Source organism: Panthera pardus, unplaced genomic scaffold (assembly GCF_024362965.1).
Source record: "Panthera pardus isolate Hobbes unplaced genomic scaffold, ASM2436296v1 HiC_scaffold_12, whole genome shotgun sequence".
NCBI classification, from domain to species: Eukaryota; Metazoa; Chordata; class Mammalia; order Carnivora; family Felidae; genus Panthera; species Panthera pardus.
Window position 1 is genome coordinate 6,923,389 of NW_026526677.1, and position 129,684 is coordinate 7,053,072.

A 129,684-nucleotide genomic window follows, 5' to 3' on the forward strand; every position below is an offset into this window, starting at 1 on the left:
TCCCCCACCCACCTCATCTCCCCGCTCCTTACTTCATTGTCCTGCATAGAATTTTCACCAGCCATTGAGCCATATATTTTCCTTATTTACTCAGTACTGTCTTTCCCTCACTAGAACGTAGGATCCATGAACACAGTATTTGTATTGTTTTGTCCAGCGCTATGCTCCTAGCTTCTAGAATAGTGCCTGGCTTACAGGAGGCATTCCATTAAAACCTGTCAAATGGATTAAGCACATGATTTCTCCAGGGAGCCTGAGATGCAGACTGACATTTACTGCAGAGAGTGATTAGTCTCGTAAGATGGGAAGGAAACCTAAGCTCAGAGGAGACAGATCCAGGGAGGGATCTCAGAGCATCTGATGTTTGACCTACAGTTTAGAGGATGAGCAAGTGTTAGCAAGAGAAGGGACTTGGGGGACATTCCGGGAAGTGAGGACGGCAACAGCAAAGAAAAAAGGAGAAAAGAAACAGTTGGCGAACAGGGCATCGGGCATTCAACAACATTAATTGAGCACCACCTGTGTGCCACAGCCCACAGGAGCAACTTGAATGAAAACAGATGAGGCCCCTATTCTAGTGGGCTGGACATGAACAGTTAGCAAAAGAAAACAAAAATAATCCCCTTGGGTAGTGGTAAGTGCAGTGTCGATGATAAAACTGTGATCCGGTGGGGAGTGAGGTGCCGGTCAGTGCGGACCTCTCTAAAGGGCTGTCAGTCAAGATTGCTAGGCCCCAGAGTCACGCAGTGCCTTTTTTCTTGGTCCGCGTGGCCCCAAAGGCACGCAGGGCTTCAGGATGGCTTCGTCTGAGAACTCGACATATCACCAACAACGAAGCTTCTGTCTTTCCACTCCAGCCTCCTCGTGGTTACCTTCCTCCTACATTAGGGTGGGCTCTTCTCGTGATCACAGGACAGCTGCCCCCAGCTCTAGGACCTACATGTGTCCCAGGCCATGTCCAAGGAGAAAAATGTCTTCCCCGGCCGTGGGATTCCCTCAGAGTGAACCGTTATGGGGCACGTGTCTCTGCCTCAGCCAATGCCTGTGGCCAGCAGGGAGAGGAAGAAATGGCCGTTGAGGCAGCCAGGACGGCCACTGCAGGAGATGACATGTGACCTGAGACCCGAATGAAGAGATAAATGAATGAATAAAGAAGATGGGGTACAAACACGCAATGGAATATTAGCCATGAAAAAGAATGAAAGCTTGCTATTTGCAACAACACAGATAGAGCTAGAGTGTGATGCTAAGTGAAATAAGTCAGAGAAAGACAAATAGCCGTATGATTTCACCCGTGGAGTTTAAGAAACAAAACAAATGGGGGCGCCTGGGTGGCGCAGTCGGTTAAGCGTCCGACTTCAGCCAGGTCACGCTCTCGCGGTCCGTGAGTTCGAGCCCCGCGTCAGGCTCTGGGCTGATGGCTCGGAGCCTGGAGCCTGTTTCCAATTCTGTGTCTCCCTCTCTCTCTGCCCCTCCCCCGTTCATGCTCTGTCTCTCTCTGTCCCAAAAATAAATAAAAAACGTTGAAAAAAAAAAAAAAGAAACAAATGGACAAAGGAAAAAAGAAATAAAAACATTGATTCTTTTTAAAAAATTTTAAGTTTATTTATTTTGAGAGAGACTGAGACAGCATGAGTTGGGGAGGGGGAGAGAGAGGGAGAGAGAAATCCCAAGTTCGAGCCCCGCGTCAGGCTCTGTGCTGACAGCTCAGAGCCTGGAGCTTGCTTTGGATTCTGTGTCTCCCTCTCTGTCTCTCTCTGCCCCTCCCCAGCTCGTGCTCTGACTCTCTCTCTCTCTCTCTCTCTCTCAAAAATAAATAACATTTAAAAAAATTTTAAAAGAAAAGGTAGAAAAGCTTAAATAAAAATGGAAGAAAATTATAAAAAACTATGAGCTTGTATTTATTTGGTGAGGAAGATAGCCTCTGGAGGGGAACCAGGGGGTGCTGCAAGGAGGAGAAAGGAAATTTCTTTAGGACGTGCATTAGTTGGATACTCTCGGTTGTGAATAACAGAAAACCAAGAGTAAACTGCTTTAATAAGCCAAATATCTTACCTCCTTGGAGGTGGAGCAGCCCGAAAACTGCTTGGCCCAGTGGCTCAAAGATGACACCACCAGGCACCCAGGTTTATTCCATCTCTCCAGGCCACCAACCCAGTGGGTTGGCTTTGTTCTCTAGGGGATTCCCTTAAAAAAATTTTTTTTAACGTTTATTTATTATTGAGAGACAGAGTGACACAGAGCATGAGCAGGGGAGGGGCCGAGAGATGGAGAGACATAGAATCCGAAGCAGGCTCTGAGCCGTCAGCACAGAGCCCGACGCGGGGCTCGAACTCACAAACCACGAGATCGTGACCTGAGCCGAAGTCAGAGGCTTAACTGACTGAGCCACCCAGGTGCCCCTCTAGGGGATTCCCTCTAAAGCAGTAGGAAGCCTACAGTAGTCACTGGGCCGCATCCTTCTGCTTTCACACCTAGCGTTTCCGTGCAAGAATTCCTTCTTGGCATCTCTCAGGAAATGTGTTTTCCTGGATCCTAAGCAGGGTCAATTTCATGGGGATGTGACCTGTGCAGTTACACAGGGCCCAGAGCTGAAGAGGGTCCCACACTTAGTTTAGCATTCGGTTGTTGCCATCTTGAAAGTTCTTAATAACTGGGGCGCCTAGGTGGCTCAGTTGGTTAAGCGTCCACCTCTTGATTTTGGCCCAGGTCATGATCTCATGGTTCAGGACATGGGGTCCCGTTGTGGGCTCTGCATTGACATCTCGGAGCCTGCTTGCGAGTCTCCCTCCCTCTCTCTCCCCCTCTCCCCCTCTCAAAATAAACATTTTTTAAAAATCTTTGTTAGGTTGAGGCACCTGGGTGGCTCACTTGGTTAAGCATTCGGCTCTTGACTTTGACTTGGGTCAATGATCTCACGATTCAGGGGTTCAGGCACCGCATTGGGCTCCGTGCTGACAGGGCAGAGCCTGCTTGGGATTCTCTCTCTCCCTCTCTCCCTTCCCCTCCCCCCACCCGTGCTCTCTTTCTCTCTCAAAATAAATAAATTAAAAAAAAAAATCTTTGTTAGGTCACTGGCTGATTGTGCTCTCTGCCGCTTCCCCGCTCGTGCTCCCTCTCTCTCTCAAAATAAACTTAGAGAGAGAATCCTTAATAACTTTCAAACAAGGGCCCCACAAATTGTGTGGCGAGTCCTGACCCTGAAAAAAAAAAAAATCAGGAAAAAGTATTACAATTCCCCTACAACAGTTAAAGCTTAGTGGTCAACACGGAGACATTAATGCTTCGAAAGAAGCTGCTGATAATCAAGTCGAAAGCAAATGCAGAAATACGAGTTCATAGGAGAGAAGTCATCATGATGAAACTAGTTTCACTTACAGTCGTTTCCATACTGTTGAGTGTGGTTTCGTGGCCCTGCCTCTGCTAACAGGGGGGCATTCTTTCTTTCTTTTTTTTTTTTTTAATTCTGGCAAAATATCCATAACCTAAGACTTAACATTTCAGCCACTTTTAAGTGTACAGTTCAGTGGCATTAAGTACATTCATACTTTTGCACAACCGTCACCGCTGTCCTTCTCCAGAATGTTTTCCGTCATCCCCAGCGTTAACCCTCTACCTATTATACGATCACTCCCCGCTCCCCACTCTTCCCAGCCTCTGGTAACCACTATTCTACATTCTCTCTCTCAGAATTTAACTGCTCTTGGCACCTCGTATAGATGGAATCATATGCTATCTGTCTTTGTGCGTCTGGTTTGCTTCACTTAGAGTAACGTTTTTAAGATTCATCCATGTTGTAGCACGTATCAGAATCTTACTCCTTTTTAAGGGCGAATCACATTCCAGTGTATGGATACTAAGTCTGTGGGCAAACTATTCTTTATACAAATCTTATGAATGGTATCCCTAAGAAATAACACCTTCTGGAAGTAAAATAAGTCCTTAAGTTGGTCATTTTGACCTAGGATTCCACGCGGTACTTTCAATCTTGTTAGGAGATCCAAATGTCACATTATTCAAATACCACCCAATAATGTTCACTGGAGTGTTCTGGCACTGAAATAGCAGCTGTAGGCTGCGGCTCCTTGCGAATACTTGAAGAAGAAAAACGCAGAGAGATGAAAAAGATGTGAGTGCTCTGAAATGCTCCAGCAGGAAACCAGAAACTGATCCGAAATCTAAATTAACGATACTGATTTCAACAGCAAAACCAAAATCAGGACCAGCAGACAAAAGATTTTCCTTATTAAAAAAAGGAAATGGGCAGGGTGCCTGGGCAGATCAGTCAGTTGAGCGTCTGACTCTTGATTTCAGCTCAGGGATTGAGCCCCGTGTCGGAATTGCACTGAGCATGGAACCTGGTTAAGATTCTCCTCTCTCTGCCCCTCTACCGCGCTCTGGAGCACGTGAGTTCACGCTCTCTCTCTCTCTCTCTCAAGTGAAAAAATGAAAAGGAAAGGGGCTTGTATGAAGGATACATCCCTGAGTTGAAGTTGCTTGCAGATGCCCTTTTAACAATTTGATCAAGGTCAATGCCAAATGAAAGAAAGGTTTTCACATCTGGAATATTTGTTAACAAACAACTGTCAAGACTATCAGATAGGCAATTAATGCTTTGTATGTTTTACGTTTTCATTTTAAGAAGTGGTAACTTCTAAATATTAACTACTAAATACTTGTATTTATTTCTCAGTAATTGGCTTTTATTTATTTATTTATTTTTAATTTTTTTTAACATTTATTTATTTTGAGACAGAGACAGAGAATGAATGGGGGAGGGGCAGAGAGAGAGGGAGACACAGAATCGGAAGCAGGCTCCAGGCTCTGAGCCATCAGCCCAGAGCCCGACGCGGGGCTTGAACTCACAGAACGTGAGATCGTGACCTGAGCTGAAGTCGGACGCTTAACCGACTGAGCCACCCAGGCGCCCCAGTAATTGGCTTTCAATTGACCTTGAACTTGTTCATTTCCCTTCTTTTTATCTTTTCCATCATCAAATGTCTGAATCAGGTAGAGATTTTTTTTTAAGTTGATTTATTTATTTTGAGAGAGAGTGTGCATGTGAGCAGGGGAGGGGCAGAGAGAGAGGGAGAGGGAGAGAGAGAGAGAATCCCAAGCAGGCTTCTCACTGTCAGTGCAGAGCCAGGTTCAGAGCTTAAACTCATGAACCGTGAGATCATGACCTGAGCTGAAATCAAGAGTTGGGCGCTCAACTGACTGAGCCACCCAGGCGCCCCTGAATCAGGTAGAGATAATTTTTACTTGTCATTGACACATATGGTCTTGGGATATATTGGTTCATAACGATAAATCTTTCAAGCATATGTGTGTGCGTGTGTGTGTGTATATATATATACGCTATATATATATATATATATATAAATATATATAATATATAAAAAATATATATAAAATATATAAATATATATATATAAATTATATATATATATATATATATATATATATATATATATATATTTACAGAAAGCTCTGAAACTTTTCATACAATTCTATTATAGGAAAATAATTCAGGGCTCCTGGGTAACTCAGTCGGTTAAGCACCAGTCTCTTGGTTTCAACTCAGGTCATGATTTTGAAGTTGGTGAGATTGAGCCCCGCATCTCCTGCCTAGTGGTCACTGTTGTAGCCCCTCAGACCACTCCCCGAGTCTCTCTGCTGAGGTGGGGGTCTGTGCTCCAGGGGCTTCTGCCCCATTTTGGCTCTGGGTTTCCGGGAGCAGGGCTGGCAGCGGGTGGGTTAGTGGATTGAAAGGTAGGGTCTGTGTTCAAATGATGTCTCTGCTAATCCTTGGTTCTATGGCTTGGTTAAGTCCCCCAAAGCTCTGAGCCTTCATGGGTCACCTGTCAAATGGGTACAGCACCTAACCCCATTCTCAGGTAATTGTGGGGTCAGATTCATTCCTCCCGCAAATGTTCATTGAGAGGCTCCTTTGTGCAGGCACCACGCTGGCACTGGGGAAATCGGGACGGGCGATGCGGAAGCGGCCCCGGCCCCACAGAGCCTGCGTTTGGGAAGGTGGGGAGGGAAACACACATGTCATCAGATGACAAGCAACCCCAGCTGTAAGGTCCAGAGGAAGAGTCATCTGGGCTGAGAAAGTATCGAGGGGGCAAACAGGAAGAGCAGTGAAAGGTCAGAGGGAGGGCCCCAGGTGGGAAGGAAAGTGTCCCGGACTTAGTGCGAGACACCAGCTCTTGTCTGTCTCAGCCTCTAGGGGGCCTCTCCCCCTCCCACCTCCTTTCTTTCTCTCACCTGTGTCCTCCCCATTCCCCATGTATGATCCTGCCAAACCCACAAGTTATTTTGTATCTTTCACAATATTTGATATGTTAAAAAAATGTTAAGTTGTTTGTTTACTTTGAGAGAAAGAGCACGAGCAGCGGAGGGGCAGAGACAGGAGGACAGAGGGCCTGAAGTGGGCTCCATGCTGATAGCAACGAGCTCGATGTGGGGCTCAGACTCACGAACCGTGAGATCGTGACCTGAGTCGAAGTTGGACGTTCAACTAAGTGATCCACCCAGGTGCCCCCCAGATATACTTTTGGCTTAAAAATATTTCTGTTCTCAGGGTGCCTGGGTGGTTCAGTCGTTTCAGTGTCCAACTCTTGATTCCAGCAAAGTTCATGATCTCACAGTTGTGAGATCAAGCTCCTCATTGGGCTCTACACCGGGCATGGAGCCTGCTTGAGATTCTCTCTCTCCCTCTCCCTCTGCTCCTCCCCTGCTCGCACTCACAAGCACGTGTGTTCTCTCTCACATATACATGTGTTTCTATTTCAATTCTCTGATTACACACAACCAATACAAGGCCTGGCCCACCTCCAACAGTGGCACCATTCTGTTGACTTTGCTTCTCTGGAGCACGTGATGAATACATGGTCATAACACGTGTGTTTTTATGGCTATAGGATTGTGAGTATGTGCAGACATTTTTGTTTGGTCTCATAGTCACTCTTAGTGCTTTGAGCCAATCAAATGTGCTTTTCTCACTCAGCAGCACCTCATGGGACCCCCTTCAAGCCTGCTTCACTCGTTAATGCCTGTAATATTACACAGGAGGAATTCAGCTCTCTGGGGTCTTTGGCTCTGTTCTTGGTTTTATGCCAACATGAACACAGCTACAATAAATCCTTCAGAGTCTAAAGGATCAGTTTCCATGAGTGGGGTCACTGGGTTGAAAGAAAATTCGATTTAACTCAGTAACAGTTGTGTGTGTGTGTGTGTGTGTGTGTGTTTTAAGCAACATACCTTAGTGCAATGAATGATATACTTGGATTATATCCTGTTGATATTACTTTATGGCTAGAATTTATTTTACATTGTTATTTCTTCTTCTATTTTTTTCTCACTTAAAGTAAATCTTATCTACAGGTGCCTGGGTGGCTCAGTCAGTTAAGCGTCAGACTCTTGATTTCAGTTCAGGTCATGATCTCACAGTTCGTGGGTTCAAGCCTCACGTTGGGCTCTGTACTGATGGTGTGGAACCTGCTTGGGATTCTCACTCTCCCTGTCTCTCTGCCCCTCCCTCTCTCTCTCTCTCTCAAAATAAATAAATAAACTTTAAAATAAAATAAAATAAAATAAAATAAAATAAAATAAAATAAAACAAATCTTATCTATCTTAAAAATGTTGAGTAAAGTTGATGTTGCAGAAAGAATCCCTACTTTTGCCACTTATTAGCTACCTGATTGGATAAGTAATTTAACTTCTCTGAGCCTCAATTTCCTAATCTATGAAGTATGAATAATTACACCTCTTTCAACTGGTAGTTGTAACAAATAACCACCGAATGTAAAGGGCTCAGTAGAGTAAGCACACAATGAATAGTAGCTAAAATAAACTTTGTTGAATCAAAGACTGTTTGTCTTATGATGTCATGGGGCCTTAGCACTGCTGAGGTCTTTTGAGGTTTGAGAACCTCTTCCTAGATCTCTTTTCGGGGGGAGTGGGAGACCAGGTGCTTTGTTGGGGGGTGTGCATGGGTGCAGAGGCAAAAGGAAGTTCAGGTTTGGAATAGTTGATGATGAGGACTGGAGAGGGAGCTGCCCACAGGATGGGCCGAGATCAGGATGCAAAATATCTTCATTGCAATAGTCAGGAGGCTTCTAGTGTCCTCAGAAGATGGATCAAAGAGAGAGTAGGAACTTTGCTGGGCAGAGCACGGAGGGCCTGGCTGGAAGAGGATGTGCAAGAGAGTTGCTGGTTAAGAGTAGTTTAGAAGTCAAGATAGAAGTTGCTGCTATGGGGTAGGCTGACAAACAGGCAACACAGGAGGAACAGATGGGTGTTGTCTGTGACATTAAAGAGCAGCCATCTATCATTCATCTGTCCATATCTGTCCATCCTTCTATCCATGCATCCATCCTGCCATCCATCCATCCATCCATCCATCCTTCTATCCATGCATCCATCCTGCCATCCATCCATCCATCCACCCATCCTTCCATCCTTCCATCCATCCATCCATCCATCCTTCCATCCTTCCATCTATCCACCCATCCTTCTATCCATCCATCCCTCCTTCTATCCATCCATCCTTCTATCCATCCATCCATCCATCCATCCATCCATCCATCCATCCTTCTATCTTTCCATCCATCCATCCATCCATCCATCCATCCATCCTTCCATCCTTCCATCTACACAGCATGACAACACTGTTGAGAAAGCAGAGAACCTTTATTTTCTCCATAATTCATCTTAATCTCTGTTTTGAGATCTGTCATACCTGGGGGGTGGGGAATCTAATCTCAGTAATTTTTGTGATGTGGACATGAATCTACAGTAGAGATGGAGGGAAACAGGGCTTACCTGTAGCTGTAGTGTTGGTCATTTGACCTTCTGGTTGAATACTATAGCCCTCTTTGGAACAAGAAATATTACCAGCAAGAAAGAGAGACATTTTATAGTTGTAAAGGGATTATGTCATCAAGAAAACATGAAAGTCCTAACTGTACGCATTCAAAAAAGAGTTTCTTTTTTATTGTTTATTTATTTTTAAGAGAGAGAGAGAGAGTGGGGGAGGGACAGAGAGAGAGGGAGACAGAGAATCCCAAGCAGGCTCTGTGCTGTCAGTACAGAGCCCGACTTGGGGCTCAAACTCATGAACTGTGAGATCATGACCTGAGCTGAAATCGAGAGTCAGATGCTTAACAGAGCCCCAAAAGAGTTTAAATGCATAAAGCTGAAACTGAAAGAACCAAAGGGAGAAACAAAAATCCACAATGAGAGACCTAGCACTCATCTCTCAAGAACTGATAAAAAACAAACAAACAAACAAACAAACAAACAAACAAAAACAGGTACAGAAGATATCGGTAAGTATATAGAAGACCTGAACAACACTATCGACCAACTTGACCTAACTGATATTTGTGTCTGTTCCCACTAGTCAGAATGAAGACTTCATAATACATGGGGCTTTGGGTCCTAGATGGGTCTTGCTTCAGTAGTGAGGAGTGATTAGCCCCAGACTAAATGCTGCTCTGCTCCCCCCTAATAGATCTTTGGTTTAATTAAACATATATAGTTAGTCTTTGTCCTGGTTCCTGGCACAGAGCTCCTAGAACACTTGGAATTTACTGAATGATAGGAATGTTTCTAGATATTCATAATAAGCCCCTTTCAGTGATACTCAAATCTGTGTTAATGAGGTGACTTTTGGTGGACCCCTGAATAGCTTCAGGATGGAAGCTGGTAGCCAGAGGAGCCAACCATGTGATTAGAGTGTTAGAACGGTTAGCCCCACTCCCAACCCCGAGAGAAGAGAGAGGGACTAACGGTTGAGTTCATCACCAATGGCCAATGATTTAATCAATCATGCCTACATAATGAGACCTCCATAAAAACTCCTAAACAACAGGATGCAGAATTCTTCTAGAGCAGTCAACACCCAGTGCTAGGAAGGCGGTGTGCCCAGAGAGGGCATGTAAGCTCTGTACCCCCTACCTTGCCCTTTGCGTCTCTTCTATTTGGCTGTTCCTGAGTTAGAGCCTTTGTAATTTGTAACAATTACAAATACACCGGTAATTGTAAGTAAAGCACTGTCCTGAGCTCTGTGAATTCTACTGAATTTTTGAACCTGAAGGAGGGGAGGTCATGGGAACCCCTCAAATTTGTAGAATGCCAGGTAGAAACGTGGGTAGCTTGAGCATCCCATTGGCAACCGGCACCTGAAGTGAGGGCAATCTTGTGAAACTAAGCCCTTAACCTGTGAGGTCTGTGCAAACTACAAATAGTGTCAGGATGGAAATAAATAGTTGAACATTCAGTTGGTGCCAGAGAACTGGCTGGTGTGAGGGAAAAAAAGCTCTCCAAATCTTAAAAGCAAGACTCAAAAGGATCAAACCATTTCAAAGTAATTTAACTGTGTCCCAAAACACGACTCAAGAATATCTAAGGGAAGGGGGCGCCTGGTGGCTTAGTTGGTGAAGCGTCCGACTCTCGATCTCGGCTCAAGTCATGATCCCACAGTTCTTGGGATCGAGCCCCACGTCCGCTGCTTGACATTCTCTCTCCCCCTCTCTCTCTGCCCCTCCCCGCTTGCTCTCGCTATCAAGATAAATAAATAAACTTAAAAAAAAGAAACTGAATTCGTAAATTAAAACTTTCCCATGCATGGGATGCCAGGTCCAGTTGGTTCACTGGTGAATTCGATCAAAGTTGAGGAAGAAGTAATACCAATCCGCCACAAATTCTTTCAGAAACAGAAGAGACATTTCCCCGCTCATTTTATAAGGCCGGCATTACCCTGACATGAAAACCACACCTATCGTAAGGAAACAGGACGTTGACAAGTATCCCACACAAACGTTGATACAAAATGCTTTAGCAAATGATATCAAATCGTCCCTTTTTTCATCACATTTATCTCCACTTGCTATATTGCCTCTGCGCTTGATACCTTCTACTCGTACATGTGTCTTCCAAGTAGAACATAAGTTCCCCGAGTGCGAGGACTCTGTTTCGCTCCTGGCTCTCCTCTCCGCACCACCATCCCAACATTTAGAACAGCGCTGGACCAATACTAGATGCTAAATAAATATTTGTTCGCTGATTAAATGAGAGATGGATTCCCAAGTGCTTTCAAGAGACACATCGTTTCCCTTGTGAGCCCAAGTGCAAGCAAAGATAATGGGGCACATTTTAAAAACAGATTATAAAATGAGTTACCCAGTCCTGCCCCACGCTTACCCTATTCTGTTGTTATTTATTTATTTATTTATTTATTTATTGTTTTAATGTTTGTTTATTTTTGAGAGAGAGAGAGCACGAGCGGGGGAGGGGCAGAGAGAAGGAGACACAGAATCCGAAGCAGGTTCCAGGCTCTGAGCTGTCAGCACAGAGCCCGATGCGGGGCTCGAACTCGTGAACTACGAGATCATGACCTGAGCTGAAGTCAGACACTTAACCGACTGAGCCGCCCAGGCACCCCTACACTATTCTGTTTTTAAACGTCACTAGATATATGCCATTAATTTATTAGTAAAGGCTTACTTCTTTATTTTGCTAAAATATACGTAGCAAAATATTTTTCCTTTTAAGCGCTTGTAAGTGTGCGACTGAGGGGCATAAATGCATTCAGAGTGTTGTAAAACCGTCCGTACTATGCATCTTTTCCATCATCCCCAATGTCATCTCCGTGCCACGAACAATAATCCCTCATTTCCCTTTTCCCACTCCTGCTGACTTCTATTTTGCTTTCTGTCTCTATGAATTTCCCTATTCTAGGTGCCTCACGTAGGTGGAACCAAATAATACTTGTCCTCTTGTGTCGGCTTCATAGCATTTAGCATAATGTCTTCAAGGTTCATCCGTGTTGTAGCACGGGTCAGAATTTCCTTCCTTTTTACAGGTTGAATAAAATCCCATTGTATGTTTAGACCGCATTTTGTTTACCCATTCATCTGTTGATGGACATTTGGGTTGTTTCCGCCCTTTGGCTGCCGTGAGTAATGTTGTGATAAATGCTGGTGTGGACCTATCTGAGTCTCTGCTCTCAGTTTTTGTGGACATTTACATAGGCGTGGAACTTCTGCATCCTATGCTAGTTCTGTGTCTAACTTTCTGAGGAATCGCCAAACTGTTTCCCACAATGCCTGTGCCATTCGACATCCCCACCAGCAGTGCCTAAGAGTTCTGATTTCTCCACATCCCTACCAACACTTACTTTTTATTTATTTATTTTATTTATTTATTTTAAATTTTTTTTAACGTTTTTATTTATTTTTGAGACAGAGAGAGACAGAGCATGAATGGGGAGGGGCAGAGAGAGAGGGAGACACAGAATCAGAAGCAGGCTCCAGGCTCTGAGCCATCGGCCCAGAGCCCGAAGCGGGGCTCGAACTCACGGACCGCGAGATCGTGACCTGAGCCGAAGTCGGACGCTTAACCAACTGAGCCACCCAGGCGCCCCAACACTTACTTTTTAATAAGGGTTCAGTCTTAATAATGATTCAGATTATATTAAGTTTGGTTGCTCCATGGCCACAGTTAACAATTACATATTCTAGAAACTTGATTAAAATGTATCCTATTTCTAAGCAGCCTTTTCATTTTGAGAATGAGATTCAATTTTATAGATTCCTAAAAGAATCTCAATCAAAATCTCAGCAGGCTTTACTGGTAGAAATTGAGAAGTTGATTCTAAAATAAATGCAGAAATTCAAAGGACCTAGAATAGCCGATGAATTTTTGAAAAAGAAGAATGAGATCAGAGGACTTATAACACAGTATAATATTAGCATAAGAATTGAAACATATATCACAACATAGATCTATGGAACAGAATAGAGTCCAGAAATAGATCCACACACGTATAGTTAATTGATTTGCAACAAAGGAGTCAGGATAATTCCATGAGAAAAGGACAGGCTTTTTAGCAAATGGAGCTGGACCAACTGGACGTCCATTTGGGGGAGAAAAAAAGGACATTTGATCCTTACTTCTAATTTTTTTTTTAATGTTTATTTCTGAGAGAGAGAGAGAGACAGAGCATGAGTGGGGGGAGGGGCAGAGAGAGAAGGAGACACAGAATCCGAAGCAGGCTCCAGGCTCTGAGCTGTCAGCAGAGAGCCGGACGCGAGGCTCGAACTCAAACCGTGAGATCATGACCAGAGCCGAAGTCGGTCGCTCAACCAACGGAGCCACCCAGGTACCGCATGATCCTTACTTCTTAACCCATACAAAACCTGATTCAAAAATGGATCAGTGGGGCGCCCGGGTGGTTCAGAAGGTTGAGCGTCTGGCTCTTGATTTTGGCTCAGGTCATGATCTCATGGTTTGGTTAGTGAGATTGAGCCCCATGTTGGGCTCTGCATTGAGTTCAGATCCTGCTTGGGATTCTCTCTCCCTCTGCCCCTCTCCCACGCTCTCTCTCTCTCTCTTTTAATGTTTGTTTATTATTTTTGAGAGAGAGAGAGAGACATTTGATCCTTACTTCTAATTTTTTTTTAATGTTTATTTCTGAGACAGAGAGAGACAGAGCATGAGTGGGGGGAGGAGCAGAGAGAGGGGAAGACACAGAATCCAAAGCAGGCTCCAGGCTCTGAGCTGGCAGCACAGAGCCTGACCTGGGGCTCGAACTCACAAACTGTGAGATAATGACCTGAACCAAAGTCAACTGCTTAACCGACCAAGCCACTCAGGTGTCCCTCTTTCTAAAAAAGAAAAACAAATAAACATGAAATAACAATTTTTAAGATTTTTTTCATGTTTTATTTATTTTTGAGAGGGAGAGTGTAAGCTGGGGAGGGGCAGAGAGAGAGAGAGAGAGAGAGAGAGAGAGAGACAGAGGATCCTAAGCAGGCTCTGTGTGACAGCTCAGAGCCTGGGGCTTGCTTTGGATTCTGTGAATTTTTCTCTCTCTGCCCCTCCCCTGCTCATGCTCTGTCTCTGTCTCTCTCTCTCAAAAATAAACATTAAAAAAATTTTAAAAACATAAAAGAAAAAATTGATGAAATAAAAATTCGCTCTTAGAAAGACATCATTAGCAAAATGAAAAGGCAAACCACAGACTGGGAGAAACTGTTTGCAATACTTGTATTGCAAATTCAAAAGACTTTTATCCAGAAATATAAAGAACTCTAAAAAACTCAAAGCAAAAAAATTGAATGGAAACTTTACAATAGATGGCATTTGAAGCCAGATACAAAAGAGTACTCATCCCACTGTATGATTCCATATTATGAAGTGTTAGGAAAGACTCATTGAATTAATAGTATCAGAAAGCAGTCCACTTAGGGGCACCTGCATGGCTCAGTCGATTGACTGTCCAACTCTTGGTTTTGGCTCAGGTCATGATCCCAGAGTCATGGAATCGGGCCCGGTGTCAGGCTCCATGCTAAGCGTGGAACCTGCTTGAGAGTCTCTCCCTCTCCCTCTGCCCCTCTCCCCTGCTCATGTTTTCTCTCTCTTGAAAAAAAAGGTGGGGGGAGGAGGAGAAGGAGAAGGAGAAGGAGAAGGAGAAGAAGAAAAGAAGAAGAAGAAGAAGAAAACAGATCACTTAGTGCTTAGGGCATGGGATGGGTGTGGAGATTGACTGGGAAGAGGCACAAGGGAGCATTTGGGATAATGGAAATGTCCTGTGTCTTGATTGTGGTGATGGACACATAGATGTGTATGTTTGTCAACACTTATTGATCTGCATGCTCAAAATATATGCATTTATTGTATGCAAATATATTTTAATAAAAGTGATTTTTTAATGTGTCCTTTACTGTATTGTGTCCTTGAGTGGGTGTCTTCACCCCTCTGTGCCTCAATTTACGCATCTGTAAAATGGGGATAGTAGTATCTCACAAGGTTGCTTTGAGATGTAAATGAGCTCCGTTCACATGAACGGCCATATTGCGAGCAGTCCACAAAGGCTAATGGAGTGCTAATAATACTATTAATATTGGGGAGGTACCCTGCTGGTACCTATGGTTCCTTCTGCATCTTGGCCTTCCCTGCTCTCAGGGCGGAGCCTCTCCAGGCCTACCAGTTCTTGGTGCCCAAACCATACAACTCTTGGTTGCAGGGGAACCCTTCTGTGCCCCATCCCTCTCAATGCCCAGGGGCTCTGTGAGGCCCCTCAAATCACCTTCCAGGCTCCCACTGGCCATCATCTTTGAGGACATCCTTGACCCTGACTCCAGCCCAGAAACACGACACAGGCATGGGGCTGCCAGCAACCCAATCCCTCTGGGCTCTCTTTTTGTTTCTGTGCCTTAGCCAAGGTGGGGGCTGGGCTGGGGCTCGGACACAGTGGGGGGACACCCCAACTTCTTGGGTCTTTTCTGAAACCTCTGATGTCCCTGTCTTGTCTGTTCCTCATCCTCTCATGATCCCCCTTGGTGGGGGTGGTAAGCTGATAGACTCTATTGTTGACAACTCTATTGTTGTCATCTATCGTTATGACATTGAAACCAGCATCATGACTTCTTTTGTTCCACTGTGTCCTGAGTCAGTGACTAGAGAGAGTCATGGAATAAAAGGAAATGTGTGTGTTTGACTTGTGATACTATCTCAAATGTTCTCCTATTCCAAATATCTGTTGGAGTAGGGCTGGGGAGGTGAACAGGAAGGGTGTAAGTCTGAGGGAACAGTTCTGACACTTGATCTTGGGCCAAGGCTGAACTGGAGACAGAGGTGGGAGGTGGAAGAGACCAGAAGATTGGGAGGGTGGCTGAGACAGGGTGGGAGGCAGTGAGAATAGGCAAGGGAGCTCTAGGCTAGAGAAAGGCAGAATGTGACTGAGTTGGAAGTGCCTATGCACTCTGGCTAGGGAAGGATCTGGGGATGGGTGAAGGAAATAGTGGGCAGGGGTAGGAGTGGGAACTCTGGAGTTTGGGAGAGGGTAGGGAGGCCAGTGAATTGAGCCTTTCTTACTGTCTGCTTGTTTGGTGTATGGAGATGGGGAAGCAGGATTTCCATTCTTTTTTTTGCTGGGACTTGGACAGAGTAAAGCTTTGGGATTGCCCTGGACCTATGGCCCATCCAAACCCCAGAAACAAGCCAAAGCATCTTGCATGGGGTCATCACAGCCAGCCCCATGGCCTTGCTCTTTGTATGACTACCTCATCTGAGACCACATTTTCAAAGGATCTTGAATCTGGAAATCTGGCAGCTCTTTCTGCCCATGGGTCCTGTCTCCATGCTTTAATAAAACCACCTTTTTGTAACTGAAGATGTCTCAAGAATTCTTCCTTGGCTGTTGGCTCCGAACCCCAACATTTCCACAGACAGAAACAATGCCAGGGACTGCTGACATTCAGGGATGTGGCCATAGCATTCTCTCAGGAGGAGCAGGAACCATACAGGTATAATTCTAGAGAATCATGGAAACTTCCCCTTCTTGGGTCTCCTTGTGTGGAAGCCAGAGCTGGTCATCTTTTTGGAGGAAGAGAAAGAGCAACAGTATGTGAAGAGAAAGGAGGCAGTAGCCTTACACCCAGAGAGAGAGAGAGAGAGAGAGAGAGAGAGAGAGAGCTCATGAGGGGGAGGGGCAGTGAGAGAGGGAGAGAATCTTGGGCAGGCTCCATGCTCAAGGCTCAGCGTGGAGCCCTATGCAGGACTCAACCTCACAATCCTGAGATCATGATCTAAGCCAAAATCAAGAGTTGGATGCCCAACCAACTGAGCCACCCAGGCGCCCCTGAGTTTTATTCTTTTATTTAAAAAAAAAAAATGTGGCAGAAAAAACAGCAACTTGTGCTAACCTAAAAAAAAAAAAAAAATCTGGAAATCTGGAATGATCCAGAGAGACTATAAGGGTGTGTGTGTGTGTGTGTGTGTGTGTGTGTGTCACTATCAACATGAAACTTATTGTATGTTTCCCTCTTTAAAATGTCAATTCCACCAGGGCTACCATTTTGTCTTGTTTCCTGCTCTGTCCCAGGCACATTGTGGACACATAGTAAATATCTGGTGAATGAATGAGTCAAGATCTGAGGGGATTCCCTATGGTGTGGACTAGCTTTACGTCTTCTATAAGGCCCCAGAGGGCAAAGGGCTGAGCATCTAATGGAAGCCAAAGGGAGGCAGATTTGACCTACATCATGAAGGACCTCGAAAACCCAGAGCTGCTTCATGCATCTTGCTGCAAGAGCTGACCATGTTGGGGCCAAAGACAGACTTGGAGAGACACTAGGGAAGATGGCTTGCTTCAAGGAAGATCTGAAGGGCCCTCAACACTGCATCTGGGACTTGGCTCCAGGATCACATCGATGTAGGCAATTGCAACAAAGCGTCCGTTCTCCTGGCAGACAGAACAGGTTTCAATCTTGGCTTCTCCATGAAGCTGTGTGATCTTAAGAACGTTACCCAGTGTCTCTGAACCTGTTACTTCACATGTAATGTGGAGGTAGAATGGTGCAACACCTACCTCAAAGACTGGCTGTGAGCATGAGATTCAAATACTCACCCATGTACAGCATTTAGCTCAACATCCGGCACACAACCAATGCTCAGTGTTAGCTATTGTCACGACGCTAGAAGTGGGCCAGCGCAGCTGATTCCCAAGGCCCAGTGAACCAAGACAAGTTGCACACAAAGTAAACCGACTGGTCGGCAGCCAGAAAGGTGAAAGGTTGTGATTTCTTTACATATCCAGGTGCACTTTTCTCCTTTGATACAGTTTTGATTCTCACATTCCCAAATCATGACTGGGAGGACAAACCAAGAGATAGGGAAGATGCCATTCTTAGGAGAGTTATAGAAACAGATATTAAATCCATAACTGGTGTAGATATTTGTCATATGTATCAGAGAAACTGACAGATAACTTCATTCTAAGTCCCTTATTTAAACTTAGGAGGGTTTAAAGACTAGTTTAAAGAGGTTCAAAGACTAGTTCTGCTCTTCCCCATTAGAACAACCAGCTCCAGGAGCGCCTAACTGGCTCAGTCGGCAGTGCGGGCAACTACTGATCTCAGGGTCATCAGTTCAAGCCCCGTGTCGGGCATGGAACCTACTTAAATAGCAATGACAACAACCAGCTCCAACAAGAAAACTATTTAGATGGTTTTATAGACAATATTTACATTGTTTTATTAAACTGTGTTAATTCTGGTGTCAATCATTTGTAGAAAGAGTAATTTTATCAGTAAGACAATAAAATCATAGTTTTAAAATATCTTAATTTTTTTTCAATGTTTATTTTTGAGAGATGGAGAGAGACAGAGCATGAGCGGGGGAGGGGCAGAGAGCGAGGGAGACACAGAATCCCAAGCAGGCTCCAGGCTCTGAGCTGTCAGCACAGGGCCCGACCTAGGGCTTGAACCCATGAACTGTGAAATCATGACCTGAGCCGAAGTGGGACACTTAACTGACTGAGCCCCCTGGGTGCCCCAGTTTTAAAATATTTTAAATATCTAGCAAGCACAATTGACATTAGGCCAACACTTTTAAATTCTCAGAACAAGAATAAGGATCAAACGCTGATTTTGAGACTCCCAGTTAGCGCTAAACCCACAAGAGAGGCTAAATTAGTACTAAAATGGACTCAGTGGTCCTGTTACTCCCACCTCCACTGAAATTAATAGCAGAAACAAAAGCAGGAGCAAACCCTCCATGGAGGGTGGCTTTCTCAAGTTAAGCCTACAGGACTGTTTGATTTCTCAAACAACCACCACCAAACACATGAAAGTATCACGTTTTACTCAGCAATAAATATTGGCAGAGACAAGAAACCACCTATTATATATGGTGTGAGGTAAGGATTAAGGTTCTTTACTCCCCACCCCTCCCCTGCCCCATTATTCCATCACCACTTCTTGAAAAGATTAACCTTTCCCCATTGAATTACCTTGGCACCCCTGTTGAAAATCAATTGATCATGTATGTATATGTGTAGGTCTCTTTCTCTTCTCTCTAATTTGTTCCATTTATCAATAGGTCCGTTTTTATGCTAATATCCCACTTTCTTGTTTACTACAGCTTTTTTTTTTTTACTTCAATAAACCCTTCTTTAATCAAAGCCCAACATACAGTTTTTTCCCAATATACAGTTTTAAAATAAATTTGAAATCAAGTAATGTAATTCTTCAAACTTTGTTCTTTTTCAAAGATGTTTTGGCTATTATAGGTCCTTTGCATTTCCATATAAATTAAAACAATTTTTTTAACATTTATTTATTTTTGAGAGACAGAGAGAGACAGAGCACAAGCAGGGGAGGGACAGAGGGAGAGGGAGAGGGAGACACAGGATCGGAAGCAGGCTCCAGGCTCTGAGCTGTCAGCACAGAGACCGACGTGGGGCTTGAACAAACTGTGAGATCATGACCTGAGCTGAAGTCGATGCTTTAACTGACTGAGCCACCCAGGCGCCCCTCCGTATAAATTTTAGAATCAATTTGTCATTTTCTAGAACAGATTCTGCCAGTATTTTGACTGAGATTGCACTAATTCTATAGATAAATCTGGGGAGAATTGATATCTTAACAATACTGAATCTTCCAATCCATGGACATGGTTGCTAGCCCAGTGAGTTAACCCAAACCTAGGTAAGGAAGGCAAATTCATACCCAGAATGCATGCCAATCCTAGTATGGACAATATCACAGCCACTCCATTGCAGAAGCACCCAATGTAATTCACTTGCCATCAGCTGTGATGAAAGGGAGCCCACATCATTGGGCCATAGGGAACCTGCATCCCTGCCACTGTGGTACTCTATTCATGAACCAGTTGTGCAAATGCTAGAGTCGCCTAAGACAAAAGCTGACTTACATCCATGAGACAAGTCGTCTTGTCCACCATATTGTTTGGTTTCTGTCTATGATGGATGCTGTCTGGGTAGGCAGTAACACCAGACACAAAGATCCCTGCACTTTCTTTCCACTCTCATAAGGCCACTTACATGCTTCTTCCCCACGTCTCCTTGTCTCTGGGCTCTCAACCTTGCTACTCCCAGGCTCTGACGAATGAGTTTGTCACTGCCCGGGAATCCATACATAGCGCTATTCCAGGCCATTAATTTCTCAAACTACACCAAGGTGATGACTAGGTCTACTGCTTGAAGCTCTGCCCACTGGGAGGATTACCCCTCGCTATTTTCCACCCTGGGTAGGTCTGTAGAACAGCGGCAGACCATTTTTGGTTCACTCCAACTTATCATACTGACCCATCGATGAACCAAGCATGAGCTTTTCGTCTTTGTTAGCTGGTCATAGAGAATCCCTAAGAGGCCACAGGCATGAGCTGATGGGGGAGACATCGATGCAACAGACCTAGTGGGGATCAGGCCACATGGTCATGAAACTTACATTTGCCCTTTGGATCTGTACAGGCCCGATTGTGAATATGTCACTTTGAACTTGATGGGGTTGACGATTCGTAGATCATGATAGGCAGGGACCCTTGGACCTTACCCTGCATACACATTGAGCTCTCTTTTGCTCCAGGCTCTACTTAAACGTGGCTTCAAGCCATTCAATGGATGGGTCAGAACAGAATCCCTACACGTAGTATGTGCTGTGGTCTAAATCTAAAAACTGCCTCGCGGACACGGTGCTTCTTTTCCATGGTAGAAGGTGCGAGGTACAGTAACTGTAGTCCATTGTGTGACTAGTCCACAATTTGTTAATCCACTCACAAAGGATTATTACTGACGGACACTTAGGTAGTTTACAGTCTTCTCATAGTATAAAAAAGCTAGAAACATCTTTGTACCTTTTGTGAAAGCATTTTTAAAGATTCATTTTTGGAAAATACATAATAGTGAACTTGCCGGTCATAGAGTGAATGTAGATTTAACTTCACAAGTGCCAAACAGATCCCCAGAGTGGTTGTACCATTTTATGTTCTCACCAGCAAGAGTTCAAGTTGCTTCACATCCTCTTTATCATTTTATGTTTTAGTCTTTTTATCCTAGTATGTGGGAAGTGGTATCTTATTGTAGTTTTAATTTGCATTTCTTTGATGACTCTTGATGAATACTTTTTGTGTGTTTATTACCATTTATTTGGATATCTTCTTTTGTGACATTTCTGTTCAATTCTTTTGCCAATTTTTATTGTTTCTCTTTTCATCATTGATTTGTAGAAGTTCTTTATACTCTAGATATGAGGACTTTCTTGGATGTATGTGTTACACATATTTTTCCCTGAGGCCTATCTAGTTATTTTCCTAATAAGTCCCAGAAAGAACATATGGAAAGCATAGAGGAAAGGTAATATATTTAGAGATAATGGACACGAGTTTTCACAGCTGAAAGGAAGGACAGGTTTCTAATAAATAAGAGTTAGAATAACAGCAACCTTCTCAACAAAGGAAGCCACAAGACAAGGGAGTGATAGCTGCAAAGCCCTGAGAGAAAATAACCAAGTTAGAATTGTGTGCTTACCAAAATTATCTTTCAAGAACAAGGGTAGAGAGGTGCCTGGGGGGCTGTCGGTTAAGTGTCCGACTTCGGCTCAGGTCATGATCTCATGGTTCGTGAGTTTGAGTCCCGTGTAGGGCTCTGTACTGACAGCTCAGAGCCTGGAGCCTGCTTCGGATTCTGTGTCTTCCTCTCTCTCTGCTCCTCCCCGACTCTCTCTCTCTCTCAAAAATAAATAAAAAATGAGGGTAGAATGAATGTATTTGCATATAATCAAAAATTGAGAGTTCAACAGCAGGAAATCTGTTCAAAGACCTTTTAGTTTTTAAAACATTTTTATTTATTTTTGAGAGACAGAGAGCACGAGCAGGGGGTGGGGGAGGTGGGGTGCAGGGTCAGGGTGGGGGGCAGATAGAGAGGGAGACACAGAGTTCAAAGCAGGCTCCAGGCTGGGTGGCTCAGTCGGTTAAGTGTCCGATTTCAGTTCAGGTCATGATCTTGTGGTCCATGAGTTTGAGCCCCTCATCAGGCTCTGTGCTGACAGCTCAGAGCCTGGAGCCTGCTTTAGATTCTGTGTCTCCTTCTCTCTGCCCCTCCTCCACTCATGCTCTCTCTTTCTCTCAAAAGTAAATCAACATTTAAAAAAAAATTAATAAATATATAAAAAAATAAAAAAGAAATCCTTACATGTAGACATATATAATTCTGTACTTATGAGTTAATGTAATGGTTGCTTTTAAATACTCCCTAAAACGGAGCAAAAAAAAAAAAAAAACACCCCAGGAAAGTTGATAACTTATGTAAGCTGAAGGATGGGTATGTGGGGGTTAACTATGCCAGTCTCTCTAATACTGAATGTATGTGAAAATGTTCATAATTAAAAGGTTAAAATAATTAAATAAAATCTACTGAGAAAACAACAGCCACAGTCAGTTTTACTGGTGAGTTTTACCAACTGTTCAAGGAAGAAATCATTCCAAACTTAAACAGACTCCTCAAGTGAATAGAACAGGGGAGATTTTTCCTCCAATCTTTCTGAGGCTGGTACAATTTTGATACCAAAATTACACCAAGCCGGGGGCGGGGGGAAGGAAAATGACAGCAACTTCATTTACAAATATAGTTGCAAAACCCCCTCCTCATTTATCAGTGAATCAAGTCAGCAATGTAACACACTGATGACCAAGCTAGTTTTATCCCAAGAACACAGGACTGTTTCCTATCAGGAAGTCCACATCATACTCTACATTAACAGATAAAGGAGAAAAATCATCTGCTCTTCGCTATAGATGTGGAAAAACATTTGAAAAAAAATCAGGGTGCCTGGGTGGCTCAGTCAGTTAAGCATCTGACTCTTGATTTCGGCTCAGGTCATGATCTCGTGGCTCTGGGTTCAAGCCCGGCATCGGGCTCTGTGCTGACAGCGCGGAGCCTGCTCTGAATTCTCTCTCTCTCTGCACCTCTCCTGCTCTCTCTCTTTCAAAATAAATAAACAAAAACTTTTAAAAAGAAAAAAAATCAACACCTACTTACCATACACTTTCTTAGTAAACTAGAATGAGAAAGGAGCTACCTTAACCTGATAATGGATGTGTACCCCAAATTATATATAACCTAAGGACAAATACTACAAAAATATATTATCTTTTCAATAACTCCACGCATTATTGGTGGCAGTTGGTGTTATTATTCTGAGAATGTTTTGTGTACAATGTGAAATACATCAAATGAGTAATTGGTCGATGTCATTGAGAACAGAGGTATTTATTTATTTATTCCTTTATTTATTTATTGTGATAAAATATACATCCTATAAAGTTTACCATTTTAACTATTTTAAGTGTACAGTTCCATGGCATTAAGTATACTTCTATTGTTTTGCAACCATCACCACCATCCATCTCCAGAATCTTTCCACCACCCCCAGTATAAATTCTGTACCCATTAAACACTGACTCCCCATTCCTTCCTTTCCCCAGCCACTGGTAACCATTATTCTATTTTCTGTCTCTATGAATTTGACAATTCTATATATAAGTAGAATCATACAACTTGGGGAGGGGGGAGGAGCAGAGAGAGAGGGAGAGAGAGAATCCCAAACAAGTTCTGTGCTGTCAGCACAGAGCCGGACACGGGGCTCAAACCTATAAACCATGAGATCATGATCTGAGCCAAAATCGAGACTCGGTTGTTTAACCAACTGAGCCACCCAGGTGAGCCCCCCCGCCTCCACTATGCTTTCTTCTAAGAGCTTTATGGTTTGCCTCTTTAAGTCTTCAATCTATTTTAAGTTAATTTTTGTATATAGAGTAAGGTAAGGGTCCGACTTCATTTATTGAAGGGGAAATTCCAGTTTTCCCCTCACCATTTGGTAAAAAGACTGTCCTTTCCTCATTGAATAGTCTTAACACTCTTACCAAAAATCATTCAACCACATATGTGAGAGTTTGTTTTTCTATTTGTTTGTTTTCTATCTATTCTATTTCATCAATCTATGTCTGTACCACATGGGCTTGATTAGTATTCTTTTGTAGTAAGTTTTGAAATCAAGAAGTCTTACTCTTCCAACTTTGTTCTTTTTCAAGATTGTTTTGGCTATTCAGGGTCCCTTGAGACTGCATATGAACTTAAGGATGAATTGTTCTATTTCTGTAAAAAGAGAAATGAGATTTTTTTCTAACACTGGAGAAATATGTAAGATGATTGAGGGTAAGTTAAAACCCTGTAGTCCTAAATTTAAAAAGGAGATATCAATATGAACTCCTAATACATTTTATATTATATATATAGCCTAACTGTTCATTGAAAAGATCTACAATGACTAACCCAGTACAGTAAGGGATCAGTAAGGGATCAGTAAGTACCCCTAGCACTCAGGCTGTGGTCTCTAAATACCATTTCCCACTAGGAGGAATGAGGACTCTTCAGAAACCTTCCCAATTCCAGATCTTAGACACTAGAATTGCGGAACTGTGTCAAAAGGAGTGAAGAACAAAATTGAAAAATTTTCCACTGGCCAAAGATGGAACAATTTAAACTTCAATAAGGAAAACAATAGATCAAATATTAATAGATCAAAATGCATCAAATATGTTTAAATCCATGCATTAAGAGCTTTTTTTAAGACTGGCTATCTTTAAAAACAATTTTTTTTAAGTTTATTTATCTATTTTGAGAGAGAGCACAAGCTTGAGCAAGGGAGGAGTAGAGAGAGAGAGGAAAAGAGAATCCCAAGCAGCCTCCTCGCTGTCAGCACAGAGCCCTACACAGGGCCCAACCCCATGAACCCCTGAGATCATGACCTGGGCTGAAATCAAAAGTGGGAGGTTTAACCAACTGCGCCACCCAGGTGTCCCAATATATGTGAATTTTAAAAAGAGGATCATGCAAGGATCAATGATTGTGTATCATTAACCAAAGATTTTAAGTAATCACTTCTGTCGACCTGAATGCCTCCTTCTCAAAAGTGAGCTGACTCTTCAAATCGGGGCCCAAAACAGGAGAAACTGAAATGAGTGGGAGGGGTGGTTAACTGTTTTCACTTTTCTCTTCCTGTTTTTTCAGAGCCTGGGAAAGCAAGTCAGAATTTCCAATCTTTTCCAATTCCCACATGATTCCCTAATTTAGAACGAGTTCAGTCTTTCTCCATCTGGGGAAGAATCTACCGCCTGCCTTGGAGCATCTTCGTTTGGGGAAAAAGCCCGGGGGGGGGGGGGGGTACTCCAGCCTCCTCCCTCACCCCGCAAAGAGGCCTTGAGCTTGGCCTTGGGGACTATACCTCCGCGGAGAGGTCACAGGAGGGTTAATTAGTGGAATTGCTTTAGCAGATGGTTGGACCCTAGCAGTAGGCCCTGGGGAGATGGGCGGGGGAGGGGGGTGCAGGACTTTGCGGGTTTAGGTGGCCCCAGGGGTCTGGGACCTTCCAAGACACAGGCATCAGGCTATAAAGACGAAGCTCCTCGGAAGATTTACCCTTGGGCGCCTCCAGCCCTACCATCGCCCCTGGGGGCGGGGAAGGGGGGCGCTGGGGGCCTGGGACCTGGGGCTGACAATGTGAATGAACCATAAACGCATATGAACCTTAAACCTACTAGCCCTCGGTCCGCCCTCGCCGGCGGGAGCAGATGCGGCGCAGTGTCCTGGTCGCCCCTTGCGTTCTGCAGGCTCCGTGAAGCCCACGGTCCAAGCACTGCCAGGTGGAGAGGTCCGGAAGTTCCCCTTTGCCCCTGCTTTGTTAGATTGGGGTGAATGGCTAATTAAAAAGTGCTTCTGCCGCGACACCACCAAGAGGCACCTTTGGCGATTAGGAAACTTTGCGGAGGTCAGCCACCTGGCCTTTGCGGGCGAAGCAGGCCCGGGCCTTTCCCCGCGCAGGGCGGGCGGCCGCAGCCCAGCAGCCCTGGCTGGGCTCCAGACCCGGCCCGGGTGACATCACCCAACTCCTCCGATCAGCGGGAGGGGGCCCCGAAATCCCCTAAAAACATTGTGAGTAATCGCTGGGCCCGCCCTCCAGGCGGGGCCTGGACCCGGGAGGCAGCCCAGCAGCCCCGCCAGCCTCGAGAGTGGCGTCGGGACGAGCAGCCTCTTGGTTCCCGGAGCGGCGCGCTCTGGTTCCCAGACTCCAGCGGCGGCGGCGGAGGCGGCGGCGCGCGCGGCCTCTCAGACTTGAGCGCGGCGCGCGCCTGGCCCCGCGCGGGTGGCGGCGGCCGCGGCGGCGGCGACGGCGGCCGAGCGGTGCAGCGCGCAGGCGCGGCCGGATTCCCGGCAGTGACGCGGCGGCGGGCGCGCGCGGCGCATTTCCGCCTCTGGCGAATGGCTTGGCTGTAGCGCGCGCTGCGGGTCCAGCTGCGACCCCGGCCCCGCCCCCGGGACCCTGGCCATGGACGGTGAGGGCACCCTCTGACCCCGCGGGGTGGCCGCGTCGGGGTCTCCGGGACGGCGACGGGAGCCCCCCGCGCCGCCTTCCGCCCCTTCCTGCGCCGACGGGCGCTGCGCAGGGAGCGGCCGGCCGGATGGTGGCGCGGGGCGGGGCGGGCATGGAGGGGTCTGACTCAGTTTCCCCTTTAGGTGGCGGAGACTTGACTCAGTATCCTCTGGCTGGGGGGGGGGGGGAGGGGGGAGGGGTGGCTGTGAGCTCTGACTCAGTTTCACCCCGGGGCCGTGGGGGCAGTTCCGACTTGGTTTCCTTGTCAGGGGAGAGACTGTGTCTGACCCGGTTTCCTCTCAGGATGAGGTGTGGGAAGTGCCCTCCCTTAGTTTTCCCTATGGAAGTAGGAAAGGCCCCGACTCCATTTCCCTCCCTAAAGAGAGGACGCTATACCCAGGGTTCCCTCGCGAAGCAGGTGCTTCTGCCTTCTTTACCCCTTCTCCTTAGTTTCACCCGCAGGTCCCAGGGAACAGGCCTTGACAAAGTCTCCTTCGGAGGGAGGGAGCCTGGCTCCATCTCCTCTCCGTGGGGAAGCAGGCCCTCCCTGGTAAGGATGGGAAGTGGGCTTGTGCTGACCCTCGTCTCCCTCCCCTTTCAGACCTGTTTCCCCTCATCTTCCCGACTGGTAAGTGGACCAGCCTTTCCCAGTGACTGGGGAGGAGCTCCCCAGGGTTAGGGGCAAGGAGGGCAGCCGCCTGACCGGGGCTGGTCCGTGTCCCCGCCGCAGAGCCGGCCCAGGCCTCTGGCCCTTATGTGGAGATCATCGAGCAGCCCAAGCAGCGGGGCATGCGCTTCCGCTACAAGTGCGAGGGTCGCTCCGCGGGCAGTATCCCCGGCGAGAGGAGCACGGATACCACCAAGACCCACCCCACCATCAAGGTCAGCATGGCTGTTAGCGGTGGGGTGGGGGGCACAGAGAGGGTCTGCGGGAAGGAACTGTGGTAGGCTTGCTTCCGGGCCCCGGTGCAGTGTCTGGGAGTTGGGTCTGGAATTCCTGAGTTTCTAGATGTTCTCTGTACTTTGAACAGATCAATGGCTACACCGGGCCAGGGACAGTTCGCATCTCATTGGTCACCAAGGACCCCCCTCATCGGCCTCACCCCCATGAGCTGGTGGGAAAAGACTGCCGGGATGGCTTCTATGAGGCTGAGCTCTGCCCAGACCGCTGCATCCACAGGTGAGCTCCTGACCAGCAGGGCATGGGGGTGGGGGGACAAGAGGCAAGGCAGTTGTGTAGCTGTTACTGTCTTACTCCATCTGGACAAGGGGCCAAATGCCTCACTCCCAGCTCTGCAAGCAGATTCCCTTGGTCTTGGAGTTACCTGTTGGCGCGTCTCCACTGTCAAGTAGATAAGGGCTCTGTGGGCTAGGGCTGGATCCCCAGTCACCTCAACACCTGAGATAACTTCACAGATGAAAATAAAACGGTGTTAGGTTGGGAGAATAATCTCCTGGTGGAGGGGAGGGAGGGAGGAGAGCCAGGAGGTCAGGAAACGCCTCTCACTTAAGGCTTGAGTAGTGAGAAAGAGCAAAGAAGCATGGAAGGAACATTCCAAGCAGAGTGAACACATGCGAAGGCCTCAAAGTGGGGCTGAGTTTGGCGTGTTTGGAGAACAGACAAGAAGCCGCTATGGCTGAGGGCAGGGAGCCAGCAGGGACCGTGGCTAGGGCCGGGTCGCAGGGCACAGGTGCTTTTCAGCCAAAGTAAGGAGTGGGGTTTCTTTGCAGCACAGGAGGAAGCCATCCGAGGGGGTAAAGCACAGAGGTGATCTCGTGCGTGGGGGGAGGGGGGCAGCCTGGGCAGAGACCGTGGGACTGATGCCTGGTGGGGGACTCAGCTTCCAGAACCTGGGGATCCAGTGTGTAAAGAAGCGGGACCTGGAGCAGGCCATCAGTCAACGTATCCAGACCAACAACAATCCCTTCCAAGGTGAGGGGGCGAAAGCCTGGGCCTGCTTGAAGCACCCCCACCCTCTGTCGCCCCTCTGAAGCCACCTTCCCTGCACCTCATTGGCCAACAGTCATAGCGCAGACGGAATCTTGCTGCCCATTCAGTACACACTCCCATTTTACCATTGGGGAAACTGGGAGCCAGTGAGGGGACATGACATCCAGGGTCCCATGAGGGTCATACAGGTCAGTGATGGGTCTAGAACCTTGTCTCTCTCCTGCTTTAGCACTCCTACTGTTTGACACACCCTCAACTAACCCTCCTGGCCCAGAGCTCCCTGCCCCCCCTCATTCCCTGCCATGCCTCCCAATCTCCTGACCATGTGCTTTTGTGGCAGTTCCCATAGAAGAACAGCGTGGGGACTACGACCTGAATGCGGTGCGGCTCTGCTTCCAGGTGACAGTGCGGGACCCGGCAGGCAGGCCCCTCCGCTTGCCACCTGTCCTCTCGCATCCCATCTTTGACAACCGTGAGTGGCCGGGGTAGCCGTGGAAGGGAGAGGGGGATGGGCCTGTGAGGAGGAAGGGGGTTGGCTGGGTACGGCCTGCGAGAGGAGCTCTCGCTTGGTTCAGGCATCTTGTGGATTTGTCACCTCTTCTGTGTCCAGCTCTGTGCTGGCTGGGGGGACAGGGCAAAGAAGACCCGGAGCTGCCTGTGAGGTGTCGCTTCTAGGCTGGCAGGGAGTCGATGCGAGACAGGCATTTCCACTACATGATGGGAGGATAGTGTGCCCGGAACGGTACTAACGACTCCGGGAAATGAACTCCCAGGAACAAGAAGATGTTACCAGAGTAGTAATTCAATGATGAAATCTCTTAGGAAGTTCACAGATGATTTGGGCCAATGTTGATCAGTTGCAGCCTTTAATCAAGTAATCAGCAGGATGAATGGGACTAAAAGGGCTCTGGAGCCCCAAGGACAGAAAACCAGGATGAAGTGGAGGTCAGGAGGGAAGGGTCTGTTACCAAGCAAACTGGGTCTTGAAGGGTGCTTGGGTCTGATGGAAAAAGAGGGTATGTGACCAGATTGGTTCCCCCAGACTATAAGCTCCACGAGGGCAGAGATGATTAAGTTTTGTCGTGTTTTCCGTGCGTGGAACAGTGCTGGGCACACAGTAGATAAACAGTTGCTGAATACGTTGGGCTGAGGGGTCCTGGGAACGGGGCAGCCTTGGCTGCGGAGGTGTGGTCCTCAAGCTCTGAACGGCCTTGACTCTGGGATGGACAGGGATGTTGCATCCCCTGCAGGCCAGCCCCGGAGACCTGCGACGGTTCAGGGCTTCCCTCCTTATTCCCACGCCCTCAGGTGCCCCCAACACCGCCGAGCTCAAGATCTGCCGAGTGAACCGAAACTCTGGGAGCTGCCTCGGGGGGGATGAGATCTTCCTGCTGTGTGACAAGGTGCAGAAAGGTACACACCAGGAAGAGGGCTGGACTCTGGAACAGGAGGTGAGGGGCGATGCTGAGCGGAGATGGTGTCAGGAGACTGGCTTTAAACACTCCCCCTAATGCCTCGGGGGCAGCAGAGCGATGTATCTTGGGAAACAAGTCTCAGCGATTGTGGGGGGGCGGGCGGCGAGCCGTATGAGTCGAGCACGGTGACCCACATTGCTCCCCGTCTCCCGCAGAGGACATTGAAGTGTATTTCACGGGACCAGGCTGGGAGGCCCGAGGCTCCTTTTCTCAAGCTGACGTACACCGACAAGTGGCCATTGTGTTCCGGACACCTCCCTATGCCGACCCCAGCCTGCAGGCCCCCGTGCGTGTCTCCATGCAGCTGCGGCGGCCTTCAGATCGGGAGCTCAGCGAGCCCATGGAATTTCAGTACTTGCCAGACACAGGTACACAGCTGGGGAGGGAAGCAGCAGGACTGTCGTCTCCAGCCAGCAGACGTGAGGCTAGGGCTAGACGTCTGGGGCTGTAGTAGTGGGTCAAGAACTAGAGTCGGGGCAGGGATTTATACAGGAATCAGATTCTCTTTCTTGCCTCAGTCAGTAGTAAGGATCCCTGAGATTGACTGAGTCCTTATATGTTTGCTCCTATTCCAAGCGGATCAGTGAATTACCTGATTTTGTTCCCTCGTGAGCTTTTTGAGGTAGAAGATGGCATCTGAGTTGCCTGAGGTCACGTAGATAGTGAGTGAAAGAGTTAGTATTTAAACTCAGGCCATCTGGCTCTAGGGTCCTATTGCCAGGCGATGTGTCTCGTCCCTCCCACGTAGCCATGATTTGGTCAAGGCTTTCGGGCATCTGACCACATTAGGAACAGCCAGAATGATCTTCGATCCAAAGCCCGTCGTCGAGCCTGAGAGTGTTTTCTGTCCCAGGAGCAGTCTAATAGGGTTTGGAAAGCAACCCCCGAAATAGCCATCGATTCATTCCACAAATAGTTACTGACAACCACGTGGTGTCAGGGCCCGTGCCAGGTATTGTGAACACAAAGACGAATGAGATGTGTTCCCTGCTCTCCAGAAGCTCAGTCTCATGAGAAAGACAAACAAGCAGGACAGATTCTTAAGTGACAGAAAGACCTGTGAAACAGAGGGAGCTGCGTGCAAAGAGCTGGAGATGGCTGCATGGGGCAGGAGTGTTTTAAGGCGGAGAAGGCCCCGGAAGCACAGTCTCCGGGTAGGCGGACAGACACCTGGAGGCGCAAGGGCGTTGGAGGGTGCCCATCGCATTTGGGGGCAGCCTTGTGGGAGCTGTCGGCGGGCACTGAACAGGTGCTGGCAGGAGGGCCTCGAGTGTCAGACTCAAGGCATTCATCCAAGATCTCATCCTAAAGACAGTGGGGAGCCACCAAAGGTTTAAGAAGGAAGGGACACGCGTGGATCTGGAAGCTCACTCTGGCAGGAATGTATAGAGGATCCGAGAGGGAGAGACTCCAGGCAGGGAGGCTCTTGTGGAAGATGCCGTAGTCCGGTCCAGGAGAAGACGTGGAGTGAACCTTGCAGAGCCAGTGGCAGAGGAAGACAGTCTCCTCCAGCGCTGTCTCCCTTGGGTGCCCTCCGCCCCCAGGCCCTCCTGTCCGACACACACTAAGCTCAGTCCCTCCTCGGGACCTGTGCTCCAGCTGTTGCCTCTGCTTGGAATGCTTGATCTCCACATGATGGGCCCACACTGGTGTTTCCACGGCCGCCTCTAAGCTCGACTCCCCAGCCTCACTTCCGGTTCTGTTACATCAGCCTGTGTCTCTTCCTCAGAGCTCCTGTCACTTGTATGTGGTTGTGTCCCTGTCCCCCTGTCATGAGGATGTCCACTTCGGGGGGAGCAGGAGCCTTTGTCTGCTTACAGCCATACCCCCGGTGGCTAGGATGGAGCCTGCGCGTGGTGGGTGTTGGTAAACGCGTGTCGTGTTAGTGGACGGTGGAGAGTGAGAGAAAGGAAGATGCTGAGGATGATTCCAAGGTTTCTGGTTGGGGTGACAGGGCAGACAGGTGGTGAGGGGCCACTGGAGAAGGAAGAACCCGGTTTTTGAGGTGAGATGATGAGGCTGGCTTTGGACTGATGGTGTTGAGTACTTTGGAGTCATCCATATGCTCCGATACTTAGAAAGGCAGTCCTGGAGGCTCCAGACTGAACTAGCAAACCATCAGAGGTAAGAATACAAGTCCTTGTTGGTCTTTGGCAAGCCTGTTATGCTGCCCCAGAGTGCAAAGATCATGGCCAGGCCCGGATCAAGGCTGGAGGTGAGCGAGGACGTGGGCAACGCAGGTAAGAGAAAAAGCTGGAGACGGCTTCACGAGGGCTCCTGTCCCCTCAGAGCACGACCCCTACTTGGAGGCACCCACGTGGCCTTTGAGGGGGGTGGTCAGATTCAGTGACCAAGGCCTTCTCAGAAAGCTGTGGCACTCTCAGAATTGCGTGTCAGTGTCATGAGGCCCTTCTCACTGGCAGGCAATGTTTGGAGAAGGGGTCTTACGGAAAGGTGGTCTCGTCATCTTCCTCCTGCGGGTCCTTTGAAGGCTCTGGGGATCCAGCTGAGAAGAGCAAGACCCACTTCTCCCCATTACTTTTCTAGATGATCGTCACCGGATTGAGGAGAAACGCAAAAGGACATACGAGACCTTCAAGAGCATCATGAAAAAGAGTCCTTTCAATGGTGAGAGGGGCAGTGCAGAGAATTAGAAGGTGGTGGATAGGGGAGGGGAGACCCTGGGGGCTAGGAACTGACCCAGCCTTGCCCCACAGGACCCACCGACCCCCGGCCTCCACCCCGGCGCATCGCTGTGCCTTCCCGAAGCTCAGCTGCCGTCCCCAAGCCAGGTAAGGATTTCCTGTTGCCCCACCGGAACTGTGGGCTCAACTCTATTCAGCCTGTGGCTCTGGGCCGGAGGGGGTCAGCTTTACCAGCGGGTGTCTGAAGCTTACTGTCTGTGGGGCTCACAGGGCTTAAGGTCTAGTACCCACATCAGAGTCATTTGCGGGGGGGGGGGGGGGGGGGGTTGTGCAGATGCCCATTCCCCGGCCCCATCACTGACCTGTGCAATCCAGAGGCTCTGGAAGCGTGGCCCAGGAACCAGCTCATGAATTAATGCACGTTGTGGTCTGAGAACCACTATGTCAGCTAAACCCCATACTGGATGCCGCAGGAGACCATTCAAAGATGCAGTCTTCGCCCTCAGCTCTCAGTTGAATTAGGGAAGCAAAAGCTCCTCCAGCAGAATGGGCGTGCTGGTATGTAGCTCACAAAAGAGCGACCAAGTGCCCTGCTTCAGGCTTTGACTCGCCGGGCGCTCACTGGGCTCATGGTCTGCGGCTTGGGTTTTACCAGCTGATCTCTGACAGCATCCCTTCCTCTAAAAGGCTGGGAGAGCTTTGCGGGCTGGAGGGCTCCACAGGAGGACGTGGGGATGGAACCGAACAGGTCAGACTGAGGAAGAAGGAGTGAGGGTGCTAGCCATGACCTCCTAGGGAGGGACCTCCTCCTAGGGACTGATCCTAAGCACTACTGACAGGGGCTGGGGCACAGGTGACAGGGTGGGTCTCTGCAGCCTTGTCTGACCCGACTCTGTCTCTCTCTCCCAGCTCCCCAGCCCTATCCCTTTACGCCATCCCTCAGCACCATCAACTTCGAGGAGTTCTCCCCCATGGTCTTCTCTTCCGGGCAGATCCCAAGCCAGACCCCTGCCTTGGCACCAGCCCCTGCCCCAATCCTGGCCCCGGCCCCTGCCTCTGTCCCGGCCCCTGCCCCGGTCCCCGCCCCCGCCCCGGCCCCGGCCCCGGCCCCTGCCCCAATCTTAGCCCCAGGCCTTGCCCAGGCTGTGGTCCCGCCTGCTCCCAAGACCACCCAGGCTGGGGAAGGGACGCTGACGGAGGCCCTGCTGCAGCTGCAGTTTGACGCTGATGAAGACCTGGGGGCCCTGCTTGGCAACAGCGCCGACCCGGCAGTGTTCACAGACCTGGCATCCGTCGACAACTCTGAGTTTCAGCAGCTGCTGAACCAGGGTGTATCTGTGGCCCCCCACCCAGCTGAGCCCATGCTGATGGAATACCCTGAGGCAATAACTCGCCTGGTGACGGGATCCCAGAGGCCCCCTGACCCAGCTCCCGCTCCCCTGGGGGCCTCGGGGCTTCCCAACGGCCTCCTCTCAGGGGATGAAGACTTCTCTTCCATTGCCGACATGGACTTCTCAGCCCTTCTGAGTCAGATCAGCTCCTAAGGGGGTGACACTTACCCTGCCTGGGGTACTGGGTTGCAGGGGATTGAAGCCCTCCCAAAGCAAGCACTTATGGATTCGGGGAGGGGGGTGTGCTCCAACTGCCCCCAACTTCTTTGGGTGATGTCTTCCGGGGGGTGCATTTTACTCTTTTACTGGCAGTGTCTATCTCTCTCTCTTTTTGGAGGTGCTTAAGCAGAAGCATTAACTTCTCTGGAAAGCGGGGAGCAGGGAGGACTCAAACTCTTCCCCTATCCTGATGTTCCGCTCCCTTCTCCTTACAGGGAATTCTGGGGGCCCCCATCCCTACCTTCCAGCTTCTAATACTCTCCTAGAGAGAGGGACAGGCTGGAGCTATGGCCTTTGAGGCCACAAAGCCTTATCACCAAGTGTCTTCACATGATGGATTCATTCACATCTTGTGCCAAAATAATGCCTGTTACCAGCCCCTCTGTGGTGCTGGCACGTTGTCCTTGAACTAACACCAGCATTTGAGGGCCTGGCCTTCTGGCCCTGCAGAGGTCTCTGCCAGCTCTCCTTGCTCAGCTGTGGCTGTAAGGGAACCGGTGGGACAACACTGGCCCTGTCCGGGATCCCGGGAGGTTCGGTCTGAGACCTCTCTGTTCCCCCTTTCCTCAAGTGCCTTAATAAGTAGGGCTAGTTGTTTGGAGAGTAGGGGGGAGGGCAGGCTGGCAGCTCTCCAATCAAGAGGCTCAGTTTTTACTGAAGAAATCAAAGCAGTTGGACTCTTGCTCTTTCTATTCTGAACTAATAAATTTGTTGCCAAGCTGGCCAGAGATTCCCCTTCTTTCAGCAAACAGCACGCTCTTTGCTGGTCATGTCAGGCTGGACATTAGCAATACAGAGTTGGATGAATAGTTACACTGTTATCTAGAAGCCTGCAGTCCGAGGATGTCCTTGGAATGAAATGCCCGTGAAGGAAAGCAAGCAGCTAATAGGGGCGGTGTCCCAGCACAGTGAGAGCTCAGCAGGGCCCAGTGGCTGTGGGGATGGAGTAGTTTCAGGAAGAGCTTCACAGAGGCCATAGGGGCAATCAGCTTCAGGTCTTTGATCAGAGGACGGTCAGTCTTGCAAAGGGTCTAGCCAGCGTTGGAAGGTGAGCCGGGTAAAAGAGACGATGTTGGAAAAGTTGGATGGGGCCAGGCTATAAAAAACATGAAGGACGCTGGACCGAGAGGTTTGGATTTCATCTCTTGGGTGGTTGAGGGAGAGTTCGCATCTGTTGGGGAAGGGAAGTGCCAGGTAAAGGTCTATGCTTTGACATCCTGTTCTGCGAGGACCAAAGAAATCTTAAACCCGCAGCCCCGAGAGCCTAAACAAAAGCCGGGCCACAGCCCAGAGGCCTGGAGCTGGACGTACTTCCGGCTTGACCCGACGCAGGCGCAGTAAGGCAGTGTTCGCGAAGGCTCTGCCCGCAAGACCCCGCCTTCTCAAGTGCGCACGCGCACAGGCGGCATTCCGCGAAGGGCGGCCCTGTAATGCGCTTCGGGGAAATCGCAGTCCTGAGTCGGATGGCATCTAAGTTCCGTGCTCGCACGGCTGCGGGAGGGTGAAGGTAGAGGTATGCGGGTTACCGGTGGCGCTTGCTGCAAAAACTAGCGTGTACCCTGGGAACGACAGTAGGCCCTGGCTGCAGACTCCGGTGGCGGACTGCCTGCCGGCGAGGAAGACGCCAGAGAGCGGCGAAGTGCCGGGCTGTCGGAAAGCGTCTGGAGAGCCAAGCTTGCGTTCCAGCCTCTAGCCCAGCGGGCGGAGCCAGGGGTGGGGCCCGAAGCGGGGTGGGCCACTCAGGGGCCAGGCCAAGCTGCGCGTCCGCGTAAGGGGCGGAACCCGAGTGTGGTCGCCAGGTCAGGACCCCTGCGAACCCGCGACCCCATCGCCCAGAGAGGCCGGGCTCGGTGGAACCCCGGCCCCAGAGGCGGGGCCCGGGCGAGCCCGAGGAGGGAGGTGAGAAGGCTCCTGACCGGAGGAAGCGGACGGCGTAGCTGCGTACGGTGGCCCCAGCCTGAGGCCCGAGGGGAACGAACCGAGTGAGCCCTGGTCCCCCTACCCGGGCCACGCCTCTCCCTTGGGCTTCCCAGTGTCTTGCAGTCACCTGCCAGGGGTCGAGGGAGCTCCAGTCTTGGGGGCTCGGTGACTACAGAGAGGGGAGGTGGGGCCTTCCCTGGAGGGCAGGGCCTGGAAAAGGACTTTCCATCGGAGCATAATCAGCCTCTCTCCTTGACCCCTAAACTCCTCCCCCACGCCTGCAGGCCCACCTCTGTCCCTCTGCCCCTGGTCTCACTCCCTCAGGTTTGGTTCCAGGGCAAGGGCCTGGCTGGGCCTGGCTCCCAGATAAAGCAGAGTAAGTGTGGGGCGTGGCCATCTGCTTCCCAACAGAACAAATAAATGTTTGTGGGAGAGAAACCAAGGGGTGGCCTAGCCTCAGAGAACCCCTCAGCGAGTGCCGACCTGGGCCTGAGCCAATGTCCCCAAGGCCTGTCCTTCTAACTGGTCCTGGGAACTTGGCAGGAGCCTCTGGGGTCAAAACTGATTTGCGCCCTACTCCCCCCCCCCCCCCCCCCATCGTGTCATGAACACCCGCACAGACACAAATAGTAGTGGCTTCTTTACTCCCCAAAGTCCCCTCTTCTCCACAGAATATTTACAAACAGGGACGGGGGGAAGGGGCAACTTCACCACCAAATAATGGACTGGGGAGTGGGGGCAGTGCTAAGACGCGCCTCTGTGCGCAGGGAGAGTTCCTGAGGAGGGCCCCGGGCCCGTTGTGACCCAGGTACCCGGAAGGACCTGAGCAGTTCCAGGCGGGTCCACAGCCAGGCTGAGGCTGGCCCAGACGGCTCAGTCCAGGTCGGCAGGAGGTGAGCCCAGCTGCTTGGAGGCCAGGAGCAGGCGCGTGGCTGCGCTCTCCGATTCGGCCTGCAGCCTCCGGTTGTTGTGGCGCAGGCTCCGCACCTCCTCCTCCAGGGCCGCCTTGTCTGCCTTCTCCTGGGACCGGTGGGAGGCAGGTGTCAGAGCAGCGGCTCCTTTCCCAGGGCGGCCCTGTAATTCCCCGCCGACCCCCGATCCGCCCCGCGGTCACCTTCTGCAGATCTTCCTGCAGCTTCCTGAGCATGGACTCCAGGCGAGAGACCTTCTCCGACAGGTTCCCAGGTTCTGGCCTGAGGACGTGGGGGACAGGTTCGTGGGACCAGGGTAGGTGTCAGCACCTCCGGCTGCCTCCCAGCCCGCTTAAATGAGACGGGCCCAACCCCTGTGTTCGCAGACTTCTGTGGGTGTGAGCGCGGAGCCCCGCCCGGGACAACGCTTAACTCTAGCGGACGGGCACGTATGGAGGCCACACAGGTACAGCGAAGGGGCTAGATCCGCAGGGGGAGGCTTACTCAGCATCAGACTTCGGAGTTCCCTTGGCATCCCCGCTCTCTGGGATGGGCTGTCCTGTGGGGACAGAGGGACCATCTGGGCAGGAGGATAAAGGGAGAAAGATCCCCGCCCCACCCTGGCTCCTACCCCCGGCGCCCTGGTGGCCTCACCCTCCCGGGACAGTGACTCCAGGATGGTGTTGCAGGTGGAGGCGATCTCTGAGATGGACTGCCACTCGTCTTCCAGGGTCTCGCTGCCTGCCTCTGACATGACTGTGGGCACAGGGAGGTGGGCTCAGCCCAGGGAGAGCCCAAGCCAGCCCCTCTTCTGCCCGCCCCCACCCATGACCCACACCTTGGTCCAGACTCACTTTTGCTGATGGAGTTCCTCAGAGACAAGGTTCGTGGCAGGAAGGAGGCCCTCAGCTCTGGGGCCGGGTCGCCCCTGTCCTCACAACCACTGGGGCTGCCTGGCCCATCCTGAGGGGTGTTAATGGGTACGGATGCAGTGACGTCCACCCTCCCTACTGTGCCCACCACCGCCCTTTGGGCTCGAGTCTTGTTTTTGCTCACCCGGGTGGGTGGGGTCTCCCGGCCAGCACCGGGTGCTGACGGCTTGGCCGTGGCGGCCAGGAGGAGGTCCGGGGTGGTGTTAGGAAGGACCGGGGCCTCGTCTGACAGGGAGCTGGGGAGAGCAGAGACAGTTCGGCGAGAGAAGCTGCACCCCAGGGCCCCTGCTCTCACAGACTGCGGCCGTCCAACTTCACTGGGCTGGACGAGAGGGAGGGCCGAGAGGGAGCACCTGCGGGGTGACGGTGACGGCGAGTCCTGGCTGTGCAGGAACTCGGTCCTCTCTTCAGCCAGATCCCCAGGCCCCGTGGAACTGCCACCCTCCAGCAGGCACGCTTGTAGCAACTGCTGCGTGGTGGGCTGCAGGGTCGCCGCCCCGGGGGCCTCATCCTGCACGGGCTCTGGGGCCCCCCGCCGGCTGGGCTCCTGCAGAGACAGCGTGTACAGCTCCGAAAAGCTCCTGGCGGGAGAACGGGGCGGCGTCAGGCAGGAACACCCTGTCCCCGGTGTCCCGCATCTCCAGCCCCACTCCCGGCTGTGCCCGAGGCTCACTTCCAGGAGGAGAGCTCTCCAAACACCCTAACGACAACGAAAACTGTTTGCCTGACTACTGGCCATTTTTTCCAGACCCAGCGCTGCTCCTGTGTATCCTGGGCAAATCACTCTGAACACCCGTTTCTCTGTCTGCGAAATGGGTAAACTGTACCAATTCACAGCCCGCTGTGAGGATTTAAGTAATGACACAAATCACCCGGGGTAGAGATCTAAAACCTCCTGCCTGGGAGCCAAATCCAGCCTGCGCCTTTTTTTTTTTTTTTCCTGTTTTAGCAGATGTGCCTGTTTTCCTACTCCTGTGAGCCAAGAATGGTTTTTACATTTTTAAATAGTTGGCAGAAATCAAAAGAACATTTCATGACACATGAAAATCAATAAAATTCAAATTTCAGTGCCCACAAATAAAGGTTTAGTGGAACAAAGAAAACGAATTCATTCATGTGTCCTCTATGGATGCTTTTGTGCTACAGCACAGTTGAGTAGCTGTAGCCGAGGCCAGGTGGCCCAGAAAACCTAAATATTTACTGTCTGGCCCTTTGGGGGAAAAGTTTGCATATCCTGGCTTAAGCCGGTAAGTGGCCGGTTGCATGTATGCGTCTGTGGATGATACTTTTAAAAAGACGGGGCTGCTGTTGGATCTTGGCTTCACTCTGCACCTGCGACTCAGAGAGATTAAGAAACGTGGGATTCTCTGGAGGGGAGCCCTCCCCACGGGTATTCTTGGGAGAATGCTAATGGCGACACGGGAGGCACAGGCTCCGCGGTGGCCAGCTGCCAGGTCCTCCCACCTCCCCGCATCCAGGCCCTGACCTGCGGGGCCGGCCGCTCTCGTCGGGGGGCAGGACGGTGACGCAGACCTTGGGCGCCGAGCGCAGCAGCTGGGCAGCGGCCTCCGGGCCCAGCCTGGGCAGCGGCTGGCCGCACACGCGCAGCAGGCGCGCCCCTGGCCTCAGCCCCGTTGTCTCCGCGAACGTGAAGCGCTCCACGTGCGTGATGAATCCCTCGGCGTCCACCTCGAAGCCCAGGCGGCCTTGGCCTTCGCGGGGCAGCGCCAGCTCGAGGGTCTCGCAGCCTCGGCTCACCAGCTGGGGCGGGGCGGGGCGTGAGCAGGGCGGGCACTGCGCCAGCTCCAGTCCAGGTCCCAGGCCGCCCAGACCGCCTACCCCACACCCCCGCACCCCCACACCCCGGCAGATGAGGGCCTGAGGCTCAGAGACCGGAAGTCACCTGCCCGACGACCTCCCCGCTCCCCCCACCCCCCCGGCCCCGTTCCAGCTCTGCCAAGCGCCAGGGCAGGGTTTGCCCCCAACCCCCAATTTCCCCTTTCGCGGGAGAGGCGGCAGAGCGAGGGGTTCCACAGCCCGCTCCGCCCCGAGGTGGGGAGGGACCCGGCGGCGAGTTGCCTTACTCCTGGGCCTCACCTGCAGACGCGCCACCACCTCGCCTACGGCATGGCCGGGGGGCCCGTCGAACCGCAGCGTGATCGCCTCCCCGCGGCCGTGGTACAGGTCGAGCCGCTGCTCGGAGAAGGTCCAGGCCAGCACGTCGCGACAGGCGCAGTTGAAGACCACGCGGCCGTCGCGCGGCGCCACCAGCACCAGCGTCTCAGCGGAGATGCCCAGCAGGCAGGGCACCTCGGCGTCGTCGGGACCACGGGCCTCGGCCCCCGCGGCGCCCCGCGCTCCGGGCGCCGCGCGCACGGCCCACACCAGCGCCCCCGCCGCCTGCAGCTCGGAGCCCGGGCCCCGAGGGGGCGCCTTTCGCCTCCCGCCCAGGGAGGGCAGGCCAAAGCGCGAGGCCGAGTCCAGCGACGTAGTGGTCACCTCGTTGGTGGCCAAGTCCTGCAGGTACTGCTGACGCGTGCGCGTGGCCATGGCGTGGAACTGGCGTGCGTGGCCTGCTGCCTGCTCGCCATTGAGCGCCTTGGCCAGCAGGAAGGCGCGGAAGTCGGCGTTGGCCGGGAAGGGGCCTCCGCCCTGGGGCAGAGACGGCCCAAAGGCAGGGGTGTCCTGGGTGCGGCTCACGGCCACCCTGAGGGGAGGGAGGCGGTAGTTAGGGGCCACCGGGAGGGCCCGTGGCGGTGGCAGAACTGGGACCACCCAGGCACCCACCTGTAGGAGGTGTGTGGCGTGCAGGGTGCATGAGCCCGCACCACCAGGAAGACGTGCTGGAAGTGCGAGCGGATGGTGGCGGGGCAGAAGGGCTTGCTGCCGGGTTCCTGGAACACGATGGTCACGATGTCGTTGCCAATGTGGCGCTTCCGAAGGAGCTGGGAGTTAGATGGCAGGAGATGTAACCCGGACCTGTCTGCCCAAGTCCCTCCTAATTCTGGCAGGGCGGAGGCTGGGCATCAGGGGCTCCCCCACCTGCCCCTGGGGAAGGTCTGGGGTGATTGTCTTTGGGGAGGGTTGTTTAGGCCTCGAGAGATCTCAGGTCAAGGTGCGAATGCCACCGCCCACGTGACCCCCCTCCATGGTTCCCCAGAAGCCCGTGGCCATCCCCCAGCCCCGTCATAGCTCTTCACACCTGCTGCTGGTTATTGGGGGTGTAAGGCAGCATCGTGGACACGTGGAACATGATCTCGTGGTCCTGGTACGTGGTATACAGGGAGTGTGTGCCTGTGGAATCCGCTGTGGCCAGGGGTTCGGGGACACGGGGGGAGAGCAAGAGGGATCGGCTCGAACTTGGCATCCCTGCTTGCGGTCTCGAGCTCCTGTGCCCCCCAGCCAGCAGGCGGACCACCCCTCATGCCACCAGGTCACGAAGTCGTGGCTTCACCAGTGGCCGCTCCCTGCCCCTTCCCCCACAGGCTCCAGCCTCCAGCCTAGGCTCGGCGTGGGCGTGCGGAGATAGAACGAGGACCTCAGTGAGGAGCGGCCTGCTCTGAGGGGGGGCGCGGAGGTGGATGTCCCAGGAGAGGACAGATTTGGCCCAGGCACCCGCATGTGTGGAGCAGCTGAGAGGGGAAGGAGGCCAGAGGTGCTCCGCAAGCGGCCCTGGGGCCCTTCTAACCCGGGAGGCAGGGGCATTCCCGAGGAAGCAGGGCTGGGGGAATATGTGTGTTTGACGGAGGGAGCGGTGCCTGCCAGCCCGCGTGGCTCCGGCTCAGGCAGTAGGGCATCAGGGCCTTGGGGGACCATCCTAGTCCTTCCTTCCAGCCCGTGGCTTGCCTGGCCAGTGTGGCCCCTGACCCACGTCCTCAACCTGCCCAAAGAACTCTTCGACCCGGGCCTCAGACCCAGGACACTACAGGGGGAGCGGTGACAAGCCAGGGGGCTCTCACCAAGGCCGTCTGCCCCTCAGCACCGGTCCGCCCCCACTCCCAGCCCCCCGGGCCTCACTTTTGGTGTCCAGCTGGGCCCTGTAGCTCTCAAAGCCTTTGAGCCGCACCACGTCGCCCAGCAGGGTGAGGAACTGCGTGAAGGCCGGTCCTGCCTCCTGGTTGTTGTACATCTCCTCCTCTGAGCCCTGGCCGGCGCGGCAGTACAGGATGCCCACCTTGCGCTGGAAGCTCAGCTGCGGGGCAGCACAGGCAGAGGGCCCAGGCCTCAGTCTCTCGGGCCCTGCGCCCACCGGGTCTTGGGCAATGGGCTGGGGGCTGGGCTGTCTCTGCGAGCGGCCCTGAGCACCTCCCTCGCTAAGCCACCTTGGTGTTTCTGCCTGTAAGTGGGCTTGGTCTGTCCTGCCCCCTCCCCCCACCCCACCCAGTGCTCAGGAGGGTAGAGGAAGTCACAGGTGGGAAGGGACCAGGAGGGGGGTGGTTCTCATGTGACCACAGAAGAGGTGATTCGTGGAAAGGACCCGGCCCACGGTGCGCTCGCTCCATCTCTGTGAACGTTCACATTGTCATCCTCCTTATCTCAAGGCTAGCCTGTCCTCCCCTCCCTCGAATCCCAGGCATCCCCAGCCCAGCCTCTGGAGGCCTTGAGCCCTGCACCCCCTCCGCTCACGCTGCTCCCGGCTCCTTTCCATCCGGGGTTAACCGTGCACAGCTCAAGGTGCTCTGGCCCCTCGGGCTCCAGCCTCCTTTCTTCACGAGAAGCTTGTCTACACTCAGTCCCCACTTCAATTTCATCACTCCTGACTCCCGTAGCCCCGCTTCCTCCCCAGCTCCAAATCCCTGCGGCTCCTTCAGCCCATGGGCGTGCCTTACCCTGGCACGCTGTCTCCATGGTGGGCGCCTGGGACAACTGGAACTTCACTTTACCTGAAACCCTAACGACCCCACTGTCTCCGGCCTGGGCCTCTTCTCCGCCCACGGTCTCTGCCCTCGGTGACGGTCGCAACCGTCTCCACGGGAAGAGACTCCAGTCTCTGCCTCCAGCTCAGACCTTTCTTCTGAGCTCCAGACCCGTTTCTCCGGCTGCCCAAGTGTCCTTCCCCCCACTTGGCACCTCACCCCCCTCACTGTGCCGCTCCCATCCCACCCACCTACCCCTGGACTGTCATCTCCTCTTCACCTCTGCCATCATCACCATCAGGTCTGGCTTGGATGACTACAACAGCCTCTGGCCTGGCCCCTCCAGTCTGGCCTCCACACTGCCACCTGAAGGCTGCTCTACCTTTCATACCTTCCATGGCTCCCCAGTGCCCCCAGGACCAAATGCAAGCCTTCCCAAATACAAGCCTTCCCCATCCCCCTTCCCCCCAAGTGCTACTCCTGCCACACAGAACTGCCTATAGGACCCCAGTGTGACCTGCCCTCAGTCACTAAGCCTTCACACAAGTTGTTTCTTCTGTCTAGAAGACACCTGTTCTTCCTGAGCCAAGCCCTTACATTTCCACCATGATACTAAACCCCAAGCCAAGGAAGGGCTGCCAAGACTACCCTTGGCGCCCCATGGAGCCTTCAATATTCCTCTTTCACTGCTCCACGATTAACTGTGGGTCTCTCTCTCTCTCCCCACTGGCTGTGAGCTACTCCAGGACAGCACCTGGTCTGGACATGTCCCCACGTGTCCAGTCCGGGGCCCAGCATCAAGTTGTGAGAAAATGTTTGTTGAATGGCTGACAGACCGAATGACACAGAGGAGGAGAATCGGAGCCAGTGGGCAGCTTTCAGCACAGGGCCGGGAAGGACTTCCACTGGCTTGATCTGACCCACAGTGGAACAGGCAGCCCCAGGAAGGAGTGAGCACCCCACACTGAGAGGAGACTAAGCAGCACCTTGCAGGGCAAACTGACAGGGAAGGAGAGGGACTTGCAGGAAGGGGAGCAAGTGTTTCTCAACTGAAACGTACATGGCAATTAACTTGCGATCTTCTGAAAGTACAGGCTCTGATGCGGTGGGACAGGCAGGGCCCAAAAGTCTGCGTTTCTAACAAGCTCCCAGATGGTGTGGATGCTGCTGGTCTACGGGTTATACTTTGAGAGGCAAGGCTCTGGATGACCTGTGCTGCCCCCTCTGAAAAGCCAGCTCTCTTGGGGTCACCGTCCAGCCCAGGATCAGGGTCAGGGCTAGGCGGCTGGGAGCTGAGCAGACTGGGTTCAGACCAGGTCTAGCTGTAGGGGCTGCACGGGGACACCGGCCACTCACCACTTGCTCGTCCAGTGTGAGCAGCGTGCGGGGCACCTTCGGTGAGGCTGAGCCCAAGCGCAGGCAGGTTGGGCTCAGCCGCGGCGCCACGTGCTCCAGAAGCTTCCTCGGGGACAGACCCCGCGGGGGCCCCGGCGGCAGCGCATCCTCCGAGATGGTGCCGCGGAGGGTCCGGAGCTGAGGAGGGGACATAGGGGCGCTCAGGATCCATACAGGCTTTCGAGGAGGCAAAGCGCGCTCGGGTCCCATGACCTCGGCCCACCTGTGTGGTCCGCACGATGACGCGGTAGCTGTGCAGAGTGCCTCCTCCGCTGCCTTCCTTCTCCTCCCGCCGCAGGCTCACTGCCACCGGGCCCAGCACCTCGTCCAGTCCGAAGAAGTTCTGGTGTTCTGGAGGGGGGTGCGGGGGAAGGCCGGTCGGTGGATGACCGGCCCCACACCCCCCCGGGGGTCCCACCCCCGCTCGACCAGCCCATCACTAAATCCACCACCCCCCCCCCCACGCCCCATCCCCTCACCTAGCAGGGACCCTAGACTAAGGCCCACTCCCTCCGCAGCCCCGCCCCCGTTCTACCAGGCCAAATCCCTATCCGTGTTTGGCCCTCTGCCCCGCCCCCTGGGCGGCTCGGCACACCTCACACCTGCCCCAGACCCAGGGGGCCAATGCCCGCTGGCTTCCAGGCCTAGATCCTGCCGGGCCCCGCCAGCCACATCCTCCCGTCTGGGGCCCTCCCTTCTGGGAACTGACGAGAACGAGGTTCCCAGGTGCAGAGGTTTTCACACCTCACTCTTCACCTCACAGAAGTGTTGATAGAAATTCTCTCCCCAGCCCGGAGGGGTAGGAGGGGTAGGATGAATCGATCCAGGCAGAAGGCCTCAGGGAGGTGGTTAAAGCTAGGCCCCGCAGGGCAGTCTTGGCCCCAGAGGCAGACCCTGACCCTTCACGCAGCTGGCCGGAAACTTGACAGGGAAATGACAACTCCTGAGCCCTACCGTGTGCTGGTCAGGTGACAGGGCCTGCTGCCCAGCCCTCCCCTTACCTTTGCCGTAGAAGTACTTGCGGTAGTAGCCAGCTCCCAGGTCCGCGTGCTCCAGGCTGTAGGCCGAAGTTCGGTTCTGCGGCTCCTCCAGGATGGACACGGCCGCGTTGGGCAGTGCAGGGGGCACGGGTGGGGACGCCGGCCCGCCCAGGCCCAGCTCGCCCTCACCCCCGAGCTCACTCACGAAGCCAGGCGCTTCGAGCAGCAGGTCCGAGCTGGCGGACGGGTCCTCAGCGGAGGCCGGAGTCCCAGAGCCAGCCTCCGCGTGGCCGCCCGTCCCCCGCGGCCTCGGAACCCAGTCAAAGAGCAGACTCTGCACGTCATAGTGGGCGAACCAGTGGGGCTCAGGCACCGGCGGGAAGGCGGGCTCCGGCTCCTCGGCCGGGAGCCCCAGCAGTGCCAGGGGGTCAGTGAAGAGCCGGGTAGGGGTCGCGGCAGGGCGGCTGGCCTCCTCGTGGCTGTGGGCCCGGGCGCGAGGGCTGGCCGGTGTGGGGGGCCGGGCCTCGCCGGCATCGCTGCCGCTGCGCAGGAGCGGGCCCCGGGCTGGTCTTGGCTCGAAGGTGTGCGGTGTCAGCGGGGGCCGGGCCGGCTGGCGCAGCTTCCGAGCGAAGAGGTCATCGGTGGGCGCAGGGGCCGGGCCCCGCCGAGGGCTCCCCACGCCCCCGGCCCACATGGGCGTGATGTGGGCCTGGCTCTCCGGGGGCCGGGTCGCATTGGCAGGCGCGGGTGGTTGGTGCCCGGGCGGCAGGCCAGTTCCTGCCCTGAGGGAGGAGGGGGCTGTTCAGTGGGGCCTGGGGAGAAAACAGGAACCCGGGCCCCCAGCCTGGCCCTCCACCACGCGGGTTGGCTTCCGGCCCCCCTCCGCGACCATCAAAGCCTCTTCCGCTTTCCTGGCCACTTCCTCGTCTGCCCTAGGCTGAGGTTTCCAGCCCCCTCCTCCAGCTAAGTGAGGGGCAGGGCCAGGGGCCGGGCTGTCTGGGCCTTGGCCCTGAGGGTCTTGGAGTCCGGGCAGCCCTGGGGCGGTCAGTTCCTACGGCACACACCGTGGCTCTGGCCTGGGCCCAGAATGAGGGTCCCCACCAAGTCCCGGGCCAGCTAGACAGACGATTCGTCTTCACTGGGACGGGAAACCCATGGGGCCACTGATGTCTGGGTCTTACCCACTTGACAAAGGGAGGACGTCCTGTCCCCAGAGACTTTCCTCCCTGCCCCTCCCACTTCCTTCAGGGTCCCGCAGGAGCCGAGCACCCAGAAGCTGGGTCTCAATGCCCGGGCCCTCATGGCCTCAATACCTCAAGGACACAGAGGTTCCCGGGGGGCACTGGGAGGGCAACAGAAACGACAAGAGTACTTCCTTCAGTACAGGAAGTGGCCCCAACTCTGAGCCCAGCCCCCTGCCCAGCACCATATCCTGAGGAAGGTGCTGGGGTCACACCAGCTCAGTCATGGGACCCATCCCCCTGGCCCGAAGGACAGGCCCAGGCTCACTCTCTGCAGCCTACTGTGGCCATGCCTGGGGGCAGGGGAAGGAGTCACACTGACGGAACCCCTTTGCTGGAACTGGGGCCCACGGGACAGCTGCCTACCTGGCCTCACTGATGCTGACAGGGAGGTCTGAACCCCGTGTGACAGATGGTCAAACAGATCCAGAGAAAGGGATGCTCTTGCCTGAAGTAATTCCATGTTACAGCAAGGATTTGAACCCGGCTCTGTCAATCTCCAGGGCCTAGACAGCGCAGTACCTGCCCACTCCCGTCCCTGTGTGTGTAGGTGTGGGGTGAGCGGGGGGTGTTGGGCTGAGGCTCGAGGTCTCACGGGATGTAAGACTGAGATACCCAAGGTCCCAGGGACCTGCTAAATGCGGAAACATGTCAAGGCCAGGGGCAGGTGCCAAGGGTAGTGTGAGAAGGTGAGGGAAGCCACCCCAGGTGAACTCAGGTTGGTGTGGGCAAGCAGGACAGGGATGTGGGACCCTCCACTAGGAACACAGGCGACTGCCGGTAGGGCTTTGGGCATCCTCCGGTGACACTGTGTGTGGCCGGGGGGGGGGCCAGGGCTCCGTCCACCCCTCAGCTTAAGCTCTAAGACAAAGCAAGGGTAGGCCACCACGCTCGGGGTGCCTCCTCCCTTAGTTTCTCCTAGGACAACCTCTGACCTCACCCCTGAGCCTCTGTTCCCTCATCCCTAAAATGGGGTTAACCTTCTGCCCTTTCCCAACACCACTGGGAGCCTGAAAGGAGGTTGAAGAGTGTGAAGCTGACCATGTGTGGTGATGATGCAGGCCCTGGTCTTGGGCCTGGGTTGTGAAGTGTGTGTTGGAGTGGGAGGGGACACGAGAGAGGGGAGCCGTGTAAGCCCCTGCTCCGCGTGGGCTGAGCTCTGTGTACGTGTCTGTGCACAGCCCGTGGGGTGCCTCTCGCTCTGGCCCAGTGCTGGGCTCTAGCCTTGCCTTGGGGGGTGTTCTTGGGCTCTGCCCCCCACCCGGCAGCTTCACACAGGGTCCATTGAGGCCGGGACATTCCTCGCAGCCCGTGTCACTTGGGGGGAGGGGGCCGGCCCCGCCCCCACAGATCCGGAAGGCCTGGCTGCCCCAGGAGGAGGCCCTGGACGCCTCCCAGCACATCTGGAGGTCACGACCCCATTTCTGCTGCCAAGGGGGCGACAGATGTTTCCTCCCAGGCCAGGCCCGAGACTGGGGGACGGTGCGCAAAGGCTGTGGAGGAGGCCGCCCCGAGACAAGGGGAGCCCCAGAACAGGGGGAGCCCCTCACACAGCCGGCAGCAGGGGCAGTCGCCAGCGCCGCCCAGAGGAGTCGGGGGCCGCCGCATCCAGTCGCCGGCACACTGGACGGGCCGGGCCATCACGCAGAGCAGAGTGGGGGCCGCCGGCCGGAGGCAGGGGACTGGACGTACTGATTCGGGACTGGAGCTGGAGCCCGGACGGGGAGGTTGGGAGGGTGCAGGCGGCGAACGCGCCGAGGACCCCCCCTTCCACACACACACCACCCAGGCCCACGCCAAGCCACCTTTTCCCCTGTCTGGCCCGACCTCGGTGCTTCCACTCCCCCGCTCCCGCCGGTACCTCTAGGGCTCCCGCCTGGTGGCCGCCTCCCGCGCTGAGGTTCCGCTGCCTCTCCCGTTAGCGCTAGGGCGCTGGCTCCGCCTGGGGGCGGGGCCGTGCCGGGGGGCGGGGCCGCCGCGGAGCGGGCGGGGCCGGCCTGGGAGCAGCCTGGGCCGGCGGGAAGCACCGCGGGCGGGGACTGGCCAGGCGTCGGCAAGGCGGGCGCGCAGTCCGAGCGCTGTGGGGCCTCCAGCCTCCGCCGAGAAACGCTGAAGTGTACCTGCCGTCCAGACCAAGTCCGAGGGCTACAGCAGGATTCCTGGAGCGTTTAGCAACCCCCTCCGTTCCCACCCATCCACCCCACGCAGCAGGTGCCCAGAAACTGAGTATTTATGAGCACTTACTAAGCACTGAACCCTACTCTCCACGCGCTCTCATTTATTCTTAAAACATTTTGGACAGGTGTCCTCTCTTCTTTATAGCTGGATAAACTGAGGTTCAGAGATGGGCTTCGGCTAAAGTCAAGGCCGATAATTATAGGCACTAGCCTCATGAACTGGAAGTGTTTGAAAATACAGGGATGAGAAAGTGAACAAAATGAACTTCAGACCAAGGCTTCAAAAGGAACAGGTTAGGGGGGGAAGGGATCTAGGGCTACGTGAACCCTACCTGGGCCTTACCTCTATCTCCATCATAACCCAGCCCCACATCCTTTATCCTCCTCTTGGTGCTCATCTACCTTGACCTGGCCGCCACCTCTACCCTCCACCCAAACAATCCCAGACAGAAAAAAGAAGACGCCAACCAAAATCAAAAATAGTGTTATTAATTCTGGTGTCTCTGAAGCACGAAAAAAAAAAAAAGAAAGAAAGAAAAAGAAAGAAAGAAAAAAAAAAAGAAAAGAAAAAAAGAAACCACCCTTCCCACATTTCAGCCCCTGGTCCAGGCCAAGGGGCTGCCCCTGCAGGCAGTGCAGGCCCAGGGGCCAAGACAGTCCTGGCCACGGGCTCGAAACGGGACCAGCCCATGGGTTTGACTTCTAGGGCCTGGCTGGGAGGCTGCCTGCCTCAGTTTAGGGAGCCCAGGCCCTCGACTAGGGATGAGAGATCAGGGATCAAGGCCGGAGGTCTGGGCCACTTAGTTCCGGTACGCTGGCTAAGGCAGCCAGAGGTCAGGGTTCAGATGTGGAAGCCAAAGCCACTCAGTTCTGTGGTCCAGCAGAGGGCCAGAGACCAGGGATCCAAGTTACTGAATCCTAGGGCTGGGATCCAGAGGGTACCAGGCCACTCAGTACTGATGCTCCAGCAGGGGCTGGGCAGCCGGGCTCTCACGCTCCTCAGCAGGGGCAGGCCAGTCACCCAGGATCCCAGTGGGTGTGCCACTTTCAGGAGCACTGCTGTCCAAGCAAGGAATGTCCTGGGCTGCTCTGGCGGGCGAGGAGGCATTGGTGCTGATATCCGGGCTGAGGCTGAGGTCTAGGGGCGCCTAAGGGAGGGGAGAGAGGTTGGTGGGAAAGCAGACCCGAGTAGCTCAGGACCCAACCCTTCCACGGGACCCTTACCTGAGATTTGGGGGTGCCTCCTTTGGGGCTCCCTGAGGCTGGCTCTGCCTCAGATCCCCCCAGCCCCTTCCGACCCCCCAGGGTCCACTTCCCGCTGGGACCCTCAGAACTGAGGAGACCGGGGCCAGGGGTTCTTGAGGGCCGGGGACCCTCAGTGGGGGCGGGAGAAGAAGGGGTTGGTCCAGGGAGCCGAGGGGGGTGGCCACTGCAGCAGAGGAGGGGGGCGCCCGTCACCAGAGCCGCTCAGGGAAGGCCGAGGGCCCCAGCCTGGACCCGGAGGGAGGGGCTGGTCTCCACTGCCTGTGGGAGACAGATAAGAGGGTAGAGATCTCAGCTCGGCCGTCCTCCTCACCCACCAGTTCGGCCCGGCCTCGCCAGCTCACCTGCTGTGTTCTCAGGTGTGGGGTGTGCCAAGGGGGGGTTATTGCTGAGGGAGCCCAAGCCACCGCCTCCGCCACAGTCCGAGTCATCCACGTTCCCGCCACTGTTGCAGCCGGCGCCACAGCCCTTATGAAGCCTGGGATGGGGGCAGTGGGGAGGGACAGGTTGGCAGGGGGAGGGCCAGCGACCTTGCAGGCACAAGCCCCCGGCTCCAGGACAAGTCACCTAACATCTCTGAGCCCCAGCATCCTGTCTCTAACAGATTTTGCCATCTACTGTGCAGGGTCTTCTAAGAGAGGCGTTAGCAATGGCTCTTAAGGCTAAAGGCCACCTTCAACTCTGGGAGAGCAGGATGAAGTCAGGTCAGCTCTGGGACGGTGTCAGCTCTCGGGGCCCAATCCTGGCTCCAGCACTTCCTCATTCTGAGCCCTAGGAGGAAGTGGCTTCACCTCGCTGAGCCTCTGCTTCTCACTCCAGGACCTCAGCCCCACAGGCTCGGGGTGGTGTTCTGGGCTCACCTCTCCCAGCTGTGCAGAAGCCAGCGGGCAATGGCACTCAGGCTGACAGGGCCACCCCACAGTGCCCGCAGCTGGGGGTGGCTGCCGGCCAGCGAGGTGGTGAGGGGGGACACATAGATGGGGTAGCCCAGTGGCTGGTCACAGGAAGAATTGATCATGTTGCGGAGGGCCTGCTTGGCGTTCTGGATGCTACCGCGTTCGGGGTTGCGGTTGCGCAAAAACACCAGCTCCTGCTGCTGCCCGGCCCACAGGCCGCGTACACACTCGCGGTTCACCTGTGGGCGGCCACACACAAGGGTCAGGGGGTCAGTGCCAGGAAGGGGGCCGAGCGGGCACGGGGCGGGAAGGGGCATCCCCACCTTGATGACTCGGAAGCTGAGGTGGCGCCGGTTAAGCATGATGATCTTGTACTCGTCGGAGGCATCATCCAGGACGTGACGCAGAGCCAGCAGCGAGGGCGTGTTGCTGAGGATGGCGCTGCGCCAGGCTGGGTCGCCCTCGTGCGAGATGACCAGCCGCTCCTCGTTGGCTGCGATGGCGTCGTACAAGGCGGCGGGCTCCTCATACTCATCTGGGGACGTGAAGTGATCCTGCGGGGTGGACCGGAGGGCCGCGTCAGTGGCCCCGCCCTGGGGAGGGGCTTCACCCCACGCCCCGCCCTGCCTGGGGGCGTGTCCCCTACCTGGTGGAGCTTGAGGGCCATGCGAACTCCAGGCGCCACCACACGATGAAGTAGGTCCATGTCAGCAAAGACCCACTCGTCGCGTGGGGAGGTGATGCGAAAGTCCCCCTTGAACAGGGCGTGCAGGCCGTACAGGAAGGGCTCCAGGCTGTGGAAGAGAAGGCACAGGCGAGCGTGAAGGTTCCTGAGCTCTGGCTCTCCAGGCAGTGGTCAGAGCCGAGACCGCTCTTCCTGCAGGTCCTCAGTTTCCCCAGCCTGACAAGGTCCGTCTCCATCTGGGTCCTTCACAGGGTGGTGAGGAACAGCCATGATCATAACTGGGAGGTGTCTTGCCCACAGAGAGGAGCCACCCTGAAGGAAGGACTGATGTGGTTCCTGGGGGCTTCTGGCCCAGAGCTGTTCGTGGAAGGGGCAGGGGGAGCACAGGAGGCGCGGCCAGGCCTGTGGCACTCACCTGGCAGACATGCTGTGCGAGGCAGTCCCCAAGGCCCGCCGGCCCAGCACGCACAGGCCAAAACACAGTGTGACCAGCGGCGAGTTCCAATCCTGGTCCACGGGCTGCGGCACAAGGACCCCGTCCCCAGAGCCCAGCTCAGGCCAGGACAGGGAATTCGGGGCGGGGGGCAGGGCCCGGGCCAAGGGAGGCTGAGAGCAAGAGGGACTCGCACGGGGAAGGGAGAACCGGTGGGGCGAGGGAGGGAGGCAGCCCCAGGGTCGTGGTGGCCGGACCTGGCTGCGCCGGGAGGCGCAGTACTGGATCCACTCGAGGTGCACCGCGCAGAAAGAGGGCAGTGAGAGGCCGGAGAGGCGGAGGTCATAGTCCTCATCCACGCTCAGTGAGAAGGTGGGGTCCGAGTCAGCGTAGCCCGGCGCCCTCACGGGCCGCAGGGCTGCCGCGATGCCCTCGTGGCTCAGCCACGCCTCCAGCTTCGGTGAGCGGCTGACGTAGTAGATGATGCTCTAGGAGGAGAGGGCAGCCATCAGAGCCGGGGCTGGTGACTGCGGTCATGCCCTAGTCGTGGAAGAGAAAGCACCAGGATGCTCCCTGGGCCATCCACCCTCGGCCCCTCTGAGTTCCCTGAAGCCACGCGGGCAAGTGTGCCCCCCTCTCTTAGGCCAGGAAGCCCCCCTCCTTACACAGCATCGCCTGGAAGGTTCTGCCCTGTGGCAAGTGCTTGTCTGCTTGCTTCAGAAGATCCCTCATTTGAAGAGAGACTGGGGCTTAGACAGCAGACTTGCCTGAGGTTACACAGCAAAGCGGACGGAGCTAGGGGGTTCTAAACTGAACCCCCAGAACTTTCCACACCATGATGCTGTGGGATCCAAATGTCAGAGACCTTGGAAGGTCAGGCTGAGGTAGTGGGGCTGCCTGCAGGCCATGCCCGTAGGTCATGGGTCCCTTTAGGCAGGTGAGATGTGACAGCCACAGGGCTTCCACTCAGAAAAAAAGGCAAAGGCACAGTACCCTGTGCCCAAAGTCGGCGGCTCCTGTACCCCTTAAGTGAATGCTGGTTGCTGAGCAGGTGTTTGGGCAAATGGAGAAGAGCTTCTGGAAGGTAGACAGTCAGGATGGATGGGCAGTGTGCGGCTGGCAGTTGGTAACCAGCAAGGTTACAGGGATTCCATGGGCACCCTGGGATGGAGCCGATCTGGTCCTGTGCCTGGGGACAGGGTGGCCAGTCCGGGGCTGGAGAGGGTGCTGTAGCCGGCCATGAACAGAGGGCACCCAGACAGCAGGACGAGGAACGTCCAGCAGGGTGGCTCCGGTGGGGCACCCTGCCCCACACACCCGCCACCACGCCCGACTCATCCTTCCGAACTTCACCCCACACCGTCCTTGGCAGAGCACCCCCCAGGTCCTCCACAGACACCTGTACCCAGCTCTGACTGCGCCCAGCTTTGGAGGCAGCTGCATCCGTGGCAAGTCAGCTTCCCCGTGGCACATTAAACTTGGCTGGGGTGGAGCTCGTCTCAGCCTGCCAGCCCAAGCCTGGCTAGGTGCCTGGTGCACAGCCCTGAGAAGGCTGCTGTTGGCCTTGAGCTGGGTTTCCGGGAGGCAGCAGGGTGACCTCAGTAAAAGCACTTTTCTGACAATGGGGGCGGGGGGGAGAGGTGGACAGAACTGTGACCCCTGGATGACCTGAAGCTGGGAATGTCCCGGTCTGGACCACAGCCTCCTCCTAGGTGACAGTGAGAGGTGTGAGGCTCACGAGCCCTTCCTTAGAAGTGGATGGGTGGCTAGGAAAAACCACTGAAGAATTACAGTTTCTCTGACGTGTGCTGCAGAAGGGATGTCACTGGAGGCGAGAGGACAGCTGGGAGATGCAGACGCCTGGCCCAGAGATGACCTCAGGTGAGCAGGCCTATCTGGGCCCCAGGAGGCCTCCCCTCCAGACCCCGCGCCAGGAGCCCCAGGGCAGATGTTAAGAGGGCACAAGGGACTGTGGCCAGTGACCACCCTCACCCCACTCCCTCGGTTCCCTTACTCTGGAGGGTCACAAAGCTGCATCATTCCTGCCATCTCACAGAACTCCAGTAATCCCCACTTCTCAAGCGGATAAACCAGACACAGCAAAGGAGGTGACATCGCAGGCTTCCCAGAACCCAGTCCAGGGCTCCTGCTGGACCCCACACCGTGCCTCACAAACCCCACCACCCCCAGCAGGTGCTTGGCACACCCAGACTGAGACAGGGAGGCCCAGGCTTGGGTCTAAGACTGGCTCTGCCACTTTCCTCCTGATTCTGGGGCCTCAGGCTAATCGCCTCCTTCTGCGAGCCAGCTGCCATGGCCGAGACATCAGGACCTCTCTTGAAGGGTATGGTGGGCTTCAGCCAGTTTAGGAGCCTGTCCCTTGGTAAGTACCACCGCTTGGCAGCCACTTCTATGATTATCATTTAACGCCACCATTGGTAGCATTATCGTCCCTCTGTGCTGGTGGGACCTGGGCCAGGGTCCTGGTGGTCTAGAAGACTGGCCTCAGCAACTGCCCTTCCCAGGACCAGCAGCCCAGTGAGGGGACCCATGCACATACTGCCCACTTTCCCCCGATACTGCCCAAGGTGCATCTTCCAGAGGAGGGTGACAGGGAGACCCCCGCCCCCCAGTACCCTACTGCTAGAGCCACACAGGCCACTGAGGCCCCCGAGTCCTGCTGTCCGGTGATGGGTGGCACCTTGGAGGATGCTTAACCTAAGGCTTCTGCTTCCCTTGGGAAAAACAGGTTCCCAACAATCCAGAAGATGACACTCAGGACGCTCCTGGTCAGTGAGCATTTGCTAGTGGGGACCCCTGCTGCCCAGCCACCCGCCCGACATACCTTGACGTAGTAAGTGATGAGGATCTTGCGGAGGTCAAACACCTGCAGCATGGAGGCGGCGTTATTGTCGCTGATGCTATAGCCCTCCAGGACGTACTTGCTGGCCGTCACCTCCCAGGCCAGCCAGCGCTGCCCAAAGGCGGCATTGAAGGACAGGACCCGTGGCAGGTGGCCAGGCTCACAGCAGCAGCAGCCCTCATCCTCCTCCACGCCCTCCGTGATGGCCTCTACCTCGCGCTGCTGGCAGTAGGTACCTTGGGGGGGGGGGGGGGGGAGTCAGGGGGCCACCAGGACATCCCGCCTGCCTTTTCCCCAGCCAGCACCCCGGCCTTCGTCATTCCCTGCCCGGGGATGCCGTTTGAGTAAACGTTATTAAATGAACGGATCGACAAATGAACCCTTTCTCTTCCTGACTCCCAGGGGCCACAGCAAAGACCGAAGCTCAGGGGCGCCTGGGTGGCTCAGTCGGTTAAGCGGCCGACTTCGGCTCAGGTCATGATCTTGCGGTCCGTGAGTTCGAGCCCCGCATCGGGCTCTGTAATGACAGCTCAGAGCCTGGAGCCTGTTTCAGAGTCTGTGTCTCCTTCTCTCTCTGACCCTCCCCCGTTCATGCTCTGTCTCTGTCTCAAAAATAAATAAAACGTTTAAAAAAAAAAAAAAAAAAAAAAGACCGAAGCTCAGAGAAAAGCGACCTGCTCAAGTTCATGGTGCTCATGAGCTGTGCTTAGAGCCCCTCTGCACCCTCAGGGGCCTTTTCTGAAGCTGACATCCAACATGGACGTCTTCCGAGGGCAAAGAGCTAGCTCACCCACCAGGGGTCATAGGTGGCACCCAACCTGGGCCAAGCCCAAGACCACAGGGCAGGCAGTTGGGAGCGGAAGGGAGATCCCAGAGCTCCGGGCCCAAGCTTGTACGAGTACAGCCTGTTCAGTCCCTGTGGACCCAGAGTCAGGGCAGGGACACAGCTTGGCCAAAGGAGACCCTGCCGCCTCACCAGTTATACCGGGAAACCCAGGCCCGGGGAGGAAGAGTGCCTTGCTCAAGGTCACCCTGCAAACCAGGGCAGGGATGGACTAGAATCCAGCCCTCACGCGCCATGCAACGCAGCAGCCCGCGTCAGGCCCAGGCCCCGCGGCTCACCCCGGAACTCAAGGCCACGCAGCTGGAAGGTGACGAGGCCATTGCCAACCTCGATGAGGTGCACCAGGGCGTTGAGGTAGTCAGAGGCCAGGACGAAGCAGTCGCCGGGGCCGTAGTTGCCCCAGCGGCCCAGCACCAGGTCCCCACACAGCGTGTGCTGCAGCGAGCGCGTCAAGTGCTCGTAGAAGATGGAGTTGAGGTTGTTGTCGTCAGCGCCTGAGACCCAGGACAGACAGACAGATGGGCAAAATGACAAGTAAGCGAGGCTCCCTCCCCAGGGAGGCCCGGCGGCCCTAAAAGCCCCCAGATGGCCAAGTACACACCTGGGTTCCGATCTAGCTGGGTGACCAGGCGGGTGTTGGAATGATCCACACGTTTAGTGCTGTTCAGAGAGAAGGACAACACAGTTGGCTGAGAGGGTGAGGCTGCCCAGGGTTCAGACGATGATTCCCGCCAGCCCACCATCGCGTCCTCTGAGCCCACACCCCTGTTCTCTGGGCAGATGCCATGACAGCCCCACTGCACACGAGACTGAGGCTTCGGGACGTGAGGGGACTCACCTAGGACCACATGGCCAGGAAGCCCAGGGTGTGAGCCCGAGGCTCGGCCTGACTCAGGTTTTGCCCTCATCAGATCACCCATCTGAAGCCCACCGTGCCCGAGCACCTGCAACCTCGCTGTGGCACCCCCCTGCACCCCACCCCGCCTGGGCCCCGAGCTCCTCCCTTCCGGGTCCCCTCCGGGTGACCCGCCTGCTCCCGCAGTACTCACTTGTAGTCGCGCTCCCAGAACTTGAGGGGCCGCGCGTAGGACATGATGAAGACGGCACTGCCCAGCAGGGGGTTAAGTGGCGTGGAGAAGAGTGCTGAGAGCAGGGCCTGAACGAACAGCATGGCCGAGTCTGGGCGCAAGTCAAGGAGGTGGCAGGCATACAGGACCCTCCCTGACCTCCCTCACCACTCCTTGACCCCCGTCAACCTGCCCCGTGCCCCCAACCCCCCCCCATCCAAGCCACAGCCCTCCTCGCACACCCCCACCCAGGCAGCGGGCGGCAGGCTGGGTACGTGGCACGGCAAAGGGCTGGGCAAAAGCGTGGAAAGCCGAGCCCCAGGTGATCTGCCAGGGCGCGATGTAGGTCAGCACAAAACGCAGCTTGTACAGCAGGTCCCACAGCTGGCAGGGTCGGAGAGGGGAGAAGTGAAAGATACACAGGTCACTCACAGAGGTGGGGGTCTATCAAGTACCCATTCACAGCCTCGAGCCTACCCCAGTGGCTGCCCACGTGCGAGTCAAGCTCAAGATCACTCCCGGCCCTTTCTCCCTGGACCTGGCTCAAAGTATCCGTTACCGTTAGCAAACCCTCTACGGGAGCATTAGCCATCTATTTGCAGGACCACCCTGGGAGCTTCCTATTGCTGTCCCATTTCACAGATCGGAAAGGTGAGGTTCAGAAAAGGTAGGGCAGGCAAATGACTTGCTCAGGCCATCAGTCAGTGATGAGGCTGGGCCTCAACCACGATACTGAGAGTCAAGACACAGTCACAGGCCCCACCCTCAGAAGGGGATACAGTTTGGATCCCTACCACTCTGGGCCAGACCAGAAAACCAGACCAGAACACCCATGTAAAAGAAAAAGGCTCAGGGTTATGCTGGGATCTTTGCTGGGATCCCAGGGCTATGAAGGTACCACTACAGGCTTCCAGTATAGTGCCGAGGAATGGTTCTTTGTTCACAGTGATCCCCTCCCCCAACCCCTGGTCAGGGGATCCCACAGCCTGGCAGAGCAGTCTGGATATACCCAGGCCCCAGGGGCTTCTGAAACTCAGCTCTTAACTGCTCCCCAGGGCTGTGGCTGGCAGAGGGGCAGAGCTCAGAGGCTGGTATCTAGAGGACAAGGCCAAGTCTGAACTGCCTTAACTGCTTATAAGGAAAGTGACCACATACCATGATTCAGAGAACAGGCAGCCAAGTGAGACAGACCTGGATTCAAGTCCTGGCTGGCTACCAATTCTCTGGGGGACCTGAGGCAAGTCACTTTAGCCCTTTAAACCAGTTTCCTCCGTGCCCCTGGATAAACTGCTGCGAAGGCCCACGGTGGGGCTGATGTGGAACAGCAGCGGCGAGGGCCGCAGGCCCCTAGGGGAGTTCTCCCCGCCACCCCGTTCCCGCTGCACAGCCCAGAGACTGCAACATGAGCACCTCACCTTGCTGCAGAGCAGAGACATGAGGAAGTAGTCAAGCAAAAAGCCCTGGGAGAGGCGTGGGTAGTCAAAGTGGAAGAGCAGAACAGTGAAGGCCAAGGTCAGGTACTGCTGGGGCGGGCAGCAGAAGGCTGAGCGCAACAGCTTCAGCCCAGCCACGGTCATCAGCAGCGCCCGGCAGCTGTAGACGAGAAGCAGGCATCATGTGCCAGGCAGGGCTCAGGAGGCAGAAGAGATGGCTGCCCATCCCTCCCCGGCCCTGGCCTGGGCGCCGCTGGGCTGGGCCCTGCTCTTTTGGGCTGGTGACTCTCAGCCTCTGCTCTCCAAAGGGGTCGCCCTTTTTAGACACATCTGGGAGACACGTTTGTTTTCCAAGAGGCAACTGTCTCAGCAGAAAAGGTCAGAAGCCCGAATCCTGCTTTAGTTGGCTGGGCAGCGGAGGCAGGTTTTCATTCCCTCTGTGGGCTTCAGCATCCCACGTGTCACGTGGGAACGCAAGTGGTGGGATGGTGGGGGCGGGGCAGTCCTCACTAGAGGCAGAACTTGTCCGGGTGGCTGACGACAGCATGGGCGTCCACCGTGAGGGCATTGAGCACCACGGCGGGGTAGATGAGGTACTTCTCGATGCACTGCAGGCCGGCATACAGCTTCTCAAACCACATCACCTGGGCAGCGCCTGCGAGAGAAGGCAGGACTGTTGACTCTGTGTGTTCCCCTCTTACCGCAGGGCCAAGTCAGGTGCGCTCCCAGAGGGAACCTGGAGGGAGGGCAAACCAGGGGACATGGCTCTCCAGGTGCCTAGAAGCTTTGTGGCAGCTCAAATGAGGGCAATGAGGCCCGGACAGGGCACATCAGGGGCCCAGGGCACACTCTTTGCCTGTTCTGCTGTCTGAAAACAAATGGAATGAGGCCATCCAACATGCCCACTGGAGCCACGGCAGGCTGGGTGAGGCCCCTATGCGCTGTGACCTTGAGCTGCAGGGCCCTTCGTAAGGGGCCACTGCCACCTGGCTTGAGCTGATCATCGTCACGCGGGGATGGGCAAAATCTTTTATCACTGAAGTAAAACAGGGCACGTGGAACTTTGCATAACAAAACCAGATGATTAAACAGAGACTTAAAGGTGTTTTTATCACAGGGCTCAAATGAAAATCAGCCAGGCAGACCTGGTCTACTGGAAACCAATCTGTGATCCCGGATGACAGATCCCTTTAGAGCCTTGGAATTCTACTTCCTCCATCTCCTCAGAGAAAGCAAAAGAGGCGGGAAAAGGGCAGGGCAGGCAGGGTGAGAGCAAAGCAGGGGCCAAGCTGGGGCACAGCAGGCAGGAGAAGGCAGGCAGGGCCCTCGAAGGGGCTGCAGGGTCAGCGCGGTCAGGACAGCCCGGGGGGAGGCTGCCCCCTGCCGGCAGGCTGCAGGTCAACCAGGAAATCAGGGCAGGAGGGGCGGAGGGGCGGGGGCAGGCACTCACCTCGAACTTCATACTGGCTGTACTCCAACGGCTTCAGCACAGGCTGCGACAGGCAGAACCAGGGCAGCTGTTTGCGGAGCTGCGGCAGCAGGTAATGCGTGAAGAAGCCCACGGCCCCAGCCAGTGCGTACAGTACGAACCCCAGCACCGACTGCAGGAGGGAGAGGCCAGAGGCTCAGCCAAGGGGAGCAGGCCAAGGAGCCCAGGGGGCCTGGGCACGGGCTGGGCAGGGGCAGAGAAAGACACGAGGCCATGGCTGCCCAGGGCCCTCAGGTGGAGGAGGCTCCGGCAAAGACCCAGGGGACAGGGGTGGCCCATGCCACACGAACCTTCAGGGCGATGAAGACGGTGCTGGCGCTGATGGCAAAGGTGAGCACGGCGATCACCACACACATCACCAGGTCAGAGTGCAGGACCTCACGCTGCAGGGCCGGGAAACACCAGCGTGGGTGCCCGCCGCCCGGGGGGCTGACCACACCCTGTCAGCTCCCCACCCCAAGACTAGAACCCCACACTCCAGCCCCTCACCACCGACTGGCGCATCTTGTCTGGCAGTGGGTCTGGGGGCTCGGCCCGAGCCGTCTCCAAGCTCCGCTCCTCCAGCTCGGGGAAGAGCTTGCTCCGAATCAGAGACCTGGGGTGGGTGAGAAGAGGCAGAGGCCCGGGTCTGCAGAGGCCACGCTCCTGCCGCAGGCACCAGGGTCGGTTGGGGCCAGGCACGTGCACGGAACCCCCCCGCCCCCGCAACCCTTGCCATGCACGGACACACACGCAGACACACACATGCGCACGGACAGGCACGTGCAGGCACCCACCAGAGCACGGTGGGGTCACTGCTCTGACGGCTCAGGTGGTAGGACAGGGCCACCAGGAGGCCACAGAAGACCGAGAAGAGGACAGGGACGTGCTGCTCCGGCCAAGGAGTCTGGGGAGAGAACCCATGCTGGTCAGGGGAGGCAGGGTAAGCGTGGGAGGGGAGGGGAGGATCCACCGCCCCCTCCCCCTGCCCCGGGAGAAGCCACCGCTGAGCCCAATTCACAGTCCTGCCCCGACAACACCCCTGGGCCTCAGCATGCCCCCCACCCCACAGGTCATCCCTACCTTGATGGCCCCAAGGCAGAAGCCGTAGAGCAGGGCAGCAGCCAACAGGCTGCGGGAGAGGCTAAAGACGGCAGTGAGCGGGCTGGTGGCGGCTGTCAGGTGAGAAACAGCAGGTAAGGCCCGACTGCTACCTGCTGCTGCCCCACCTCACCCGCACCCCACTGCCCCTCGATTCTCACAGGCTAACCTCCCTGGGACCCATCACTAGCCCATTGTTCTCTGCTCCTCGAGCCCTGAGAGGCCTTCAGGGCTTCTGGCGTTCTTGGGTTTAAACCACTTGTTTGGGGAGGGGAGGAAGCAGGGGGAGGTGACGGGCTCTTGATCCACACCTACAGATACCCACAGTATAGACACAGGAGAAGACTCAGCAAAAGGCTGGAGCCACACACCCAACCCAAGGCCCCTCCTGGGCCCCACACTGCCTCCCGACACGCAAGCCACCTATGGGCCCCCTACCTGTACCCCCAAAGCCGTGCATATCTATCTGCTCCAGCAGGTACATGAGGCAAGTGTTGACCTGGGGCAGGAGGCCCAGGAGGAAGACGAACGGGAAGCACAAGGTGAACACTGCCAGGGAGGGAAAGCAAAGGCCCGGCCAGTCAGCCTGCAGGCCACCCCTTGGCCCACCGTTGGGGCCTCACTCCCCTGAGTCACCTCAAGGCTGCCCAATCTCACCAGTGGCCACGTCCCGGGCACAGAAGAAGAAGGAGGCGGAGAAGAGCGTGAGGCCGTACAGGGAGACGGGTGGGAAGGGCTGAGCTGAGCCCAGGGCGTCCAGCAGCCAGATGAGCAGACAGCAGATACAGAAGTAGACGGGCCGGCTATATGCGATCACCCAGTTGTGGCCCTGGGGAGTGGGACCGTGAGGGGCCAGGCCTCCCCCACTGACCACCCCGCACACATGTGCGCACACACACGCACATGCTCACGTGCCCTACCCGTGGCCCTGGATCTAAGACAGAAAGCCTGGCAGGGTGAGGGCAGCAGGACTGAGAATCTGAGGCCATACGGGTGGTGAGGGAGCCCTGCCCCTCCCAGACCCCTGCACACCTGGTCTCAGCCCCTGCCAGCCCCAAATTTGAGCACCCTCGGGAAAGCACTCTACTCACGTGCATGGGAGATGCCGCATCAGGCTGGACACTCTGGAAAAAGACAGGAGCTACATTCGCAACAGAAGCCAGAGCCCAGGACCCGCTTGGTTCCACCACTGGCTGTCAGGAGTAACCAGGGCAGGATCCTAAACTGTCCTGAGCCTTGGTTCTCTCATTTGTAAGGCAAGGGGCTGGTTACAGGGAATCTCAAGCGTCTTATCTGCTTTCCAGCTCACACCCCTCAAAATGGATTATGGGAAAGGAGGCATGTGGAAAGAGGTGGGGTGGTGGGGGGGGGGCGGGGGAAGGGAGGTGGCCCGGGGAGTAAGGACTGACCTTCAGCAGGGAATACTGGCAGGAGGCAATGACCAAGCAGAACTGGAAGACCCAGATATCCGTGAAGAAGCCCTTAAGCAGCAGCAGGTAGCCCAAGAAGGCAACGAGGCTGCTCAGGCCTACGCCGAGTATGTTCTCCACCAGCCCCCGAGTCCTGGAGAGACAGCAAGGTCAGGGCACACCCAACTCCTTACCGGCTAGGGGGGCAAAAGTGGGTGGAGCACAGAGGACAGGACCCAGCCACAAAGGCCCACGTTTGTGCCTGTGCCCGCGCCACCCCCTCATCCTCTGAATGTCGGAATCTATACCTCTCAGGGATGGAGGCCAGTTCGCACCTCTTCTAGGAAGCCACCCCGTTGCTAACCTGAATCCCAATCTCCGTCCCTTCTAGACCCTGTAGGCTCCAAGTGCCACCGCTCCGGGGACTGCCTGTCTCTAGCCTACGCGTGCCATGCACACAGGCAGTGCCCCACAAACACTGGCTGCAGTGCCGGGAGGAAATCCAGACCATGGAAGCCAGGACACGGGCTCTTAGGCCCAAGTCATCCATGCAGACAAGAGAAGTCACTTGACTTCTCTATCTGACTTCCTGGGCCTCAGTTACCCCCGAGAAATGGGAAAGCTGAGACAAAGAGTTTGCGAGCTTTTTTTAGACCGTGGGCCTCTATTCAATAAAATCTAAAATAGAAACAGATATAAACAAGAGACCGGACAAGAATGGTTTGTCTTGAGTGGAGCTTTGGGACAGAGGAGTAACTAAAGCACCATCCGCTTGGCCACCCCTTCACCCCTTCACGCTCCAAAAGGACCTAGATGAACCCCACTCCAGCCCTTGACACACCTTCAGTGACCCCCAGCAACGGTTAGGCTTCCTGCTGCCGTGATGGCCTCCATATGTTTATAGGGTTCAGAAGGCCGGGGGGCCTGGGGCCGGGGGCCGAGGCGGGTGGGCACTCACCGGTCCAGGAGGGCCAGGAGGGCCAGCCGCTCATAGCGCACAGACGTCCAGCGGCCAGGAAGAAGCCAGTACTTGTAGCTGTGCTGGGCACGAGGTGGTGCCTCCTCCATCAGCGTCTGCTCCTGGGATTCGTGCAGGGAGTCCTGGTCCAGCAGGTCAAACTGCGGTCCCCACAGCCGCAGCCATCAGCCCCTCGCCCCCCACACGGTCCACTGCCACCATCCCCCTGCCCGGTGCACACTGGCTGGTCAGCCGTTTCCTCCAGCACAGAGTCCCCGCCATCGAGCAGCCCTGTGGCCTGTCCTGACGCTCCATCACAAAGGCCCGATCCTCTCTCCGGGTTCCTAGGACTCAATGGCTCAATGGCTGCTGGGGACCCGCCGGGGCTGCTGCGGGCCACAGTCACCAGTACCGTCCGTGTCTGTCTTCCCCGCTCAGGCAGCCTCTCCCACCTCTTCCTGGGCTCGGTGAAATCCACATTTGGGACGCAGTGCAATGCTACCCTCCTCCTGAACAGAGCCATCAGGCTCACTCTGACCATCCTATCCCAGAGCACACAGGGAACCGGCCCTGATGACAGGCCTGGGTGCCAATGCCAGTACTGTGAGGCCCCGGGCAAATACCTAATCTCTTTGGATTTCTTGCATCTTTCGTTCAACACATACTCATGGGGCACAACTATAGGCCTCGCCCTGGGCCTTAGGGATACAATGCAGAGCCAAAGATGCACAGCCCCTGCCTCTGGATGTGGCCATCAGCTGTCTCAGGACCGTGGTGCCTATCCCGTGTGACAAGTAAGGAGAATAAATGCACCAGAAAGGGACACGTGGGGCTTCTGGGCACTGCATATGCTGTCTGTGACCCTGAGTGTCAGATGAGTGGGTGCTCCTTTCACGACTGTTCTCTAAACTCTGACTCTGGCTTTGAAGCATCTTTAATGCTTCTGCCATTATTAGACAGATCCTGTAAACTGTTGTCCAAACCGGGGTACTTGTGGGAGTGAGATGGGAGCCCGTGAATAACCCCGCTAAGGCAACAAGCATGAACAGAGTGCCCCGTGCTATGCGGTGCACCTGGGCCCAGCACAGGGAGCAGCACAGCCAAGTACGTGGAAGAAAGCGCCTCTTCCACAGGTATCACTGTCGACACTCGTCATCCCCACTTAGTGGGGGCCCCTCTGGGATAAAGGAGATACCCTAGACACGCCTGTTGAATAAGCAAATAAACAACTCCTTGGGCCCCAGAGATCCAGAGAGCCTGCACGCCCAGTGTCAGCCATCAAAGGTCAGGACGGACACCTCAGGGCCTCCGGGAGCCCTTACTTGGAACGGCTCGTCCCTCCTGGTACCTGGGCAAGTGCTCAGTGACCTGCCCCCCCCCCCCCCTGCCCCTCCCGCAGGTCCTTCCCTGACCGCTGGCTCCTCACCTCTGGGATCTCCAGGGGCACGCGGCGCACCTGCATACCCTGCAGAACCACTGGCCTTGGCTGCAGCAGGTTCAGGCCACCTGCCGCCTCAGGGACATCAGCCGAATGGAAACTGGAGGAGTGTGAGTGGCGGTCCCTGTGGGAACAGCAGCCATGAAGGTTAGGCCACTGGAGAGCCCTGGGACAGCGGGGGCATTGAGGCCAAAGTCAGGCCACAACTGGGGCCTTGCAACAGGGGGTTGCTCAGATACAGAATACAGGAAACAGGTGGCAGAAAGATCTCCCTCCCAGGCCCTGGTTCCTAGAAGCCTCCTGCCTAGAGATGTCGTGTTCCTACAGCGTAAGCACCCCTACAGGCCTGCCCTTTGCCACTCTCCACCCTCTTCTCCTAGAGATTCTGAGCTGCCCCTGCCCCAGCCCAGGGAAGAGAGAATATCCCTAGAAACATCGGCCCAACAGGCTGCCGGCCGGGCGAGCCCAAGCTTGGAGACTCACCAAGCTCCATTGGCTGCCTGCTCCCCCTGTTGCCCCACAGGGTTCTCGTAGCCGCCTCCAGCCAGGCCAAAGGTATAGGAACGCCGCACGCCTGGGGCAAGGGTATGGGACACAAGGCAGCAGATCAGGGACAGGAGCACCCAGGCCTGACCCACGTGGACCGTCATGCAAGGAAGAACCGCGTGCTACATCCTCCTGGGTGGCAGCCCAGCCCCTAGGGACCATGAGCTGGAGAGGAGAGAGACCGCGGGTCAGCTCGCCCTGGGTTTGGGATTCTCTCCCGCCACTTGCTCAGCTGTGACTTCAGTCTGTGTCTCAGCCTCCTTAGCAGCAGGGCAAGGATTACGAGGCTACCCCGTGCCTCGGGGCGGCTGCAAGTCTGAGGTCAGGCAGCACGGGTAAAGCGGTCGGTCGCCACGGGGCTGAGGGCGCGGTACGTGCCCGACAGAGCAAGCGCTGCTGCGAGGACTACGAAAACCCCCGCGTGAGGGCCAGGGGGTGTGGGGTCAGCCGGGCTCAGGGGCTCGGCCGCTGGACTCGGGGGAGGGGCTCACCGCTCTCGTCGTAGAAGTAGTGCACGGCGCCCTCGGAGGTGTCATCAAAGGTGCAGGCCTCGTGAACGGTGGCGCCGGCCCGGGTGAGCAGCAGCGAGGAAGCAAAGTGCAGGGCGGAGGGCAGCGTCAGCGCCCGGGAGTGAGAGGCGGCCCGGCCCCGCTGAGCTTCCTGCAGGCTGCTGAAGGGGGGGGTCGGCCCACGGGTCAGCGCCACTTAGAGCCACGGGCCCCCACCGCCCCTCCAACCAGCCAGCAGGGGCTCACCTGGGCGGCGAGCCCATAACAGAGGCTGGAGGGGTGGGGTTGCTTCCCGCATTGTGGCGCCTGCGGATCGCCTGAGTGCGCCTCACACTGCTTGTGCGGTCCCGCTTGCCGGTCTCCTCGGCCGCTGCCCAGAGAGAGGCCCCAAGCGTAAGCGACACGGGCTTGGACACGTTGGGGGGGCGTGCGGGGCGGGGGGGCGGGGGAGCAGGCAGCAGCTGCTCCTGCACGGAGCTAAGTGTCAGGCCTCATTCAACTCCGTCCTGCCTCTGGGGCCTAGCCAGGTCACCTAACCACACTTGTGCCTCAGTTTCCACGCTTGGAAATGAAGATAGGACCTTGCCCTGCCCCACTGGCGGCCCAGGACAACGAATGCAGATGCTGAGGATCCTCGACGGCCGGAGGCTTTGTACTGACTGCCAAGATCTGGAGCCAGGTGTCTGAGGTCTCTCGGCCCTGCTCAGCTGAGGGGTTCAGCAGACGCCTCTCACTCACTCAGTCCACCTCCACCGGCTCCCTGAGACAGAGGCTGAGCTGACTCTGACCAGCTCCTCTGCAGCCTGGCCCTTGTCCAAACCCAAGCCCGTAGCTAGCTCGTCTCCCCACCCCACCCCCAGCAGAGCGGGCACTCACCTCCCCCCACAGCACCTTCCTCTTGCAGCTCCCCCCGCCAGCCGGGCTGGTTGGCGGCAGGTCCCCTGTGGGCCTCAGCAGGCAGCAGAGCGGGCTCCCCAGCAGCCAGCTCCACCCCCGCCTGGGCCTCCAGCTCAGCCTTGGAGCCAGCCAGGGGGGCCCTGAGGACATCGCCCCCTGCCCCATCCATGCTCAGCACTCGGGCATGCGTTTTGGCGCTGGCGGTACTAGGCGTCCGCTGGGTCCCATAGGGCCGCTTGGGGGGCACAGCCGTCCCCTCCTCAGCCCCATGGGGGGCCCGTCGCTTCCGGGGTCTCCCTGCTGCGCCACGGGAGCTCTCGGGGGAATAGCAGGAAGTAGAAGAAGAGCTGTCGGTACTGTAGCGGCGCTGAGATCGGAGGCTGGAGGCCGGGCTCAGTTCGCTGCCCTCGCTGGTGTCTTCGTCCTCAAAGAAGCCCCCGCCTTCAAGAAGGGGCCGCCGAGGGGCACGGCCAGGTGGGGAGTGTCTTCGCATGGGTGGCCGCCGTTTGCTGGGCCGCAACAAGGCCAAGTCCTTGGGCCGCACGACCAGGAGCGGCTCGGCTGGGCCCGGTGGCGTCCCTGCTCCTATGACCGTGTCAAAGGAACGCAGGGTGTCATCTGAGGGGACTCCAGCATCTGGTGACGCAGGCAGCTCAGCCTCAGAGGGTGGGTCTGTGTCGCTGCCCTCCGGGGCTTGCCCCCCAGGGGGGCTGTCCAGGTGGGTGGAGTTGGTTTTCTCACTCTTGAAGCTGCTCAGCGTCTCCCTGTCAGTGCCACTGAAGCAGGAATCCGAGGAGCCGGCTTTCTGGGGTGTGGGCTCCCCAGAGCCCCGCCTGTCCAGGGGCTGGTAGCCGCCTGCCGCCCGGCGTTGTTCCCGTCGACTGCTGGTCCTCACCAGGGCCCGGTCAGGCCGGGTCAGGGTCAGGAAGCTCTTGCTCAGCTCCTGGCTGAGGCTCCCCTTCAGAAGGGGGCTCATGGGAGTATCGGCCACACTGCTCCCCCTCCAGGGGGCTCCATCCCCAGCCAGGGGAGAACGTTCTGAAGAGTCTGTGCTGGGGAGAGAGGGGTCTGGGGCAGCCCCCGGGGGTGTCTGGGGAAGGTCTCCAACTATCAGAGAAAAGGAAGACAGAAAGTGAGGGAGGGGCATGTTGCAAAAGGAACCGGTCGCTAAGAGGGTCCTCAGGCCGCTGCTTCCCCAGAGCCCAGCGGGGGCAGGACAATGAGGAGGCCCCAACCTGAAGGACAAAGAGAGCCCCGGAGCAACAAAACTTGGGGTGACTCAAAGACAAGTCAGCTCGTCCTCCCCCCGCTGCCAAGTCCCTGCCCTATCATGCCCACTCACTCAGTTTCTCCTGTGAGCTTAACTTCAGCATCTCTCGATCAGCCGAGGTCACGATCACGTTGTTGCTGCCCTGCTCCCGAACCAGCTCCTTGATGTCTGCGACCATGGCCCCACAGGTGTCAGCAGGACTTCAAGGCACCGGTGTGCCATCCCGTTCCACACCACCAAACTCAGCCCTGAGCAGGAGCCACCTACCTCTGAGGGGCCCGGAGTCCTCCATCCGGGGCAGCAGCTCCTAGGCACACAGACAAACAAATGAAGAAACATGCCGGGTAAAACGAAGGTTCAGGACATACCCACAGTGGGGTTGGGCTCCCAAGAGAGAAGTGGGACAGACTGACGCTAAGGACCACTCACCGAGACCTGATTGAAGCCAAACACGGAATGCTGGGAGCTACAGCGTACCGGCGGTGTAGAACTCACTTTCCGAAACACTGTCATCTCCACTCCGGGGTCCCTAGCAGAGGAGAAAAACATCAGCTTTCGGCTGACCTCCCCTCTTCCCATTGTACTTCCTCCACCATCCCCGGCACTCCTCTCTTCTCCAGGGTCCTCTCGAAGGTCTGGGGCTGACCGCAGAGCTAGCACTCAACTGCTCACGCAGCCAATGTCCCCTAAGCCCCCAAACCTTAAGGCCAGGCACCAGGACCCCTCAATTCCCAACGCAACCCCTACCCCACCAACCTGGGCAAACTGCTGTCCCCCTGTGCAGGCTCTTCTTCCGGCTCCCCCATGGTAGAGTTGCGCTTCTCCACGATCTCGCCCTGGTCGAACATAGCATGCAGCCGATAGTTCACAGTCTTGATAGTAGCGAACATGACAGCCACCACAAGGCAGTACACACCGGCCACCATCAAGCTGGGGGGCAGGACCTGGAGATGGCAGCAAGTCAGGCTCCTCTTTATACAGCCCCGGCCCCATGGGGCAGGCCTACCGCCACAGTCAGAGCCGGGATTCACAAATTCACAAGACTTCATCGCCCATCCCTTGCTGGTACCGAGACCTTGTCGAGAAGCTCGGTCCTCTAACCGGAGTCAGATTAAGTGAGGGGCTCAAGGTCACCCAGCCCAACAAAAGAATACTTTGGCCACTCTTCCACCTACCCCAAACGCTGCAGTGAATCCTCTCCACACCCCAAGTGCCCAAGGCACAGCCCGGAATCCCTACCAGGTTGGCACCCCTCCCTGACATCCACCCTCCCTTTCCCCGCGAGAGTCACAGGTGGCGGCAGCATCTCACCATGTACAGCAAGAAGGGAAAGGTGAGCAGGAAGATCCAGACATAAAGGTGGAAGCAGTTGGAGAAGGTGCTCTGGTGCGGGTCGAAGAACCAACCGCCGGTGAGCGAGGCCCACACCCCCTGGCGCAGGATCTGCAATACCTGCGACCCCATGGCCCCGCCGCTGATGCGCGCGCCCCCCTCCCGGGACCCTCATGGGGGCGGCCGCCGGCCCATGCCCCGCCTGGCGCCCGAGGGCCCCGGGGCCCGGCCTCGAGCTCACGCCATGGCCTCCCCCAGCGGGGGAGAGGGGTCGCCCGGGCAAGGGGGCGGGCAGGGGGCGGGGCCGGCCGGAGCAGTCAGCGGAGCGAGGCCTGGGCGCGGGGGTGGAGCCTCATCAGGGGCGGGGTCCAGGCCCCCACCCCCGGCCCAGAACTGTTCCGAGGGGCCGATCCGGTAGGCAGGCGCGGGGCACGGGCCGGGCACCCGTCGGCGGCATCCAGAGATGGGCGTGGAGTGGGTGCTCCGGGGGTGCAGACGACGGCTCCCTCGGCTCTGGCCCGGGGAGAGCCCCGGGACCCTGAGGTCCACTTCCGGGGTTACAGGTCACTCTCTTCGGGCTCCGCGCTCGCCCGGCTACTGCAGGAGCCGGCCCAAGGGGGAGGCCGGAAGGAACCGCGAGCCGCCAGCCAACAGTGGCGCATGCGTGCGACGGGCCTAGTTGAGACCCGGAAAAGGAAAACCTGACGGCAGGAAACCCGACGCACGCGCAGGAAGGTAGTGGAGCGCTAAGAAGCGGCGGAGCCCTTTGGGCGTGCGCAGAGTCCAGGTCTAAAAGAGCTCAAAAGTGGTAGCGCTCGAGCGCATGCGCACACCTAGGCGTTGTCAACACAGTAGACACCACTGGGCGGAACCGAAGGGTTAGTTGATGAGTGGCCACTGGGTGACGGCGGAATTAATTGGCACAAAACTCTCCCAGTGAGTTACAGGAGGCGGGGTGGAGGCGTGGACTCCCCAGGGCTACAGGGACAGCTCTGCACCACCAAAGCACGCCCCTCTCGGTCCGCCCCTTTTAGTGCTGGACCTCAAACCGGCACTCTCGCCCTAAGCGGTGTCTACTTCCGGGTCAGAGCTCAGATTTAGCGGTTGGAGAGTAACCTTACAGAACAGGCATGAGTAATAGAAATAGGATAACGTCGTTTTTCTTAAAGAGACAGGCGCAAGGCAATTGGAGTCCATCCAGCGGCTGTGAGGGCGATTTAGCTATTCTGAATCCAATCGCTGGGCGAAATTCTGGAAGACAGCCTCAGGTTTCAGCCCACTGGGGAAGGGGCCTGAAGAACCGGATTGTTTTCCAGGTGAGGAGCAGAGGACACCTTAGACAACCCGTTCCAAGAGCTTGAGGTGCAGCCAGTCCCGTCCTCCAACCTTGCCCACTCTCATCCCAAACTAGCTCTACAAAGCAGAGTTTCTGGTCTCTGTTTCAGCTATGAAGGGAATGAGGCGAAGAGAAGATGAGTCACACAGTCCTTCAACTTCGGAGCCAAGACTAGACTCGGCTTTGCCCCACTCCCAAGCCAGGTTCTTTACCCCGTTTTGCTGATGCGGATGCAGAGGGGATGGCCTGTCCTTAGCAAAGACCAACCTTGACCCTGAACCTCCTGCGATGGGCGGTCGGGACTACCCATCCCCTCATTGCCCGCCTACCCGGGAACTCCCGGGACCTGCTCCGGCAGCCTCTGGGAGGGGAGCAGGGCTACCCGCCCGCGTCATCTGATGCTGTTTCCTGCAGGAGGGAGAAGAGCGGAAAAAAGTGAAACTCCACCCTCCACCTCTGCCTCCCGCCCCCGGGGCCAAAGTACAAAGGGAGGAGGAAGAAGGGAACGGGGTTGGAGCCGTCGGGCTGAGGGAGCCGGGCTGGGAAGCGGCAGCTCGGCCCAACCAGGGACACTCCAGCCACCCCCTGCGCAAAAAGACCCAACCGGAGTCCAGGCGCTGCCCCTTGCTGGCCCCACCTTACGCTTGGCGAGTGCCGGAGCCAGCCTCCCAGGACTGCTCCAGGACTGAGGGACTTTCGGGCCCCTCCAAGCTGGCCATGGTGAGACGCCGGAGGCCCCGGGGTCCCACCCCCAGAGCCTGACCACACTGCCCTGGGTGGCCCTCTAGAAGCCCGAGATGCGGGGGGCCGGGAGGCAATACTCCTGGCTCCCCAGAGAGGTTTGGGTCTGGGGCTGAGGGCCAGGGCCCGGATGCCCGGGTTCCGGGACTAGGGCCTTGGCAGCCAGCAGGGGTGGGGACCAGGGGCACCCAGGGAAGGTACCCCACTTGCCCCAGTATTGGGTCCCAGCCATGGAGCCCTTGAAGAACCTCTTTCTCAAGAGCCCGCTGGGGTCGTGGAACGGCAGCGGCAGTGGGGGCGGTGGGGGTGGCGGCGGAGGAGGCTGGCCAGAGGGGTCCCCGAAGACAGCGGCTTATGCCAACCCTGTTTGGACAGCCCTGTTTGACTACGAACCCAGTGGGCAGGACGAACTGGCCCTGAGGAAGGGCGACCGTGTGGAGGTGCTGTCCCGGGATGCAGCTATCTCAGGCGATGAGGGCTGGTGGGCGGGCCAGGTGGGCGGCCAGGTGGGCATCTTTCCATCCAACTATGTGTCTCGGGGCGGTGGCCCGCCCCCCTGCGAGGTGGCCAGTTTCCAAGAGCTGCGGCTGGAGGAGGTGATCGGCATCGGTGGCTTCGGCAAGGTCTACCGCGGCAGCTGGCGAGGTGAACTGGTGGCTGTGAAGGCAGCTCGCCAGGACCCCGATGAGGACATCAGTGTGACAGCTGAGAGCGTGCGCCAGGAGGCCCGGCTTTTCGCCATGCTGGCACACCCCAACATCATTGCCCTCAAGGCCGTGTGCCTAGAGGAGCCCAACCTGTGCTTGGTGATGGAGTATGCGGCCGGTGGGCCCCTCAGCCGTGCCCTGGCTGGGCGACGTGTGCCCCCGCATGTTCTGGTCAACTGGGCTGTGCAAATTGCCCGCGGGATGCACTACCTGCACTGTGAGGCCCTGGTGCCCGTCATCCACCGAGACCTCAAGTCCAACAACAGTGAGTTTTGGGGAGCATGGTTGGAGGGCGGCGTGGGCCGAGCACACACCTGCCAACTCTCAGCTGAGCCACCTGGGGATCTAGGAGAGGCAGGAGCTCCTGCCCTAGGGGAGTCCCAGCTGACTAGGGGCGCCATGAGTCCACACGGGCCCCAAAGCAGGAGTCCCAGGCACCAAACCGTCCTTCACGCCCCAGCCTCAGATGGAGCCCTTAACCCGAGCTCATAGCTGCCAAGTTAAAAAGTTGGGAGCTCTCAGGTGAGCCATACGCATCCTGTCTAACCGTGGACACCACTTCAAGGAAGCTGGATACTGGCGCTCATCTTCCTCTCCCCTAAAGCTCACACTTGTGCTGTTGCTGCTCTGCTCTTGTGGTGGGAAGCTTCTCCAGAACAGAGATCTTGGAGAGGAAAGCCCCCCACCCTTCCCACCCCTGGGGGTCAAGGCTGGGGACAGGGCTGGAATTCTGGTCCCGCCCATGCCCCTGACTGCATGACCTTTAGCTCCTTATTTCAACTCAGATCCTCAATTTCAGACTCTGTAAAAAGGGAGTGACCAGGAAGGTGAAATGGCTTAAGGGACTGGGCAAGCCTGGCATCTGATGCCTGGCACGTAGTAGGTCTGCAGCTGTGGGTGTGAGCACTTGAGGGCTGGATCACCGAGAGGGCCTTGCCTGGAATGAGCAATTGGGGTGGGCATGGTGGGGCTAAGGGAACCTCAAGCAGTAAGGTTACTCCGTCTCCAGCCATGTCAGGCCAAGAGGCAGGACCACCCCTCCCAGTAGTGGGGACGCGGGGCTGGGTCTGCTGGGGCTCAGGGTACAGGCCGTAGAGCAACAGGAGGTGCGGGAGGGGCTGATGGGTTATTGGAGAGGCATGGGCAACTCTTGGGGGAGGTAAGCATGGATATTTTGGGCTGCCTGGCCTGAGCTGACCATATACAAGTAGCTTATGGAGAGCAGAATGCCCTGACCCAGTAATATCCAAGTCCTTGACAGGCCTGGAGGGGCTGGGGAGGCCTACCAGCCACCCCCACCTACTCCTCTCATCCAGTGGGGCACTTCCCTCTGCTCACCCTTACTTCTTGGCCCTAGGCTTCCAGGGACCCCCACTCACTAACCCCAGCCTGAGGGAGATTCCCCGAAGGCCTTGGGGGAGGGGACTCCCTTCTTCTGTTTTTCCTCCAGTTTTCTTTCCAGAGAAAATGGAACAATAGCCCAGGCCCCTGCTCCCCACCCTCCCCACTGCTTCCTGCGTTTCCTGCTGCCCCTGAGCCGGCTTCCTGCCCCTGCTCCAGCCTCTGCTCCCTCCCCAGCCCAGCTGCCTGCAGGGGAGGAAAGAGCCAAGGGTTGGGGAGGGGGGGGGGTTATGGGAGAGGAAGGAGCCAGGGATTGCACACACACACCCCCCCCTCCAGTTCCCCTGTTTCTCTCCCAGAGTCTGGGTGGTGATGAAGGCAGGCAAGGTGCCCTCAGCCTCTCTGAGCCTGGCCTCCCACCTCGAAGACCCCGGTCCTAGGCCTGGGGTGCTGTCTGTGGGATGGTGGGGGGAGTCCCTGGGCTGGGGGGGGGGCACAGGCAGGAAACAATGGCGTGATTTTCCTGGACAATGGGGGCCTTGTGAGGAAGCCTGGCGGGGAGTGGAGGGGGAATTCTCCAGGCCCACGAGTCACAGGACTGACCAGCCAGCCCGGCCTGGGTCTGACCTCCCCCAATTCTCCCCCAAAGGGCTCCCCCCCAGTTGGAAACCTGGACCAGGCCTCCCAGAAAGGAGAAGTAGGGACCAGGGAAGGGAAGCGGAAGAGGTGTGAGCTGCTTAGGCCCCCAGAGGCCAGCCTGTGGAGGGAGCTGGGGGCCAGGCCCCTTTCAGAGGCTAGGGAGCCCTGAGAGGGGGCTGAGAGCTTGGGATCTCCAGCTCCCTCTCCTCCAGGTGGCCCCTGATCACCCCATCCCCAAGGTTTGTATCAGATGCCAGAAGAGCAACTTGGGTTGGGACAGATTCAAGGCACTCGATATAAAAGCAGGGGATTCGGAGGTGAGGATGAGGCTTCAAAGGTGTGAAGCTGGGGGTGGAGGGTGACAGAAAGGCCACCAGGGACAAAGAAGTCCTGAGACTTGGATGAGAGGCTGCCTATCTCTGGGCCTCAGATTACCTGACCGAAAAGGGGAAGCTGGCCTCCCAGCCAGAGATGCTGGTGGGAAAGTGCTTCACTAGTCTGTGAGGTACAAGTAGCTAGAGACCTGGCCAGTTGGTCTTCAAGAGGGTGGGTGGGTCCTGTCACCAGGAGAGACCAGCACGTAGACCTTCGGGCCCTAGCACATAGACCCCTTTGCTTGGTGCCACTCCAGCCACCTGCCGCCCTCCCCCCCCCCGCCCCCCCCCGTTGCAGTTCTGCTGCTTTGGAATGAACTCGTGTAAGGTTTACTGAATGGTCCAGTTCTGAGCCTCCAGCAGCCAGCCCAGAGTCCATTGCAAAGCAGGGAATATGTTGTGACAGAGGACCGCAAGGAGAGTCAACACGAGAGGGTAGAGACCTAATCTTTAGAGGACAGCTGACACTCAGTACCAGATGTCACACCCTGTGCTAAGGATTTAAGAAGTGTGATCTTGTTAAATACTCATGACAACCCTCTGAGGTGGCTTTCGTTGTCATCCTTAGCTTTATTAACTGTTTGGGACTCAGCCCCAGTCTGGCTCAGAGGAGAGGATGGACTGCAAGACCGTTCTCTGAATTAGGAGAAATCGCAGGGAGATTTGCTGTGTGCGGTGGGATTCAGAAGGTGGTTGTTGAGGGCATTTGGACATCAGACGGGGCGGTGATGGGCAGCTGAATTGGCTTCTGGCCTAGAGCTTCAAATGTGGGAGAGTCCAACAGGGAGGGGGCAGCTGGCACTTGGGAGAGGCCAAGACAGCCTGGGGGCAGTGGGCAGAGGTTGAGGAGAGGCCAGGCTCTGAGGAGCACTGGCACCGAAAAGGCTGAGGGGAGGGGAGGCCCTAAGGAGATAGCACAAGCAGCCAGAGGCCCCAGAATCAAAGACAGCTGGGCTGGGGGGGGGGTGGCAGTGGCAGATGCGGCCGCAAGGCCCAGAAAGCTTGGCCAGCAGCAGGAGCAGGGGTTATGGTTTCAAGCCTGGAAAAGTGAATACCCTGGTTCTGCCACCTCCTCCAAGAAGTCCTCCCTTTTGCCAGGCTGGGTTAGGTGCCCATCCCCTCTGCCCTCAGTACCCTGAGCTGCCCCCGTAATGGTGCTTTCACCCTGGACAGCAGGGCTGAGTGGTTGATGTGCCCTGAAATGACGTATGTTCAGAAAGGTAATTGGCTTGGATGTCACTTCTCTACAATGACCAGCAGAGTGAGAGGCCCCCTTCAAACCCCTGATGATCCTATGACTTTATCCTCTTTCTGTTCCTCAAAACCTCTCATCTGAGCCATGTTTGTCCCGATGAGAGGTTTGCAAGTTGCTGCTTCTCCTCTCTCTACAGACTATGGTGGCCCCATTGGGGTCAACACCATGAACCCCTGCCAAATCTGACCATCCGCTCCCGTGTTTGTCCCAAGCTCCTCCTTTCTGGCCAAGGACCTTCACTTCTCAGACTCCCCATTCTCTTCACGTCCAGCTGCATCAGTAGATATCTTTTGTTGGGAGTCTTTCTGTCCTCACGGAGAGTGGCTGCACTAGCCAAGACGAGACATGGGCACCGGGGGCCTGCAGTGCCTGCTGGGTTTCCTTTCTCACCAAGGGGTTCCCTCCTGTTCCCCACACGAACGGGGGTTCTAATTCACACTCCTGTCTCAGCACCATGACAAGACATGGGTTTCTGTCCAATGCAGCATTAGGGAAAAGTTAGAACGCTGGCTTGAGAACCACACAGACTAGGTTGGACTCCGTTCTTTATCTGCATATGATCTTGACTAAGTGGTTTCTCTGCTCCGTTTCCTTTTCTGTAAAATGGGGATAACGATGGGTACCTCGGAGATGGTTTTGTGAATGCTAGAGCTGAGTGTTAATGCCTGGCCTCAAGTAGCCCCTCCATTAATGTTTCCCAGCATTATTATTTTTGTCTGATTCTACCCCAACCTCCAGCTGTGAGTTCTCCAGAGCAAGATCACCTCTGTGCTTCCAGTACCTAGCCAGCCTGTCTGTGAGATGATGGTTTGCTCCTAGCTCCTCCCTTGTCCCCACTAACTGAGCATGGAGCACCCACAGTCCTGCCCCCCACCCTCTTCCCCAGTTCTGCTGCTGCAGCCCATTGAAGGTGATGACATGGACCACAAGACCCTGAAGATCACTGACTTCGGACTGGCCCGAGAGTGGCACAAAACCACACAAATGAGTGCTGCGGGCACCTATGCCTGGATGGCCCCTGAGGTTATCAAGGCCTCCACTTTCTCTAAGGGCAGCGATGTCTGGAGGTGAGGCCTGGGTAGAGACAGGACAAGGCCATCCGTGGGGCTGAAGAGGGCAGAGGTGGCTGCCAAAATCTAGGGCTGGGCAGACAGGCAGAGCCCAGGGGGAGGGACCCAAATCATTTGGTTCCTAGTTGCTTTGGGGTGAAATAGTGATAAGTAAGTAGAGGACGGGACACAGACCCTTTGTCTTGCTTACAGTTTTGGGGTGCTGCTGTGGGAGTTGCTGACTGGGGAGGTGCCCTACCGTGGTATCGACTGCCTTGCTGTAGCCTACGGAGTAGCTGTCAACAAGCTCACACTGCCCATCCCTTCCACCTGCCCTGAGCCCTTCGCACAGCTCATGGCAGGTAAGGATATGGGGCTGAAGGGTGTGGGGCAGAGCCCTTTGGCACGGGACACGCCCACCCACAGACCCTTTCTCATTCTGTTCCCCCTCCACTCGTGTCCCCAGACTGCTGGGCGCAGGACCCCCACCGCAGGCCCGACTTTGCCTCCATCCTGCAGCAGCTGGAGGCGCTAGAGGCGCAGGTCCTGCGGGAAATGCCGCGGGACTCCTTCCATTCCATGCAGGAAGGCTGGAAGCGTGAGATCCAAGGCCTTTTCGACGAACTGCGGGCCAAGGAAAAGGTGGGAGGGGTCGGGGTGACGGGATTGGAAAGAGAGGCCGGGAAGTGCCTCCACGGTCTCCGTGGGGGCGGACGCTAGGGTCCTTACTGGGCCGATCCCACCACCTTCCTCGTCCCGGGCGCAGGAACTTCTGAGCCGCGAGGAGGAGCTGACCCGCGCGGCGCGTGAGCAGCGGTCACAGGCAGAGCAGCTACGGCGGCGCGAGCACCTGCTGGCTCAGTGGGAGCTGGAGGTGTTCGAGCGCGAGCTGACGCTGCTGCTGCAGCAGGTGGACCGGGAGCGGCCGCACGTGCGCCGCCGCCGCGGCACCTTCAAGCGCAGCAAGCTCCGCGCGCGAGACGGCGGCGAGCGCATCAGCATGCCCCTCGGTAAGGGGCGGGGCCTAGCGCGCCTCCCAGTCATTGGTTATGAGCGGAGAGGTGGGGTCGGGCTTGTGCTGGCCTCACTGGGATTGGTCTCGGGTGCTGGTGGGTGGGACTGTGAGCCGAAGGCTGGAAGGGGTGGGGCCGGGAGTGTTGTTTTTCTAATGTGGGCGGGCTCTGGCGGAAATATTTGCATGGCGGCCAGGGAGTGGCTGCTCCCGGAGAGGGGCGGGGCTCATGAAAGTTCGGGGAAGGCCGTGGGCGCCCGGCGGGTCGCCTCCGGGGAATCTTCGGTTGGTGGAGTCCTGGCTGTCCGCTTTCCTTATGGAGAGCCTGAGGCCCAGGAGAGCGGTGACCCCGGCTTCAGTCACGCAGCCACCGTGCCTGAACTGCCTTCGTGGCCTGGGAGCTGGCTGAGGGCTCTTGAGGGTTGGAATCCTGGCTCTCGTTCACCACAAACCTGCACCCTGCTTTCCCCCCAACCCCAGACTTCAAACACCGCATCACCGTGCAGGCCTCACCCGGCCTGGACCGGAGGAGAAACGTCTTCGAGGTTGGGGCTGGGGACTCGCCCACCTTCCCCCGGTTCCGGGCCATCCAGTGTAAGAAACCTCTCCCCATGCTTTTCCCCTCAGCACCATATCCTTCTGTCAAACCCTGGGAGCTGGATCCCACTGTCTTCTCCTAACTCCCCACACCCAGACTCCCTCCCCTATCTGTTTAGACCGATATCTCTGCGTGCCCTGGGCGGCATTTATTTGATCTAAGTAAGTTTTATACATGAAAAAAATGGAAAAAGTAACTTGCCTAATGTCACATAGCTAACGAGGGGCAGAGCCAGCAAACCCAGGCAAGTTTGCCACAGCATGCGAACTACTAAACAGCAAATCCCAACTGGAGAACTAGATGAGATACCCCACCCCACTGCTAACCCCAGAACCCAAACCTACCTACCCCATCCCAGTTCTGTTCAGATTCTCTGTGGCCCAAAGCCCACCCTCGGAATAGTATGGGTTCCCACCTGATCCCCCATCTTCTAAGAAGTTGTCCCTGGAGCCAGACTGTTATGATTGGAGGACAAGGATCAGGGCTCTTGACCTCAGCTCAGACCCTCTTGGTTTTCTACCCACAGTGGAGCCTGCTGAACCAGGCCAGGCATGGGGCCGCCAGTCCCCTAGACGTCTGGAGGACTCCAGCAACGGAGAGCGGCGAGCATGCTGGGCCTGGGGCCCCAGTTCCCCCAAGCCTGGGGAAGCTCAGAATGGGAGGTGAGTGCCAGAGAGCCCCCGCCCCAGCATCATCTACCTCCCCAATAGTCCTGAGATTCATGAAGCCCAACCTCCCTCCCCTCCCCAGGAGAAGGTCCCGCTTGGACGAAGCCACGTGGTACCTGGATTCAGATGACTCATCCTCCTTGGGATCTCCTTCTACACCCCCAATGCTCAATGGTGAGTGGCCTTTTCTCCCTCCCCCTACCCCCACCAGCAAACAGCAGACTCCTGCTGCGCTCCTATGGGTACTATGGGGAAACTACAAAAAATCAGCAGCAGGGCAGGTCGTTCCTAGAACCCCCATCTGACCTATATAGGTCCACAACTGAGCCAGGTACAGCCCAGGTTTCAGGGGGCCCATAGTGCAGTCCTCGTGGTCAGGCCTGGCCCGCAAAAGGCCTCTTTTCTGCCCCGGTGGCAGCTGCTGTGCCTCAGCAGGCTGTAGGGAGGGAAGGAAGACAGCAATGGTACTCCCCATTTGGGACCCAAGGGAAGCTGGGTCCAGAGAGGGGAGGGAGACTGTGCCCGTGGAGTGGACCAGGCAGGTGGCTGCCACACTGTGCTCAGAGTCCCTTCTGAGCAGCCTGTAGGTAGAGGAGAAGATGAGAAAGCTGAGAAGGTGGGGATCCAGAGCCCATTCTCACTGCACCTGGGGCAGTTCTGAGCTTTTCTGTCCTCCATGAGGATACGAGCAGTTACTGCGCATCAGGCATTCCCTTTAAGCAACAACCCTGTGAGGGAGGTGCTGTTATTATCGGCATTTTAGAGGTGAGAAAGCTGTGGCCCCGAGAGGTAAAGTAACCTACCTGGGGCCTTCAGCTAAGGATTTGAACGCAGAGAGACTTTGGCTTCCTCAGATGCTTTCACCTGAAGAAAGGGTTTTTCGCACACAAACTGCTTGGGAAGCTAGTGGGTTGGGCAGAGATCAGGGCTCCTGTGTCAGAGGGACAAGCAGCTCGGGATTGGCAAGGGGTAGAAAGCTGCATCCTTCTTTGCCTGTGGATCCCGTCAGAGCCCCTCTCGCCCCACCCAGCACATCACCTCCACCATTATTTGAGTAACATTTGATAGTAGTAACAACAGGTAACATTTACTAGGTCCTTCGTATGTGCCAGGCAATGCTGGGTATTACGATTAGGACCATCTTATAGAGGCACAGAGAGGTTATGTGGTTTGATGTAGGGCACACAGCAGAACAGGGATCTGAACCCAGGTCTGACTCCAGCAACAGGGCCACGGACCCTCATCTGCCGCTCCATTTTCTACTCCAGAAATTACACTGCCCCAAGCTAGCTGTAGAGATGGAACTGAGAATTAGAAGGCCCAAAGGGCAGCTTGGTTCACCTGCTCTAGAATGTACCAAGCTAAAAGGGCCGGTGGAGAACTTAAAGTCCTGTCAACCCAGGTGTGTGGGTTGAAGCGGCCCCTACCGTGTTCTGCAGAGCCCTTTGACCTTGCTCTTTCTGAGCAACCAGGAGCAGGGACACAAGGGTCTGAACCCCATCCTTCTCAAGCTTGCCCCTGACCTGGAAGGATATCCCCTATCCCAGCCCAGCCGCCGGCTGAACACTTGGTTCCCTAGCACGAGCCCACACTCCAGTGGCCATCTTGGGCCTAGGAGAGTACGTGACCTTGACCTCCCAGCCACCCACACAGTCAGAAGCCTGGCTGAGAGTCAAAGGGGACCCTGTGAGGTTGTCCCAGGCACGCGCCATACTACCGGGGAGCGGGTTGCCGTAAGGTGCCTGTTGGTGGATACAGTCCGCCTATGCTGACGGGACTGCTCTGTGACACTCTGGAGCCGCTGACTGCCACACGGCACGTGCTCTCTGTGAGGCCCATGGAAGCGATTTCACCTGCATCTCTGGGTCAAGATGGCCGTGCTGCTTTAATTCAAAGCAACAGAGTTGCCAACTCTTAGTGCTAGGAAGAGTGGAGGCAAATTCAAATTCCTGCCGAATTACCTTGAGCAAGGCACTTACCTCTCAGAACCTCAGTTTCTCAAGGCCATTGGTCACAGGAACTTCTTCACACTCTCATATTCTGTGCTGACTTCCATCCGCCCTTACCTTTGTCTCATTTTTCCTGCTCGTTTTAGTTTTTATTTTTTTTAATGTTTATTTTTGAGAGAGAAAGAGAGAGTGTGGGGGAGGGGCAGAGAGAGAGGGAGACACAGAATCCGAAGCAGGCTCCAGGCTCTGAGCTGTCAGCACAGAGCCCGATGTGGGGCTCGAACTCACAAGCCGTGAGATCGTGACCTGAGCCGAAGTTGGCCGCTTAACCGACTGAGCCACCCAGGCACCCCTTCCTGTCTGTTTTAAACATGTTTTTCCCCTGTTCAGTTTAATATCATTATAACTATCAGTTTCATCATCTGTAAAGTCGTATAATAGTGATCACCTTATGGGGCTGTTGCAAAGATCATAAGAATGTATGCCCCCATAAAACATATATTGATGCATTTTGTGAGACAGGCATCATACATATTAGAAATCAATCCTGGGGCTCCTGGGTGGCTCAGTCAGTTGAGTACTTGCCTCTTGATTTCGGCTCAGGTCATGGTCCCCCAGGGTTGTGGGATCGTGCCCCACCTCAGGCTCTGAGTGTGGAGTGTGGAGCCTGCTTAAGATATTCTCTCTCTCTCTCTCTCTCTCTCTCTCAAATAAAAAAAAAAAAAAAAAAAGAAAGCTCTCTCTTTCTCTCTAATAGAAAGAAAGAAAGAAAAAAAGAAAGAAAGAAAAGAAATCAACCCTGCCCTGCCCTGGGGGAGGGCCTAGTGGGGGGGAGGGGCAGACTCAGAAACAAACAAGTAAGTGGTGGGGCAAAGGCTGTATAAGGCATAAGGTGAGCAGTAACTCCACAGGTTAGGAGAGATTCTGGGAGGGCTTCTAAAAGAGGAAAAAAACTCTTGTTTTCCTCTAGGCACTACTCACTTCACTTCTGGCACCAAATGTGGGGTTCCCATTCAGTTCTAACACAGTCTACCTGGAGTTCGCATCGGACCCTCCAGGTGAAGGGCTCAGTCCCACAAGACTGCCCCCCACCCCACTTCACATGCCAGTCACAAGTCCAGGGTGTCACGTGTGCTTCTGACCAACCACCTATAAGCCAGAGGTTCCCGTGACCTCCTCCTCAGGTTTGGTAATTTGCTAGAGCAGCTCACCAAACTCAGGAAAACAGTTCACTTACTAGATCACCAATTTATCATAAAGGATACAGATCGAGAACAACCAGATGGAAGAGGTGCTTAGGGCAAGTCTGTGGCAAGGGGGGAAGTGGGGCTTTAGGACCCTCTCTGGGTGCTCCACTCTCCTGGCACCTCCACGTGTTGACCAGTGGAAGCTCTCTGAACCCTTTGGCTAGGGTTTTTTTTTTTTATAGAGCCTTCATTATGTGGACACGATCAATTGATTGAATCATTGGCCGTTGGTGATAGACCTCAGTCTCCAGCTCTCGTCACGTGGTTCATTCGCCCCGGCAACCGGGCTTTCCAAAAGTGACCTCATTAATGTGAACTTAAAATTATTTTTTTAATGTTCATTTATTTTTGAGACAGAGAGAGGGATGACAAGAACAGGTCGGGGGAGGGGCAGAGAGAGAGGGAGACACAGAGTCTCAATCAGGCTCCAGGCACTGAGCTGTCAGGACAGAGCCTGACATGGGGTTAGAACCCACGAACTGTGAGATCACCGCCTGAGCCAAAGTCAGATGCTTAACCGACCGAGCCAGCCAGGTGCCCCATCGTTAATGTGAACTTAAATGTGATTCAAAGGGGCTTGTTAGGAAGAGCCAAAAATGCTCCTTTCACTTCTATCAATGTGATCACTTAGGAAAATCTAAGAGTTTTCGGAGTTCTGTGCCAGGGATGAGATGAAAACCAAATATGTATTTCTTATTATAATTAACAGTATTATAGCTTCACAGGGAGGTGCTCTTTCACCCGGGGCTTGAATGGTGACTAAGGGATCACAGAAAGCCGAGGTGGGAAAGTTGTGCTGGGCAGAGGGAACGGTGTGTGCACAGGCACGGGGCTTTCCACACCTGAGGAAGAGGAAACCTCAGAGGAAAAGTTGAGAGCCAGGGAGTTGCAGGCCTGAAGCCATAGGTGGGGGCCAGGCCTTCATCCTCTGGGTCTGTGGGCCCGGCTCAGCCCCAGCAGATGTTTGTTGAATGAATGAGTGCGTGACGCTGGAAAAGGAGGCAAGAGACAGTTTAGGAAGGGCCTGGAAAGGATGGGGAGTTTAGCCATTTGCATTTTGGAAGGCAGGGGTCTGGGCAGGGGCAGATAAGTCAGAGAGACTGGGTAAGGGTTGTGGCTGAGAAAAGGGACCCTGAGCCAAGCCCTGGTAGTAAAAGTTCAGTTTCCCCAGCCTTGCATTTCCTCCTCTGGACCCCCAGCCCCATGTCCCACTCCAGGCCTGGCCCGAGGAGGGTGGAGTAGAGGAAGGCTTTGAAAGCTCAGCCAAGGAGCTTGGACTTTATTTTAGTAGTAATGGAGAACGATGGCAGATTCTAGAGCCAGAGAGGAGAGAGAGAGAGAGAGAGAGAGAAGAGAGAGAGAGAGAGAGAGAGAACGAACGCGCGATGGGCGAGATGGGTGGGCAGGGAGGAACCGGGTCGGGGAGTAAAGGAGTCAGGGAGGACGTTGGTGGGGAGCAGAACTCAGTCCTTGTTCTAGGCCGCTGAGGGCCCCCTGTGGCCCCCGCCCGGAAGACAGCCTAACGTGTGCCCGCCCCCACTGCCAGGTAACCCCCCGCGGCCGAGCCCGGAGCCCGAGGAGCCTCGGCGCCCAGGCCCCGCGGAGCGCGGTAGCGGCTCCGGGACGCCCAAGCTGATCCAGCGCGCGCTGCTGCGCGGCACAGCCCTGCTCGCCTCCCTGGGCCTGGGCCGCGACCTGCAGCCGCCGTCGCCGTCGCCGTCGCCGGGCGGCCCGGGCCGCGAGCGTGGGGAGCCCTCGCCAATACCCCGCACGCCGCTGCCTACACCGTCAGCCGCCGAGCCACCCCCCTCCCAGCTCATCCGCTTCTCCCCCAAGAGGCCCGACGCCCCCGCCTCCCCGCTGAGCCCGGACGCCCCCGGCCCGCCCACCCCTGCGCCCCTGCTGCTGGAACTCGGAGTCCCCGTGGGCCAGCTGTCAGCCAAGAGCCCCCGGCGCGAGGAGGAGAGGCGCGGTGAGTGGCCCGAAGCAGGCCTACTGTGGGTGACAGCGGGGAGGAGAGGCCGCTGGGGACGTGTGGGGCAGTAAGGCTGGGGCCACAGCCATCTGCTGGATCCCAGACCAGGCCCTCAGGGCACTGGGGACGCACAGAAGGAACTGAGTTCTAAGTTCAGCCACCCAGTGGCGGGAGAGGGGGCTGGGGTGGGGGGGCATGGCCAGGCAGGTTGTGAAAGAATAGAAATAATCCTGGTGAGATAATGACAGCAAACGCCTACTGGTTGCTTACTTGTGCCAGGCGCTGTTCCTTGAGCTGCGGAGAGATTGTCTCACTTAATTACATGACGGGCCTGTGAACAAGATACTCTTGTTATACCCATTTTTTAGATGAGGTTTAAGGCACAGAGATGAGGGACCCAAGGCTCTCACCAGTTAAGTGGCAGAGCTGGGATCCAAGCCCAGGCTCGTCTACTCCAGAGGCCTTGCTCTTAACCACTGGGTAATTAAACAGATGCACCACAGAGTCTAAAGGGCCATGGAAGTTATGAGTCAAGCAGCTCGCTGTGCAGATAGGAAAGCTCCAGAGGTGGGCGGTGCCTCCTGTGGACACCCAGGATTTGGTGGCTGCCTGACCCCGTGCCCCCTCCCTCAACCTTCCTAGGAAGTGCTGTCTCACCGCCGCCAGGGATATCACGCTCTGCTCCTGGCACCCCAGGCACCCCACGCTCACCGCCCCTGGGCCTCATCAGCCGACCTCGACCCTCACCCCTTCGCAGCCGCATCGACCCGTGGAGCTTCGTGTCAGCCGGGCCACGGCCTTCGCCTTTGTCCTCGCCACAGCCTGCGCCCCGCCGGGCACCCTGGACCTTGTTCCCAGACTCGGACCCCTTCTGGGACTCTCCACCTGCCAACCCCTTCCGGGGGGGCCCTCAGGACTGCAGGGCACAGACCAAAGACATAGGTGCCCAGGCCCCGTGGGCGCCAGAGGCAGGGCCCTGAGTGGGCTGGGCTGCTCGCCCACGCTCCAGCTGCCCTACAGGAGCCACAGTATACACTGGAACAGGAGCCGGGCGAGCCTCTGTAGCTGCCTTGGTTTCCCCCAGGGACCCCACCCCCTTTGGGGGTCAGGAACACTACACTGCACAGGAAGCCTTCACACTGGAGGGGGGGAGCCTGCACCCCCCCCACACCTGCAACCTGTGGGTCCCCCGACTTACCTGCCCCGTTGGGGCCCAACACTGTACCCAGCTGGTTGGGAGGACCAGAGCCTGTCTCAGGGAATCGCCCCCAGGGGTGGTGCAGGAAGGAGGGGAAGTACAGGGGAGAGGGGCTGGCCTCGGCTGTCACCAGCACTCTTGACCAAGCCCTGCTACTGTGGCCCCCGCCCCAGGGCTTAGCGCCCGGATGCCCCCACCCCTGCCCTGGGGGTCCTCTGGGGCCAGGACTCTCTGGGTGCCCTCCTGCCGCCCCGGCCAGGGTTGGGGCCTCGGCCTCAGGATCCTATGAAGCCAAATAAACTCCCCAAGCTGTCTCCCCGGGTGCAGCCTCTCACCTTTTTGGGAGGTAGCCGGGGGATCCGAGCCATCACGCAAACCTGGTGACTTCGTGCCCTCAGCACAAGGGGCAGTTGGCCTGAGGCTAGGCTGGGACCAAGGGCACTGGCCTCGGTCAGGCATTCCAGGCCCGCCTCAGCCTCCTCGGCACCCACACGCGCTGCTCTCGCCCACCTTCTCCCCACCCTTGGCAGGCCTTTCCTGCCATTTCAAGAATCGCCCCGTTCTTCCTGCTGCTTATCCTCGGGACCCAGCTGCAACATCACCTCCCCTGGGGCGTCTTCCCTGGCCATGCTGTGCCCGCCACAGCCAGCTCGCGGAGCTCAGGCGTCCAGAGCCCACTGGGCAGAATCCTGGGGGCTTGTCCTGGGTTTGTCTCTATTCCAGGGTCTGGACCAGGAGGAGTGACCCCCCTGGCTCATGGCTCCGTCCACACTTCTCTTACTGGCTCATGGCTCCGTCCACACTTCTGTGGGTTCTGCGGGGGGGTGGGGGGCACCCTACACCAGGCCCCGGGGCGGGGCCCTTGCGCTCAGCCCCTCCATGGTTCAGGGGAGTAGTAGTCTAGGCTCCCCGCCCCTGCACACACCCTGGCAGCCAGGCTCACTGTGTCCCCAGTGTTCAGTGGGGCGGGACTCAGGAGGGCCCAGCACAGGGTTCTCAGGGAGAACTCAGAATGGAGGTGTGAGAGCGTCCTCTGGGCGGCGGCCTTGGCTCCTCTCAGCTCACTGCCCTGCACCCCCCCCCCCACTCTTCCCAAATCCCCACTCCTGTCCCCTCTTCCTTGCAGGCTGCCTGCTGTACCCCCCTCGCACCCCCCTCCCAATAGGTCCACCTAGGCCACTCTTGTCCTCTCGGCCCTGTGTCCTTACCCCCCCCCCCACCCCACACTGTTCCTCTCACACCCCAAGCTCTCTCCCACCTTGACTGGCTTCTGTTCCCCAGCTGAAATGTCAGTCTTCACTCTTCCAGGGCCTTCCCCCAGAACTTCAGGGTATGTATGACAATTCAAACTTGTCACATTCTCTTGCTAACAGGTTTCTTGTGGAACAGCAGGAGGGAAGGGACCTGTGTCTGTCTTCTTGTCCAGTGTCCTCAGGAAAAAGAAGTACTTGCTGAGGGGATGCAGGGAGCGGGCCGGGCTTGAGTGAGCTCCTCCCTGAATAAGCCACCCTGTGTGACTTTGAGCCAGTCTCGCTCGCTCTCTGGGCCTCAACCTGCTCCACCCCGCCCCCATCTCCCCGGCTTCGGGGAACTGGGCAAATAATGTCTCGTCCCCAGAAATTAGGAGGAGGGACCCGGACCGACCCCCTTCCCGCTCATTCACACTCTCCCTCAGTGAGTCCCTGGCGTCTGTCTTCAGCCTCCCACGGGCACCTCCTCCCGGCCGCACCCTGCCAGCCCCTCCCAGCTGCCCGTGGAGCCGCCAGCTCCCACAGCACCTCCGACCCCAGGCGGCACAACATGGGGGCTCTAAGGCCCTGGGCCCGGTTCCCACTACTGGTTGTGGCCCACCTGCTGGCCCTGGGGATTGGGGCTGCTGTGCTTCAGGCCCTGGAGGGGCCGCCAGCCCTCCGGCTCCAGGCCAAGCTCAGGACCGAGTTGGCCACTTTCCAGGCAGAATATGGGGCCTGCCTGCCACCTGGGGCGCTGGAGGAGCTGCTGGGCACCGCCCTGGCGGCCCAGGTACGCGGGGTCTCCAGCTGGGGCGATGGCTCAGAGGCTGGGAACTGGGATCTGCCCTCGGCCCTGCTCTTCACTGCCAGCATCCTCACCACCACGGGTAAGGCTGCCAGGCGGCCGGGCAGGCGGGGGCTCCTGGGGGGCCCTGGCGATGTAGCCCTTCCCTCAGCCCCAAAAGGCCAGACGGATCCCAGGCCTGACTCGGCCTGACATCAGAGCTGGGGCTTCCCACACCAGTACCCCAACTGGTACCTCAAGTTCAGCGGCCAGGCAGGGTGTGTCCTCCTCAGCCACACACCCCGACGCCCCCTGACATCCGGGAGAGATGCCCAGACCCCGTGGCCCGAGGCAAGGTGGGGAGCGGGTATTGTAGGGCGGATTCTTGAACGGAGGAGAATGGAGTGAACCCAGGAGTGCAGGTCAGGACCACCGACTCCGGAGAGAGTGGCCAGGGGGAGGAAGTCCTGATGGAACGCTAGCCATGGCAAGAGGGCACAGAGATGAGGGATGACGGAATTCCTGGCAGAGGGAACAGCATGTGTGAAGGCGCAGGGAAATAAAGGAATGGGAGCCGCAGCCCTGGAGGTTTTTTTGTCCTGTGAGTGGACATCGTCCGTACAAACATCTGCAGAGTGTCTAAATGTCGTCTGAATCTGTATTCCCAACTTCTCTCGGACAATCAGGAGAGCTATATTCCCTCTGAGCCAGAATCCCTGCAAGGCAGCATATTGTCCGGAGAGGAACAAGGCCTGTACTTTTGGACAGAACGCTTCCACTCCGGGCCAACCCAACGCTCTTGTCTCACATCTGGCCCCTCTAGGCATTTGCGTTTACAACCTCCGGACCAGCTGGTCCTGTTCTCCCAGCACACCCTGCTCTCCCGCCTCTCCCTGCCTTGCACATGCTTTTCCAGTCCTGACTGCCCTCTCTCACGCACGCTGCCTCTTTTGCCGCCGTTCATGTCACGTCTTCACTGACTTTCCTGCATTGTCGTCTCCACCAAAAGGCAGGGCCTGGGCAGACTCAGATGCCAGTGCAAGGCCTGGCACACAGGGTGTCTCAAGACACCTTTGGGCAGGGGAAGAGTGCGTAACGTTCTTCCCAGTGGATTTGGAAGCATCGTAATGGTCAAGGGCAGAGCTGAGGAACCGGAGAAAACCAAGCTTCCTCTGGGGCAGGATAGGGGTTCTCAGAACTGTCCCAGCCTCAAGAGGCCTAAGGTGACTGCCTCTTTTAATGTTCCATTTCCCAGAAAAGAGTGGGCACAGAGGTAAAGGGACTTGTCCAAGACCCCCAGCGAATGAGGAGCAAAGCCAGCCAGAGCACAGGCGGGAGCCGGTCCCTCGATCTCAGCCACTAGAGGGCGGTCTTCTGCCAGAGGCCTCGTTGGGGGAAGGGGGAGGACCACAGCAGGCATCCCGCTGGAGTGCTCATCGCCCCCGGCCTCTCTCCTTTCCAGGTTATGGCTGCATGGCCCCGCTGTCGGCGGGCGGAAAGGCCTTCTGCGTGGTCTACGCGGCCCTGGGGCTGCCAGCCTCGTTAGCGCTCCTGGCCGCGCTGCGCCGCTGCCTGCTGCCTCTGCTCAGCCGCCCAGGGGCCTGGGTAGCGGCCTACTGGCGGCTGGCCCCGGCCAGGGCCGCGTTGCTAGGGGCAGCCGGACTGGGCCTGCTAGTGGCTGGCGCCTTCGTGCTGCTGCCAGCGCTGGTGCTGTGGGGCGTCCAGGGTGACTGCAGCCTGCTGGAGGCCATCTACTTCTGCTTCAGCTCCCTCAGCACCATCGGCCTGGGGGACCTGCTGCCGGGTCACGGCCGTGGCCTGCATCCGGTGCTTTACCACCTGGGCCGGCTCGCACTTCTCGGTGAGTCCAGCTGCCAAGGAGCGTGAGGGCGAGAGGAGGGAAGAGGAGCCCGGACTACGACTCCGTAAACCACTGGGGAGGCCTAGCCGCCCAGGTGGAGGAGCCCTGCCCTGGGCTGTGGTGTGGGAGTCGTAGAACCCTGACGGCACCTCTGAGTGGTGCCGGGTGCCGGGGTGGCGGGTCACCTGGCTGGGAGGTGGCAGGGAGCATATGGGCACTGCAAAGAGCTGTGCCATCAACCTCTCCTCACCAGGTTACTTGCTCCTCGGGCTCCTGGCCATGCTGCTGGCCGTGGAGACCTTCTCAGAGCTGCCACAGGTCCGCGCCGTGGTGAAGTTCTTTGGGTCCAGTGGCCCGCGGACGGCTGAAGACCAAAGCGGCATCCTAGGCCAAGACGAACTGGCCCTGAGCACCCTGCCATCCTCGGCCGCAGCCCCAGAACAGACCCCAACTTGCTGATGGGTGCGAGGTGATGGAGTTGAGCTCTGTTCAGGTGGACGAGCTTGAGGAGGAAGCCCCCAGTGATGGGAGGGGAGGGTGTGATTGTAAGGACCTCAGGCAATAGTGGTTTGTTTTGTTTTGTTTTTTTAAAGAGAAAGGCAATAGCCCTGTTCTGGTCCCTTCTTTCAAAATGGGACCCCTAGGGGCGCCTGGGTGGCTCAGTCGGTTGGGCAACCGACTGGGCTCAGGTCATGATCTCACAGCTTGTGAGTTTCAGCCCCGCATTGGGCTCTGTGCTGACAGCCCAGAGCCTGGAGCCTGCTTTCGATTCTGTGTCTCCCTGTCTCTGTCCCACCACTGCTTGCACTCTTTCTCTGTCTCTCAGAAATAAATAAACGTTAAAAAATTTAAAAAAAATTTAAAAAAATGGGATCCCTAAAGCGATCAACGACCCAAACCCCACCATCCTTAAACCCCATCATCCTTTGAAGGCGAAGGCCTAGGGGGGTCCTCCCCGCATCTGGGAACCTCAAAGCCCGCCCGGCCCCATCTGGGAACCTCAAAGGCCGCCCCGGCCCCACTTCGGATCGCAGACAGCCTTATCGGCCCAGCCCCGCCCCCTTCCGTCTATTGAAAGCCCCAGGGCTGAGAAAGGCAGGCCTGGTGTGGCCTCGTCCAACTTTATTGCTCGCGAAGATCAGGAAAGGGGGGAGGGCGGGGGCGCAGCGGTTCACCGGCCATCCCTGTCCCCCCGCTGCCATCGGGGAGGGGTTCTGTAGGGGTGCTCCTGGGACCCCCAGGCCCCGCGAACACACGCACACACACTCACACGGACAAATAAATACGGCCCGGACGGCACGGCCGTCCAGCCGCTCCTGTCTGTCGGGCCCCCAGAGGCCGCCCTTCTTTCCCCCACACGGGGGCGACGGCGGCCCCTACGGGCGGCGCGCCGCGTCCGTGCGGCCCGGGTCCTCCGCAGCGCTAGTCCGGGGCGGCGACCCGGCGCGGCAGCGAGAAAGCCTGGTCCGAGTGGTTGAGGCCTCAGCTCAGCGAACAGCGCTCGCGCCGGCTCAGCTGCCGGCTCAGCTTGCGGCGCCGCTGCTCCAGGCCGCGTTCCAGGCGCTCGTCCTCCTCCAGGGCGCTGGGAGGGAGCGGCTTGAAGTCAGAGTCGGGGCCCCAACCCTAGTCTGCCCCCCTGGCCAGAGCGAGCCCTCCTCGGGAGTCCGCCCCTAGACGCGCCCCCCCCCACCCCTCCCAGCGCGGTCCCCACCCCACTCACATCCGCTCTTTGTGGTCCAGGTCCCGGACCAACTCATCCCGCTGGTTCACCAGCGACACCAGCTCCTCCAGCAGAAGCTGCTCTCGGCGTTGCTGCGCGGACCGTTTTCAGCCAGTCTGAGGGCAGAGGAGGCCGAGGGTCAGGAGGCGCCCGTCCCTGCTCTGTACTGGCTCTCACCCTCTCCGGGCCCCATCTCCCACCTTCGATGGCTAGCATCGCCCGTAGCTCCCGGCTCAGCAGCTCGAACCTCCGCTCCAGGTCTTGCTCCTCGATACTGGGGTGGAGGGTGCGGGGTGGGTCAGGAAAAGGGGAACAGGAGAGGAAGGGGTCCGGGGCTCTGACTACTCCCTGGCCTCCCATCCCACCTCATTACCAGTTCGTGTGGAGGGCTGGGCTGAGGAAAGCGCTATACCCCCGTCCCTGCCCCAGATCATCTTCCTTCCAACTGTTCTCCTAATGCTGGATGCTTAATAGTGTCTCCTCCCATCCCCACTGCTTTTTATTTTTTAATTTTTAAATATGTATTTATTTTTGAGAGAGACAGAGCATGAGTGGGAGAGGGGCAGAGAGAGGGGGAGACACAGAATCCGAAGCAGGCTCCAGGCTGTGAGCTGTTAGCACAGAGTCCAACGTAGGGCTCGAACTCATGAGCCATGAGATCATGACCTGGGCCAAAGTCGGACACTTAACTGACTGAGCCACCCAGGCACCCCTCCCTTTTTTTTTTTTTTTTTTTAATTTGGAAACAACCTTGCAGGATCATTTGGATGAACATTATTCATCAGCAGCAAGTATGAGACGCTAAAATTATTCTGAAAAATGAATAACCAGCTCAGATCTCGGTGGGCCTCAGTTTTTCTTATTGGAAAGGAACAGGGTCAAAGGAACCGGCACTCAGCCCTGACTTGCCTGTACCACGTTTTTCTCTGGGCCTCAGTTTTCTGATTCATAAAAACAGTACCAATAAAAGAGGTGTACAATTCATACAGGACTTTTGAGAAGAAGAAAATAAGGCGACTGAGCAATTTTCCAAAAAGACCTTTGCAGAAAGAAGAAAGTAGTGAATAGCTCTAGCCAAAGTGGCCAAGATTCCCCTCTTTCCTGCACGGCCCGGGGCGGGCTGGGGGCGGGGCCTGGAGTGGGAGGGGCTCACTCACAGCAGCTGCAGCTGGTCCTGCCTGCGGATGAGAGCATTCTTCTTGTTGACCAATGTGAACCACTCCTGGATCAGCACCTCCTCCTGCAACCTGTTGGCACCTGAACCCGGCCAGGACAGTCACCAGGCCTGCCGTCAACCCAGGTGGCAAGAGTAGGGCGGCTGGGGACTGGGGCTCGCTTCCTTACGGCATCCCAGAAGCCGGAGCCTGGTGCCTCCGGCAAGCTGCTTCCCTTGTCCCGCTGTAAATGGGGACAGAGACCCCAGCCTTGCCTCCTCCCAACTCCTCCCCAGATCAGGAAGGGCTGCAGGGCTGGGCAGATCTGGTGGCATGTGTTGGGGAGTGGACTCCAGATGTCTGCCCCACCTGACTCCATAAGGCTCCTCAGCTGCGTCTCCACCTCCGCTGCCCGCCCATCTATCTGTCTCTGCTCCTGTTCCAGGGCCTGCAGCTCTGCGCACACGTACTGACTTGTGTCCTGGAACCGTTGCTGCAGAAAAGGGGGGGGGGCAGGGGGGGGCTCAGTCCAGGCTCTGCCTGGGAAGTGCCACCCACCAGCTCCTCCCTCCTCAGCCCTCCTTACCAGCCCAGCCTCTTCCCCTGGACTTGGGGGCGGCTCCTCCGGTGGGGAACTCCCACCTGCAGACAGAGACCGGGCTAAGGCACCTCCATCTGACAGCTGCCCCCAGGGCGTCCCCAGCTCAGGATCTGTGAACAGCCTGAACTGAGCTGGGTCACTACTCCCTCGCAACTACTCACCAGGGGGCTGCTGTGGGGCTGTGGTTGTAGATGGGCCAGGGGCAGGGCTGGGGTCAGGGCCCAGGCCTTCCTGTGGAGAAAGGGGCCGGTGAGGGCTTGCAGGGCTCCCCAACAGCCCCGCCCTAGGGCCAGCCAGAGCCTCATGCACACGCAGGGGAGGAGAGGCCCTCAGTTCCAGGCCCTGCCCACCCCAGCTGCTTCTCCAGTCCTGCATGCACAGAACTCCACCCTCCGTCCCCTCCAGGGAAAGTGCCTCCCCAAGGGAAGGCCATGGCCTTCACCCTGCCTGGCCCTGTGATCCTGGGCCAGTCCACTCCCACTCCGGGAGCTTCACAGTCCTTGTTCCCTGGGCTGGGTTTACAAGGCTTTTGTGAGAGTCAGGGGTGGAAGGCTGTGAGGGGCCTGGCTGGGGCCTCTCCTTCTCCCTCGCCCCTTCCTGCTTGGAGCTCCCTCAGGCCACCTCCGACTCCCATCACCTAGTGCTTGAGTCTCCATCATGGCCAGGGGCCCACGCGGTGACACTGAGCTCCCTTAATGCATGCACCTCATCTCCAGACCCAGGCCACCTTGGGCCAGCACCTCCATATCCTGGCCAAAAGGGGGCACCCTCCCACCTTATCAATTCCCACGCCCAGACTGCTGTGCTCTTCATAGAACACTCAGAACAGGTCACGTGGGCTGGGCCTACCAATTTCAGTCTCCAAAGGCAGGGCTGGCCCTTAATGTGCCCTGCCCCTGGCGACTTGCTGGGTGGGTGGGGGGGTCAGCTCCGGGGGCTCAGGTTAGCAGACAGCCTGGCCCCTTTGATGGCTCCTGCTCGGGCCACCCTTCTAGGTCACAGGGTGGGGAGAAGGTTGAACTACCCCACTGTCCACTCCATCCTGCGCTTCTCTGAGAAGCGTCCCCGGACAGATGGCGGTCAGATGCCATCCTCTCTGGCCCGTGTCAGTGGCCACTACCCATTCCCTGCCTGCTGACTCTATCCTCAAGTCACAACTGAGGGGTCTTCCTAAAACCTTCACCGGATGGTGTCACTCCCCCAGCCCCCCGACCCCTCTCAGCGCCCAATCTCGTCGCCAAGGCCTGTTGGCAGCTCCAGCCTCAACTCCTACTACCCCAGACCCCACCCAGACACCAGCCGTTGGCCATAGCAATGGACTTTCACTTCCCCAAATTGCTTCCTCAGCCTGGACTGGCCTCTATCTGGAGAAACCTGACATCAGCAACCTTCATGACCCGGCTCGGCTCCACCTCCATGAGGCCCCTTCGGGCTCCCACACAGCTTTCTGTCTCTCTTCCCGAACTTCACCCCTCCTGAAGCCCGGAGAGTGCCCCCCTCCATGGCCTCCCAGGCCTCCCCCATCCCTGCTTGCACCCCCATCATAGCTGCTGGTTATCTGTGTCTCCCTGCCCAGAGGCAGCCCCTGCAGACAGGATGGGGCCCAGAGAATGCACTCAGGGCCCACCAATTAGCGCTGTTGACTAGACATTGATGCTTTGGACACGGCGCACATGACTCCACCAGTCCCCCCAACAGCTCTGTGATTCAGGGGTCATAACATCACCACTTCACAGAACAGGACACCAAAGGTCAGAGATGAAGCTCATACAGGTCTGGCCGAGGACCCAGGGCTGTCTAATCCAAAGATGTGTTCCCAAGCTGGGCCACCCACTGGCTGTTTGCCTCTGGGCCAGTCATACTCCCTGGGCTTCTGTTTGTCTTTATGTGAGAAAAATCCGAACCCTGTGGAAACTGGGGGTGGCAGGGTTCCAGAAAGGCATCTGGGGAAGAACACAGTTCCCCTTTCTTGACGGCACCCTGAAGTAGTATCTCAAGGCCACTCCGTGAAGGACTTAGGCATTTGCTGCTTCTCCTCAGGGAAAGAGGACAGAAAGGTTACGTGGCTCGCCCAGAGTCCCACAGCCAGCCAGCCAGTAGTGCTGAGCCTAGTAGAGGGCACCATTTCATAGTTCCGGCTTCACGGGTGTTCTCAACTTTCTCCCTGAACCTCAACGTTCCCACCTACAAATGGGGTAATCATTCCTCCCTGGAAGGGACGTTGGGAGAAGTCAGTTGGGAGCTAATAAGGGGTCATGGGGGCAGGGCCTGGCACGCAGCGTGCACTCCGCCCACAGAGCAGGCAGAGGCAGAAGAGTGGAGGAGAAACCCCAACCTCAGCAGCCACTGAGCTTACTCACTCAGCCCCGATGGGAATTCCAACACTTCCTCCCGTCTGACCCCAATTCCCCTTTCTATACCCTCACGCATGGCCCCTCCTCCAGGAAGCCTTGCTGGGCCGCACCAGAGGCACCCTGCCCTCCTCTTGGCGTTGCTTCGGCCCCACCCCAGCTTCAAGGTGCCTGACTTCATCCCATCCAGGATTTTGGGAGCTCCCAAGGGCAGGGACAGGCCTGACCTCCTCCTACTGCATGCATAGGGCATGGGGGATGGGAACAGCCAATAAGGAGGGGTCCCCTCCAGCCCCGTGGGTCACAGATCTCCTGTGGGACAAGGGCTCGGGAGGGGCCTGGCTCAGAAGGACCAGCTGCTGGGACTTGGGCAGAGAAGGGTGTAGGACAGAGCCTCCCCTCTAAGATTTAAGGAGCCAGTGACATATATTAATGAGGCTGTAGCCAGAGGACAACAGACAGGCCAGGGGTGACTGTGTCCCTCTGGCCCTTGCGTATCACATCTCCTAGGGGTGCCTCTGGTGCCCTCTCTGTCTCTCATTCACAATGCTGTGCCTCTGACCCGCTCAAGGCTCCCGCTCTCCAAACCTGCGGACCTCGTGGGAGATGACTGGCAGATCCCTAAAGGAGACCTGAGCTTTCCTGCTAAGAGCACACTTTTACTTAAGCAGGTCCCCCCCATTTGAGAACCATCTCTTCCCATCTTATCAGCCTAGCTCACATGGCTGCTTCTTCCAGAAAGCCTTTCCCGGTTTATTCCCTCCTTTCTTTGGAACGTCATCCCTGGGCAGCTGAAGGCTTGCAGTGGCCTGACAGGGCTGCCCCTGCTGTTGCGGGCAGGATGGGTGCAGGGGGTGGAAGGAACCCCAGCTGGGAAGCCACTTCAGTGGCACTTGTCCTTGAGCAAATCCCTGCCTTCTCTGGGACCACCTCCCCTTCAGTGCAATGACCATATGATACCCTGGGAGACCCGAACCTGAGAAATGCAGGGGCTGGGGGGAGTGCGGTGGAGGGGGCACCAGGCAGGGTCTCCCAGCTTCAACCTCCCATTATCAGAGAAGAATGGGTCTCCAGGATCTGGAGTTAAAGATCCGAATCGGAGATACTTGGAACAGGGAGGCCCTGGCTGGCCCCGCTGAGGACAGAAGCCCTGCCCGGCCTATAGGGCAATGGTGGCTGCTGAGCGACCCAGGGCCAACCGCAGGGAAAGAAACGCCCCCACCCACTTCACAGTCCCTAAAGAGCAGCGTGCTGAGTGCTGACAACCATGGAGCCTCCTAGGAACTTCCTGCTACAGCCCGTGATTCCACTACCTGGATGTCAGGCATTAAGAACCATTAGCATAGATTCCAAGCTGGGAGCAAAGGTGGAGACCCCGCCCAGGCGGCCGCTCTGGGCCTGGGGGGCCTCGGCCTGCACGTGTCCCCTGAACGGAAGCCCACTCCGTCGCCGGGGGACTCTTCCCGGACACCACGGCCCCCGCACTCAGAAAGCGCCTCGCGGCGTCCAGCCGAGTCCTGCTGCCCTGAAGCCGCCGCCCCTGCGCCGTCTCTGCCCTTGGGGTCCCTCAGGACCCATCCCTCTCTGCCCGGCCACCCTCGACCCCGCCCACAGGAGGGCACTCACCGCAGCCGCGGCCCCGGCGGCCCCCGCGTCCGGGTCGTCCACCGAGAAGGAGTTGCTGTTCCGCAGCCGCGAGCGCCTCTTCTTCAGCAGGTCGGCGTCGCGCACGTGGGAGAAGGAGCCGTGCGCGCGGGGCGGGGGCACCGGCCCGGCCTCCCCGTTGACCGACGGCCGCCGCAGCCTCACGCCGCCCCCGGCGCCCGGCGCCCCCGCCCCGTTCACCAGCCCCTCGGCCGGGGGCGCGGACGCCCGGGCTCCGGGGCCGTCGGCAGGGGCTTCCGCGGAGCGCGCCTCCGGGGCGGCCTCCGCACCGCGGTCCTTGGAGGCCGCCTCGGGAGCCGCCCCGTCCGCGCGGTTCTCGGGCTCCTTGGGCCCCTTGGGCCCCTTGGGCTCCTCCGGCGCCTCGGCCCGGTGCTCGCGCAGCCGCTGCGCCAGGCCCCCGGCGTCCAGGCCGTCGGGCGGGCTCGGCTGGGCGCTGGCCACGCGGTACGTGCCGGCGCCGCCGCCGCCCTCCAGCTGCACCAGCTGCAACTCCTGCCCGGTGCAGAAGGCGCGGATCTGGCACAGGTACGTCATGACGATGAGCTTGTCGGGCACCGACAGCAGCACCATGTCCGCCGGCTCCAGCAGCCGCGACACGCCCAGAGCCGCGAAGCCATCGAAGGCCTAGGAACGGCGCGCTGGGGATCAGCGGCGGCGGCGGGTGTTACCCAGCGACGCTGCGGCCCCGCCCAGGACCGCCGGAGGAATCCCCGCGACTGGCACGCCGGGGTTTTGCCTAGCAACGCCTTCACCCTTCTATTGGGGGAAATCTAGCAACAGGGCCCGCCCCCGCGTCACCCAGCAACTGCACACCAAAGGGCGGTTTTGGAAAAACCATCTGGGGAAATAGGCTTTAAAACAAAACAAAACTAAGAAAAACGAACAGTTTAAAGACCGAGAGGGTACAAAAGTGACAGAACTTCCCAAACCCACTTGCTGGGGCCCTGCAGCCCGTAGGTTCCTCTCCTAAGGACAGACGGACCCTAAATGTTGGATCTACGGCCTGGCTCTGGACCCTTTCCCCCCAGGCGTCGCTCCCTCTCCATCTCACCTGCTTGTTGTTCTGCTTGATGTTGAGTGGGTCCAGGGAGGCGTAGTCGCTGCAGAGAGAGGGCCGGTCAGAGGCTGAAATCACACCGCCCTCCCAGCAGGCTCCCTCATTCATTCCCACCCCCTCTGGCAGCTCACATCTTGTCTGGGTAGAAACGGTGCAGGATGGCACAGAAGGCCAAGCCGTTGCGCCAAGATGTAGTGAAGTTGGTGACTCGGACACCACGGTAGCCAGCGGTGACTTCCTGGCACCACTCCAGCAGGGATTGACTGGAGCTGACCAGAGCACGTGGTGCCTAGGGACACAGGGATGGGCTCAGGGAATGTGAACGGAGGACCTGTACCCTCTGACCCCTGGGCACAAAACAGCCCTGGCTCTGGGTTTGCAGGGGTCACCAGAGACCACTGGCCAGAGCCTTGGGACTAGGCAAAGGGTTTCCAGCTCTGTGGTTATCTACCGAGGTCACCTAAAAGGTCAGTGGCCCCCAGGCAAGATCAGAGGTCACCAGCAGCCACACCTCAAGGTCAGCCCAGAAAATCAGCTTAGGGGTGTCCGGGTCCATGCAGCCCAGGGAAGACAGATGGGGGAGCCAGGGCATCCTGAGAGAGGAGAGGGTGAGGGGGGCTCCTTGAAGCCGAGCCCCTATCCCACCGCACCCCAGTCGACCAGGTGGGTCCATGCAGAGCCGCCGTTAGCTCAGCCCAGGGTTAGTGGAAAGCAGCGGACTGGGCCCTCGGCGGCCCCCATCCCTACCTGGCTGCCTGGCAGCCTCCCGTCCTCTTCAGGCTCCTCTGGGGAAGAGGCCCCCGAGGGCTTGGGCACCCCAGCCCCTGCCCCGCTGGCCACCTGCACCTCAACCAGGCTGGCCTCCGGGAGGTTTCCCTCAGCTTCTTGTCCCTGCTCAGTCCCTGAGAACCCGGCCTCTGCTTCCTGGGCCTCAAAAATACCAGATTCGTTCTCTGGAGGCCCTAAAATCTCCGTCTCTGCTTCCTGGGCCCCCCAAGCCCCAGACTTGGCCTCTGAAACTCCCAGCACCTCAGCTTCTACCTCCTGGGCCCTCAAAACTGTGGTCTCTGCCTCTGCTCCCTGGGGCCCTAAAACTCCACGCTTAGTGATGGAATCCTGCAAAGCTTCATATTGGAGAGTCTCCCAGAGCCCAGTCTCTGCCTCCTGGACCCCCAAAGTCTTAGCCTTGTCCTTCTCAGCCTCTAAAACTGTCGTTTCTGTCTGTTGAGTCCCCAGTCCCTCAGCCTCTGCCCTTCCAACTCCTGGCCCTGAAACCCTTGAATCCCCCACCTCTGTCTCCAGGGCGCCTGCTATCTGATTTTCTATCCTGGGAACCCCCGAACCCCCAGCTTCTATCTCCTGGGTCCCCGGTATCTCAGCTGCTGCTGTCTCAGTCTCAAACCCTGGGATCCCTGAGCCCCCTACCTCTGTTTCCCGGGTCCCTGCTGTCTCAGATTTTATCCCTGAACCCCCCACCTCAGCCTCTTGGGTTTCCAATATCTCAGCCTCTGCCGTCCCAGCTTCTATCTCTGGCATCCTGGAACCTCCCACCTCTGTCTCCTGGGCCCCCAGTATTTCACGTTCTGCTATCTCAGCTTCTATCCTCAGTATCCCTGAACCACCAGCTATCTCCTGGGTCCCCAATATCTCCGTCTCTGCCATCCTAGTCTTTGTCCCCAGAAACCCTGAACCCTCAGCCTCTGTTTTCTGGGCTCCCAGTTCCTCAGACTCTGCCACCCCAGCAGCCTCTGACTCTAGGACCCCTGATCTCACGATCTGTGTCTCCTGGGCCCCCAACGCCTTGGCTTCTGCTGTCCCCATCTCTATCTCTGGGAACCCTGATCCCTCCACTTGGGTCTCCTGGGTCCCCAGTACCTCTGACTCTGCCACCCCCGTCTCTGTTCCCAGGACCCTTGAATCCTGAGTCTCTGCCTCCCAGACCCCCAGATCCCTAGACATCACCCCCTGGTCAGTTGCTGGCGGGGCTCCCTGGTACCCGCTCACCTGTGGCCTGGTGCTTGCTGCTCCAACAGAGGGACCCTGCTCCAGGCCTGTCCCCCCAACACCAGGGGCTCTGCCTCTCACCTCTGCACCCTCTCTCTCCTGGCCTGCAGCAGCCCTGGCCCCACTGAGGTCACCGAGATGCCTGGTGTGCCCTGCAGGGTTCGCTGGGGGTGGGCTCAGGACTGTGGGAGCCTCATCCCTGGTCCTGACCCCTGTCTTCCCCTGAGAGCCCCTTGGAGGAGCCTCGGGAGTCCCCTTGAATCTTGCCTCAGACATCACCCCTACAGCCTCTGGTCCCTCAGTGTCCACATGTCTCACCTTTGACATCTGCTCAGCATCCACTTGACTCCCTTCTAAACTCTCTTCAGGCTCCCCGGCTCTGACGTCTGACCTCTTAGTGTTCACCTCTCTGACTCCTGACTCCTGCTCAGTGTCCGTCCCCCCAGCCCCCTGCCTATCCCCAGCGCTCCTCCCCTTAACCTTAGGTTTCTGCCCCCCCAAAGAGTCTCTGGAGCCTCCACCCTCAATGCCTGGGGCCAGCCTGGCTCCCTGAGCCTCTGTCCCTTCCTGCGGGCTTTCCTGGGCCTGGGTCTGCCCAGAAGAACGCACTCCTGCCGGGGGATCCCCTGAGGCTTTGGGAGCCTCATCTTCCCCTTGGGGGACTAGGGGCCAGGGGGCATCAGAGCCTTTCCGGAGCCGAGGGGCTGGGGTGGGGGCCACCTCCTGGCCTGGCTGTCTTGAAGACCTGAGGAGAGAGCAGGAGAGAGCATTTTTAGCCCCATCCCCGCCCTTCAGGTTCCTAGGGCCCTGGAAAGGCACGCTGGTAGGAGTGCAGCTTTCTAACAGTGGGCAGGGGACAGGGCTCGTGCCAAAGCTCACCTCTTCTCTGGTGGGGTTCCCGGGGGCCTTGGGGCCTTGAGGCCCACCTGGCCCCCTGCTACAGTAGCTCTTTCAGACCCCTGGCCCTGGGAGGTCCTGGCTGGGGGCGCAGGGGCACTCACAGGGGCCGGGCTGGTATCCTCCACACTAGAGGGGTTGGCAGCTGGGGAGGAAGGAAGGGAGGGGTGCTGAGGCCTGGGCCCTGAGGCTGGAGGTCCATTCCCTCCCCGGTCCCAACCTGAGCCTGGGCCTCACCTGCCTGCTGGTGCTGGGCTCGGCCCTCCTCCTCCTCCTCACAAAGTGTCTTCAGCTCCCGAGGGGGATCTGGGGTGGGGATGGTGGGGGGGGGGGGGCAGGTCAGCCCAGGGGAGGGCCCTGCAGGTCTGACCCCCTCCCCCCAACCAGAGTCCTGGGCCTACCTGGGAAACGCCCCAGCCTCAGGGCACCGCCCCGGCCTGCGAGAAGAGACAGGCCCTCGGATGCGGAGAAAGAGAGAGAGAGAACCACAAGGACAGACAGAAACAAAGCCTTAACAAGCAAAAGGGAGGGATGAGGAAGCCAGTGAGGAGGGCCAGGGTGGGTGGCGAGGGCTGGGGAGATCAGACTCCCCTCTGCGCGTTTGGCCCTGCCGTCTCCGGGCAGGTACCCGCTCAGGGCTGATGAGAGGGCCAGCGGCTCTGGGAACCCATCCTGCAGGACTCAGCCAAGAACCCACGCCGCCGCAGGACCAGGAGCCAAGTTTGGACAATCAGGGCTGCCGGGGCAGGTTGGGGCTGCCCGAGCCGTAGTGAGCCCCCTCACTGGGCGTGCTCAAGGCAGGCCCTGGCCCGGCACAGCGAGGGGCTTATGGGCGGGCTTATCCCCCACCCTCCCTAGGTCTTGGAGATCTCAGTCCATGGTAGGCCGTGAGCCCACCTGGCTGGGGGACACGAGCCCGTGCCTCAGGGGCACCTGGACCATTGGCCTCCTCCTCGTCACTCTCAGCGAAGTCGTCCAGGTTGCCCACGTCACTAGGCTTCACGCTCATGAGGCTCGCAAGACTCTGCATATCATCGTCCCTGGGGGTGGGGGTGGGGTCAGAGGTCAGGGGTCGGGGCTGGGGACAGAGATTACAGACTAAGGCCAAGGGAGGAGGATGGGCACTCACGTGGCACGGCCCTCGCGCAGCAGAACCCCCGAGAGAGTGAGGCTCAGCTCCGCGTGTACCACCTTCACCGACTTGGGCTTCAGCCGCAGCCGCAGGGGGACTGGGGCAGGCACGGGCCCCGCATGGCGGGCCAGGTCCACCTCTGCGGTGGCCAGCACCTTCCGCTGCCCCTTGGATTCCTGTGGGCCGGGGAGAAGGGCCGGGGGGAGGAGCATCAGTGCCGCCCCCGAGGCCCCAAGAGCCCAAGCCCCGGCCTGCCCGGCCACTCACATTCTCAATAATAAACGTCCACTCTTTGGCCTCGTACTGGTCCACGTGAGGGTCCTGGGGAAAGGGGGAACTGGTGAGTACGGGGGCTGCTGGGGTGAGGGCGGTACGGGGAGAAGGGCCAGCCGTCTCTCACGCTGCTTCTGGCAGCTATGTGTGCATGCTACCCGCTCCAGAGAGACCTCCTGGGCCGCCCACACTGAGCAGGCTACCCCCACCCCCGTCTTGCTTCTTGGCCTCACCCCTGCGTTCTGATTTGGATGGATAACACACTGGGATCCCTCGTGGCTGCCTGGGTTGTAATCGCCCCCTCCCATTCCCACCTACGCAGGAAGGTTAGAGACTCACCCTGTATAGGGTCACAGAGATGTCCACATTCTCTGGCACCATCCACACCACGGTGCCCCGGTATGGGTTCTGGATGCCTGGCTGCCAGCTGTGGGCCTGCAATGAGCAGTCTGAAGCCTCCCCTGACTCTTAAGTCTCCCCTTGTCCCCTGTCCTTATCCCCAAACTTGACCTCATCTTTCTCTCCATTCTGTGGATTCTTTTGTGTTTTTTTTTTCCTAATGTGTATTTAGTTTTGAGAGAGAGAGCACAAGCAAGGGAGGGCAGAGAGAGAAGGGGGACACAGAATCCGAAGGAGGCTCCAGGCTCTGAGCTGTCAGCACGGAGCCCAATGCGGGGCTCGAACCCCCGAACCACGAGACCATGACCTGAGCCGAAGTTGGATGCTTAACCGACTGAACCACCCAGGTGCCCTAGCGTTGATTTAGTTTTTAGAGACAGAGAGAGAGAGCACGAGCAGGGGAGGGGCACAGAGAGAGGGGGACAGAGGATCCGAAGCAGCCTCAAGATGACAGCAGCAAGCCCAACGCAGGGCTCCAACTCGTGAGCACGAGATGGTGACCTGAGCCCAAGTCGGAGTTTCAACCAACTGAGCCACCCAGGAGCCCCCTTTCTGCGGATTCTGGTCCAAACCCGAAGCTGACTCCACTCTCCCATCAGTCCTCACCCACTTACCCCGCACCCACTGTTGGCCTCACCCCCAACCTGGACCCCCCAGCTGACAACCTCCCCCACCTTGGAGCAGATGCGTCTGTTCCGCCGGGTCCATACCACCACCAGCTTATCCGGTTGCCTAGGGGTGGGGAGAGAGGGGGCTACTCAGTCGGGCCCACTCGCCCAGCCTCTCCATCTCCCCCGGGGTCTTCCTTCTGCCCACACCCTCCTCGCCCAGGAGAGGGACTGGACAGCCCATTATCTGGAGCCACCAGGAGCAGGGTGGAGCTGCTTGAGGCAGGGTGAGGCCCAGGGCAGAAGGGCAAAGGCCCAGATGTGTGTGGGTCGACAGGGATTATGAAGACAGGCAGCCAGAGAGACAGAGACATATAGAGAGACAGGCACACACAGAGACAGGGAGATACACATAAACACAGCGAGGACCCGGCCAGAGACACACAGACTTAGAGACACAGGGAGAGACAGACTTGGAGTAAAACAAACCCAGTCACTCACAAATATGTGGGGAGTGTGCACTGTGAGCCCAGCCCAGTTTAGGGGCAGAGCAGAGCACAGAAGAAATGAGACCCTCTCGGGGGCTGAGGACAACAGAGGCAGGGGTGGAGTGCCAATCAAGAAAGAAAATAAGTGAACAAGCTGGCTTCAGGGAGATGGGAGAGAGCCACTGGGGTCTCCTTGAACTTGGGGTGTCTGAGCAAGGCATGGGTGGGGGAGGGACAAGCTCGTGAGGCTCTGGAGAAGGAGGGTTCAAGAAGGGATGGCAAGTGCAAGGGTCCGAGGTTGGGGACGGAGCAGGGGGGGTGGGGGCTCGGGATCAGAGCGAGGGGCAGAGGGTGGGAGGTGATCAGAGACACACAGGGTCAGTTTGTCATCAGACAACCACCCAGGGCCTTCTATGTCCAGCCCTTCGCTGGGCTCAGAGGCCCTGAGAGCCAGCCATACCCCCACCTCTCAAACCCAGAGCCCTGGACTCTAGCTCTGCAGGGCCCCTGACTCCCACAAGGGGCATCAAGAAAGACTTCCAGAAGGTGACATCCAAACCAACTGCATACACCGGGGCCGACTCAGAAAAGAGGCAGAGACGTGAAGAGACAGACGTGAAGACAGACGTGAAGAGGCTCTTGTCTTCAAGAGCCAAGAGTTGCCCGTGCAGGGCCCAGCCCCACAGCGATAACACATGGGTGAGGGGAGAAGGTCCTTTTGGGTTAGAGAGTCCAAGTGCTGCCCACGAGGGTGGGGGTAGTTGAGGGGACCATCAGGCCGAGGGCAGTACAAGAGCCCTCTTTGCCTGCACCCGGCCCCAGGCCAGGGCACTTAGGCTCACCCACCTCACTGCCCCTCTGTAGGCGGGGCCAGGATAAATGGCTCTCCTGTCAACCCCTGAGAATCCTGAGGCCCAGAGAGGTTGGGAGCCAGGCAAGGTCACAAAGCCAAGCACAGAGCCCGCCAGCCTGCAGCCAAGCTCCTCTCCCCAACCCCAAACTGCAGGTGATGGCTGAGCAAAAGTAGCCACCACGGGGCCTTCCCAGAAAGGGGAAGCAGACAGGGGTGCCTAGAGAGGGCGGGGCCTGGCTGGGCAGCCTGACTCAGGCCAGGCACGCCCTCCTGGGGAGCCTGAGATCCGGGCAGGGGCAGCTTCCTAGCCTGGGCTCCTAGCTCAGAAGCCCAGTAGGCCCTGCCCACCCCCGTGACTCAGATGCATTGACACTGCCCGCACCCTAGGCCTGCTCTCTGGGACCATGCCCAGCGTCCCCTTGGGCTCATCCTGGATGCTGGGGCAGAAGGTAGAAGCCAGAGACCAGAGTTCAAGTCCTAGCCCTGTGCTGTGTTACCCTAGTCAGCCCCTGTCTTCTCTGGGCCTCGCCAAATGGAGTGAAGGGCCCTCCAGCTGGCCCAGTCAAAACCACGGATATGGCTGCTGCCCAGGGGACCCTAGCCTCCTGCTCACTCCCCTCCCTTTGGACCCCATGATCCCTTCCTGCCCCAGCAGCTTTCTCTTGGGAGCCTAAATTTAGCCCCGCCTGGAGGGCGAGGCCCCCACAGCTGCGCCCTAATCCAGCCAAGGGAAGCCGACACCAGTGAGCACGTATATTTAGGGTGTGACGCAGGGGTCCGGGCAGCTGCGGGTGGGAGCCATGTGAACAAGATGCCCCCGGCTCCTTTGGCAATCTGAGCCAGGTTCTGTGCTCTCTCACATATCTCCCCCTGACCGGGCCACCTCGCCCTCCCTAAGCCCTCTCCTCCCAGACTCACAACCTTCTAGGCCCTCAGGCCCCTTTAAGCCAATCCCTGCCTCCCTCCTCATCCCTCTCAGTACTCAGTTTCCCCTTTTAAGGACATTGTGGAGACATATCCAGCCTCCCAGCATCCACTCTGGCTGAGGCCTGCGTGTGGTGTGTGCGTGTGTGTTCCTCTGGCTCAACAAGTGGGCAGAGGGGGAGGGGGCAACATCCTTGTTCTGAGCTGGACCCGTCGATGGAGGTTTCTGCCGCGGCCTGGCCACCCGCAGACCTCAAAATTTGCTCCCTTTTCCGATGCCACCCGGAACCATCCCTCTGGTCAAAAAAACAGGAGGCCTCCCTTCCCCCAGCCCTGAGCGCAGCGGAGGAAGGTGTGGGCACAGACAGACAGATTCCCAGGCCTGCAAATTCTGACCTCCACTCCCCAACAGCTACCCGCACCACCAAGTCTAGGGGCCCCACAAACTGCAGAGGCACTTTTGAATCTCTGTCTGGGACGCCAGGGCCCAAGGTGGGGCAAGGCGCCTGTTTGGCCCCTGGGTTGGGGGCAGGGTTCTCTCAGGCTTCAACGCCACCGCCACAGGGTCCCGGCCAGCCCGCGGAGTCCCCCAGGCCTCCCTGTCACTCACCATTTCTTGGTGCACTCCACCACCAGCTCGTGGTAACAGGCCACAAACTGGAACTTGGCGGCCCGCTTGCCCACGCGCTGCAGGCGCTTCCACACCGAGGTCATGGCCCCCGCCGCCCCCGCCGCCGGATCCTCAGACTCTGGGCTCCCGCTGGCCCGAGACCGCTGGCCGGCCCTGGGTCCCCATGGCCTCCGGGGCTGCTATCCGAGCCGCCCGTCCCGTCCGTCGGAGATGTCCGAGGCTCGGACCCGGGGCCGATCTCCCCGGGGAGGCCGCTGGGGCCCGCCGGGTGGTCCGGCTGAGTCGGCGGGTTGTCCGGGGCGCGTCGGGTCGCTGGAGCGCTGAGCGGCGAGCGCGCCGTTTCCTGGAGCCGCACCCCCGTCGGAAGGCGGGCGGGGCTCCGGCGGGGGCGGGGGCCGGGGCCCGGGCGGGAGCGGGGGGCGGGGCGGCCCGGCTTCCGGGGCCTCGCGCCTCTACCGCGGTTGGCGGGGAGGGGAGGGGTACCGAGGGGGACGCCCGGAACGCAGCGCCGGCTCGCAGCGCGCCGAGGCGGTGCGGACGCGGGGGCCAGGGGAGAGAGCAACCGACAACTTGGTGCCGCCCTCTCGAGCATTGCCCCGGCCGCCACCCTTCCTGCCCGCAGCCCTGGGAGGTATGTACTGTTGGCCCCATTTCACAGGTGGTGCAAACAGAGACCCGGGAAGAACAGACTTGCTCAGGTCAACACTGAGAACCTGGGCCAGAGCCAACTGCCCTCGACACGGGTGGCGGACTTCTGCTGCCACCTAAGTCTTAACCTAAGTAGGAAGGAGCAGAGTCAGGGGTCAACCTGGGTGGCCCTACCTGTGGGCAGCACCCATTTGCCAGTCTCAGAACCTGACTCCTTAGCTGGCAAGTGGGAAGATAGCCCCAACATCACACAAACAGCTGACTTCCAACAAGTTTGTGACCTTGGGCAAAGCACCAACACTCTGAGCCTCAGTTTCTACCTCTGTTAAGTAGGGATAATTATAGTTCTGCCTCTTACACAGTCACTGAGAATATGAAATCCTGGGAAGCGTTTAGTACGGAGACTGGCTGATTTTCTGAGGTCTTATTAAATGGAATCCGCTACCTGGGGCACCTGTGTGGCTCAGTCGGTTCAAAGTCCGACTCTTGGTTTCAACTCAGTCCCGATCTCATGCTTCGTGAGTTCAAGTTCCATGTCTGGCTCTGCACTGGCAGCATGGAGCCTGCTTGGGATTCTCTCTCACTCTCTCTCTTCCTCCCCTCCCCTCCCCTGCTCACACTGCCGCTGGCTCTCTCAAAATAAATAAACTTAAAACAAATAAATGGAACCCGTTATCACAGACTGGAAAGTGTGTGTGTGCACGCACAAATGAGTTTACTCTCCCTGCCCTAAGAAGCCTGCCCCAGGCATTAACCGCCCTGTTCACACCTAGATTAGAACCCTTATCGCCTACCTGCATGGTAACGAGCACCTGCAGGTATCAGGCCGAGTTAGAGAACTGCCCCGGGACAGCGCATCAGTCTCTTTCCCTCCCTGCCTGCACTCTGCAAGGCTTGTGAATGGACTACAGGCTGGTGCTTAGTAAATACTCGGTTTGAACAGGATAACTGATCTGCCAGGAGTGCCTGCCTTTGTGTCCAGGAGGCAAGGGACCGTACAGCAGGGTGTGGGGGTGAGCAACCTGTAAACCTAAGCTGTGCAATTTCGAGGTCCTCTGTTTTTCATCTCAGGAAGTTATGGGGGTGTTATGTGTGTGCCTGGAGGTCTGAGCACGCACCATACCCAATTGCGCAGGCTTCCTCCAGCGAGCCTGACACCTGGGTTTGGGTTTGGCTCCCAGACCCAGCAGTGTGGTCTCGGTTTCTTCTGTAAGAGAAAGCCCTTTACATATAACTCTAAAGGTTCCAAGTGCGATGGGGGGCTAGGCAGCCTGTAAGCGCGGAATGGGAGTATCTGGCACCCAATCGCCCCTCACCAAAGCTGGGTCTTCTGCACGGAAGCCCGGGGCCCTGCCCCCAGCTCCCCTCCAGGGCTTGTGTGGCCTCTACGGAGGCCTGGGCCAACGCAACTTCACCCCATTCGGCTTCTGCAGCTGTTTCCTTCCACCCAAAGAGCACTCACTAACTCCCAGGCCCTTCCTGGAGGCGTCTTCCCCTCTCCTGCCGAGGGGCCCCTAGGCCCGCTGGCTCAGGCCCACCCATTTCCTGTGCCGCCCCAACTCCGCCCCCACTCGGGGTGGAAAGTTTCTCTCAAGATAGGCGGCTCCTTCTCCTTCCTTCCCAGCCGGCCAGGAAGGACCAAAGCGAGGCGGGGGGGAGAGGGGCTGGACTCCTAGATGTCCGGCCAGAGAGGGGAAGTTCCTCGCCAGCCGTCGCAGAACCGCGGGACCAGCTTGGCCAGCTCCCCAACCCCGTCGGTGGAAGGAGGTTTCGCATTCCATCACCGGCCAGCCTTTCTTCCACTCGGGGGTCTTGGGCGCCATCTGCCGGCGAAGCGCGGGGCCGCACTTGCCAGAAACACCGCTATCTTCCAGCCGCAGAGCCAGGCAGTCAGAACACAAGAACGCTGAGAGAGTATTTATTTACCTCCGTGCCCAGGAGTCTGGCCCCTAAACGTAAATATCCAGCATGGAGCCTTGGCCCTCCTGGCCGTGGGTGGGTGCAGGAATGGGGATGCCCTGGTCTAGAGCAGTGGAACCCAGGGACCAGAGGTGGGATGCCCCTGAGCCAGCAGCTGCCAGTAGCAGCAAAAGGTGAAAAGGTGATGGGAACCAGGCACTCATCCCAATCCCAGAGACGCTAAGGGGAGTGCCAGATGCTTTGGGCCCCACCACCAGACTGAAGGTTGGCCAAGCTGGGGTGCACACGTGTGGCAGAAGTGGAGGTCCAGTGCCATGGCAAAGGCTGTAGGCCAGGTGCCTGCCCCAGTGCCAGCTAACCAGAGTCAGGAGAGAGAGGGTTGGCAATTTTGCCTCTGAGGGGCCCAAGCCTTGCCTTCCTATAAAGTGAGGTGGTATGGGGGAAAGCAGGCACTAGAAGTCTGAGTACTTACTACGGGTGAGTTTCTGAGCCTTTTGCATGGGTGCATATTCCCCCCACCCCCAGCTCTTCAGAGGCTGATGTGGAAGGCGTCCTGCAGCCACTGGTCACGGGCATTGTGTGTCTGGGGCACAGTGAGGGGTGGTGGGTCCGGGGGCAGGCTGGCATCAGGAGGTTCATCATCATCAGATAGGCCAGCATCAGGTGGATAGGAGCTGTCTGAATGCAGGGAGGATGACAGGTCCTGGCACAGGCTCAAGTCTTGGCACAGGTGCTTATAGTCTTGGATTGACTCGTACAAGCCCCACAGCTGGCACAGCAGGGACATGTCCAGCTGCCGCAGCCCCACCTGCAAAAGACTGAGGGTGGGCTGGGGTTGGGGTCCAGGCCACCCTCTGCCCTAGCCAATCTTCCTGCACCTCTCTAAGCACAAAGTTTGTGGACATCAGATGCCACCTGCAAGCTATGAATCTTTAGGCAAGTCACTGACCCTCTGTAAAATGGGGATAACATTTATCTAGCAGGATGGAATGAAATAACACGAGTAAAGCTCTTAAAAATACATGGTAACTAGTGCCATAAACAGTAACTATAATTATTGTTACCATATCCCCTCTGACCCAAGTAGCTTCTGTAGATCTTGAGACGCAAGCTATGCGTTCCCCGTTCCGTGCCTCTGCCCGCCGCCCCGCCCCAGACCCTCACGCTCAGTGGCAGACCCCCGCCCAGTAAGTCCGGGGCCCAGCTACTCACCATCTCCTTGCGCAGCGCTGCTAGTGCTGAGTCGAGATTGACAGGACGACGCGGACCGGGGGGACCGGCGGCGGGTCCCGCGCTGGTGGCGCCCGAAGCGTAGCGGGGCCCATCTGGGACGCGGGCGGCGCGGCTCAGCTCGTCGTGGATGCGGCTGCGCTGGCTGTAGACGCGCTCCAGCTCCCGCCACGAGCCCCCGCTTGCGTTGAGGAGACCGCTGAGGCCGCGCGGCAGCGGAGGGAGCCCGGCTAGGGCGCAGCCAGCGCCACCCGGCGCCTCGGCCGAGGGCAGCCCATTCATGGCCCGGCCGGCGCGGACCCCGCTGCGGCCTGCTTCCCTTCAACGCTGCGCCCGGGCCGCCGCCCGCAGGCCCCGCACCGCGCGGCCCAGCCGGCCGAGCCCAGCCGCCGCCCGCAGGCCGCGCTTTGTTCCTTCCCCGACTCCTCCGACTCCGCCCCTGCCCCACCCCCTTCGCACGGGCGGGGCCTCCCTTAAAAGGGCTATGGTGGTGGGACCACATCTCGAAAAGCTGAGAAAACGGAACGGGGCATCCACTGAACGGGAGCCAGAAAAGGGGTGGGGGTGACCAAAAGCGGCGCACGCGGTCCCTTCGTGGTTCTTTTTTGCTCCCCCCACAACAATGTGTTTAATCATTCTGCCCAATTATAACTCCCAAGGGAAAGGATCCAAAACGAGGGGGCTGGGGCGGTCGGGAGACTTGGGTAAGTCCATACTTGGTCCCTGACGTCCTGTCAAGTGTCTGAGTACCTGGGCTGGGCATGAGGTGGGTCAGGATGATGATACCAGAATACTCAGGGGAAGGAGAAGATGCCAAAGGGGCCTGGAACCCCCAAATGTCACTGGAGGATGGGAAATTAGCACTGGATGGCCGAGGAGGCTGCAGGGGTGCGGAGAGGACCACCCCTCTTCCTTCGGCTTTTGAAGAGGCTTTGGCCTCCTCCTCAGAAAGAAAGTATCACATAGTCCTCTCCCTCTTCGCTCCTTCTGGGCAGGGAAACCAAGCAGAGAGAAGCCCAACGAATCTCTCAGGGCATCAGGGAGAGCAGACAGTAGTAGGGTAAGAGGCCAAAGGCAGGGAAAAGGCTCATGGAGCCGGGGCTGGCATGCAACTCAGAACCAAGAAAAGAACAAACCACACGAGAGGACAGCTGTTTTTCTAGAGGGTTTTTCTCAGGAGGGGCCTCTTAGTGTCGAAGCTGCCGCAGGCTGCGCAGAGCCTCAGCACAAGCTCGGATTAGGCTACACAGCTGGATGCTAGTCTCCAGGGAGGTGCTAGAGCCCAGCTCAGCTGAGGCCCAGGTCAGCTTCTGCAGGAGGGCCTCCTGTGTGCAGGCCAGGACGTCTGCATTTGGAGGCCCAGCAGGAAGGGGTGGCCCCTGGGCTGCCTTGAGCCCTGCTGCAGCTCCCTCACAGTGCTCTGGACGGGGTACTGGGGGCTGAGGGGCTGGCCGGGAGCCCAAGGGGAGCTCCGAGGCAGAGGCAAGCTGGTGTTCCCGAGCTTGGGAGAGGGCAGCCTGGGCGTTCAGAGCTAAAAAAAGGAGAAAGTGGGTGAAACGGTCAGGACGCCTGTCCCCTCTCGGCCCTGAGCCACCTCCTTAACTCTTTACTGCTCTGCTCTTTCTATGCTTGAGATGTTTTTCCTAACCCCTCTATTAGGTAACGCATCCATTTTCTTCTTTGTGTCGAAGTTATTCGTGCCCTTGATTCATCTCTCCCATCAGGACCGTGCCCGATGGCGCTCAGACTCTTCACAGTGTCTGGCACAAAGTAGGTGTTTAGTGCTCTCACTGAACGAATGGTCCTTTCTAGAGCCGAAAGGAGAAAGCACCTTACCTCCGCCCCACCCGCAGACTCCACTGTCACCTCCCAAACCTACTGTTCCGGGGCTTCTATTAGCACGCATGTTCTCCACCAAGCACACTCGACCCCCTCACCCGGATTATCTTTATCCACGTCTGAGTCGAGCTCCTGACAAGCCACGCAGTAGATTTTCCGCTGTTTGTCTTGGAGGAGGATCGTCTAGAAGCAGAAAGTACGGGGGCAGGGGTGAGACGCAAGGCCATGGAATCCAGGGGGGGAGAGTTGAGGAAGGGCCGTGGAGGCCTGGTCCGCGGCCCCATCCCCGATCCCACGTCCCGAGTCTCCTCACCCCGCAGTCCGCGCACGTCTCGCCCAGCATGCGGTAACCACGCAGCAGGTAGTCGCCCATGAGTCTGGAGATGCGATCCTGTCGCTCCCGTCGCGCTTGCAGAACCTTCGTCTCCGCTTCGGTTGGGGGCTCCCAGGAGAAATCGTCGACTTCTGGCGGAAGAGAGTCACAAGAGACAGAGAGGTCTTGCCCGAGCGGGTTGCCTCCTATATCCCGCAACCACAGGCCCCCGCAGCCCAAGTCCTCACCAGCGCCGTTCAGGGCCATGTTGCCGTTGTCGCCACTAGGCTCACCGGAAGTGACGTACAAGCAGCGCGCTTTCCACCCGGCTCCGCCCCCTTCACTCCCTCCTAGGATGAGGGCGGAAACGGCACCCCGCAGACGTCAACATGCCAGGAGTGGGGCGTGGCTGCTGCCGGCGACGCCGGCCTGCTGGCGAGCCCCGCATCCGGAACCGGGTCTGCGAACTTTGGGCTGGTGGGGCCGCGGGAGGGGAGTCCCCGGGGTAACGCCGCTCGGGTCGCAGGACCGGAAAGTGGTGGGTGTGCGGGGTCGCCTGTCTTACCCGTCGCAGATGAAGAAGACCACTTGGCTGGTGAAATCCCCGCTGGCCTCCACCTGCCCTAGGGCTTCCCTTTCCGCACGGGTCCCACCGGCAGGCCGGGCAGTGTCGTCACAACACACTTGATGGTAACTAGTGGCCCCCTGCGCGCGCGTCGAGCCTCCTCGGGCCTCAGTACTTCTCACTTCAGAAGGCAGGCCAGGCGGGGATCGGTCTCCCTTTCTATTCCTTTCAGCCTGTTTCACTCCCACCCCTTTCTGCCTGTTCGGAGTCCCGATCTGCCGACCCCTTAGCCCCAAGGCCTGGGACTCATGCAAAGTCCGCCCCTGACTCACTCTCTCTCTCTCTCTCTCTCTCTCTCTCTCTCTCTCTCTCTGATGCAAAGTCCGCCCCTGACTCTTTCTTTCTTTCTTTCTTTCTTTCTTTCTTTCTTTCTTTCTTTCTTTCTTTCTTTCTTTCTTTTCTTTCTTTCATCTGCCGACCCCTTAGCCCCAAGGCCTGGGACTGATGCAAAGTCCGCCCCTGACTCTTTCTCTCTCTCTCCCTTCCTTCCTTCCTTCCGACTGATGCAATGACCGCCCCTAACTTTTCTTTTTCTTTCTCTTTTTCTTTCTTTTTTTCTCTCTTTCTCTTTCTTTCTTTCTTTCTCTCTTTCTTTCTCTTTCTTTCTTTCTTTCTTTCACTGATGCAATGACCGCCCCTAACTTTTCTTTTTCTTTCTTTCTTTCTTTCTTTCTTTCTTTCTCTTTCTCTTCTTTTTTTTTCTTTCGACTAATGCAAACTCCGCCCCTAACCTACCTTCCTTCCTTCCTTCCTTCCTTTTTTTCTTTCCTTCTCTTCTTTTTAAAGTTTAAGCCCCCAATGGGGCGCCTGGGTGGCTCAGTCGGTTAAGCGTGGGACTGACTTCAGCTCAGGTCATGATCTCACAGTTCGTGGGTTCCCGCCCCACGTCGTCGGGCTCTGTGCTGACAGCTCACAGTCTGGAGCCTGCTTGAAATTCTGTGTCTCCCTCCCTGTCCCTTCCCCTCTCCCCCTCCATCTCTCTCTCAAAAATAAACATTAAAAAAAAAAAAGTGTAAGCCCTCAAAACGCTGGCTGACTGAGAAGTGCTGTACTGGGCAGGCACAAGAGCTGGTCCAGCTGCTGCGGAGGGGTTCCCGCTGGATGGTGAGGCTGAGGGACCTAATAGTTATGACTGTAATATTCTTTTTTAGGTAGGTCTCTGTTAAAATTACTAGTGCTCTCTGAACATTGGTCTTGATTTTTCCCTCTCTTCTGTGTTCTTTTTCTTTATACATTCTCTCCTTTATTAGATTTAGAGAAGCCAGACGGGGCAGGCAGTGGTCCCCAGATGTGCAGCCTGAAGTGCCTTAAGACTGTACCCCAGGGCAGAGGAGAAGGAGCTAGGATTTAGACCCCCATCATCTAATCGGCAACTTCCTTCTTTGGCTACACAGCACGTGCTTCTGCAATCTTACCTGGAGATTGAGTGCCCTCCTTTTGGCCCCATCTTCTTTCTACATAGACTCCCCGGAACTGCCATTTTCTGACCCTTGTTGCCTCCTGCTTACTTGGAGAGCTCTGTGCCCCTCTTCACTCTCTCCATTTACCAGCAGGCTTCTGGGCATTAGTGCTCTTGACTCGCAGGCTGACCCGAAGTCAGTTCAGCCAAGCTGACTAGAGGAACTCTTGAACTCTAACCTGGATGCACAGACCCTCCAGGTCCATACCGCTTCAGCTCCCAGCCCCATCCTAAACTCATCTCATCAGCATGGCCGATATCCCCTCAACAGCTTATTCTTCCTGGAGCCAACTAAGATCCTGACATTCATCCTCCTGTTTCATCCCTTTAGTTTACTCCTCATGACAGCCTTATCCGGAAGGTACTACTGTTATCCCCATTCTACAGAACAGGAAACAATAATGCCTTGAAAATTTTTTATAACATTTATTCATTTTTGAGACACAGGGGGAGCATGAGCGGGGGAGGGGCAGAGAAAGAGAGAGACACAGAATCTGAAGCAGGCTCCAGGCTCGGAGTTGTCAGCACAGAGCCCGACGTGGGAATTGAACCCACAAACCGTAAGATCGTGACCTGAACCGAAGTTGGATGCTCAACTGACTGAGCCACCCAAGCGCCCCAACAATAATGCTTTTAAGACATAAATCAGGGTGCACTTGGGTGGCTCAGTCGGTTAAGCGTCCGACTTTGGCTCAGGTCATGACCTCACACTTGGTGAGTTCAAGCCCCACGTCAGGCTCTGTGCTGACAGCTCAGAGCTTGGAGCCTGCTTCGGATTCTGTGTCTCCCTCCCTCTCCGCCCCTCCCCTGCTCCCACTTTGTCTTCCTCTCCCTCTCAAAAATAAATAAACATGAACAAAAAGACACAAATCAAGTCATATCGCTCTTTTGCTCAAAATCCTCTGGCATCCCCCCATCATACCTAGACAAAAATCCAAAGTCTTTACTATAGTCTCCAAGGTCCTATGAATTTGGCTCCCGGCCCACTTCCTCTCTTCCCACTCTCCCTGCAAGCCCACTCTCCCATTACTCAAGGGGATTCTCATCACCTCTCTCTCCTCAGAGCCCGTCCCTGCCTCCAGTTGTGCAGGAGGGTAGACAAGGCACAGGTCGGGCGTCAGGTAGGCCTGGCTTTGATCCTGGATCTGCCGCTTACTGCCTCTGTCACCAGCAGTAATTCCCTTCACTTGTCTGGACTTCCAGCTCCTCATCTGTGAAACTGGGTCAGTTACACCTACTTGGCAGGGTTGCCGTGGGGATTTAGTGAGATGTGAGGAGAGAGGTGGTAGGAGACCGTTGTCTCCCAGCCTGTCACACGAATGCAGGTTTCGTGAGCAGAGACACTACCTTTATTCTGAACTATCTTTCCCAGGATGTTTGTATAGTCAACAGCCTTGGACAACAGAGATAGCGGCTCCCTCTAGAGCAAAGGGCGGGCATACTTACTGCCCGTTATGAAATCCCTGGATGGCCCAAGCTCAGGGTTCCTCTACGGTGACACAACTCACCCTGTGTGTAGGCATCCATATGAGTCTACCTGCATTGCCCTGGTGAGACCTGAGGGTAAGGGGAAGTGACATTCTCGTGTTCATAACGCGTGCTGTGCGGTAATGAAGTCCTTTATATCTCTGGCCCAGAAGTCTCAGGTCTTCTGCCAGTATCCCTGAAATTGTGTCACCTTGTTTATTTGAAAGTAGGGTGAAATGAGAGACCCTATGGCATACAGGTGTGCTGTTCCGAAGGGACACATGCACCCCCATGTTTCTAGCAGCACGATCGACAACAGCCAAAGTATGGAGAGAGCCCAAATGTCCACCGATGGATGAATGGATAAAGATGTGGTATATCTATACAAGGGAGTATTACTCGGCAATCAAAGAGAATGAAATCTTGCCATTTGCAACTACGTGGATGGGACTGGAGGGTATTATGCTAAGTGAAATTAGTCAGAGAAAGACAAAAATCATATGACTTCACTCATATGAGGACTTTAAGAGACAAAACAGGTGAACATCAGGGAAGGGAAACAAAAATAATATGAAAACAGGGAGGGGGACAAAACAGAAGAGACTCATAAATATGGAGAACAGAGGATTGCTGGAGGGGTTGTGGGAGGCGGGGATGGGCTAAATGGGTCACGGGCAGTAAGGAATCTACTCCTGAAATCAGTTGTTGCCCTATATGCTAACTAATTTGGATGTAAATTTTTTTAAAAATAAAATTTTAAAAAATAAATAAATATCATAAATTGCAAAAAAAGTAATAATAAGAGACCCTTTCACAGTTCTGGACTGTTCTGGCACTGAGGATGAGGTGCTGACGGAAGCAGTTTTCTGTAAGAGGAAGTATGAGGACCTCACGGGCTGATGAACACATGTTGAGGGGAAGGTCAAGGGAATCAGCAGCGCGCAGGTTGACCAAATCGTAACAATCAACCAGTCAATAAACGGCCTGCGACTTCCTTTCCTGTTCATGAGAACGAGTGAGGGAGGTCGTTGCAGGTGGAATACCTGGAGGTAGGGTCGAAGCCAGCTGCCAGACGCCGCCCAGGTTGTTGCTAACTCTCCTCTGGGTGGGACTGGGGGATGCAGGGCTAATTGCCCACAGCCCGGCAGTCAGCCTCGGGTCTGCCCCGTTGTAACAACCAGCCCTAAGACTCATTTGGGGCATACGGAAGTTTCCAGCCCCTTTCAGACGGCACATACACACTGAACAATGAAGGGAGGGAAATTTACTACCACTATGGACCAAAGTCGGATGAACCATGAGAATTTTGTTGGCTCACTTGGGAGATGAGAAGGACATGGGATGCTTGTTAAGGAAGGACAGTAACAGCTGGACCATCTAACAGCTCAGTCCTTCCTACAGTCTATCGTGCAAATCTTTTTTTTTTTTTTTACATTTTTTTAATGTTTTATTTATTTTTGAGAGACAGAGAGAGACAGAGCACAAGTCGGGGAGGGGCAGAGAGAGAAGGAGACACAGAATCCGAAGCAGGCTCCGGGCTGTCAGCACAGAGCCCGACGCGGGGGCTCGAACCCACAAACTGTGAGATTATGACCTGAGCCGAAGTCGGACGCTCAACCGACTGAGCCACCCAGGCGCCCCTATCATGCGAATCTTATACCCATGCCAAGATGATGATGAAAGGTCTCAGCTTTGCTTAGTTTTTTGTTTTTGTTTTTTTTTGCCAATGAGTCCTAGCTGCTATATCGAAGCTTTATCCCACTCAGGGAGATTCTCTTGAGACAGACAAGCTCCCTTAGAAAACCATAGATGAGGCATGGATTGTTCTTTGGGTTCTTGTTGTCTTAATATGGGTTCACAGTGCTGCTAACGGTGGCCAAAAAAAATCTGGATAAATTTTTGTGATCAGCTCCACTGCCCTAGAAAATGCTCCTCGCCCTTACATTAAAACCAGGAAAAAAACAAGATGTTATTATCACCATGAGACAGAAAGAGCCTCGACCAAGGTAGTTTCCTTTAAAAGTCACAGACGTGCAAGTCAAGCCCAAGTACTGACAGACATCTATAGAATATTCCACCCAACAATAGCAGAATGCATATTCTTCTCAAGTATATATGGAACGTTCTCCAGAAGAGACCATGTGGTAAACCATAAAACAAGTCTCAGTAAATTCAAAAGGGTTGAAATCATACAGAGTAAGTTCTCAGACCACAATGTAATGAAGTTTTCAATAACAGAAGGAAATTTAGGAAATTCACAAATACGTAGAAATTAAACAGCAGACTCTAAAATGACTAATGAGTCATAGAAGAAATCACATGGAAAAAATAACATGAGAAATTAGAAACTACTTTAAGATTTATGAAAACAAAAACACGACATACCAAAACTTACGAGATACAGTCAAAGCACTGCTTAGAAGGAAATTTATAGTTCTAAAATCTTATTTTTTTTAATTTTTAAATGCTTATTTATTTTTGAGAGAGAGAGAAAGAGAGAGGATGCAGGCAGGGGAGGGGCAGAGAGAGAGGGAGACACAGAATCCGAAGCAGGCTCCAGGCTCTGAGCTGTCAGCACAGAGCCTGACACGGGGCTCGAACTCAGGAGCCGTGAGATCATGACCTGAACCAAAGTCAGACGCTTAACCGACTGAGCCACCCAGGCACCCCTAAAACCTTCAATTTAAAAAGAAAAAAAAAAGATCTAAAATCAATAGCTTAAACTTCCATATTAAGAAAATAGAAAAAGAGGGTGGCTCAGTCGGTTAAGCGTCCGACTTGAGCTCAGGTCATGATCTCACGGCTCCTGAGTTCGAGCCCCGCGTCAGGCTCTGTGCCTGGAGCCTGCTTCACATTCTGTGTCTCCCTCTCTCTGTTCCTCCCCAACTTGCGTTTTCCTCTCTCTCTCTCTCTCTCAAATATAAATAAACATTAAAAAAAATTTTTTTTAAGAAAATAGAGAAAGAAGAATAAGCTAAACCCAAAGCAAGCAAAAGAAAAGCTACAGTAAAGATTAGAGAAAAATCAACTAACCTACATATTAGTTCATTGAAAAGATCAACAAAATTGACAAACCTTTTGCTGGACTGACCAGCTCAGGCCCAGGTTGGCCAAAGGGTATGAACCTGGCAGCTGCAGCCAGAAAGCAATGTGGCTGTGGTTGCTATGTCAGGGAGTCCCCACACGTGAGGTCAATGCCAGTGATAGTAACCCTGCCGGCCAATAGGGGGCTTCGCATGGCAATGCTTTCGGCTAACTGTGGAAACAAACCACGGCTGCTCAATACAGATCGCTCATGTAGCTGCCCACGCCATGGGCCATTCTCTAACGAGACTGGCAAGAATCAAGCTGTTGATCGGTCCTGCATCACCCAGGTTGTCTCCCTTTCTTCCTGGGTCTTTCATCATACGCAACACGTCCACCACCATAGAGTGGGCACAAAGGAGAAGATTCTAGGCTTCTGGTACAGAGGCCACCACTCCCTGCCAAACTTGTGACTCCTGCCGAACGTTCATCTGTGTGTTCCACGACTAGGGAGGCCACAGCGTAGGTAGTGTTGCCCCTGTTCTCTCCGGGGGAATTGACTACATAGAACCTTTCACTCCTTCTTGGGGCTATCGGCGGTGCCTTTTTCAGGGTACGGTGGTGCTGTGCCAGTCCAGCCAGGCAGCTTTGGCCACATCATTGTGATTCTTTTTTTAAAAAAAAATTTTTTTTAACGTTTATTCATTTTTGAGACAGAGAGAGACAGAGCATGAACAGGGGAGGAGCAGAGAGAGAGGGAGACACAGAATCTGAAACAGGCTCCAGGCTCTGAGCTGTCAGCACAGAGCCCGATGTGGGGCTCGAACTCACGGACCGTGAGATCATGACCTGAACCGAAGTCGGACGCTTAACCGACCAAGCCACCCAGGCGCCCCCATCATTGTGGTTCTTGAGACTCATCTGTGCATTTTACTTTCTGGATGATTTGTAGCGTAGGAACAGTGCAACTGTTATCCCAAAAGCCACGCAACAAGGGGGGCTGATGGTCTAGGGATTTGGTGGCCCTTTCATGCCATCATCCGCAGGCAGGTGGCACTGTTGAGTGTTGAAGTAGTTTCCTCAAAACTAAACTCAAAAAACATGCAACTCTTGATCTTGGGGTGGGGAGTTCAAGCCCCACGTTGGGGGTAGAGTTTACTTAAAGAAATAATAAACTCAAAAATATTTCTGGCCCTCCCCCCGGTCCACACAACTCAGTACAGCAGTTAAGTCACTGAATGTGGCTGTCCCCAGGATGGGACCATCTCCTCTTGGCTATGTCCTTTGTAATGATCAGGATGAGAGGGGTGGGGTTTAGATAGACCAGTTTTAAAAAGTCACTGGGGCACCTGGCTGGCTCAGTTGGTACAGCAGGCGACTCTTGATCTCAGGGTTGTGAGTTCGAGCCCCATGTTTGGTGTAAAATCTCTAGAAAACAAAAAAAATACATGATTCTTTGTTTCCCCTAACACTAGCCCCAGCCTGGTTGCTGCATTTCCTCGGTGGCAGCTCAAAGGGGACCTACAAGATTTACATTGAATTGTGGTTCAACCACCTAGGTTCTCTTGTTGGACAGATGTGGTCCTGGATCGTGAAAACAACTGGAGTGTTCTCTCTTTGAGTCCTCAGAAGTGGCCCAAATGTAGACTGGGGGACCTAATGAGTCCCTGTAAGTTTTATAAAAATGTCCCTGTCAGGGGCGCCTGGGTGGCTCAGTTAAGCATCCGACTTCGGCTCAGGTCACGATCTCATGGTCTGTGAGTTCGAGCCCCACGTCGGACTCTGTGCTGACAGCTCAGAGGTTGGAGCCTGCTTCAGATTCTGTGCCTCCCTCTCTCTCTCCTCCCCTGCTCATGCTCTCTCACTTCTCAAAAATAAAAACGTTAAAAAAATTTTTTTTTAAATGTCCTTGTCCTTCTTGCACCAGACCCTTCCAGATGAAAGATGTCAGTAGGGAATGATTGGAAAAAGGTGACGTTCTGGCTACTGGAACAGAACAGATTGATTTTGTAACAATGGAAGTGAAACAACCGCCTGGGCAGCTCGGAGGGAGCACTTCAGACACAGGAGCCATGAGGGAGAGAGAGACATTAGTGATCTTTGTCTTTCCAAGGCACCTGGAGCCTCCCTTACTAAGGAAAACACCCTGGTCCAATGCACGCAAACTGTCACGAGTGCCTTAAACTTAACTGCCTGCTGGGTCTGTTATCGTCCACTCGACAGCTCTGACCTTGCTTTGATTGCCATTCCGCTTAAGCTGAGAGACCGGCAGCAGCAGAGGGTGGCCTCGGCTCCTCTGCTTCCCACATAGAACACCTGCCAACACCAGCACCTCCAGGCGTCTTCCTCATCCCCAAGCCTGTAGCCGTCATCACTCAGACATTCCCTGGGGGAGATGAATGCCATCTGGCTGGTGGCCAGGGCAACCCAGAGAGGTTGGGCCCTCAATCAGTCCCTCCGAAAACAAAGACTAGACTCCATTATTTGACTTGGACTGGACACTCTAAGGCGACTAGCGTGTGGAGAAGCCACATTGGAGGCGCCGTCAGTTGTGCCCCCAACCGAGGCAGGTCCCACTTGGCGGGGGGGGGGTTAGGTTTCTTCCCAGAAGCACCATGTGGATCCTTGAGACTGCACGACTTGTGTGGAAGTTAAATGTTAACTTGCCTCTTTCTTGAAAACAGGATGACTTCAAATTTATCCGACATTCTGGGGCGCCTGGGTGGCTCAATCGGTTAAGTGTCCGACTTCGGCTCAGGTCATGATCTCGCAGTCCATGAGTTCGAGCCCCGCGTCGGGCTCTGTGCTGACAGCTCAGAGCCTGGAGCCGGCTTCGGATTCTGTGTCTCCCTCTTTCTCTCTCCTCCCCCGCTCATGCTCTGTCTCTCACTTTCTCAAAAATAAAAACGTTAAAAAAAATTTTTTTTTTAATTTATCCGACTTTAGTTGAAGTGATCAGTGGCACCACCTTGGCCTAGAAATCTTTTAGGAGAGTTTTAATTCACTACCTCGTCTTGCTATGGATGATAGAATTTCCCTGGACTTCTTCCTTGCCAGCCGGGGCAGAGTCCGTGCAATCGTGATATATTCTGCTATACCTACCTGGGTTAACACTTCTGGTCAAGTGGAAAGGTTGATACCTAGAAGCAAGCAACCACCCCCACCCCGCCCTTTTTTTTTTTTTTTTAAGTAGGTTTCACACCCAGCACAGAGTCCCATGTGGGGCTTGAACTCAAGACCCTGAGATCAAGACCTGAACTGGGGGACGCTTGGGTAGCTCATTCAGTTAAGCATCCAACTTCAGCTCAGATCATGATCTCACGGTTCATGAGTTCGAGCCCCACATCGGGCTCTGTGCTGATGGCTCGGAGCCTGGAGCCTGCTTCAGATTCTGTGTCTCCCTCTCTCTCTGCCCCTCCCCACTCACACTCTGTCTCTCTCTTTCAAAAATAAATAAACATTTAAAAAAAAAAAGACCTGAACTGAGATCAAGAGTTCGGTGCTTAACTGGTCACCCTGCAACCTCGCTCTTTAAGGGAGATCTGATGCTTAATGAATCTGTTGAACTAGGACCCTGAGGGGCATGGTTGAGGTTGAGGTCAGTACTATAAATTGACCTCATTCTGCTGCTTCAGTTCCTGTTGAGAGAAGCCTTACGTAATGCTGTGTGTGACAAATTGAACAGATTTGGTCCCAGACTCTGTTGATCAGATTTACTGATGATGTGGTACCCTCATGGGAAAATCTGCCAAAATCAAAGTTCAGAAATGAGGATTGGTTATTATTGCAAAATAGTTCTCCGGGAGTCTCTTAAGTTTCTTCACATTTTGCAAGAGAGGGACTATCTCCCTTGTCCTGGACTCCTCTCAAGGATGTTGGTACAGTGAGCAGCCATGGAAGAGAAGATGGAAACAATGTCTCCTCCAGAGCAAAGGGCAGACATGCTTGCTGGCCATTAGAAAAGTTGTGGGTTCAGGGGCGACTGGGTGGCTCAGTTGGTTGGGCGACCAACTTCGGCTCAGGTTATGATCTCACAGTTCATGAGTTTGAGCCCCGCGTCGGGCTCTGTGCTGACAGCTCAGAGCCTGGAGCCTACTTCGGATTCTGTGTCTCCCCTCTCTCTACCCCTCCCCTGCTCACACTCTGTGTCTGTCTGTCTCTCAGTAATAAATAAACGTTAAAAAAATTTTTTTTAAAAGAAAAGATGTGGGTTCATAAAGATGTGTATGTACACACACACACACACACACACACACACACACACACAGGAATACTACTTGGCAATGAAAAAGAATGAAATCTTGCCATTTGCAACAACGTGGATGGAACTGGAGGGTATTGTGCTAAGTGAGGTAAGCCAGTCAGAGAAAGATACCATATGTTTTCACTCATATGTGGAATTTGAGAAACTTAACAGAAGACCATGGGGGAAGGGAAGGGAAAAAAAGTTACAAACAGAGAGGGAGGCAAACTATAAGAGACTCTTAAGTACACCAACTAATCTTTGATAAAGCAGGAAAGAATATTCAATAGAATAAAGACAGTCTCTTCAGCAAGTGGTGCTGGGAAAACTGGACAGTGACATCCAGAAAAATGAACCTGGACCACTTTCTTACTGGACGGTGACATCCAGAAAAATGAACCTGGACCACTTTCTCACTGGACAGTGACATCCAGAAAAATGAACCTGGACCACTTTCTTACACCATACACAAAAATAAACCTAAAATGGATGAAAGACCTAAATGTAAGACAGGAAGCCATCAAAATCCTAGAGGAGAAAGCAGGCAAAAACCTCTTTGACCTCAGCTGCAGCAACTTCTTACTCAACATGTCTCTGGAGGCAAGGGAAACAAAAGCAAAAAATGAACTATGGGGACCTCATCAAAACAAAAAGCTTCTGCCAGAGAAGGAAACAATCAGCAAAACTAAAAGGCAACCGACGGAATGGGAGAAGGTATTTACAAATGACATATCAGATAAAGGGTTAGTATCCAAAATCTACAAAGAACTTATCGAACTCAACACCCAAAAAACAAATAATCCAGTGAAGAAATGGGCAAAAGACATGAATAGACACTTCTCTAAAGAAGACCTCCAGATGGCCAACTGACATATGAAAAAATGATCAGTATCACTCATCAGGGAAAGACAAATCAAAACCACAATGAGATACCACCTCGCACCTGTCAGAATGGCTCACATTAACAACTCAGCCAACAACAGATGTTGGCGAGGATGCGGAGAAAGAGGATCTCTTTTGCATTGTTGGTGGGAATGCAAGCTGGTGCAGCCACTCTGGAAAAAAGTTATGGAGGTTCCTCAAAAAATTAAAACTAGAACGACTCTACGACCCAGCAATTACACCACTAGGTATTTATCCAAGGGATACAGGTGTGCTGTTTCAAAGGGGCACATGCACCCCAATGTTTATAGCAGTGCTATAACATTGGAAAGAGCCTAAATGTCCATCAACAGATGAATGGATAAAGAAGATGTGGTATACACACAACACACACACACACACACACACACACACACACACACACACACACACACACAAAGTATTACTTGGCAATCAAAAAGAATGAAATCTTGCCATTTGCAACTATGCGGATGGAACTAGAGGGTATTATGCTAAGAAAAATCACTCAGTCAGAGAAAGACAAATATCATATGACTTCACTCATATGAGGAATTTAAAATACAAAACAGATGAACATAAGGGAAAGGAAGCAAAAATAATATAAAAGCAGGGAGGGGACGAACCATGAGAGACTCTTAAATATAGAGAACAAACAGAGGTTGCTGGAGGGGTTCTGGGAGGGGGGATGGGCTAAATGGGTCAGGGGTATTAAGGAATCTACTCCTGAAATCATTGTTGCACCATATGCTAACTAACTTGGATGTAAAATAAATAAATAAATAAATAAATAAATAAATAAATAAATAGAAAAGAGAGACTCTTAGGTACAGAGAACAAACTGAGGGATGATGGGGGTGGGGGCAGGGAAAATGGGTGATGGGCATTGAGGGGGGCACTTGTCGGGATGAGCACTGTGTGTTGTATGTAAGTGATCAATCACAGGAATCTACTCCCGACGCCAAGAGTACACTGTATATGCTGTAAATTAGCTAACTTGACAAAAAAATATATATATATTAAAAAGAAGAAAAGATTTGGGTTCTCTAAATTTAGAGTCCTCTCCCTAGTGCAACCCACTGTGTGTAGACATCTATCTGGCCCATTGATGCCACCTCCGTGGGACTTAGGGACAAGGGGACTAATGTCAATAGGCTCATGATCACACTGTTTACTGTGCCCCGAGTAATGAAGTCCTTTGTCTCTGACCCAAGAATCTCATGTCTTCTGCCGGCATGCACAAGACAATGGTGGGCTCACTTCTTACTCTGCAAGTAGGGGGCAGTCTCAGCCCCTTGCCAGTCTTTGACAGGGGTACAAAGAAGATCCTAGAAAAGCTGGTGGTAAAACTTATTCATAGTAGTCATGGAAAGCAGACCAGTTGTCTGGGAAGCAGTGGGCTTGGACTCTTTCAGACTATTCCCTCACCAATGAATCTATCACACCCTCATGTAAGCCAGCCCAACATCTGTCCCTACCTGTGGCACTGCTGACATGGCAGTAGTTAGGCCCATTCCTCAGTGGCAGCAAACACCACGGTGGCAGATATACTCGCACAACTCAATAACAGCCACCCTTGACTGCCTCATTTGGAGGTCAGGTTCACATGGTACCAAGTGGTCTATGATGCATAGCTGTGATTCTGAAAAATATAATTTAAGTTATTGTATCTTCACACTAACAGGCACCCGAAAGGTATCAGCTTTTCTTCTTGTTTTTAACTGTAATGTTAATTGACCTGACATTTCTGTGGAACAGGAAAGGGCTTGATGATACAGTGACAAAAATACTACTACTCAACTTGCGGTGTATGTTTTCTTTGGGGTGGGCACTGTGCTAAGGGCTTTTCACGACCTATCTCGCTTAAATGCTCAGGACGACACCGTGAATTAGGTCTTATCATCATCTCTAATTTACAGATGAGGAAACTGAGGCTTGGACAGGTTAAGAGATTTCTCCATGAGCACTCTGCTCGGATGTGACAGGGCTGGGACTCCATCCAGGCAGTGTACCTCTAGAGGCTGATTCTCAGTGGGCTTTTCCTGTGTTTGAAAGGTGGAGAGGGGTAGCAGGGCCGAAGATGCTGTCTGATTGATCAAGCATGAAGAAAGCGTCATTTCATTTCCCAATCCCATCCCTTTGTCACGGTATGTGGCACACGGGAGGGACTCAGTGAAAGCCACTCTCGCCAAAGTGTCTTGGGAGAGAGATGCTTCGGGGCAGAATCGTCCTCTCCAGGCCTCTGAAACTTTCCACCCTCACCTTCAGAACTGATGCGTAGCCCCCCACTCCCCTACCCCCCCGAGTCATGTCTTCAGAGCCTAGAAGCTTCCTAAAGACATTCAGAACTCTGAAGGTGGCACAGAGCCCCTCTTCTAGTGGTTGTACCCCACCTCCTCACAAGCAGCCCATCACGGTTCCCAGACCCAGATCACAATGACAGGAGTTAACATTTACTGAGTACTTACCACGTGGCCAGCACCCACTAAGGGGTTCCTAAATGCCAGCTCATTTGCATCCCTGTTTAACAGTGAGGCAATTGAGACAGAGAAGTTGAAGAGTTTTCCCAATTCCCATAGTTGGTACAGGATGCAGCCAGGAAAATCTAAGGCCAGAAAACCACCGCTGTGCTCGACTGACTCCTGAAATATAACTTCCTTACGCAGGCTGCCTCTCTCCTGTCCCGCCAATTCCCCCAATGAGGCATTGGGAGCCCTGGGTTTGAGTCCTGGCTCTGCTGTTGACCGGCGGTGTAAACTTGGCCAAGTCCCTTGCCTTCTCTGGGCCTCACGAACTCCCTCCACACGGAGCCGTCCCTAAATTTAAGCAGGTCTGAACATTTCCTGGGCCTGGGTCCCCTGCCTCATGTTTGTCCCGTCCCAGTGGAGCTCGTCATGGCCCTCAGGGCCCCACGCACCTATCTTTAGGACATTTGTGGGACCCTTCTCACTCCTCCCTCCCGAGAGTACTTGTGTATGTTTCGGGTCAGGCAGCCTTGAGTCCCATTCCCACACTTGACTCACCTGATGACCTGAGTCTAACTGTTTCATCTTTCAAAGCCTCAGTACCCCCTTCCCGGGGTCACTAGGAGGATGTAACAATGTAAAGGTATAAAGTGCGTGGTAAATGATGGGTGTTCTTGTGGCTCACTCCACCTAGCCAGTCAACAAACTTCAGCACCTTCTGTGTGCCAGGCCCTGTGCTAGGATCTGGAGACAAAGGTGTGCCTTCCTGGGATGGCTGGGAGACAGAAAATAATGAAGTAAACACACCTATAGGGGCGCCTGGGTGGCTCAGTCGGTTAAGCGTCCGACTTCGGCTCAGGTCGTGATCTCACGGTCGGGCATCACCACGTTGGGCTCCGTGCTGATGAGCCTGGAGCTTGCTTCAGATTCTATGTCTCCCTCTCTCTCTGTCCCTCCCCCACTCGCGTTCTCTCTCTCTCTGTCAAAAATAAATAAACATTAAGAAAAAACTTAAAAAAAAAAAAAGAAGTAAACACACCTATAAAGAAGAATGTTCCAAGGGTGACTGGGTGGCTCAGTGGGTTGAGCGTCGACTCTTGATTTTAGCTCAGGTCATGATCTCACCGAGTCGGGCTCTGAGCTGCTATCGCAGAGCCTGCTTGGGATTCTCTGTCCCTCTCTCTCTGCCCCTACCCTGCTCATGCTTGTGCGCGCTCTCTCTCAAAATAAATACACATGAAAAGAAGAAGAAGGAGGAAGAGGAGGAGGAGGAGGAGGAGAGGGAGGAGGAGGAGGAGGAGGGGGAGAAGAATGTTTCAGGCTGTGATGCATACCAGCAGGAAACAAATAGGTGATGGGACCCAGAGGGCCAGAGGTGGCTGTTTTAGAGAAAGACGTAAAGAAATGCTTCCTAGAGGCAAGAACCCTAGACAAAAAGGATTGACCCCACCCTCATTCCCTGCAGAGTCAAGAACTCAGCACCTCTGAGGCACAGAGGACCTTGGGGACCAGCAAGCAAAGGGAAGCCACTGGAGGCTTTTTTTTTTTTTTCAACGTTTTTAATTTATTTTTGGGACAGAGAGAGACAGAGCATGAACGGGGGAGGGGCAGAGAGAGAGGGAGACACAGAATCGGAAACAGGCTCCAGGCTCCGAGCCATCAGCCCAGAGCCTGACGCGGGGCTCGAACTCACGGACCGCGAGATCGTGACCTGGCTGAAGTCATACGCTCAACCGACGGCGCCACCCAGGCGCCCCCACTGGAGGCTTTTTAAGCAGGGGAGTAGCATGGTTGGAATCAGGTTTGTTGGGTTTTTTTTTTTTTTAAGTTTATTTATTTATTTATTTTGAGAGAGAGAGAGAGAGAGAGAGAGAGAAAGCACACACGCACGTGTGAGCAGGAGGGAGAGAGAATCACAAGCACGCTCCGTGCTGAGAGCACAGAGCCCAACGCAGGGCATCGGACTCTTGATTTCAGCTGGGGTCATGATCTCACAGTTCGCGGGTTCGAGCCCCGTGTAGGGCTCTGCACTGATGGTGCAGAGCCTGCTTGGGATTCTCTCTCTGCCCTTTCTCTCTGTCCCTACTCAGCTCGCACTCTCTCTCTCTCTCTCTCGAAATAAACAAACTTACGACAACAACAAAAAAGGCAGCTCTGGCACCAGGTAGAAGACGGACGAGGGCAGAAGTGGCAGTGGGGAGACCCGTTGGGCAGCAGAAACGATCTGGAATGACCGAAAAGGTCACGGTCTCCTTGGACTTACAGGAGAACTCTATCCAGGAGGCATGGAAGCATGCTGGTAGATCCTAGGGAGATGGGGTGCTGGGTATAGCGACACAGGAGACGAGGCTAGACAGGGGCAGGCCCCAAGAGCTGGACTGCCAAAGTCTACCCTGCTGGTCCACTCTGCCTCTTTGTCCTCCTTGCTCCATGACCAACCTCATGTGCTGAAACCTCCCAGGGGCCCCTGCCCACAGGCTGCTTTGGGGGCTCAGCCCCTGGGAGGCCCAGCAGGACAAGAGGAGATGAGAGTAATATTGCCTCAGCCCAGCCCCCTCTCTGGTGCCCAGGGTCTCTGCTGCAGGCCCCAGCTCCAGCTCCTGTGGTTCCAGGCTTAGGTTAGTGGGGTAGTTGGTCCCCCCCCCCCCCCCCCGCCACCCCCAGTTCCTTCAGCGGCCAGGGCTTCCCTCTGTTGCCCCTGGTGGTCTCCTTGCCCTCTGTAAGCGGTCCCTCCCATCCAGCCCCCTCAATCACCCACATGCAGGTGTCCTCTGTTCCCTGCCGGCTCCCCACTGAGCTTAAGGAGTTTGGTGATGACGACAGATAACATTTACTAAGCACTCAGAATGTGCCCGGTACTGGACGGAGTGCTTGCTTTCGCTGCCTTAAGTCACCGAGTCCCCTCAGCAGCCCCTGAAGAAGGGCTGTCACCACGCCCTCCTGCTTTCGGCAGCGGGGGACACTGCTGGCCACACACTCCTCCCAAACACTCCTCTCAATCTTTCCTCCGTGCTCCCTCCTGCTGCTCTTTGTGAGTCACTTCCGACTCTGCCTCCTCTCCCTGACCTGGGAGTGGGAACCTCCCTGGTTGACCCAGGGCCCGCTTCTCTCCCAGGCTGAGCCCATCCTTTCCCGTGGCCATCGATGCCCCTGTATGCTACGGACCCCAAGTCTGTGTCTTCGGGCCAGACGTTCTGTCTGAGCTCTAGACCGCTGGGTTGAGATGTCTCTATCTGGATGACACAAGCATCTCAGACTCAGCAAGGCCCCAAACAGAACCCCAGGCTCTTCCCGGCATCTCCCTCTCCGCCACCTTCCTCACCCACCCTCGGGCTCAGGCCAGACTCCCTGCGCCATTCGTGCCACCTGCCTGTCGGGTACCGGCCACTCACCCAGTGTCTAGATTCCAGCTCCCAAATACATCTCCACTGTGCCCAGGATGTAGCATCTCTTCTGGGGTGATGGCAGCAACACCCCCTCTTGCCCTGATACAGTCCCACTGAAATGAAAAAAACCAAATTCCTCTGGGTGGCCTCCCACATCCATATCCTCTCCCACGTTGCACCCTGTTGTTTTGCTTGCCTTCTTTTAGTTCCTAGAAGAATTGAATCTCTCTCCCCTCCCATCCCCCAGCCCCGCATGCCCTCTGTCCATCCCCCAGCCCCGCATGCCCTCTGTCCATCCCTGCGCCCTCAATCCCTCAGGCCTCCTGCAGGCTTCCCTCCCGCTTGGCTGGCTTCACACGTACCCCCATGAACTCCTGTTCCTCTTCCAGCTTTCGGCTTAGAAGTCCCTTTGTCAGAGGGGCTTCCTGGACCTCCAGGTCCCACCACAGCAGCGGCAGGCCTCCATTGTAGCCACAGTCACCTGTGAATTGACTTGTCGCATGTCAGTCTCCTCTACAGAGGCTCCAGGTGAGGCAGGGATGGGTCCTATACCTTAGCAAGAGCTTGGTACCTGGTGGATTCTCAGTTGGTTGAATGAACAGAGCCCCATTTCGCAGGTGAGAAAACTGGGGCTTGGAGAGATTAAGACTCCAACCCTGGTCTGTTTGTGCTGTGTTCCAAGGGGAGCCA

At 56.1% G+C, this 129,684-nt stretch overlaps 8 protein-coding genes and 1 long non-coding RNA gene across 13 annotated transcripts; 3 read left to right on the plus strand and 6 right to left on the minus strand.

Annotated features, from left to right (window-relative positions):
• Nucleotides 1-23,068: 23,068 nt before the first annotated feature.
• Nucleotides 23,069-25,922, minus strand: LOC128776136 (uncharacterized). 2 transcript variants are annotated; one of them, XR_008421094.1, is made up of 2 exons: nucleotides 25,415-25,922; nucleotides 23,069-23,972 (listed from the first exon to the last, which is right to left on the minus strand). It is a non-coding gene; the product is annotated as an uncharacterized LOC128776136 (long non-coding RNA). The 2 variants fall into 2 exon arrangements; XR_008421093.1 differs by having other exon boundaries at nucleotides 25,404-25,844.
• A 169-nt stretch (nucleotides 25,923-26,091) lies between these two features.
• RELA (RELA proto-oncogene, NF-kB subunit) lies at nucleotides 26,092-34,651 on the plus strand. Its single transcript, XM_053899454.1, has 11 exons — nucleotides 26,092-26,209; nucleotides 26,849-26,875; nucleotides 26,978-27,129; nucleotides 27,279-27,427; nucleotides 28,089-28,180; nucleotides 28,539-28,670; nucleotides 29,507-29,611; nucleotides 29,829-30,041; nucleotides 32,221-32,301; nucleotides 32,391-32,465; nucleotides 33,228-34,651. The coding sequence occupies exons 1-11, from the start codon at nucleotides 26,203-26,205 to the stop codon at nucleotides 33,860-33,862; spliced, it is 1,668 nt and encodes a 555-aa protein (XP_053755429.1). The 5' UTR covers nucleotides 26,092-26,202; the 3' UTR covers nucleotides 33,863-34,651.
• A 1,824-nt stretch (nucleotides 34,652-36,475) lies between these two features.
• On the minus strand, nucleotides 36,476-48,153 carry SIPA1 (signal-induced proliferation-associated 1). 4 transcript variants are annotated; one of them, XM_019414990.2, is made up of 16 exons: nucleotides 48,025-48,153; nucleotides 44,944-45,704; nucleotides 44,166-44,293; nucleotides 43,904-44,080; nucleotides 41,709-41,883; nucleotides 40,894-40,997; nucleotides 40,479-40,636; nucleotides 39,789-40,398; nucleotides 39,178-39,452; nucleotides 38,045-38,272; nucleotides 37,816-37,927; nucleotides 37,614-37,722; nucleotides 37,414-37,515; nucleotides 37,264-37,318; nucleotides 36,963-37,041; nucleotides 36,476-36,868 (listed from the first exon to the last, which is right to left on the minus strand). In XM_019414990.2, the coding sequence occupies exons 2-16, from the start codon at nucleotides 45,614-45,616 to the stop codon at nucleotides 36,722-36,724; spliced, it is 3,132 nt and encodes a 1,043-aa protein (XP_019270535.2). In that variant the 5' UTR covers nucleotides 45,617-45,704; nucleotides 48,025-48,153; the 3' UTR covers nucleotides 36,476-36,721. The 4 variants fall into 4 exon arrangements, with proteins under 4 accessions (XP_019270535.2, XP_019270534.2, XP_019270533.2 ...); XM_019414989.2 differs by having other exon boundaries at nucleotides 37,264-37,339; XM_019414988.2 differs by having other exon boundaries at nucleotides 37,614-37,927.
• Nucleotides 48,154-48,426: 273 nt separating this feature from the next.
• PCNX3 (pecanex 3) lies at nucleotides 48,427-69,393 on the minus strand. The gene is given in 36 exon segments (XM_019414985.2): nucleotides 48,427-49,488; nucleotides 49,565-49,762; nucleotides 49,764-49,864; nucleotides 49,948-50,081; nucleotides 50,464-50,738; nucleotides 50,823-51,053; nucleotides 51,146-51,293; nucleotides 51,600-51,703; nucleotides 51,875-52,105; nucleotides 54,463-54,716; nucleotides 55,603-55,818; nucleotides 55,926-55,984; nucleotides 56,374-56,503; nucleotides 56,667-56,775; nucleotides 57,807-57,984; nucleotides 58,335-58,479; nucleotides 59,275-59,425; nucleotides 59,604-59,696; nucleotides 59,803-59,908; nucleotides 60,090-60,199; nucleotides 60,376-60,467; nucleotides 60,832-60,942; nucleotides 61,051-61,222; nucleotides 61,485-61,517; nucleotides 61,803-61,956; nucleotides 62,761-62,882; nucleotides 64,187-64,322; nucleotides 64,682-64,772; nucleotides 65,236-65,414; nucleotides 65,500-65,623; nucleotides 66,130-67,257; nucleotides 67,493-67,588; nucleotides 67,688-67,727; nucleotides 67,850-67,949; nucleotides 68,177-68,364; nucleotides 68,732-69,393. Coding segments are annotated over 36 exon segments (6,090 nt in total). The 5' UTR covers nucleotides 68,885-69,393; the 3' UTR covers nucleotides 48,427-49,290.
• A 1,660-nt stretch (nucleotides 69,394-71,053) lies between these two features.
• MAP3K11 (mitogen-activated protein kinase kinase kinase 11) lies at nucleotides 71,054-85,155 on the plus strand. Its single transcript, XM_019414991.2, has 10 exons — nucleotides 71,054-71,801; nucleotides 76,032-76,212; nucleotides 76,408-76,556; nucleotides 76,661-76,836; nucleotides 76,961-77,204; nucleotides 77,687-77,800; nucleotides 78,331-78,466; nucleotides 78,555-78,646; nucleotides 83,215-83,640; nucleotides 84,286-85,155. Exons 1-10 carry the CDS (start codon nucleotides 71,060-71,062, stop codon nucleotides 84,621-84,623), a joined length of 2,598 nt encoding a protein of 865 aa, XP_019270536.1. The 5' UTR covers nucleotides 71,054-71,059; the 3' UTR covers nucleotides 84,624-85,155.
• A 1,270-nt stretch (nucleotides 85,156-86,425) lies between these two features.
• KCNK7 (potassium two pore domain channel subfamily K member 7) lies at nucleotides 86,426-89,323 on the plus strand. The gene is made up of 3 exons (XM_019414981.2): nucleotides 86,426-86,960; nucleotides 88,320-88,718; nucleotides 88,972-89,323. The coding sequence occupies exons 1-3, from the start codon at nucleotides 86,444-86,446 to the stop codon at nucleotides 89,175-89,177; spliced, it is 1,122 nt and encodes a 373-aa protein (XP_019270526.2). The 5' UTR covers nucleotides 86,426-86,443; the 3' UTR covers nucleotides 89,178-89,323.
• A 482-nt stretch (nucleotides 89,324-89,805) lies between these two features.
• EHBP1L1 (EH domain binding protein 1 like 1) lies at nucleotides 89,806-105,853 on the minus strand. Its single transcript, XM_053899453.1, is given in 20 exon segments — nucleotides 89,806-90,300; nucleotides 90,439-90,539; nucleotides 90,541-90,554; nucleotides 90,639-90,712; nucleotides 91,596-91,695; nucleotides 91,962-92,085; nucleotides 92,179-92,234; nucleotides 92,355-92,424; nucleotides 96,171-96,833; nucleotides 97,261-97,309; nucleotides 97,398-97,555; nucleotides 98,014-100,015; nucleotides 100,150-100,312; nucleotides 100,405-100,473; nucleotides 101,065-101,207; nucleotides 101,297-101,475; nucleotides 101,567-101,620; nucleotides 101,912-102,007; nucleotides 102,646-102,703; nucleotides 105,455-105,853. Coding segments are annotated over 20 exon segments (4,377 nt in total). The 5' UTR covers nucleotides 105,559-105,853; the 3' UTR covers nucleotides 89,806-90,200.
• Nucleotides 105,854-108,025: 2,172 nt separating this feature from the next.
• Nucleotides 108,026-110,411, minus strand: FAM89B (family with sequence similarity 89 member B). The gene is made up of 2 exons (XM_019414973.2): nucleotides 109,256-110,411; nucleotides 108,026-108,851 (listed from the first exon to the last, which is right to left on the minus strand). Exons 1-2 carry the CDS (start codon nucleotides 109,553-109,555, stop codon nucleotides 108,573-108,575), a joined length of 579 nt encoding a protein of 192 aa, XP_019270518.1. The 5' UTR covers nucleotides 109,556-110,411; the 3' UTR covers nucleotides 108,026-108,572.
• Nucleotides 110,412-110,425: 14 nt separating this feature from the next.
• Nucleotides 110,426-111,804, minus strand: ZNRD2 (zinc ribbon domain containing 2). Its single transcript, XM_019414972.2, has 4 exons — nucleotides 111,674-111,804; nucleotides 111,426-111,577; nucleotides 111,211-111,295; nucleotides 110,426-110,804 (listed from the first exon to the last, which is right to left on the minus strand). The coding sequence occupies exons 1-4, from the start codon at nucleotides 111,690-111,692 to the stop codon at nucleotides 110,461-110,463; spliced, it is 600 nt and encodes a 199-aa protein (XP_019270517.1). The 5' UTR covers nucleotides 111,693-111,804; the 3' UTR covers nucleotides 110,426-110,460.
• Between the last annotated feature and the right edge of the window lie 17,880 nt (nucleotides 111,805-129,684).

Excerpts from the sequence above, each read along its gene's own strand:
- RELA (XM_053899454.1), top strand. Across the intron at positions 26,876-26,977 it reads TCCCCTCATCTTCCCGACTG|AGCCGGCCCAGGCCTCTGGC; the intron begins GTAAGTGGACCA and ends TCCCCGCCGCAG. Across the intron at positions 28,671-29,506 it reads GCATCCCATCTTTGACAACC|GTGCCCCCAACACCGCCGAG; the intron begins GTGAGTGGCCGG and ends CCACGCCCTCAG.
- SIPA1 (XM_019414986.2), bottom strand. The coding sequence starts at position 45,616 with ATGTGGGCCGGGGGCGTGGGGAGCCCTCGGCGGGGCCCGGCCCCTGCG. Across the intron at positions 37,516-37,613 it reads GAGGAACTCCATCAGCAAAA|TCATGTCAGAGGCAGGCAGC; the intron begins GTGAGTCTGGAC and ends CTGTGCCCACAG. Across the intron at positions 37,340-37,413 it reads GGAGTCACTGTCCCGGGAGG|ATGGTCCCTCTGTCCCCACA; the intron begins GTGAGGCCACCA and ends CCTCCTGCCCAG.
- MAP3K11 (XM_019414991.2), top strand. The coding sequence starts at position 71,060 with ATGGAGCCCTTGAAGAACCTCTTTCTCAAGAGCCCGCTGGGGTCGTGG. Across the intron at positions 71,802-76,031 it reads AGACCTCAAGTCCAACAACA|TTCTGCTGCTGCAGCCCATT; the intron begins GTGAGTTTTGGG and ends CCTCTTCCCCAG. Across the intron at positions 83,641-84,285 it reads GCGCGAGGAGGAGAGGCGCG|GAAGTGCTGTCTCACCGCCG; the intron begins GTGAGTGGCCCG and ends CAACCTTCCTAG.
- KCNK7 (XM_019414981.2), top strand. The coding sequence starts at position 86,444 with ATGTCTCGTCCCCAGAAATTAGGAGGAGGGACCCGGACCGACCCCCTT. Across the intron at positions 86,961-88,319 it reads CAGCATCCTCACCACCACGG|GTTATGGCTGCATGGCCCCG; the intron begins GTAAGGCTGCCA and ends TCTCCTTTCCAG. Across the intron at positions 88,719-88,971 it reads GGGCCGGCTCGCACTTCTCG|GTTACTTGCTCCTCGGGCTC; the intron begins GTGAGTCCAGCT and ends TCTCCTCACCAG.
- FAM89B (XM_019414973.2), bottom strand. The coding sequence starts at position 109,555 with ATGAATGGGCTGCCCTCGGCCGAGGCGCCGGGTGGCGCTGGCTGCGCC. Across the intron at positions 108,852-109,255 it reads CAGCGCTGCGCAAGGAGATG|GTGGGGCTGCGGCAGCTGGA; the intron begins GTGAGTAGCTGG and ends AGTCTTTTGCAG.
- ZNRD2 (XM_019414972.2), bottom strand. Across the intron at positions 111,296-111,425 it reads AGACGTGCGCGGACTGCGGG|ACGATCCTCCTCCAAGACAA; the intron begins GTGAGGAGACTC and ends TTCTGCTTCTAG. Across the intron at positions 110,805-111,210 it reads CGTGGATAAAGATAATCCGG|CTCTGAACGCCCAGGCTGCC; the intron begins GTGAGGGGGTCG and ends TCCTTTTTTTAG.